General features: G+C 46.2%; 1 protein-coding gene across 1 annotated transcript; it reads right to left on the reverse strand.

Annotated features, from left to right (window-relative positions):
* Positions 1 to 34,222: 34,222 nt before the first annotated feature.
* MAPK4 (mitogen-activated protein kinase 4) lies at positions 34,223 to 110,968 on the reverse strand. The gene is made up of 5 exons (XM_060120800.1): positions 110,423 to 110,968; positions 46,295 to 46,439; positions 44,407 to 44,568; positions 39,640 to 39,841; positions 34,223 to 36,825 (listed from the first exon to the last, which is right to left on the reverse strand). The coding sequence occupies exons 1-5, from the start codon at positions 110,966 to 110,968 to the stop codon at positions 36,129 to 36,131; spliced, it is 1,752 nt and encodes a 583-aa protein (XP_059976783.1). The 3' UTR covers positions 34,223 to 36,128.
* Between the last annotated feature and the right edge of the window lie 33,211 nt (positions 110,969 to 144,179).

Consider the following 144,179-nt stretch of genomic DNA (forward strand, 5'->3'; position numbering starts at 1 on the left):
ATCTTCTGCCACTTAACATGTTTTACCTCATTTGAAAGTTTTTTAACCTACAGGTCTTTTCCCCCTCTGTTAGACTGAAGCTGCTAAAGGTTGTGCCCCATCTTGTATATTTTTGTATCTCCTATATGACCTCAAAGGTGCTCAGTAGGTGCTAGTAAATGAATGTTGATTGGCGGGAAAAGCCAGAAAGTCATCTGAAGCTATTGCCCCTTGGGAGGAGCCCGTTTTGACAAGTGAGGGTGATCATTTCTCTCCTTATAACCAATTTACAGGTTACTTTTATGCTTATGTATTTAAAGTTTTTCTTCCCCCATGAGATGCCTTTTAATTTGAATGCCAACCTAAAGACAATGCTTTGACATTTCTTACTTTGAAACACTAGACATAGGACAGTTGAATGAATGAAAGAGAAAGGAAAGTTCAAGTGCTACCATGCTAAGTGGTCAGGGAGGGGTGTGCATAAAACTTGGTCCCTGCTTTCAGGTCACTCATGAAATCGGTCTTTTTAAAGGGAAAGGAGAAGGGAGAGAAAAAGACACAGAAGGAAGTTGAGGACCTAACAAGTGTGATCAGTACTGGTCATCGGTGTGAACAGAATCCTGGAGAGTAATTGAGGGAGTGCTTTACATGTTATAAGAACACTAGAGTGTGGTTTGTGAAGAGGAATGGGCAGCCGAGTAGGAGAGCCAGCAGGTAGTGTTGGTAAAAAGGCAGACACATATTTCTGCTCGTCTATATTTTCCAAGTTTTCTGCAATAAGCATGTATTACTTTTACAATCATAAAACACATGCCAAAATGCTCTTTTAAAATTAAAGGTCAAAATTAAATGCTCTTTTAAAATTAAAGGTAAAAATTAAATGCCTATTGGTGTGTAAAGTGATATAGTTTGGAAAGCTTGGGATGGTTATTGTTCACTCTCAAGTAGTATGTGTTTGCCTTTGTCCTTTTGGGGCATTTTTTTTCTTTATTTTTTGGCTGCGTCGGGTCTTAGTTGCTGCACACGGGATCTTGGTTGAGGCATGCGGGATCTTTGGTTGCGGCGTGCAGTCTCTTCATTGTGGTGCTCAGGCTTCTCTCTAGTTGTGGCATGCGGGTTTTCTCTCTCTAGTTGTGGTGCAGGGGCTCCAGAGCGCATGGGCTCTGTAGTTTGAGGCACGCGGGCTCTAGTTGAGGTGCGCGAGCTCAGTAGTTGTGGAGCAGGGACTTAGTTGCCCCACGGCCTGTGGGATCTTTGTTCTCTGACCAGGGATCAAACCTGCATCCCCTGTATTAGAAGGCAGATTCTTTTACTGCTGGACCACCGGGGAAGTCCCCTTTCGTGGCATTTTTGTTTTAACTTGTTGATGACATAACTTGTTGACAAGTGAAAGGGCTTATGGGTAATTATCAGGGTATTGATGATACTGAATTTACATTCTTCCAGTCTGACCATAGGAGAATAAGTCTCTTGTTTCTATATTTATTTATGTGTTAAATGTTCTTAGAAAATCCTTGGGTTCTAGATAAACCCAATACATCCCAATTTACTGGGGAGAGATGGTTTGATATTCAAAGGCCCCTGTTATTTACCAAGTTAAGCACAGACTTCCAAGCCTGACATATAAGACTCTTCAGAGACAGCAACCTCTAATTTCCCTTGGCCCATCTCTTCCCTAAACACTGCTGGGTCTCTTAGGTTCCCTGCCTTTGCTCAGTCTGTACTTTCTGCTTCGAATCCCTTCACTCCCACACCCAGGCACACTCACACGTACACACACGCACATCTCACATGTATTTCTTGTCCCTACTCCAAGACCTGGGTCAAATGCCTGATCCCCTCAATCAGGGAAGAACTTGCATCTCGGAATGCTCAGAATATTCTAGCAATCTTCTGCCACTTAACATGTTTTACCTCATTTGAAAGTTTTTTAACCTACAGGTCTTTTCCCCCTCTGTTAGAAGTTAAATTCCTACTTCCTGTATACTTCACCCTCCATGTCCTTGTTTCCACCCACCATTCCCTGGGCTGATTCCAAATGCCCTTCTTCTTCCGAGGGAGAACAAAGCAGTTGGGAGGATGGGGCCTGGAATTAGCCACCCTCCTGCCCCCCCCCCCAGTGTGAATCTGGCTCTGCCACTTACCCATGTGACTCTGGGTAAGCCAGGGCAACAAGCCTCAGTTTGCTGATCTCTGAAAGGGACACAATAACTCAACTCAAAGAGTTGCTGTGCTACAAATAATCAATTAAATAACACTGAGCACTTCACACAGTGCTTGTGTAACAGGGAAGAACAAAATCTGACTCCATGTTGGATCTGTTTCTTTTACATTTAACCTTTGCTCTCTGTTACTTTTTGTTACCATAATCACTAAAATGATGTTGTCTATAGCTGTTGGCATAAATAATGTCATGCCTAGGGGAGACCTGCCCGTCTGCCTGAATGTTAAACTAAAGTGCCTTTGTTCAGCTCACAGGGAGACTTTCTGACAGTGCCCACCTGTGAATGGCTGCAGAAAAGAAGAAATTAACACATCCCCTCCCTGATTCTGGCCAAGCCAAGAGATATTTTGCAAGACTAATGGCCTTTTCCCTTCACTTCCTCACCTCCTCCCCCTCTCTGTTCTATAAAGGAAACTGGCATCCATACCTCGATAAGATGGTACTCTAGGATACTAGTCTGCCATCTTCTCAGATGCCTAGCTTTCCGAATAGGGTCGCTATTCCTGGCCTCAACACCTCGTCTTCCGGTTTATTGGCCTGTCGTGCAGCAAGCAGAGTGAGCTTGGACTCGGTAACAAATCTGGCTTATAGAAGGTGCTCTGGAAACTCTAGGTAATTTTGCTCCTCACCTGCAACCAGCTCTCCAGATATTGTTCCTTCTCTTTCTGAAGGCACCCAGGTCTTCAGCAAGGCCCACTCTGGCCTGCAGTATGGGGGTGTGAGTCTCATCCCAATTCTCCCCAGTGAATGACTGGAGCCCCAGGGGTAGCTGTGCATCCTGCTGCTCGAGAGGCCCCCAAGACTGTAGCTTTGAGCCTGGCCCACCACCCATATTCAGTGAAGATGGTTGAGTTTATTGAATTGCAAATGCTGGTGCCTCAACCAGGCCTAAACCTGTCACCTTGTAGGTGTTGGAATGGCTTAATGCAACTTAATAAGAAAGAATCGTAACTGAATAAGAATAGCAAGTTGTTCTTTTCCACTGGGCTCTTGCTGAGGTGCTGTGACTGCTCAGAGCAGGAGGTGGGCCTTTTCTTGTGTCTTTTCTTCCTCCAGAGATAGCTTCAAGGGCTCTCTTCATTCCGTCCTAACAGCTCTGTTAATCATTCTGTGCTGTATCTTGGGAGTGATCTCTTGTTAATAATTAACGCCTTACCTTCTGTTTCCAAATGTGACTGCTGTAATCATGTTCCTTTCAAGCTAATGAGTTTCCTGCGGCACCTTGCAAATGTTAACCAGGAAATGGCCCAAATGTCTCCCTGCAAGAAGAAGTGTTTTTCAGAAATGTAGATCAGAGAGTTAAAATGTCATTTCTTAACCCATGTTACTAGAGGCACAGGCCCCTGCCAGAGCAACAATATGACCAGAAGTCCAGAGCTTTCCACGTGCTTATATTGACTGCATCAGCAGATATAGCCTCCCTGGAGAAAGAGAGAAACTTGATTCCCAAATGTGACCTCATGTGCACTGGAAGGACACAGGACTTGGCAACAGAAGACCTGCACCCTGACTTTGTCACCTACTGGCTTATTGCCTTCAGCAAGTCACATAATCTCTCAGAGCCTCCGTTCCTTCATCTGTGAAGTGGGAGGAAAACTCACCACACAAGATATTCTGATGATCAAATGAGATAGTCTGTGTAAACTGTAAAATGTTACCCCAAGATGAGGTGTTATTTACATGGTAGCCACTCATTATTGTAGCCTATTTATACAAGGAAAAGCGGTGGAAAGAATGAAATACAATATTAACACAGGTTTCTATATAAAAATAACAAACAATCGGGACTTCCGTGGTGGTCCAGTGGTTAAGAATCCGCCTTCCAATACAGGGGAAGCAGGTTCGATCTTTGGTCGGGGAACTAAGATCCCGCATGCCATGGGGCAACTAAGCCCGCGTGCTGCAACTACTGAGCCCACATGTTCTGGAGCCCGCAAGCCACAACTAGAGAGCCTGTGTGCTGCAACTAGAGAGCCTGTGAGCTCTGGAGCCCACACACGACAACTAGAGAGAAGCCCACGAGCTGCAACTAAGACCTGACGCAGACCCCCCCAAAAAAAATCCATATATAAAAATCTTAAAAATATAAAAACAGTAAAATTAGGTACACTACATGGCTTTACATCAACATGCTTTGCCAGATAACAAGTACCCCTGTTACTCTGTGAAATGGGATTCCATTTACAAGTTCAACACGGATCTATTTTGTACAATTTAGTTACACCCAAACCTTTTCTATATGATAGGAAGAGTAATGTTCAGAAATCATGGCGATTTTCTTTTGGATCACTCGAATATTGGGATCAAATTTAACTCAAAACATTTATGACTCTGTTAAGGAAAAATAAAAGTTTCAATCTGTTGAGATTTAAAGCTGCTAGAGTGACAGTTTATTTATTAGACCCTTATAAGCCTGAGAAAAACGAACCCAGGAATTGGGGATTTTCTGACCAGCAATAAAATCCATACCGTGTGAAGAACGCTGGGTTAAATTAAGTCACTAGTGAGCTCATCTTACAACCTTAGCAAACGAATTCAATTCCCTAAACAGAAATTTTATGACCTAAGGGAGCAAATCTAATTTCCTGTATTAAACATAGTTTACTTGTTTAGATGGTTAACCTATTTTATTTATGTGTTGCTTCTTATTAGCTACCAGTAAACAAGGAAAGGATATTATCTTGATAATGGGATATACACAGTTAAGTCTGTTTTCAGGCGTACCTCATTTTATTGTGCTTCGTTTTATTGCCTTTCCCAGATATTGCATTTTTTACAAATTGAAGGTTTGTGGCAACCCTGCGTTGAGCAAGCCCACAAGTGCCATTTTTCCAATAGCATTTGCTCACTGCATGTCTCTGTGTCACATCTCTGTGTCACATTTATTCTCTCAATATTTTAAACTTTTTCATGATCATATTTGTTATGGTGATCTGTGATCAGTGATCTATGTTGTTACTATTGTAACTGATTTGGAGGGGTCACAAACGTGCCCATATAAGACGACAAACTTAATAAATGTTGTGTGTGTTCTGACTGCTCTACCATCCTGCTGTTCCCGTATCTCTCCCCTTCTCATTGGGCCTCCCTATTCTCTGAGACACAACAATATTGAAATTAGGCCAATTAATAACCATACAGTGGCCTCTCAGTGTTCAAGTGAAAGGAAGAGTCACGTATCTCTCACTTTAAATCAAAAGCTAGAAATGACTAGGTTCAGTGAGAAGGCACGTTGAGAGCACAGACAGGCCGAAAGCTAGGCCTCTCAGGCCAGTTAGCCACACTGTGAACGCAAAGAAAAAGTTCTTGAAGGAAATGAAGAGTGCTACTCCAGTGAACACATGAATAATAAGAAAGTGAAACAGCCTGTCGCTGATGTGGAGAAAGTTTTAGTGGTCTCAACAGAAGATCAAACCAGTCCCAACATTCCTTTAGTCCAAGGCCTAATCCAGAGCAAGGCCCTAACTTTCTGCAATTCTGTGAAGGCTGAGAGCGGCAAGGAAGCAGCAGAAGAAAAGTTTGAAGCTAGCAGAGGTTTGCTCATGGAGTTTAAGGGAAGAAGCCGTCTCCATAATATCAAAGTGCAAGGTGAAGCAACAAGTGCTGATATGGAGGCTGCAGCAGATTAACCAGAAAATCTAGGTAAGATAACCAGTGTGGGTGGCTATACTAAACACCAGGTTTTCAATGTAGCTGAAACAGCCCTCCCTATATTGGAAGAAGATGCCATCTAGGACTTCATAGCTAAAGAGATACCTGGCCTCAAAGTTTCAAATGACAGGCTGACCCTTTTGTTAGGGGCTAATGGCAGCCAGTGACTTTAAGTTGAAGCCAACGCTTATTTATCATTTTGAAAATCCTAAGACTCTTAAGAATTATGAGAAATTTCCTCTACCTGTGCTCTATAAATGGAACAACAAAGCCTGGATGGTAGCACATCTGTTTACAACATGGTTTACTGGATATTTTAAGCTGACTGTTGAGACCTATTGCTCAGAAAATAAAGATTCCTTTCAAAGTTGTACTGCTCATTGATAATGCACCTGGTCACCCAAGAGCTCTGCTGCTCCATGTACAATGAAATTAATGTTGTTTTCATGCCTGGTAACAAAACACCCGTTCTGCAGCCCATGGATCAAGGAGTGATTTTGACTTTCAAGTCTTATTCTTTAAGAAACACATTTCAGGGGCTTCCCTGGTGGCGCAGTGGTTGAGAGTCCACCTGCCGATGCAGGGGACACGGGTTCGTGCCCCGGTCCGGGAGGATCCCACATGCCGCGGAGCGGCTGGGCCCGTGAGCCATGGCCGCTGGGCCTGCACGTCCGGAGCCTGTGCTCTGCAACGGGAGAGGCCACAACAGTGAGAGGCCTGCGTACTGCAAAAAAAAAAAAACACATTTCATAAGGCTATAGCTGCCATAGATAGTGATTCCTCTGATGGATCAGGGCAGAGTAAATTGAAAACTTTCTGGAAAGGATTCACCATTCTAGATGCCACTAAGAACATTAATAAGAGTTTGGAAGAAATTGATTCCAACCCTCACAGATGACTTCGAGAGTTTTAAGACTTCAGTGGAGGAAGTAACTGCAGATGTGGTAGAAACAGCAAGAGAGCTAGAATTAGAAGTGGAGCCTGAAGATGTGACTGAATGGCTGCCATCTCATGATAAAACTTTAGTGGAGGTGGAGTTGTTTCTTCTGGATGAGCAAATAGAGAGGTTTCTTGAGATGGAAGCTACTCCTGGTGAAGATGCTGTGAAGATTGTCGAAATGGCAACAAAGGATTTAGAATATTCCATGAACTTAGTTGATAAAGCAGTGGCAAAGGTTGAGAGGATTGACTCTAATTTTAAAGACGTTCCACTGTGGGTAAAATGCTTTTAAGCAGCATGGCATGCTAAGAGAAATAGTTCATGGCAGGAAGAGTCAGTCGGTGTGGCAAACTCAATACGTCTTATTTTAAGGAATTGCCACAGCTGCCCCAGCCTTTTGCAACCACCACCTCAATCAGTCAGCTGTCATCAACATCAAGGCCAGACTTTCCACCAGCAAAAAGATTATGACCCACTGAAGGTTCAGGTGATGGTTAGCATTTTTCAGCAGGAACGTATTTTAAAATTAAGGTATGTGCGTTGCTTTTTCCGACACAATGCTATTACACACTTAATAGACTACAGTATAGTAGAAACATTCATATGTACTGGGAAACCAGAAAATTCGTGTAACTCACTTTATTGCAATAGCTGCTTTATTGCAATGGTCTGGACCTGCAATAACTCTGAGGTATGTCTATAAACTTAAAAGACCTTTGCCCTACTTGGTTTATTTCTGGACCTAACTATTGATTAACCTCCTCTCTCTACCTTTCCCAAGAAAAGTAATGGCTGGCCTCGCATTTTGGATTTCACAAGGCTTTTTATTAAATATGATTTAAACTTACATGTCAATAAGTGAAGTCTGCCTGAGAAATCAAAGCCCGTAACTTCCGGTTTCCCCAACATTAATGTAAGGCTGTCCCCAGCTGGCTCCTGGGAAGGCACTTCTCAGACTGTAGCATGGGGAGGTGTCAGAAGGGGGGACGTGGGGTTATACCTTTTCTAAGGGGGATCTAAATCTTACTCTTCACGCTTCTAGGTGTTTCTAGAGCTGGAGCCCGTGGTGTGGGAAATGACCCACAGTCCACGGCAGGGGACTGAGCTTTGGGGCTTTTTTCATTTATAACGTTCTTTAATAAGAGCAGTGAATGGTGATCTCTCAAACAATTAAAGGCACCCGGCAATTTTTTTCCGTGCGTGGGCGTGAAACAACCATTCAAAATAAAAAACAAACTGGCATCCCCCTTTGCCTCTTCTTTGGTTCATCCCTCCAGTCTCCTCTTTCTGGCCCTCCCCTGGCTCCCCTGGGCTGAATAAATGCAGTTTCTGTGCTATGTGATGTCCTTGCATGAAGGGGTGGTGGACAAGACAACATAGGGGGCTCACCGGAAGTGGGGGTCTGTCTAGGATGGGATTTGCCTGCTGGGTCTGTTGGGTGGAAGGTAGAAATCGTTTCTCGCCTCAAAACTCAACTCCTCCCTCCCCACTACGAGCAGAGCTGCCTTCGGGGGCCCATCAGGCACTTTTCCTTGTTCCTTTGAGCACAGCCCTTCCGCTTGAGGTCAGCTCAGGGAGTGAATGCTTAGTATTCAGTTTGGGCTTCCTACTCTTCCGCTGGGTTATTCATTGTAGCCCTGCCTGTTATGGCAGGTTTGAAGGTTGCCTGAAGAACTCCGAGTTCCTCACGCTGCCCTGGCCTTTCTAGGACTACTTAACAGCACAAGTTGAACTAACCACACAGAATCTGCAAGGAAGGCAAGCATAGTCAATTAGGATCGCTGTACACCTTCTCCTGCCATCAGACTGTCATTTCTTGCCAAATTTAAACCTATTTCTTTGGTATTAATTCCAAAAATCGGTGGGGCATGAATGTGTGTGTGTGTGTGTGTGTGTGTGTGTGTGTGTGTGTGTGTACAAGGTATGTTTGGGTAACTGCAGAGAGAAAAACTCTTCCAAGCATATTCCACTTATTAAGGAACCTGTATCACAAAGAGTGCTGGAAAACTCAGTGCAGCTGCTTTAAAAACACCTCCATCCCACCGCAACAAATAGCCCAGTCTAGCCGGGCTCCCATTTTGTCTTCTCAAATTTTTCTTCTGAGGCACTTAGGATGTGACAACCTACTTTTGGGTTCTAGGGATAAATCCCTTCTCTGATCCATTCATTACATTCAGGGCCCTTAGAGACCATCCAGGACCTTGGCGCCCACTTGATCTCTTGAAGAAGGCCTTCTATATTAAGAACTGCTTCTCTTTCCCTGGGACCCCATTTGGAAGTGCTGCCTGTAGGATTCTGCCTACGTGGTGCTGATATGAGCTAATGTATTCACTTCAGCTGCATGGAATGTTCCTGGGAAGAGAGGTGCTCTGAGTGGATGACGGCTAACAATGTTGTCAGCTGAGGCAGCCTCGCTGGATGGGGATGGAGGCGTGAGGCCCTCCTCATTTCTCTGTATGGCCCCGTGACACCCCTTCTCACTTCCTCTTCTGAAAGTTGTCGCCAGGGGCCCTCAGCCCTGGGTGTAATTACCCTCTTGCAGCCCCTTGGCCTGCTATCTCAGACCATGGATCCAGGGGGAGAACTTCTAGTGTGGGACCCCTGCCCAGCGGCGGGGGGCAGCAGCCCCAGGTGAACCTACACTTCTTAGTCTGGCCTTGACTTTTCTCTACTACAATCGATAATCAATAATTCCATATCCTATTTCATAAGGGCCCTGTTCCCTCTGACCTCCAAGGAGACAGAGCTGTTGGATTATGACACATGAACAGTGATTGTGCAGTAGTACCCTCCTCAGGGATGTTTGCATTGTGTCCCGGGCTTCTAGTATACACAGTCCAGTATGGTAGCCACCGGCCACAAATGACTATTGATTACTTTAAATATGGCTGGTCTGAATTAAGATGTGTTGTGAGTGTAAAAAAAATAAACTCGTGGTTGTATTATGATTTATTTAACCCATCTCCTATTGAACATTGAAGATTTCCCCATTTTTGTTATTAGGAGCTGTATTGCAATAAACATCCTTATCATTTCATCCATGTAGAAGGATATATACTTGATGATACGTGAAAGTTGAATTGTTGAGTGAAAGCATCTGTGCATTTAAAATTTTGACAGATATTGCCAAGTTGTTCTTTGTAGAGGCTGCACTAATTTTCACTCCCATGTGCAGTGAATAGGAAACGGCCTGGCTTTGCCAACTTGGTAAATTGTCCAACTTTTTTTTTTTTTGGTGGGCTGTGCGGCTTGCAGGATCTTAGTTCCCTGACCACGGATTGAATCTGGGCCATAACAGTGAAAGTGCTGAGTCCTAATCACTGGACCACCAGGGAACTTCCTTATCAGACTCTTTGATCTCTGCCAATCTGGTAGTAAAAAATAGCACCTCACCGCAATTTTATGTTGCGTTTCTCTTATCAGTTGTGAGATTGAGTATGTTTCTGATGGTTTATGAATATGTCAAAGTAAAGTGGTCAGCTAGTAAAGGCTGTATCTTTGGGCGGGCAAGCTTGTCGTGATCTCTTCTGTTACCCTGAGCGGGCAGCTCTTTATCTACATAAAAGGTCCAGGGCAGAAGTTCTTGTGGTCTGGGCAGCCCCCCGTTAGGTCTTCAGAGATGAAATGAGAGCACCTGAGACAAAGGGGACACCTGTTTGCCAGTCTGATCTTCATCACTGGCCTGGGAAGAAGAGTCTTCTTGGTGAGCAATCCCAATGGCCCTCACTGTGTCTGGGCAGATTGAAGGAGAGAGTGTAGGAGAGTTCCCTCCCTGGGAATGGGAGCTGGGGTCATCCCCAATTTATCACCCCACAAAGGAGAAGTCTGGCACTACAAATAAGAGGCATTATATCTTTGTAATTTCTCCAGGTTCTCAGTAGGGATTAGCTGTGAACATGGAGGAAGGCGTGGTGAACCTGTCTTCTGAGCAGCGAGCAGAGGGATGTGGGTGTCTGCAGGGTCAGATGGGAGAGGAGGACAGGTTGGGACCCAGGAGCCTGCCGCATGGGAGGGTGGAAGGTGCAGGACACCAGTGTGTGTGTGTGAGTGTGCATGTGAAGGGGTGAGGGGACAGCAAAGGCTGTGCTGCCTTCACAACCCCAGTCCCTCAAGCTTCCTGAACATCTCAAGACCCCAGAATACACGCACAGAGTGAGGGGGACCCTCTGGTGCCTCAGCCAGCGGGCAGTAACCACCTTCCCGGTGGTTTTCTCGGAGGGAGAAAACCAAAGCTGCTCAGTGACCAGAGGAGGGCGACAACGCCCTGCCTTTCACCTTCTAAGAGGCATTCTTCAGGTGGTGGTGACTGCGGGACGATGATTTAGGATTTCCAGGGCACACTCGGAATTCTCAGGGGAGAAAGGATATGTTCTTCTGCTGCAGGTGAAGTGGGGACGGGAAAGTATCATTCTTCACCGCAAAGGCAGGAAGTTTCTTTCATTTCTGTCTCCAGCCCTTCAATAGGAATTTGTTGAAGTCTTTCAGGTGCTTAGTTGGCAACTGCCTAAGGGTCACCTTAGGCTGTTATGTGGAAACTGCAGGTGCACGTCTGGGCTTTTGAGATGTCCCTGCCCTGCGGCTCCCCTTGGCCTGGGTTGCCCCAAGGGAAGCACCTCTTCCTGTTTCCCGCGGCTGGCTAACTCCCCCTCACTCCGTGCCAACTCCTTTTCCATATGTTTTTTGTTTTGTTTTGCTTTTTTTTTTTGGTGGTCATATTCATATAACATAAAACTCACCATTTAAATCACTTTAAGTGTGCAATTCAGTGGCATTTAGTATAGTCACAATGTTATGCAATCATCACCACTATACAGTTCCAGAACTTTTTCATTACCGCAAAGGAAAATGCTATACCCTTTAAACAGTCACTCCTATTTCTTATCCATTCCCCCCTCCAACCCAATCCTTGGCAACCACTAATCTACTTTCTGGATATTTCTTATATGTAAATGGAATTGTATTGATACAATATATGGTCCTTTGTATCTGGCTTCCTTTGCTTAGTGTAGTGTTTTTAAGGTTCGTCCATGTTTAGTGTTGTTATGACTTTGTGAAATGAACATTTGTTAAGTGGAGCACAGGGTGCTGGTGAGTCCCCTAGTTCAACAGACCACAAGAGAAACTGAAATAGAGACGATCATTACCCCCAGGTCCTGGCGGAAGTGCATGGCATACCTCAAGGGGCCATGTGGGAGGGTCAAGGCAGGGGCAGATAGAGAGAGACAAGACCCGGGGCGCATGCCTTTATTAGGCTCCATGGATGGAGTGTTTTTTTTGTTTTGTTTTGTTTTTGTTTTGCCATAGAAGGGTTTTATTATTCCATGACATCTTTCCTGAATTCTTTTTTTTTAAGTTTTATTTTAATTGAAGTATAGTTGATTTACAATATTATATTAGTTTCAGGTGTAGAACACAGTGATTCAATATTTTTAGAGATTATACTGCATTTAAAGTTATTCTAAAATATTGGCCATAGTCCTTGTGTTGTACAAGATATCCTTATTTATTTTATAAATGCAGTTCGTACCTGTTAATGCCCTACCATACCTTGCCCTTCCCCGCTCCTCTCTCCCCACTGGTAACCACTAGTTCTTTATATCTGTGAGTCTGTTTCTGTTTTGTTGTGTTCATTCATCTGTTTCATTTTTCAGATTCTACATATAAGTGATAATATATGGTGTTTACCTTTCTCTGTCTGACTTATTTGACTAAGTATAATACCCTCTAGATCCATCTATGTTGTTACAAATGGCAGGATTTCATTATTTTTTATGGCTGAGTAATAGTCCATTGTATATATCTACACCACATCACATCTTCTTTATTCATTCATCTGTTGATGGACACTTAGGTGCTTCTGTATCTTGGGTATTGTAAATAATGTTGTTATGAACATTGGGGTTCAAGTATCTTTTAGAATTAATGTTTTAATTCCCTTCAGATATATACATGGGTGGAGTGTTTTGGGGTGCCTTGCTCAGGGCCAGATTGGTCAATTCATAACAAAAGAGTAGGGTTTTGGTAAGCTCCGCAGGGGGTCTCTCCTAAGGGACGCCTAAGGAACACAAGTGCTGGGCAGTGGGGAGGCTCTTGATCACAAGGGCTGTTGGGGAAACATATCAGGAACTTACATATGCTTGTAACTCCGTGGATGCCATCTAGGGCATGTGCTTGCATGAGGGGATAGTGGCAGTTTAAGGTCCCTATAAGCAACTTGGCCAAACGAAATGTTTGCTGAGGCAACAATACTCAGGAGTAGCTTAGCTAGACTCTTGACAAGCCTGCATCAGTACTTCACTCCTTTTCACGGCCAGATGATATTCCATTGTGTAGACATACCACAATTGGCTTATCATTCATCTGCTGATGAATATTTAGGTTGTTTTCACCTTTTGGCTATTGTGAATCATGCTGCTATGGACATTGGTGTATAAGTATCTGAGTCCCTGCTTTCAATTCTTTGGGGTATATACCTAGGGGTGGAATTGCTGAGTCCTATGGTAATTCCATGTTTAACTTTTTGAGGAACAGCCAACTGTTTTCCACAGTGGCTGCAACATTTTGCATTCCCACCAACAATGTGTGAGAGTTCCAACTTTGCCACATCTTCACCAACATTTTATTTCATGTTATTATTGTTGTTATTGTTATTATATCTTTCCTAGTGGGTATGAAGTGATATGTTATTGTGGTTTTCATTTACATTTCTCTAATAACTAATGATGTTAAGCATATTTTCATGTGTGTGTTGGCCACTTGTATATCTTCTTTAGAGAATTGTCTATCAAATCCTTTGCCCACTTAAAAAAAATCGGATTTTTTTGTGTTTTTGTGGTTGAATTTTAAAAGTTCTTTATATATTCTAGATACTAGAACCTTATCAGATATTTGCTTTGCAAATGTTTCTCCTAGTCTATGGGTTGTCTTCACTTTCTTGATAGTGTCCTTTGATGTGCAGAAGTTTTTAATTTTGATGACATTTAATTAATTAATTAATTTAGTTGCCTGTGCTTTTGGTGTCATATCTAAGAAACCATTGCTAAATTTAAGGTAACAAAAATATTAACTCCTATGTTTTCTTTTGAGAGTTTAATAATTTTATTTCTTATATTCAGGGCTTTGACCCCTTTTGAGTTAATTTTTTAATTTGTTATGAGTTAAGCGTCCAAGGGTCAACTTTATTCTTTTGCATGTGGCTATCCAGTTGTCCCAGCACCATTTGGTGAAGACACTATTTTTTCCCCATTGAAAGGTTTGGCGCCCTTGTTGAAAATCAGTTGATCATAGATGTATGGTTTCTAGACTCTCATTTCTATTTCATTCCCTTTGCTTTTAAGCCCCCCGGACTATTTGAGAATAAGGTGCTTCCCTTCTATTTTCCTATTCCTTGTCACTCTTCTTAGTCACTATCATTGATGCTCTCTTTTCATTCTCCATGTGCTCCCCTCCAAGCCTTTGTCTAAGATACTGTGATGTCTGTGTCCATGTAGACAATTCTATTTATGACCTGATCTTTCAGGTCTGAAGCCTCTTCTAGTCTAGTATTTTTCCCCTACCCTACCGTATCTGCCCACTTCCACTGATATTCCATTGACCTTGTCGTCATAGTTTCAGAAATCATAGTTTCAGAAATCCCAGGTTTCAATCACCAAATCATACATCATTAGGGGATTGCAAATTAAAACAATGGGATACCAATACACACTTACTAGAATGGCTAAAAGCCAACACACTGACCACACCAAATGCTGGTAAGGATGTGGAGCAGCAGGAATTCTCATTTATTGCTGATGGGAATGCAGAATGATACCGCCACTTTGGAAGTATCCATCTTGCAACCGTAATAAGGCTGAACACAAGACCAAACTCCCCAAAGCGAACAGAATTTTTAAAATCCCATCTTTGAAGATATTGAAGGGTAAGATTAACCCTGAAATTGCCCCCTTTCTCGTAAGAAAGGAAATCTCTCATTGTTGTTACTTTTAATTGATCTTCATTTACCCTCAGTTGAAAACATCCTAATCCATGTATGAGTCTAATTAGCCCATTTTATACATAAGTAAACTGAGGTTAGGAGAGATTCATTGCTTTTAGGTAGATAAACTGCTTGTCCAAGATCACACAGCAGTAGAAAACTAATAAATTATCCCTTGCATGAGCCATATTTTGATTCTCCACAATCATCTAAATTGTGTTTTACAAATCTTGACATTGATACAAATATTAGATTTATGTTTCAGATGGGTAAACAATGATTCTGGAATGAAATAATTTGCCAGCAAGAGTTCTTATTTTCTGTTTTGAATTTCAGAAAAAACAAAAGAAATGTGTGTCATTTGAACTGAACATAATTAAACTGTCTTTCTTGAGACCTTGTATCAATCTGATTAGCAAGCAAATTTTTTTTGTGGTAGGCACGCGGGACCCTCCCAGACCGGGGCACGAGCCCGTGTCCCCTGCAGCGGCAGGTGGACTCTCAACCACTGCGCCACCAGGGAAGCCTGCAAGCAAATTGTTTTTGCTTTTAGTTACCTGGGTTGTAAATATTCTCTCTATCTTCTAACTCCTTTTTCCAGAAGGGATTGATGACATAAATAACACAGTACTTTCTGGTCCAAATGATTTGTTTCATAGTTTTTTTTTTTTAAATAATGAAAAGCTTATCCTATTTTAAAGAGACCCATGCAACTGATTTTATATTTCTCTTTCTAAAATAGGGACTTAAATACGCTAACTATACACATAGACCTCACGTAAGCAATTCCTGTTAACAGCCCTCCACCAGACAAAGGGTAAAATCTCTTATATTGTGGAGATGCAGCCTGGAGGGAAGAATCATGATTTCCTAGCCCGGTCACCCCAGCTCACAGGTTTGACTTACAAAAGTGAGATTCTGTTAAACTGAGGACCAAGGGGGTGGAGAGAACTTCAAAGCCAATCCCAGGCCCAATTCTAGACCATAACATTAAAACTAGCCAAGAACTCTGGTTTTGAGTTACTAGCATGTGGGACTGACTAGAAATAGACTGGAATTCTATTAAATTTTTAAGGAAGCTTTATTGTCAAAGAAATTCCAGAGCTGGCAGACAATCACTGGGTCAATTCTTAAGTTGCTCACAAAGAAAGGGCTGCCAAACCTGTAGGATCCTCAGAAAGGACGTTCTTTCCAATGGCCACCTGAGAAGTGACTGTGGAAGACAAGCTTCCCCTTCAGGGAGCAGGACTCTGGGCAGCCACTGGACTGCCACCAGCATAGGGAGTCCTCGCTATTCCTATTCTAGGGACCCCGGTGTGTGGTTTACCTTTCTTTTTCCAAGTGGGAGTTCGTATTGCAGTTATCCTTTTCTCTTCATAGCTGGATTTTGGGCCTGATGGGATAGACTGCTTCTTCTTTAGCCTTTGGTCACTGATTTGCTCCATCAGGCCTGCTAGGGGATTGGTCATATCTCAGCGATCCTCCGTTTGGAGGTGGATGAAGCAACTAGCTCAACCTTTAGATACTCTCTCGGGGAGGGACTGAGCATACAGCATAGGGCCTGAGGTTTTGGAAAGTGTACTTACAAGAGGAAGGACATAAATGGAAGTCAGGTAGCCAAGGGCTGAACTATATTAGATATTTTCTGGTTGTCTCTCTCTCCTCCATTTCCGTCTTTTCACCTGGAAATTCCGTATGGCAACAGTGAAAGTGGGTGCCCATCTGATAATAGTTCTTTGAGAAGTTGACCTCTCTCCTGTCATTTGTATGACCTTGGAAGTTACGACTGTTAAGCTACATAGAGTCAGAGCGATCTGCAGAATCCAATCAAATGTCATTTTGATGGATTCAAATGGATTCATGGGTTGTAGGGAGACTATGAAAAGAATTCACAGGAGAAATAAGTAAATAGATAGTGAAATCCCATCAAGTGGCTGCCAGTGATTTAGGTACACAATCATTAAGATTTAATGAGGTAAGGTGTAATGAATTCAAGCAACTTAATCAGTAGGATCACCCTGTCAAACGGTGGTTAAGGTTAATCCGTTAGAGCCACTTTACTAATAAATGCATATTGCAAGTAAAAATGTCCCTTTAGCTATGTGCCTAATGTTAAGAAAACTGATTCAGTCCTTTTCTATGAGTTGAGTTCATTTGAGCCAGACAAGTGCTGTCATAGTGAATTAATTTGTCACCAAGATTGTTGGGAAAAATCAACTTCCTACGACAAGTGCAGCTTATAACTCCAAGTGAACAAACACCATTTTCTACAATAAACATCCTTTCAAATGTAGTTACACAAAACAAACATATTAGTCTTAAGATTATAAGTCAAAAATCCTTGGAACTGTAAGAATAAAACTTTTAATACTACAACAAAGCTCTTCGTACTTTTTAGCAAACTAGACAGGATTTCAACTGTGATGACAAGATACAGAATGTGCATAGCATTAGCTTATGTTATCTGTTCACAGGTGTGTAAATATTCACTACCATTTCCTTTTCTACCTAATAAGATTTAACGGCTACCCCAGGACTTACGTTTGCAGAGCACCTGTATCAACAATCTCTCATTTTCTCAGGCATCTTCTTTAACAATGGCTGAGTCTTAGAGATTCTGCCCCCTCCTCCATTTTCCAGCCAAAGCTGAATGAAAAAATGTGTAGGATATGACCTCTGTTTCCATAATTCCGTTCAGAAGGCATGGACTTGGATTCTCACTGGCCTGGTGACTGTGCAAGATGTTTCTGTGTCTCCTCACCCTGGAGAAGCACAGTTTCTGTTCTCACATCCTGTCAGAATCTCTGGTCAATTTGAAAAATGGTCGGCTGAAAGGTAACCTCAAAGTTTGCTTGGAAATCCACTAAATTGATTAGAATAACTTAATTGTTCCCTTAGTGTTGTTATGAATTGAATTGCGTCCTCCAAGAAAGATAAATTGAAGTCCTAATTTCCAGTATCTCAGAATGTGATCTTATTAGGGAACAGGGTCTTTGCAGATTTATCCAAGTTAAGATAAGGTCGTTAGGGTGGGCCCTAATCCAGTGAATGGTATCCTTATAAAAAGGGGAAATTTGGACACAGACACACACAGAGGGAAGACGATGTGAAGAAACACAGTGAGAATGCCGTGTAAAGGCAGACCGTAGAAGCTGCAAGCTGAAGGACTCTAAGGATCGCTAGCTGCCACCAGAGCCTGGGAGAGGTGAGGAAGGATTCTGCCCCGAGTCTCAGAGGGAGGAGAGCCCTGCTGCCACCTTGATTTCAGACTTCCAGCCTCCAGAACTATGAGAGAATACATTTCAATTGTTTTAAGGCATCCAATTTGTGGGACTTTGTTATGGCAGTTCCAGTGGGTCTTTAAACCTGGGGATGACTTAGAATTGAGAACAGAGATTATGAGGCAAAACAAACCCATGGTATCACTACTGTGTGAAATCTGGGAATCATATGTGTGTACTGGTATTTGTCTTAGCCTGCATCACCCCTAGGAAGCAGAGCTGCTATGATGATGGCGTTTGGGCAGGTAATTTGTTTTGATAAGGAATCCCAGGGAATAGGAAGAAAACAATAAAACTGGGTGCCTGATTGAGTTGGTCATCGCTGTGGGTCGCTGAGGCTGCATCCTTCAAGCACCTCTGAGGAGCCCTGTGGAATGTACCATAGAATTGTCTGCCCGAGGAACAGTAGAGGAGAACATGGAGAGAAGCACTGGCTTCTTTCTCCCGCTGGATTTCCCCTACATGACATCAAATCCCTTACACTTCTGGGTCTGTGCATGTATGGATGCAGAGTGGTTCCCAAGGGGTCCTTGGCCTTGGGTCTGAGAAGCAAGACAAGGGTGAAAAGCAAGAGAGACTGAGGATGGGAGATGCTGTCAGGCCTCGTCTGTGCAAAGCTAGGGGCCGCAGCAGTGACTAGTGCAAAGGATGTGAGGTGGGACACAAGAGTTATCCAGAAGGATTTGGAGAATTTGGCCTATTAGAGTACTGAACAATTAATTCTGATTTTAAGCTGAAAAGCGCAAAAGACGTGTAGTCTATAAACAACATCAGAACATTTAGAAGAACTTAACCATCATATTGATAAACTTTATTAGATTTCTAAGAATTACTTAAGTACTTGGAAAAGTTGTTCGGTTTGCCAGCCACTGACTTACTTTAAAAAGGAAATTGAGTATGCTGGATTTATCCATATAGTTAAAAATAGTTAAAGGAATTTAATTAAATTATAAAATCCTCCTTAAACATTTTTGTGGAAATTTGAAAGATTTATAAATAGAACTTATTTCTAAATTGAACTTAAAAACTTAAGGAGAACCAGGACTTTGAGTGATTTGAATATTAACTTTAAATACCAAAGGAGCTCCTGAGTGTTCTTTTCTGTAAAAAAAAAGCCACTCCTAAAGACTAAAAAAAAATTCATAATTACATCTTCCACTCCTATGGAAATCATCATTCTTTCCTATACTGTTCATCTGAAAAGTGGGATAAATATAACATATCCATTTAATTTGCAGCTTAAATGGTGTTTTAGTTGGGGTTCTTTGGTTGCAAACAACCGAAAGCAATTTTGGCAAAGTAAAGGGAACTTACTGGAAGGATTCTGGGTAGCTCAGAGAGTCAATGAAAAGGCTGGGATGCAGTCTCTGAAATGGATAGGAATCACGTTTGCTTGGTAGTCTAAGCAGGGTGCATGGACTCTGCCCCAGCGCGATTCAGTTGCAGGTATCAGAAGCCACTCCGGCTCTCGTCCGTGGAAAAGGATTTAATACTGGGAGTTGGGTGCTTCCAAGATCCATGGAAAGGCCAGAGGAGCGGGGTGTAGAGCACCTCCAGGAGACTCACCTGCCAAGGGAGTGCTAACTTTGCCACTGCCAGGAAGTCCGAGAGTCCTACGAGCTGTCCTTCCCTCCCCATAGCCTCACCTTTCCTGGTACCAGAGCATCTAAGTTCCCCGCAGGTCTCTCCTGGTGCTGGGATGACTGGAGCTCAAGCCACTTTTTCCTGCCGTGCACTGGAGAGTCGTCCTCAGCACCTGGGGCTGGCCCAGTGTCCTCAGCTCAAGCCTTTGTTGTGATTGATTCATTGCTGCAAAACAACTATGCCGATACCTTGGGGTGTAAAACAATGACCGTGTTATATCACAGATCCTGTGGGCCAGCAATATAGACAGGCATAGAGGACAGGGCTTCCTCTGCTCTGCAGGGTCTGGGAGGACTCGAATGGTCAGACTCTGGAGTCGCTGGAAGGCTTCTTTGCTCATGTAGCAGGTGTCTCTCTGAAGGATGGGCTGGGCTGGGCAGGGGCTGCCACGCAGAGCTCACACGTGTGGTCTCTCTGGGATGCCGTCTTAGGGTAGTGGAATTTCAAATGTGGAAGCTCAGTTCTCCAAGGGCACAGGTTCCAATGAGCAAGATGGAAGTCCAAGGTCAAGGTGCCAGAAGGTTTGGTGTCTGGTGAGAACCCGCTTCCTCATAGATGGCCTCTTCTCACTGTAACTTTACATGGCAGGAGGGGCAAGGGAGCTTTCTCAAGCCTCTCTTATAAGAGAACTGAACCCATTCATGGCTCCACTCTCATGAACTAATCACCTCCCAAATTCCCCATCTCCTAGGGGGTTAAAATTTCAACATGAATTTTGAGGGACACAAATGTCCAGCCTATAGCACCCACTTTCCCCCCAAGACCTCCATCATAGTCTACCTCCAAACCTCTGGGCCATCTGGGCCTCCAAACTTGGAGGCTCAATTCCATAGCCCAGTCCAGCCATGGACCAGTTATGAAGGCGTGGACAGAGCGCTGAAGCCCCTCCCTCGGAGTTCTTATCTAGAACTTCCCTGCCTCCCTCCGGGCTGTGTGGGGCTCCTAGTGGAAGCCCCCTCTGCAAGTTCAGAGGCTTCTCAATGGGGAGGCACGTGTGCTTTTAGTTGAAGGTCTGTAGTATTTATCTGTTTTCCCAGGTCTCGGCCCCAGTCGCCGGGATATATAGTAGGTCCTCACTCCGTATTTGTTCATTGAGGGAATAATTGAAGTGATTTTAAATTGCCCTGGTTTTGCACCTCAGGAAGTAGAGGCACGGAGGCGGGAGAGGCCTGACCTGGGCTGAGGGACAGGTGAAGTTTCAGATGGACACTTGCTGAATCGCCCATTGTCTCGGCCCCCAGATGTCCTCCTTTCTTATTGTCCATGTCGGTTGGAACAATGAGGCCCGAGGATCAAATTCAAACTGTGGCTGCGAGAGCGCTCAGGCTTTGTCAACTCAGCATCTCTTTCTACTCAGTTCAGCCGGTTCCTGCTCATTTCATTTCTTCCCTGATTCTGATGGAAGTTTGGCTCCCGGCGCCGGGTCTGCAGGTCAGGCTCTTGGATGCAGAGCGAACATTCCTGGCCGAATAGTTCAGAGAAGAGCAGAGACCCACCAGCTGGGAGTTAGAGGGGATCGGTGCAGACTCCTCTCGCAGGGGCCTCATTCCAAGGGCAGGAAAGGCTCATTCCACGTCTTTCTCCTGTCCTCTAGTTTTCCCACTTGGTGGGTGTGTTTCGCATATGTCGAAATAGATGTCTGTCCTTGGCCTCCAGAAGGGCAGGTTGTGAATTAGGGGAGCTGCTGGGGAGTGTGCTGTTAGACACTGATTAGAACAAATAGCTCTTGAGGGTAAGTACACAAAAAACAAACTGAGAGACATTCTCAGTCATATGAAAACAAGCCCCTGGGTCACGGGTGCCAGATGAGGTAAGTGGAAAACATGATGTCATTATTCAGACAGGAGTCTCTCTCTCTCTCTCTCTCTGTCTCTCTCTGTCTCTCTCTCTCTCTCTCTCTCTCTCTGTCTCTCTGTCTCTCTGTCTCTCTCTCTCTCTGTCTCTCTCTCTCTCTCTCTGTCTCTCTCTCTGTCTCTCTCTCTCTCTCTCTCTCTGTCTCTCTCTCTGTCTCTCTCTCTCTGTCTCTCTCTCTCTCTCTGTCTCTCTGTCTCTCTCTCTCTCTCTGTCTCTCTCTCTCTCTCTCTCTCTCTCTGTCTCTCTCTCTCTCTCTCTCTCTGTCTCTCTGTCTCTCTCTCTCTCTCTGTCTCTCTCTCTCTCTCTCTGTCTCTCTCTCTCTCTCTCTCTCTCTCTCTGTCTCTGTCTCTCTCTCTGTCTCTCTCTCTCTCTGTCTCTCTCTCTGTCTCTCTGTCTCTCTCTCTCTCTCTCTCTCTCTCTGTCTCTCTGTCTCTCTCTCTGTCTCTCTGTCTCTCTGTCTCTCTCTCTCTCTCTGTCTCTCTGTCTCTCTCTCTGTCTCTCTCTCTCTCTCTCTCTGTCTCTCTCTCTCTCTCTGTCTCTCTCTCTCTCTCTGTCTCTCTCTGTCTCTCTGTCTCTCTCTCTCTCTCTGTCTCTCTCTCTCTCTCTCTCTGTCTCTCTCTCTCTCTCTCTCTCTCTCTCTCTGGCACCCCTCCCCACTCCCTTCTGCTCTGTGTCTCTTTCCATCACCTCTTGTTGCCTCCCTCCGTCTCCCACTCCTTTAATCTCAGGGTAAGCTCACCTCCTTGCCTTCTCTCTCTCTCCACCAGTCTCGGGGGCATCTTATCTCCTTCCCTTGGGCCCTTCTGACAAGACCCATGCAGGGTATCTCCCTTCCTTTAAGATAAACTCAGTAACGTGAGGTGCCGACAAGGCATGAAATCTGTTGGTTTCCGAGGGCCCTATATGGGCCTTTTGTCAGGTGACAGGCATCTCAAAGCCTCCTCCCCAAAGGAGAAAAGGGGTCTCTAATGGTGGAACTTCCTCCCCCATCCCAGGAATGGGGGGTGCTTTTTTGTGTTTGGGCCTATTTTGGAGTCGTATCCTACAGACCCTACCTACGAGGCTGGCAAATTCAGAATTCAGCTGAGTCGAAGCATTTGGGGAGGTGGGAAAGGAAGGGACCCAGTGAACTCGGCCCAGAAGCAAATCTGGTCGGTTTTGCAGGCCTGTGGGACCTCCCGCCGCCCCTCCCTCCTGGAGCAGGTGGTCGGTAGAGCCTGGACAGGGGGTTGGTCCTGCCTGTTCCTTTGTCTTCGCTCAGGCGGGTCAGATCTCATTTTCCTCTCCTCCAGGTCTTTGCAGCAGCTGCTGGCTGGTTTCTCCTCGGCAGTTCCCCCCACCCCCAGCCTGCTGCCCTCACTTCTCCCCCTCCCAACACCCCCAGTCCTCCTTGCACTTCCTAGTAATTCCATCACCAGGCATTTGATCCAATTTTGGGTGCACAGCTTCCCAGGAGTGGCAGATGGAAGGCACCAGAGTCCCCAAGTAAAGAGGTGGCTTGGGACTTCCCCTGAGTCAGAGTGGAGATGCTCGAAGCCTAGAAGCAGTCATGGTGGATCAATTTCCAACTCCCTTCACCCGGCTGCCAGGTCCTTTAGGGGAGGAGTGGATTGGTTTTGTTCATGCTGCATCTCAGCTCTAAGCACCATAAAAGTGCTTCATCAGACGTCTTCAGCGTGTTCAGTGTTAACTTTGTCCTGTCCTGCCTGAGGCTCTTGTTGCTGTGGAGACTTGCCCAGAGGAAACCTCTTGAGGCCCTAGAACCACCCATCCAGGTGTGTGTCCACCTTAGCTCTGTCTTGTGAAGTAATCTTTCCCACCACACGTATGTGCAGGACTTCATAAGAGGGCACATTTCTGGACCCATCATCTCGTGCAACGGACACAAGGCATGGTCCACACTCGCCGTGATACAGGTGGGCAGGCGAGGGACCCAAACTCCTATCTCCTGGCCCTGAGGTCTTCTCACTACTATACATGCATGTGCCCCAAGCCTTCTTTACATTTCTGCTTTCCCGCAGTCCACCTCACTGGAGAGGGAATCCACTCTCCTCTCCTCTGTCTGGACCAGCCGTGCCAGGTTTAAACCTGGGCTCTGTAGTCTAGCCCTACATCTCACACCCAGAGCCCTGCTTCCCTGACCCAGCTGCTTGGATTTCACAAACGCCGCCCAGGGCCCCTCTCTGTCTCAGCCAGATTCCCCACTTACGCTTTCACATCTTCCTCAGCATAGCGAAGGCCATCTTCTGGCCCTGACCTGAGGATTGGTCCTCTCCTTAACACCCCCCGACCCCTGCCCCTCACGTTTGACCCTGGTTCTGTGGGTATTTTCCAGCAAATTCTTAGCTTCTTGAGATATCTACAAATAATGCACCTCCTCCCACTGTTTGGAACTGCTAACCCCTCTGCTCAGTATGTGGGGTTCGCATTTCAAAGCCCTAATTAAAATTGCTTAACATTCCTTTATAGCTAACTACCCCTAACCACTACTTCCCAGGCTGGTTAGGAACAAAACAGCAGTAAAGGTAGAAGCTATGGTTCCTTTGACAGTGGTCACTGTTTCTTCCTCGCACCCCACTGGTCCTCCACATCCAGCCAAAGGGAGCTGGGAGCCATGCGGGGGGCGGGGGAGTGACAGGAAGATGAAGGATGCTCTGGGCAGGTGAGGGCAAGGTGCCTTTGATGGAAACCTAGCGCGACGGCTCCGTGCGGCTGCTTCATCCTGGGGCGGTCGCTGAAAACTGTCCCCTCTCAGTTGTGAAGGAGACCAGAATACGCCACCCCCAAAATATGCCACTTTAGCATAAAGATTATTTTGAGCTGAAGACAATTGAGAATCAAAAGATACAGAAAGAAACCTCCTTGGGGCTGCTTTCCCCATCTGATTAAAAGCAACAAACGCTGGGAAATAAGGCTGCCGTAAATTTCTTCTACCCCCCAGATCTACCCCCCAGAAGGGAGAATGCGAATGAAATCCACATTAAGTCTCTCCTCTAGGGGAGTTTTGAGGCCCTGAAGGAGATGGAAAGTTTATTCATACTTGTACAAACACTATCACAAGTTTTATCTCTTGATTGCTCTCCTAAAAACTCATTTATTTTTTCCAAAAGCCCATAAAAGACTTTTCCTTCCCCTACCTTTCCCCTACTAGAGGTATATAATCCTCTAACCTCACCTACAGTTGACCCTTGAGCAATGCAGGGGTTAATCTGTGTATAATTTGGACCCCCGCATCAGAGGTCCGTCTGCACCTGTGGATTCAACCAACCCTGGACCGAGTAGTACTGTAGTATTCACTATTGAAAAAAATCCATGAATAAGTGGACCCTCACAGTTCAAACCTGTGCTGTTCAAGGGTCCACTGTACTTAACAAGCCAGTTACTTCTTTTGTTGGCTTTCATGTCTACACAAATAAGCCTTTTCGTCTTGTTAATCTGTCTTTTGTCAGTTGAATTCACAGACCCCAGATTAAGAACATAAGAGGGGGGAGGAGAAGTTTTTCCTCTCCAACAGTCGCATGTCTTTTTTGTCTGTGTGAGGTACGTGGGCCTCTCACTGTTGTGGCCTCTCCCATTGCGGAGCACAGGCTCCGGACGCGCAGGCTCAGCGGCCATGGCTCACAGGCCCAGCTGCTCCATGGCATGTGGGATCTTCCCGGACCGGGGCACAAACCCGTGTCCCCTGCATCGGCAGGCAGACTCTCAACCACTGCGCCACCAGGGAAGCCCTTGACTGCTTTTTTTATCTGACCAGGTCCCATTAGGGTTTTAAGGGATGACGTTTTGTTTATACAGTCCTCCACATATGCAGATCTTTGTAATAATGAGTTATCTTAACGAGTTCCCTCCCTTGTGACCTAATTTTACAAGCTCCCTGATGGCGAGGAGGCACACCCACCATTAAATCAGTGTCCATCCTTGGCACAGCTCCTTCTGATTCAGACTGAAATTTCCTCTGTGCGCACCAGGCAGACTCATCTCATTGTCAAGTCTAATAAATAAATCACAGCTCAGCGTGACGGGATCCAAATGTAAACTGCAGTCTCTGGCGCCACTGGAGGTAAAATAAATTACCTGTAATCTGGTAAGCAGGTCATCTTGATCCTCCACTCTGTTCTGGTGACTTCAGTGATTGATTTTGCTAAACTCAGAAAAAGCAGAAGGACGTTCAGGTTCAGGGCTCCAAGTGAAATGAAAGTGGGTGGGTGGGCCAGGAGATGAGATAATAAAACCCTTTGCAAAGGGAGGTGAAGAGAAGAACTTTGATTCTTGGCTTCTCCAGGGCTTCTGTTTAAGTTCCTCATGAGGCTCCATGCTGCTTCTGGCCTTCAGATTTCAAGAGACACTATTGTATCTGTGTAATAAACACTTTTGTTTGTTTGTTTGTTTAGGGCTGTTTAAGTGGGTCTGCAAACAATCTTTAAGACAAGAGGCCAACACTTTTATGATCTGATTTGATTTGAAAGAGACCTGTTCCACATAGACTGCTTGAGGCCTGGAATTCTGGGGTCGCTCTTTTAGTTTGAGAAGATGGAGACCTCACTGAAATGAAATATTATTGTAGAAGAATTAAGGCCATAGTCAGTCCATAGAATTCTAGAACTGTACTGTCCAACAGAAGTACAATGCGGGGCACTTATATAATTTTAAACTTTTGTATTAGCCAGCCACATTGAAAGAAGTAAAAAGAGACAGGTGAAGTTAGTTTTAATATATCTTATTTAATATGATTTCAAAAACGTTATAATTTTAATATGTAATCAATATAAATAATTATGAATGAGATATTCTACAGTCTTTTGCTGGGGGTACTAAATCTTTGAAATCTGGTGTGTATTTGACACTTACAGCACCTCTCAACTAGGACCGGCTACATTTCAAGGGCTCAGTAGCCACGTGTGACCAGTGGCTACTGAATTGGACAGTGGCTGGAAGTCATGAGGGAATGGGGCTTGCAGATGGGCACTTCTCTGGATAGATGTCTATCTTCTCCCAGGAAGTACAAAGGTGGGAGATAGGAGCAGATATGAAAGCCAGGGAGGAGGACTTGTAAATCGGGGACTGTGGCTATTTCTGAGAGGAGCTAGGTGTCCAGTAAACATCTCGGGAAATAGGCTGGAGAAACAGGATGGCTAGAGAACTCTAGGTTAAATACACAATAAATAATGCAAGAAGGTTTCCCTGGGTGGCAGGAGGGGATGAGAGCAACATTTGGCTGCATCTACATGAGAGCCCAAACACTCATTTTGGTTGGGAGCTTTTGCACGTATGTTCTAGGAAAAGCCAGGTTCTTTGCAAGAAAAGGCATAACCCTGAGCAGAAATATGCCCCTGGGGTCAGCCAAGAGTCTCCCAAGCTGCAGGAGTCCGGACTGTAACAGTGACAGGAATGAAGCAGAATAAGAGAGTGGAGGAATTAGGGACCTTCAAATAAGTATTCACTGGGATGCTTTCAGCTGCAAATTAAAGAAAACTTGTAACTGAAGACTAATGGCTTAATCACAAGGATATTTATTGTTTTCTTAACAAACAGTCTGAAAGTAGGCAGTTCTAGGGCTGGTTCAGTAACTTAATGACATCATTATGAACTTGGGCTCTTTCTATCCCTCTTTTTTCACCCCCACAGTCTGTTTAACTTTTGTTCTGTTCTTTGGCTTTGTTGCCTCATGATCTTAAGATGGCTGCTGCAGTTCCAGCACTGCATCCAAATTCAAAAGCAGGAAGCAGAGGTAAAAGGTTTTCTTCTCATATATATTGAGAAGATCCTCAGGAAACATCCCTTTATACCTCGTTGACGAGAACTGGGTCACATGGCTGTAGAATGCTTCCAGGAAGGTTGGAAAAGCAAAGTTTTTCAGCCTCTAGGGACGTAGACAAGAGGAAAGGGTGTTGGAAATTACTTCTGGATAGCCAACCACAGTGAATGCTTCAAGCCCCAAGATAAGGCATCATGCTGTAGAAGGAAGAGCATTAGATTATGAGCCAGAAGCCACCATCTTGCTATATGACCTTACTCTGGTCAGCCAGCTCTCCCTGAACCTACAACCTTATCTCTAGGGTAAAATTCAGTAGATGGTCTCTTTCTGCCCTGACACTGCTGATTTTATTAAAACTCCTTGAGGGCATTGAATGAGCTGTCCAGTGGTAATGTAATTAATTTAATGAGTTCCATTTGGTAAAACTCAGCTGTGGCTCTTTTCCTTCCTATGGTCAGAGGACGTTTGTTGGCTGGATAAACTCTCATGCTCACAGATTTTGATAGAAGTTTAATTATACCAACAGCTTGGTGTCCTTGATCTTTTGAAGTTTGTTCCCAATGAGAGTGTCAGAGAGTGCTATCCAATAGAAGTAAAAGGTGGGGCACATACGTAATTTAAAACTTTCGTATTAGCCAGTCATATTAAAAAAAATAATGGGACACAGATGAAGTTAGTTTTAACATATTGATATTTTATTTAATACCATATCAAAAATGTGATTTTAATATGTAATCAACATAATTATGAATGAGATATTTTACATTCTTTTTTGAATGTAAATCTTTGAAATCTGGTGTGTATTTGACACTTACGGCACAACTCAATACGGACCAGCCACACTTCAAGGGTTCAGTAGCCACATGTGGTGAGTGGCTACCAAATTGGAAAGTGGCTGGAAATCATGAGGGGGTGGGGCTGTCAGCAGCTGACCTCTGCCCTGCTCAGTTCAGAGCAGCCTCAGGCAGAATTTTAGAGGAGATGAAATTGGCCCCAGAGGTCCTTCCACATCTTTCCCTGCCACCTGGCACTCATTACTCTCCCACAGTTGGGTTCACACAATTCTGACCCAGGTGAGGGCTTTATCTAAATCCTTCCCAGAGCCCCTCACTTCACGGAACTACCACGCAGTCTCCTCCCTTTTTCTGCAAAGCACTGCTCACAGGAGGCTGCTGTGATGAGCGACCTGTGCCAAAGTGTGAAAGGATGCTGGGGGATTCAGGTCCTCCACATCCAGGTCAGGTGTGGAGGTTCAGCACAGGCTTGGGCTCTTAGCCCCCAGAGTCCAGTCAAGGGAGTTGCACATAAAGCGGTGTTAGTCTAAGGTCATGGGGTAACCGATGGGAACCAGGGGCAGAAGGTGCAGTCAGGTCCCCACGAGACACTGAAACTGGGAGAAACCTGACCAGCACTAGGGCAGTTTCTTTGTCTCTCTGTCTCTCTCTCCTCTTGCTTTTTCCTCTCCCTTTGTGATTAAAGATACACAGTGAACTTGGTCACCTCACAGTTCTGCGGTTGGTTTGTCCTCAGTTCAAGCAACAGCAAACACTGACAAATGTCTCTGCATCTTAAATCTAAATTCCCAGGAGAAGGAACGTGATTGGCCCAACTCAGGTCAGGTGTGTGCCCTGGTCCAGTCACCTGGGTGGAGGTGGGACAGGTGAGGGAGGAAGGTCACCAAAACACAAACGTGGATGCAGAGGACTCCCCTGTGAATGCGGGAGTACACTTCTCAGAGAAGGGAGGTTGTGGGCTGGGCAAATACTTCAGATGGTGGGGTTTTGCTCTTGACTTTTGTTTTTAATGGAGATGTGGATTTTCCACATGTTTGATATAATGTAAAAACCCCAGAGAACAAATAACACTGAAAGTGTTATTTATTAGGTACAAATTTGGATCCACCACTTACTATTGGTATTATCTTGTTTATCTTAATTACTAATCAAACACTTATAAAGCACTTTCTACACATATAACACTGTATTGTACAAAGACAAATTGCTTTACATATTTTAACATCTTTAATCTTTGCAATGATTCTATGAGATAGCTATTATTATTATTATCTCCATTTTACAGATGAGGAAATGGAGTCATAGAAAGGTTATGTAACTTGCCCCAGGTCACACAGTGTGTGAGTGGTGGAGCTAGAATTCCAGCCCAGGCTGTCTGGATCTATTATTCCTTTTCTGAAACCCTATGTTATACTGACCTTGGATAAGTTATTTAACTTCTCTGTGGCTCAGTTTCCTCATTTCTAAAATGGGTTTAATGACATCGGTCTCCTCAATTGCGGTGAGGATTAAATGGATAGTACATTTAAAGCCCTGCCCTCTTCACCAGTCAGGGCTCTCCAGAGAAACAGGACCAATAAGATGTGTGTGTGTGTGTGTGTGTTGTGTGTGTGTGTGTGTGTGTGTGTGTGTGTGTGTGTGTGTGTGTGTGTGTGTGTGTGTGTGTGGAGAGAGAGAGAGATTTATTTTGAAGAATTGGCTCACACAATTATGGAGGCTGGAGTCTGACAAACCTGAAATCTGCAAGGTAGCCCAGCAGGCTGGAGACCCCACGAATAGCTGCCCTTACAGATTAAGCCCAAAGGCTTGTCTGCTGGCAGATTTCCTTCCTGCTCAGGGGAGGTCAGTTTTCTTCTCTATTCAGATCTTCAATTCACTGAATAAGGCCCCACCGTATTATGAAGGGCAGTCTGCTTTACTCAAAGCCCACTGATGTAAATGTTAACTTCATCCCAAAACACCCTTAAAGAAACATCCAGAATAATGTTTGACCAAGTACCCAGCCACCACGGCCCGATCAGGCTGGCACATAAAATTAACCATTACACCCTCTAATCACACCTGGTAGGTCCCCGTAGGTAAAGAGTCTGGTCTTTCCCTTCGTTCTCACCTCCACAGCCCCCCGAGCACCATCTTCTTGAGGACTGGAGCTGGCCGTGGCTCAGCCTGACTGTTGCATCCTCAGTTCTCAACTGTGCCTCTTGCTTCACGTGGTCATCCCTCAGGCAGCTGCACAGCCAGAGAGCTCCTTCAGCCGCAGAAATCCGCAGCTGCAGCACGGTGTTCCAGTGCAGATCTGGTAGCGTTGGAAATGGTTGCTTCCCAAAGCAACACATCATGCATGTGGCACAATTGCCCCAGTGGTAATAACCACGCTGACAGAATGAGCAGTGAGCTAGCTTGCAAATCTGGTGACAGTCGGGGCTTTCGTAAGCAGATGGTGATTTAATAAGAAAAGGCATCTCAGGTGTTAGATTGCCTAACACCTGCCTCAGCATGCATGCTATTACTATTATTTTATATACATATATATATATCTTTTTTTTTTTTTTTTTGCGGTACGCAGGCCTCTCACTGTTGGGGCCCCTCCCATTATGGAGCACAGGCTCTGGACGCGCAGGCTCAGTGGCCATGGCTCACGGGCCCAGCCGCTCTGTGGCATGTGGAATCTTCCCAGACCGGGGCACGAACCCGTGTCCCCTGCATCGGCAGGCGGGCTCTCAACCACTGCGCCACCAGGGAAGCCTCTATTATTATATTTAAATAATGCTGCATATTCTTAAAAATAAGTAGGCATATTTTACCAAATAAGATTTCTATTATAAGCAGTTGTGTTGCCTCAGCTTTGCTGTAATATTCACATTAGACAAACTCTCATGTGACTTTAGAATTGCAGGAGACACAAATATATTCAATGTCACCATGCAGTAGAGGGTTAACTCAACAGGGCCTAGTACAGCTGATCCTTGAACAACGTGGAGATTAGGGACACCGACCCCTACACAGTAGAAAATCCACATATGACTTTATGGTCAGCTCTCTATCAGTGTTTCCAGATTTGCAGATTCAACCAACTGTGGATTGGGTAGTACAGTAGTATACATTTATTGAAAAAAATCCACATATAAGTAGACCCATGGAGTTCAAACCCCTGTTGCTCAAGGACCAACTGTACATTCCAGAGGAAGGCCTATCTTCAGAAGCACTGGCCCTTGACTGGCCCCTGAGAGATAATCTCTGAGCCTTTGGAATACCCTGCCTGATAAGAATGTTTTGTATATCTGAGGCTCTGGGCCATGCTGTACCAGTTTGACTTCTTGGGGGGCTGGAGACTGAGTAACATAGATCAGTCCAGAGTCCTACATGACTGATCCCCAGTAAAAACCCTGGACACTGTGGCTCACGTAAGAGTCCCTGGTTGATAATACTTCACATGTGTTGTCACACATTGCTGCTGGGAGAAGGAAGCATGTCCCCATGCAACTCCACTGGGAGGGGAAACCTGGCTTCTCCTGGATTTAGCTCATGCACCTTTTCCCTGTGCTGATCTGTATCCTTTCATGTAATAAACCATAACCGTGAGTATAACAGCTTCTCTGAATCCTGTGAGTCCTTCTTGCTGTGAATTACCAAGCCTGAGGGTGGTCTTGGGGACCCCCAACACAGTCACTTGGCTGAGAGTTCCATGGTAGGGGGCAGTGGTGGAGAGGTTGCTTTTGGGAAAGTTAACAGCAGGAAATTTATATTGAAAGGGCTGGAACTGGGCCTTGGAGTGCTCACCAGGTGGGGAACTTTGAAGGTCTCTTATTTGCACCTCAGAGGTTTTATATAGTTGCCCCATTTATCCACTCAAACCATAAAAGTCTGCTGGGCAGTCCCCTTTTCTCCCTCTTTATCCCCCATAGTGCCTAGTGCAGTGCTCTGTGATGTGGGTGGTACCCTACCCAGATAGGTCCCCTTCAGCAGTGAGTCTGCCAATTGCCCAGTGGCTGTGGGTTTGCCTGCTGAATGGCTCACGGCTGCTCCTAGGAGAGCTGCTTTTGGTGAATAGGTTCTACTCCTCCACCTTACCCTCACAGCCTGCAACCAGGGACTGGCTGACATGGAGGCACAAAAGGCTGTCCTCTTTTCCTCAAGGTGGGGTCAATTCCATGGTGCAATTTGTGCTCCAGAGCTCTCTGTGGGGTGGAGCTGAAGCTGGTTTTTAGCCTGGACCATGTTCTTGCTGAGTGTTCTTCCCCATCCCTAATCTGCATCCCATACTCTCCCTTGTCTTCAGGCATCCCCTCCATCAATCATTTACTCAGGAATTCCCATCCCAGGATTCCTGAGAACCAAGCCAAGACGGTAGTGACTAAGCTCTGATGGCCATTGGGACCCCTACAACCATATTTTGATGCATCTCAGCCTGGCTCACAGTGTCCTTGTTTCTGAAAAGGAATTTCTGAGTCATTTAAAGCTCTATCTTAGTTTTGAGCCCATGAATTAAAGTGGAGAAGATGTAAGCCTTGTTTTGGTCCAGACAGAGGGTGGAACAATTGTTGGATGGGAGGTTTTGCTCTTAGACACAAACTTGTTCTTTCCCATAACAGAGCCTGTTTGCAACAAGCCTGTCGACTAAGATTGACCAGAGGGACTGGGTGAAGTAGGTGCTCCGAGGGCCAATCTGATCCCACAGTGTCATTCCCATGGGAATTAGCCACTGGGCGCTCAAGTAACAAGGCCTATGAGTGTTAACGTTCCTGTTAGTCAAGAATGTGCAGAGCAAGAAAGAGACATCAGTGGAGATTAAGTAACTTGAACTCAGAATGTCAAAGTCTGGAAGGGTTTTTTATGGTCTTCATGAAGTTCTTAGTGTGAAAAGCAAAATTCAAGCCTCAGGGATCAAAGTGGCCCTACGCACAGGCAAGAAAAGTGCTCCTGCGCTCACACCACAGGCCTGCCAGTAGGTTCTGACACAAAGACCCCCATTGGTTTGACACCAAATCTTCTCAACAGTGACAGGGATTGCTGATCCCAGAGTTTGATGAGTGGGACTAATGGCTGGGACACTGATGCTGGGCATGGGATGTTTAGGAAGTTGAAAGGAAAAGCCACGGGTAGCTTAGGTAGCAACCCAGCTTAGGTAGTACCTCCAGCTTCTTTCACCCCTACTTGCTGAAGCTTTATGAAAGTGCAGCTTCCTGCCCTGTGACCAGTTTTAATTGCTATAGGCCGGGAGGAGGGGAGAGGAAGGGTTGAGAAGACCTGAGTGTATTGCCAACACTAGGAGATGTTCTCTGTCTGGGTCCTGAACACTCTTCAACGTTAAATCCCGTTGTTGACACCTGTGGGTGTAGTTGGTGCTCTACCGAGATCCCCTTTGTCCTCATCTTTCTGTGCGTGCCACTCCAATTTCCACCTGCCAGCACCTGTGTCCTTTTGCCTGTGGCCTTTCTCTGTCCACTGGAGCCTGTGCTGCAGTGCAGAACAGGCCAGAAGTGCTGGGGAAGTAACAGCCAGGAGCGTGTTCATCAGTCAAGGTTGGGCAGGGTGGGAAGGCCCTGAGGTTCCTTCCACTCTGCCTAATGGAGCTCCACACCAGAATGAAGCTGCTTTGCCCACAGTGGTGACACGCACCCTTTGTTGGCTTCTTTCCCCTCCCCATCACTTCCCCATCACCTCTCAGTGTCTCCTGAGGTCATTCCTCCCACCCTTAAATTATTTGCACTTGATTCTTTGTCTCAGAGTTTGCTTCTGAAGGAAACTAAGCCAGTGCCCCATTTGCCTTTCCTTACTGATAGAGCCCCAAGCTAGGAAGAAGCTATCAGACCAGACTATCCTTGGTCAGAAGGTTTGGAATTGGCTCCAAAAGTTGGTTTGAAATCTACTATATGGACACTGGGCCTGACCCAGGTGATTCTGGAATGTCTTCCCTTTCTACCAATCTGTGTAGATTCTCCCCTCGCCTCCCCTGCAACCGCAAACCCTCGAAACGCTGGCCTTCATGGGTGCAGGGAGAAGCCAGCCAGGCTCCAATGGCTCATCTGCTGTTAAAGACGGGATCAGATAATGTGTAAATGAATGAGAGAGTAAGTCAATGAACAAACGAATCTATGTTCCAATGAAGCTTTATTTGGCCCATCCTGATCAAGTTTAATAATGTTTAATAGATTTTTTTAAAACATGAGTAAGTAATAGCAATTCCTCTGTAATAACAATTATATATGAACTCCTGGTCAAGGTCAGCAGCTTGCTCCTATACCAAAAAAGTAAAGCCGCCCTTTGAGGACAAATGGCACATGAGGAGTGGTGTACATTTCCTTCTCTTTAAAACAAAAAAGAAAGAAAAGAAACCCAGACACTTCATATTTACATATTTTCCATTTAAAAATTGGTCAGTATGGTTGTTTTTAAATATAAGTTTCTAACGTGTTGCAGGTTTCAATGCACAGATCCTAGTTAGCTGATTAGATTTAAGGTGCTGTTGAGGTGAGGGTGAACCCAGCCTAAGCTCAACACTGAGGAATCCTCTGTTTACAGACTGGCTCCGGTGGGCATCTTTGGGGGAAGCTGAATGCCAGTGGTGGAAATGGCAGAGCTTTTCCAGGGGACTGGGCTCCATGTTTCTGCAGAGGGCCTGCTGTGCCCACACACCATCCCCCCTCAGGCTCTGTGTACAAGTGCACCTTTGGTTTGGCGTGCTCCGAATTCATCCTGGCCTAAGCTAGGAGGGACATGGTGGCCTCCAGTCCTTTCTTTTGTTGTGGGGTCCCCATGCTGGTGCCTGACCCCTGAAGGCCCTCAATGTTGGTACCCCACCTTTCATACCTTCCTACCCTTCCGGATTCCCTGTCCCCAAGGCCTCTTGCTCTCCAATGCATTTTTTCAGGGCCTGCTCTTTGCTGGGGCTAAATGGATAATCAAAATCAAGGGCAGCATTAATGAAGTCGGATGGGCCCTGTGTGAAATCTTCTCTCCTAACACATTTGCTCTAGGCAGGCACCTCACTGCTCTCCACCAAGTGAGCAATTCATGCCGAGAACATGAGTTCCCAAGGTAGGCTTGGAGCGGGGCTATGAGTATGGGGGTTGGGGTGTGGGACAGGCTGGAGGGATTCTTGGAATTGCTGTCTTCAAACTCGCCCGTGTATGACATTCCCTCGGGAGCAAGAGCTGTGTCATTGTGTCTGTGCGTGTGTCAGGAAAGTGCATAGGAAGTTCTGCAAAAGGTGTGTGCACAGGCCTGGGAGAATGGGTTATTTTACCCACAGAGCCCAAACTGGTCTGGTCTGCAACCAACATTTCAGACCACACGGGGTGAGGCAAATACTACAGGGGTGGGGCAGATGGGAATATTTACGTACTTGAGGAGCCAGAAAAAAAGATGCTCGGTGACTAGGGGAAAGAAGCTGGCTCAGTTTCCAGTTTCAGAGTTCAAGGGGCATTGCTCTGAGTAAAAGCATGTAGAATGGGTCAGATGGTAATGGACAGGGAAGAAACATCTTGAACCAAGTTTTCTGAGCGAAAAGCCGGAGTGACGCCAGTAGAGGAAGACACTGTTTAGTGGACAGACACTGGCCTGGGGGCCAGGGGCCTGGGGTTCAAGGCTTTCCCTGACACTGACTAGGCCCTGAACTTAGAGTCACTTTGCTTCTCTGGGCCTCACTGTCCTTCCACACCTGTCAGCTGAGGCTAGTTGGGCCAGGTGGTTCCAACACTCTGCCTGCAAGGTTCCACTGCACACAGCCACCCAGGTGGGGCCTGCAGACTGCTAAGACATACTTCTGCCCTGTACACCGCCACTTATAAAAGCACAGGGGCCTCGTCCTCACTGGGAAAGTGATCAACCCCCAATCTCGGCTCCTGTTCAAACCCACTCCCAGAGGTTAAAGGCTAGTTATTAAGGCAGTTTAAGAAATGGACATTCCTCTCGCTCCTCGGATCCTTCCTGTGTTCTGCTAACCCCAAGGCAGCAGAGAGGGGCGGCAGGGGTGGTGGAGATGCCAGGGAGGCGGCCTTCGGGATGGCCTGGAGCGCCCCTCCGCCGCCCTCACCACCTTTCTTTGGAGAAGGCCTCAGTCTGCACGAGATCGCCAGGGTGCTCGGATATGCAGGCGCCGTTGAGGTCGCCCAGTTTACTGTCCGGCAGGTCCTCGGGCTTGGTGCAGAGCTTCAGGGCGCGGGAGATGAACACGTCCAGGTCGAACTGGGGGCTGGCGCCCCCGTCGATGGGGGCCGGACGGCCGGGTGGGGAGGCCGACAGGCGGCGCTCGGGGCCGTCGGGGGGCGGGCTGCCGCGCTCGGGGACGCCCTGCGTGCTCTGGACCCACTGCGCGATCTCCAGGAAGAGGCTGGCCGGCTCTTCGTCGCGCGGCCCCGCGTCCGCCGCCACCGCGGCGGTGGGGGGCGCCCCGGCCGCCTGCTTCCAGTGCGACAGGTCCAGGATGAGCTTGGGCTCCGAGTAGTGGTGCGGCTTGTTGTCGCGCCACAGTAGCTTGTCCAGGTAGGACGGCGACCCCACCTTGTAGTCGCAGGAGCGGCCGTAGTCGGCCTCGAAGGCGCGCTCCATGGACGAGTGCGACTGCTCCAGGAAGCGCTCCGAGCTGCTCTGCGAGTCCTTGCGCGGGTCCACCTGCACGTCCTCCGCCAGCGGCGCCGAGCCCGCGCGCGGGTCGAGCTGCACCTCGCTCGCGTCCTGGTACCTGTCGGGCCGCCACTCCAGGTCCGACGACAGGCTCACAGGGTACCTGCAAAGGTAAGACAGGATGGTGATTGGACCCTTCCAACCGGGTTGGCTTTGTGGAGGGAGCCAACCCCCCTGATCCCTGTCTGCCACCCACAGGCCGGCTTTCCATTCCTTCCCAGTCCCTCCAGCTCCTTCCCTCACCTCCCAAGGTGGGAGGGTGATGGGACAAAGTAACGGTGAACCTCCAGGGCTCAGGCAGAAGGACTGATTGCCCGGCTTAACTCTTGTATCCTTTTGTGTTCATTGAATATCCCACAAATATTTCTTGAGCACCTCCTATGTGCCAGGCGGTGTTCTGAGCGTTACCAGACACAGCAGGGAACAAAACAAAACCCCACTCCTCGTGTAATGGTACTTTCTAGTGGATGCACCTGTGCGGTGCTCCTCAAACTTTGATGTGCACACAAATCACCTGGGGACCTTGTTGAACTGCAGATGCTGATCCAGTAGATGAGGCAGGGTCTGAGAGTCTGCATTTCTAACAGGCTGCCAGTGATGCTGACTCTGCTGGTCCCTGGCCCACACTTTGAGTAGCAGGGCCCTAATGAGGGCTTCACAGCCTTGGCTCAGATTAGAATCACTTGTGAGGGGGATTAAACATAAAATTCCATGCCTGCCCCGCATCTCCAATGCTGATTCAGGAGGTCCAGGGAGGGGCCCAGCATCTGCGTGGTTGTCAAACCTCCCCAGGTGTTTTAAGTTCCAGCCAGGGCTAAGAACCCCTGCCATAGTGGATCTGGTTGGAGGCCCTGCAGCACCTTGCGTAGATGCTGAGCAGGCAGGGCGTACTGAAAGATTACAGACACCTTCAGGAGAGGCCAGAGATCCTTGGAATTCTGCCCTCCGTCAACTGTCCTGCGGCCCTGAAGAGCCAAGTCTGCTAGCCAAGAGCAAATGAAGGGCAGGTGGGCAGGCCATCAGCTTGGGCTGAGCCCTCCCTCCCTGTGCCAGGTGTTCTATGCAGAATTGAGGAGGTGGGGAGAGGCAGGGAGCCCAGGGGAAGCCTCAGGCAGCAGCCAGCCGCTCCCAGAACAGGAGGCCTAGGGCTCACACAGGAAGAACCAAGGACAGGCAGGTTTGGCTGTGTGACCGGGCAGGCGGGCAGCTGCAGTCCACGCCTTGTGGTGTGCGAGGCACAGGAAGGTCCCAGGTCTCCCCACCCTCACAGTGATGCCATTAACGTAGGAGTCACTCCTAGAGGTGAACACTGCCTCCTCCCATGAGGGTCCTTGAAATTGCAGGGATTTCTTGGAGGAAGAACTTGTGAAGCCCATCGCCATTGGCTGCTACATGCCAAGGGCCAGATGTAAGGTGTCTGCAGTCTCCAGGCAACCCTGTGGAGTGCGTGCTACCACCTGCTTCACAGATGAGGACACTAGCGTTCAGAGGTAAGCAGTTTGCCCAAAGCAGCAGGGCCTGTGGGAAGGGGTTTGTCATTGTCTTTGTTGCCCGCCTTCCTCATGCAGGTGTGATGGGACAGGTCGGGAGCAGAGGGGCACCAGGTTTAGAAGTGGTCAGAGTTGATGGGCAGGGGCCAAAGAAACCCTGCTACAGTCTTCCTGACACCAACGCCATGCCATAGCCATGATAAGCAGAGGACAAACCCTGCAGAGCCAATGCTCCGTGCCCCCAGGTGCTGTGGAGTGGAGTACGAGGGGCTGCAGGAACCACAGTCAAGGGCAGGGCTAGCATGGGGGCGGCAGAGGAGAGAGTCTTCATTAATCTCTATGTGCTGGCAACTCTTGATAACAACAATCAACAACAACAAACCAACAAACCTGTCCTGAGATAGCAACGTTGCCCTGACCCTCCCTCGGAGCCTCCTTAATCTGAAATCCATCATCTGTCAAATGACTGGAAAGGAGAAACTGCTCATCTGTCACTTATGTAACTAGCTGTCACATTCTCGCAACAGCAGGGCTCCCACTTAGGCCCCCTCGGAGTCCTAGCTTCTAAGCCCTCGACTTCTGTTTCTAAACCGAGCGGCTCCCAGTGCTTCCTTCCAGAATTAGCGGATGGTGATGCCCAAATGTTTAGGTGCCTGATCTAGGAACATCAGATCAGGAAGGGACCTAGGAGATCATTGTGTGCTTATGCGGAGATTGTCAAAAACTGTATCTTCTATCCAACTCTGATTCATTGGTAGTGACTTCCGGGCACACTGTGTTGAGAAGGATTCTGAGGCCCGGCTCAGTTTAGCAGGGAAGAGTCCTGTGATTGCTTAGCAGTGTCTGACATGGGTGCAGATTGGGGAGGGCCCCACATAGGCCAGGAATTAGGTGTGTGACACAATGCCAATCTCTAACCTCTCTGAGCTGTGGCTTCCTCGTGCGTCAATGAGCGATAATAATAATGGTGCCCCTTTACTGGCATCTCAGGAGGTGCAAATGATGTGAACGGCATGAAGGTGTTGTGTGGTGGTAAATGTCACATTGTTTTCTTGTCTTGCGTTGCTGCATTTTGCTTTTCTGGGGCAAATTCCCAGCCTACTAGACATGAGCTCTGGCTGTGCGGGCTCATTAAATGCTTGCCCAACATTGTATTGAGCCCTGTGTGCAGTACACTCGGGGTGGGTTGGAAAGCTGGTGGTGACCGGTGTTGCACAAAGGCAGGCCCCGACCACGCATGCAGGTCATAGCTGGTCATCTACCAGGAATGTCTGGGGACAGGAGAGAAAGGCAGGAGGCTAAGCTGGGGAAAGCGCCCTATGGGCTATAGAACTTGGGAGACGGAAGGAAAGGTCATGGAGGATCAGAGGCAAATAGAAATGAGAGGACGGGAATGTCGGTTCCAGACTCCAGGGCTGGAACCGCACCTGTCCCAGTTGGAGAGCTGGCTCTGGTTGGCGGCCATCAGCAGGATGTCGTCAATCTCATCCTCTATGCGGAAGGGGTGCTGCGAGGTGGGCTCGTCCTCGGGGCAAGCGTACGGGCTCATGTAGGGATGCTGCAGCCCCATCTCGGCGGTCAGGCGATCCATGGGGTTAAAGGTCAGGATCTTCTCCAGAAAGTCGATGGCTGTGGAGAGCAGAGCAGGACAGGAAGGTCATTTGTGCCCTTGCCAAGCTGAGAATAAGACGCCTCAGCATGGGGACACCCCCTAGTGTTTGTACTTTTCCATTTGTCAAAAGGCTTTCGGATGTTTCCTTTCTCAGGATCCTCACCACAGTCCAGGGACAAATCCAGAGCAGACGCTGCTTTTTGACTTCGCTAATGAATTCATAGAGGTCCAGAGGGGTACAGTGACTCAGGTTACAGGAGGTCCAGGGCTAGAACTCTGCCTTAGGCTGGATTTCCCCAGAGACAAGGAATGGGGTGGAGGCAGTTTATGTGGCAGTGATGCCAGGAAGCACCGGTAGGGCAATGGGGAAGAAGCCAGTAGAGGATGTGCCAATGAACCGTTCCTGCTGAGAGCCCCTGGGGCTCCGTTCCACTGGGTCCTCCAAGAGACAGCATGGGACACACCTCAGAGATGGTCCCACTTCGGGGCGGGGGAAGCTGGAGTATCTCCATCCCCACCCTCATTTGTCATGGGTTGAGTGCTGCTGGAGCGGGTGGAGGACCCAGCAGCAAAAAGCCTCAGTGAGAAGGGTCACCGTGGAGCTAGGCGGGTGGGACAGAGCCTGACAGCCCAGCGCTCCTAAGTCCAGAGCCCTTTCTACCATATGTTGCCCCTGGAGGTTTGACAAATAAAGGCCATCTTCAAAATATTTATCCCCTGGGCTGAAGCCCCCGTGCTGTGCCAGGCAGTAACCCTTCAGTGGCTATAGATCAAGGGGAGGACCTGGCAGCTGAACCTGGGCGTGGAAACGGGCACTCAGGAGCCCTGTGCGGTGGCTATTTGCCAACCAGCATGAAGGTATATCAAGATGGCAGCCACTTGTAGGGCGTTGTGGGTGTGCACTGGCTGAACATCACCTCCACGCACAGGTGCCCTTTGTCCTGAGCGGGGGTAGGGACACCTGTCTGCCCTGTGAGCTCAGCCCCGGGTTATCTCAGGGCAAGTCCGGTCTGGAGGTTTGTACTCCTTCTCAGCCCTGGAGGCTCCGCTTAAACCATGGCTTGGCTAATCAGGTTACAGCCCACATGGAAAAGGAGGAAAGCAGCTGAGCTCAGGGCCAGGCTTCTGTGCCCTCTGAGGGGCTCCCGGGTGGGCCTCAGCCTGCACCACTACCCTGCCCCTCACACCAGCCCTGGACCTCTCTGCGGAAAAAGTTATCAGTGATTCCGGAAATCGATGGATTCTGAAGGTCACTGGCCTCCCAGAAGGATGCAGTTCTGTTCCATAATCCTAGACTGAAAGATCGGTTAAGCAGCAGTGACTCTGATCCCTCCCCAGTGCTCGGGGGCTCAGGGCATGCTTCTGGGCCCAGGGCTGCAGACCTGAAGGAGAATCAGCCTCACAGATTCCCAGGACTGGGAAGAATCAGGCAGTGCAGGGCCCAGCTCTGCCACTGCCCAGCTCCAGGATGGGCAAGTCTTTTCTTCTTTGGGCTCCCAGCCCCTCGCTCGGCCCCACCTACTACCCTGAACCTTTTGACAAGGAAGTGAGAGAGTTGGAGCTCTAAACGTTGGCAGGCGTCATCCCCATCATCATCAGTATTAAGAAAGACCCAGCGAACGCTGACGTTGGAAAATGCCAGCCCCGAAGGCTGCTTCACTGACTCTAGTAAGGATGAGAATCTCCCCTTACCTCTCTCTGACAGCTGGTCCTCCAGTAGGTGCCCAGACACTTCTGGGAAGCCCAAGTGTTAGAAAATCCTGCCTTATAGCAAACCTAAATCTGCCCCTTTAACTCCTGCCCTGGAGCCTCGCTCTGCCCTCTCTGGTCCCCCATGGCAGCGTGCTCTCTCTTCCCCACGACTGTTCCCATCATGTTTCAAGGCAGCAGTCATGTCCCACGCAAGCCTCCTGTCCTCCTGGCGCACAACTGGCCTACATCTCCTAGCCTCCCCCGCAGTTTGGTGTGGCCGTGTGACTGGGGCCAATGGGAAGGGGCTGGAAATGATGTGTGTACCCCGCTTCCAGGCCAGACCCATAGAAACCTCCTGCAGGAGTGTCTGCTCTCCCTTCGCCTGTCTTCGGCCGGAAGTTGGTGCCCTGCGGGTAGGGGGGAGCCTTGAAAGTTACGATTGAAGATGTCACATGGCCAGCATCCCAGGCGCGGCCCTCAGGTTCCCCCACTCTGTCTGAACTTGAGTTGAGCAGTGAATACACAGCTAGCGGGTAAGCCACAGAGACTTCAGGTTTATGGGCTACAGCACTGGCTTCACCTTAACTCATAACCACACCGCCCCGCCTCCACCAACTCCTTTTCTCTAAGTTCAACCTCCCACATGTTTTCTTTAGTGCTTCTAATATAATGAGGCTTCTGTACAATTGCGTCACCTCTCTGTGGCCCCAGTGGATTCCCAGCTGGACTTCTCAGAGCCCCAGGGATCCTCAGGAAGGATTCTCAGGGGCGTCTCTGGAGATCAAGAGGCAGGTGGGCAGGGCCCCTCACCCCTCACCCCTGCTGCACCCAGAGGACTCCTTTCCCTGTTTTGTCTATTAGATTTCCTCATCAGCTCTGTCCTTTGTGATATAGTTTCTTCTTTTAAGTGGAGCTCAGAAGTGAACGCCCTGGCGTGGTCTCAGGCCTGCTCCCTTGTCCTGAACCTGTGGTGTGACGGCTGTCTCGGCTGCTGAGGGATACAGTCCGCCCAGACTCTGTCCATCGAGCCTCTGAGGCTGACAGCCAGAGAGGACTCCCACCTCTTCCCAGGCCTACGGGGCCTCACATGGACAATCCAGGACAAACCGAGAGTCACCAACTGACTCTTAGGGACAGGTGCGCGTGATACCCTTTCTCCCACTGAAGTTTCATTTCAGCCATACCTCACTACCCTGAGGCCAGGCTGATTGGGGCCACTTTTCAAGCCCAGTGGCAGACAAGAGAATTGTGGTTGAAGCTGGCGCATTGGGAGGGTGAAGCTTTCGTGAACATCTGTTCGGCTACAGGATCAAGTCTGTACACGTCCGCTGGGTATTCAGAGCCCTGCAGTCTCTTGGCCCTTCTCACCTATCCAGCTTCACTTCCTACAGTCAGCTTCCCGCTGATCTGAGCCCTCACCGGTCCTCCAGGCCGGTTCTTTATCCCTCTCAGTGCTCGGTGGCTCTCTTCCCCTCCCAAATACCCAGAGCTCTCGTTAGCCCCTTAGGATGTGTTCCTTCATCTGCTCATCTCTGACGTGTACTCCATCTTCCCAGCTAGGCCATCACTTATGTCTCTGATCTCTGCAAGACAGGCCCACCACACTCAGAGCCAAGTCACCGAGGGACTGCTGTGCGTATGGTGGTTTGGGGGATGGGGACATGGGTGACACATCCCTGATCCAGAATTCCTGAGAATTCTGAACCTTGTGTCACATGGTGGGATTTCTACAGAGGCCTAGGAATCAAAGTAAATGTGGATGGGCTGAGTCTTAATTTGTGGGGAATCAGATTGCCCCCTCCCTTAAAGATGGGGAAATTGAGACAGATTGAATGGGGATCATGGCCAGAGAAATTGTTAGTCCAAGTTCTTGGTTTCTTGATGGGGAGGAGCGTGGCAGAGACAGCTGTACCCCATGTCTGTTCTCCTCTTTCATAGTAATGGACACAGAGTGGCAATGGAGTAAGTGTCCACTTCCCAGCCTCACTGCAGCGAGGTGGGACCATGTGACTAAGTTCTGGCCAACAGGACAAGAATGGAGGTGAGGTTAAGTCAAGGGAACTGCCCTCCTTCCCCGCCTTCCACCAGCTGGTAAGGGCAACACCCTAAGGTGGCAGAAATACAAGACAGAAGGGGCTTGGGCCCTGGTAGAGCAGGTCTACCACATTGGCCCTAGACTATCTACTTTGGATTATTATATAAGAGAGAAATAAACTTAACTTCTTTTTTCTTAAATAAGAAATACATGTTATTTAAGCTGTTGATAATCTGGGTTTCTTTTACAATTGGCAAGACCATATCCTACCTGATATAGGGGTTTCCTAAGGGAGCCTCTGGCAGGTAGAAGACTGGTGGCAATGTAACATCTCAGATGATGGAGCAACTATCCTATGCTAAGGGCTTTACAAATTCTGTTTTACTTACTTGTCACAGTGACCCTGTGTGTCATGTATTATTACATCTATTTTACAGTTAAGGAAACTGAGATGCAGAGAAGTTAAGAAACTTGCCCAAGGCCAAACAGCTAGTCACTGGTGGAACTGGGAACTGAGCCTGGGTCTGGCTTTGAAGCTGATGAAACCATACCATGCCTTACAGAGGGAAAAATAAAGGGAGATGGAAGAGAGGGAGGGAGGCAAGTGAGAAAGAAGGAAAAGGAAGCAAAATCAGGGGTAGAGTGTGGAGGACCAGCTGTGACTGCCCTGAGGGTGGCCTGATGGCCGAGCTCAGTCTGGAAGTAGCGAGGGCAAATGCCCGCTGCCAGGGGTCCCCAGCTTCTGTGTCTAGGGACTCTGTTTGGTCCTTTTGGAAGGGACTGCCTGCCCCAGCCCCCCAGGGTGAAACCAGAGTGCTGCCTCCAGGTGCTGGCTTGGCCGTCGGACTCTGGTACCTTCGCTGTTCACTTCGGGGAGCAGCTTGCGCAGTGGCCTCTTCACCTCCCAGGCGCTGCTGACGAAGGAAGGCATCACCTTGAGCAGCTCGTCCTTGTCTTCCTCCCGGATCACAGGGATGGTCTCCAGGATGAGCTGCATCTGTTCCAGCTCGTGAGCCCCTGGGGAGGTAAACACCAGATGGTTGAGTGTGCTGCCCACGTGGCTGGCGTGTGTGGAAGCTCCCGGGCCGCTCTACGACCCTGGGGCAGGGGGACCAGAGCTGGGCTGGGAGCCAGGGAACCTGAGTTCACTCTGCCACTAACTTGCTGTGTGACTGTGGGCAAGTTGCTTGCCATCTCTGGGGCTTGGTCAAATGTAGAAAGAAGGGGTAGTCTCTGGGGCCCCATCCGTTCCCCTAGCATTCTGTGCCTCTGGAATGGACCAGTCTCATATAGCCTGAGTCAGCCATCGCTAAAGTGATGGGAGCAGCCTGGCCCAAGGCTTTCCAAATGCTCTTTCCCATATGCCTCTGTGCATGTCCTTTACTGGGCTGGGGAAGGAAGTGATTTTAAGGCTAGGAATGAGTCTTACCTTTTGGATTTCCATTAGGAGGAAAAAAAGTCAGGAAGAACAAATTAAGCTTGGGACGTGTCATGAGCACACTGCCTCTGTGCTCCTTTGGGCAGAGGGAGGAAGACAGACTGTGCCAGGTCTGTGGGACAGGATGGAGTCGAGCATTCAAGCACTCATTCACTTATTCATTCATTCAACAAATGATTATTTATGGAGTGTCGTCTCCATAAATGGAGTGTAATCTCCATGAATACCATCCTCATCCGTAAGAAGCTTCAGGCTTTGTGCATCTTGGAAACTCAACTCCTCTTCTACGCTTAGGCCATCACGGATGCTGCTTCAGAGCTTTGACGCTGCTGGGATGGGTCAGGTCTGAATCCTTGCTGCCCCCTCTGACTTCCAGGCTGTTCTTACCTCCAGTTCCTCCATTTTCCCTTTTGGCATGAGTAGCCTTGCCATTTACCTCTACCAGGTTAAATCCAACTAGGCCCCGTCTTCCTGAAGAAATGCCCCTGACTCACCCAGCTGCACAGAGCTCCCTCCCCTTACCACCGATTCCCATGGGGACCCAGTCTTCCAGAAGCTGGTAGCCAAGGGCGGGGCTCTTCCGTGTCCCCCATGATGCCCTGTGCGGCACTAAGCACTTGTGGATGCTGTGAGCGCTGACCCAGAAAGTGCCTACGGATCAGCATCCGCTCTGAACGAGTCCCTTGGCTTCTCCCTGCAGTGGGCTCGTGTAGGCTCAGTTCAGAGACTCTGGGAGACTTGTGGGGTCCCCTCTCCAAATGAGCACTCCAGACCGACCTCTCACAGTGGCAGGGAGAGGGGAGGAAGGGGCTGAAAATGTAGGACGGGTGTTTTCAGGGGTCAGTCTCAAGATGTTCGAATATACACGATTATTGATTTTGAAAGTTCTGTGCTCAAAAGGCTTTTTTTTAGCCTCTCCAGTATTTTGCCTGAAATGGTTGATAATCAGGTGCCATAAAAGCTGCAGAGGTGACGCCAAAGAGAAACACTAGCATGTCTGTGATTAACATGTGTTCCCCCCCCGCTTTTTTTTTTTTTTTTTTTTTTTTTTTGCGGTACGCGGGCCTCTCACTGCTGCGGCCTCTCCCGTTGCGGAGCACAGGCTCCGGATGTGCAGGCTCAGCGTCCATGGCTCACGGGCGCAGCCGCTCCGCGGCATGTGGGATCCTCCCGGACCGGGGCACGAACCCGTGTCCCCTGCATCGGCAGGCGTACTCTCAACCACTGCGCCACCAGGGAAGCCCTGTTTTCCCCTTTTATTGAGCTACAGCAGAGGAGAAGGAAGGTGCCTGGGTAGCAGCTTACCAGCAAAGAGCATCCTCCCCGTGAGCATCTCTGCCAGGATGCAGCCAGCGGCCCACATGTCAATGGCTTTGGTGTAGTTGTTAGGGGAGAGGAGCAGGCGTGGTGAGCGGTACCATTTCGTTACCAACCCTTCTGACAGGTAACCCTGGAAGACAAAATCCAGGCTTCCAGTAATCAGTCATTTGTAGACACCCCCCCTCCCATGCCTCTCCTCCTTTCCCTTCCCAGGGAGACAGGACCCCTTTCACTCTCCATCCTTTCCCATTGATCGTCTGGTTAGAGGGGTTTAGGCAGCGTTGTGGGGCTCAGAAGCTTTGGTGGGGGAATCTTATGAGGCCCTGGCGTTCTCTTCTGTGGAAAGGGATCCAGGATGACACTGTTTAAGAAGCAGTGCTTTCCCAGCCCATCTTGATGTAATGACGTGTAGCACTCTACCCTCATCTAATAAGAAGATGGAAAAGTAGGAGCCATACTTGAGTTTGTTATCACCATCAACAGAGTAACGATGAGACAGTGGGATTTGATTTATTCAGTGGCTGGATGTCAGAAAGAGCTGTGAAATTTAAATCAAGCCAGTTGCTTTGGTGCAGATGATTAAATTAATTCTGCCGTGATGTCAGACGCCAAGCCCCTGCTGGGAATGGATGAGGCCAGCTTCGTAATGGGTGCGGGTGAAGGGCTTTTGGAAGCAGCCCTAAAAGGCAGAGTGGACACAGCTTTGGTTGGCCCAGAGGATTCTGGGAGTTCTACAGAGTGTCTTTGGGGGGATAGATGTTCTAGCTGATTTCAGCCACTGCTCAATGTGCGGTCTGGCGTGGAATCCCTCACTACGGGATATAGTGACAGCACAGGTGCTTTAGCACAGATAGGGAAGTATAGCCAGGCAATTCGGAGCTTGTTCTCTATGTAATTCACAAAGCTGGCCCAACAGTGGAATCTGGGAAATGTCTGTTGAATTACATGGAACGGTCTCTCTAAATTGAAAAAATAGACCTATTTGGTGGTCAAGGTCAGATAATTAGCACCAGGGGGATCCAGTGAGAAATTCTAGGGATGGTTTTGTTATTTGCTGTTGTAATTTCCAATTTAGCATCTAATTTTCCTTTTTGCTGATGTAAAAAGTATCACAGACCTAGGTTAAAAGCAGGTGAAACGTTAGGAGGCCCAAGTACCCAGGAGCTTTTGATCAATTAATCTGAAATCTCGTCACTTGTTGAGCAAAGATTTATTATGTTTTAAACCTGAGAGCCCTGAGTTACAGCAGTTTTCTCTCCTCTGTGGCACATATTTCTTTAGAGCAGGTCCTCAGACTGGTGGAAGGAAGGAAGACAAGACTAAGGTATACCCATTCCCCAGCCTCGATGCTCCAAAAGGAGCTCCTTATAATTTTTAAAATATGCCCCCTTTCTCTGTCCTTTGGGCCTTTGCATGTGTACTTGCCAGGGATGGGTGTCCTCACACCCACTGTCCTTCCTGGCTAACTCACACTCAGGCCTGCTTCGTCTCAGAAGCTTCCCAATTCCCTGGGATGAGGTTGAATGCCCCTTCCCAGGAGCTCCATGATCCCTGTCTTGTTACTGTTTCTTTACTTCTCCGCAGTTCCACCTTCACCCAGCCCACCCCCAGGACCACTAGACTATTCACCCCTCATGGGCAGAGGCTGTATCTTGTTTCACAGCCATTTCCGCATTGCCTACTGCCAAGTCTGCCTCCTAGGAAATGTCCAATGAACACAGATGGAGGGATGAGTAAGGAACGTCTCACATGGTCTGAGCCCCTTCAAAATGGGGCACCTTCTGGGGGAACCACGGATCCCCTTCTTTAACAGACGTGATTTTATGGAGAGATCCAGTTCCCGCTTTCAATGGTGGATGAGGAGTTTAGAAAAGTTGTCAGCTTTTGCCTTATGCCTTGCCTTCTTCCAGAAAGGACTGGCAAGTGTAAGTAATTTTTTTTTTTTTTTGCTGTACGTGGGCCTCTCACTGTTGTGGCCTCTCCCGTTGCGGAGCACAGGCTCCAGATGCGCAGGTTCAGCGGCCATGGCTCACGGGCCCAGCCACTCCGCGGCATGTGGGATCTTCCCAGACCGGGGCACGAACCCGTGTCCCCTGCCTCGGCAGGCGGACTCTCAACCACTGCGCCACCAGGGAAGCCCAGTAATTTTTTTTTTAAGTCAGGTTTATTGAAGTATAATTTATAAACAGTAAAATTCATTCTTTTTAGGGTATAGTTCTATGAGTTTTGACAAAGCGTAGAATCATGTAACCACCATCATAATCAAGAGACATACAATTCCATCAGCTCACACAATTCCCTCGTGCCCCTTCTGGTCACCCCCGAGCCCCAGTTCCCTAGAAACCACTGTTTTCCATCCCTTTAGTTTTGCTTGTGCAGAACGAACGTCATATAAATGGAATCACAGCGTGTGGCCTTTTGAGTCTGAATTCTTTCCCTTAGCATAATGCATCTGGACTCATCCACATTGCTGTATGAAGAGTAATCTGTTAGGAGTTTAAGTTTGATTCTAGAAAGGAAAGAGACAAGCCAGACTGTAGAAGCTCACATCTGGGTGGGTGACTTATAAATAAAGAATGGTCCAATTTTATTTTCCAGTCAGAGGGTGAGTGTTTCAGAGAAAGACTAATGAGTACCCAGAGGGGAGGTGACTTAAGGTGAGTTTACTCTGATGTGTAAATGAGCAATCTTTTATGGGACAGAATTCCCTATAATTAACACCTGCCTATCTGCAGAGTCTGGAGCTGAAGTGGGACACAGGGAGCTTCCTTCTGAAACACCTTCCCTGAAAGTAAAAGAAAGATGTTTGCATGGGCAAGGCTGCCCCAGGGCCAGAATTATGGGCAAGGCCATGATAACAGCTGAGAAAGTTCACCCCTGGCCCTTCCTTACCTTTGAATGAAAACCAAGAACCTGCCAGATTTTTGTCAACTACTAGCTGCTTCCCTCAAGTTACCTGTCCCTCAAGTCAGGGGATTTACTGATATGTTTCAGAAGCCACAGGACAGAGGAGAATTTGGGAAGGTGCAGTGGCTTTTCTGCCAGGCTCTGGAGCAAGGGGAGCCCTGGGGAAGTGGGGGATGGGAACAGAGGGGAGCCTGCATTCCTGAGTCTGTGGGGCAGACACGGGGAGGTGCTGGAGGTCTTGCCCTCAGCTGAGATGAGCCCTGGGTGTCTGAGTGGGAGAGGCACTGGGGCCCACCGCACAATACTGGTGATCTGAATTCAACAGAGGAGTTTTAGTTGAGTGGATGGAGCAAAAGTCAGAATTTTCTAGAATAAAAAAAATCTTTAAGGATACCCAGGAGTGGAGACTCAGTTTTATCAGAAGGGCCCATAAATCCATGAGTGTACTGGCTCAGCAGAGATCCTTAAATGGCTTTCCTGCCGGAGCCTGCAGGGTGAAGATAGTTTCAGCTCCATTTGGATGTAGAGGAAGCTGTCTTCAGTGATCAGACATGGTCTCTCCCGGGGCTCGCCCATCGGCAGGCTGACCAGTGGGTGGGACAGCGGGCACAGGCAGGGCGTGTTGTCTCATCACCACGCTGGGGAGACGGGAAGCGGACACTCCTCGGGTCACCCCCTGAGCGTAAGAGGCAAGACCAGAATCACCCTTTCCCTAGTGTCCCAGTCCTCCTGCCAGCCTGTCCCTTGGTGTTTCCGGTGAGAAGGCAACTCCGGAGGCACCACTGGGAGGGGTGGACACGGTTTCCTGTCTAGACCCCACCATGGGGACTTTGGGCTTCTTCAGCTATTACTCCAACCAGCCCATTGTGCTGGAATCATGTCCAGCCAGTGAGAGGCTCTGACTTTGAAAGCCTTAAAGGTGTTTGGAAATAATCTGGTAGCAGCTGCCCCAGGAGGAGAGTAATTAGGGACCCCCCACAGATCCAGAGGGAGGGTAGAATTGAAGCTGAGCATTCTCTTTGCTGAAGGAGCAAGGAAACCACATTCAGTCCCAGCTGCCTGCCAAGGAATTCAGAGCAGCCTCCATCGAACTCACCCTGGAAGGGTGGGCACCCGTCCGCTGCTCCGGCGAGCCTGTATTGGGTGGGCTTCAGCTCTGCTCAGCTGGCCTTCTCTGTGCCTCCACTGGCCCAAGCCTGATCTCTTGGGTCTGGGAGTCAGAAGGCTGGAGGAGAAGGCTTGATCCCATAAACTTTCCACGTCACCCTTTAATGCACCTACTGGCACCTCACAGAGGTAGGGCAAATTTAAATAGGGACAACACTCTCCCAAGAATAAAAGCCCTGGGTATGGGAAGACGCCAAGGTAGCGTCTCCCCACAACTAGGGCGCCTGCCAGCTGCTGGTGGGGACCCTGACGCCCAAGGAGATGGGAGGAACCCCCAAGTGAACTGGTAGGACGTGGGGGGACTGAAGGGGGAGGAGAAGTGGAGGCCAGACAGGATTGGCACCCCTGAGGCTGGGGAGATCAGGAGAGGCAGGTGGGAAGGACCCTTATGAAAGAGTGGAAGAGGAGCTGAGGTTGATCTCCCGGCCCACTTGGGCCGGGGAGCCTGCTGAGCTCCCAGGCCGATACCCCCCCTCCAAAGCCCCCTCCAGGCTGCATGGGTCCTGGGGGCATAGGAAGGAGGCCGAGGGGCGAACAGCAGAGGCAGGCAGGAGGGGCCCTCCCAGAAGGGAGGAGCAGGAGAGGAGAGGAGGGCATTTGCCCTGCCCACTCGAGTCCAGGAAGCCTGCTGTGCTCCCAGGTGAGGTCCCCTTCCCTCTGAGACCAGCGGTGGGGGGCACGCCTGGGCCCCTTCTGTTCCTTGAGCCTAAGCCCCACTCCCCACAGCCCCCAGGGCCTTTTCCAGCCCTGTGGGTCCTGAGCATAGGCCCTGCCCACCACCAAACCTTGCCCTTGCTTAGACCTCACCCTCCACAGCCAAGGCCTCCCCCCACCTTTTTTTTCTTTCTTTTTTTCTCCTTCTTCCTCCTTCTCTTTCTTACTATTGTAGTACTGATGTACCTTCCGGTTGTTGATTCATCTATATTTTTATCTTTATGTTCTTTCTAACATACCTGTTAGTTTCCTAGTCTAATTTTATTTTTTACTTTGTTATTGTTCTCTCTCTGTTTTTTTTTGCCACCCACATGGATTGCGGGATCTTGGTTCATGAGCCGGGGGTCGGGCCAAAGCTCCTCCGGTGGGAGCTCCGAGTGCAAACCACTGGACTAACATAGAACCTCAGACCCCAGGGAATATTCATTGGACAGATGTCTTACAGAGGTCCTCATCTCAGCACCAAGACCCAGCTCCACCCAACAGCCTACAAACTCCAGTGTTGGAAGCCTCAGGACAAACAACCAGTAAGACAGGAACACAATCTCACTCATTAAAAAAAAAAAAAGAGACGGCAAAAAGTATGTCACAGATGAAGGAGCAAGGTAAATACCTATAAGACCAAATAAATGAAGAGGAAATAGGCAACCTACCTGAAAAAGAATTAAGAGTAATGATAGTAAAGATGATCCAGAGTCTTGGAAATAGAATGGAGGCATGGATTGAGAAAATACAAGAAATATTTAACAAAGCTCTAGAAGAACTAAAGAACAAACAAACAGATGAACAACACAATAACTGAAATGAAAAATACACTAGGAGGAATCAATAACAGAATAACTGAGGCAGAAGAACAAATAAGTGAGCTGGAAGACAAAATGGTGGAAATAACTGCCAAGGAACAGATTAAAGAAGAAAAAATGAATTGAAGACAATCTCAGAGACCTCGGGGACAACACTGAACACACCAACATTCGAATTATAGGAGTCCCAGAAGAAGAAGAGAAAAAGAAAGGGTCTGAGAAAATATTTGAAGAGATTATAGTTGAAAACTTCCCTAACATGGGAAAGGAAATAGTCACCCAAGTCCAGGAAGCACAGAGAGTCCCAAACAGGATAAACCCTAGGAAAAAGACACCAAGACACATATTAATCAAACTAACAAAAATTAAATTCAAAGAAAAATTATTAAAAGCAGCAAGGGAAAAACAAAAAGCAACATACAAAGGCATTCCCATAAGGTTATCAGCTGATTTTTCAGCAGAAACTCTTTAGGCCAGAAGGGAGTGGCAGGATACACTTAAAGTGATGAAAGAGAAAAACCTACAACCAAGATTACCCTAACCAGCAAGAATCTCTTTCAGATTCAATGGAAAAATCAAAAGCTTTTCAGACAAGCAAAAGCTAAGAGAATTCAGTACCACAAAAACCAGCTTTACAACAAATGCTAAAGAAACTTCTCTAGGTAGGAAACACAAGAGAAGAAAAAGACCCACAAAAACAAACCCAAAACATTAAGAAAATGGTAATAGGAACATACATATCAATAATAACCTTGAATGTAAACGGATTATATGCCCCAACCAAAAGACACAGACTGGCTGAATAGATACAAAAACAAGACCTATATATACACTGTCTACAAGAGACACTTCAGACCTACCTACATACAGACTGAAAGTGAAAGGATGGAAAAAGAAATTCCATGCAATTGGAAATCAAAGGAAAGCTGCAGTAGCAATACTCATATCAGATAAAATAGACTTTAAAATAAAGACTGTTATAAGAGATAAGGAGGGACACTACATAATAATCAAGGAACAATCCAAGAAGAAGATATAACATTTATAAATGTTTATGCACCCAACATAGGAGCACCTCAATACATAAGGCAAATGCTAACAACCATGAAAGGAGAAATTGACAGTAACACAATAATAGTAGGGGACTATAACCCCCCAGTTACACCCATGGACAGATCATCAAAACAGAAAATAAATAAGGAAACACAAGCTTTAAATGACAAAATAGACCAGATAGATCTGATTGATATTTATAGAATATTCCACCCAAAAGTGGCAGAATACATTTTCTTCTCAAGTGCACATGGAACATTCTCCAGGATAAATCACATCTTGGGTCACACATCAAGCCTCGTAAAATTTAAGAAAATTGAAGTCATATCAAGCACCTTTTCTGACCACAATACTATGAGACTGGAAATCAATTACAGGAAAAAAACTGTAAAAAACACAAATACATGGAGGCTAAACAGTGTGCTACTAAATAACCAAGAGATCACTGAAGAAATCAAAAAAGTAATTAGAAAAAACATAGAAACAAATGACAATGAAAACATGACAATCCAAAACCTATGGGGTGCAGCAGAAACAGTTCTAAGAGGGAAGTTTATAGCAATACAATCTCACCTCAAGAAACAAGAAAAATCTCAAATAAACAATCTAACCCTACACTTAAAACAACTAGAGAAAGAAGAACAAAGAAAACCCAAAGTCAGGAGAAGGAAAGAAATCATAAAGATCAGAGCAGAAGTAAAAGAAATAGAAAAGAAGAAAATAATAGCAAAGATCAATAAAACTAAAAGCTGGTTCTTTGAGAAGATAAACAAAATTGATAAACCCTTAGCCAGAAAAAGGGAGAGGACGCAAATCAATAAAATTATAAATGAAAAAGGAGAAATCACAGCTGACAGTACAGAAATACAAAGGATTATAAGAGACTACTACAAACAACTATATGCCAATAAAATGGACAACCACAAGGAAATGGAAAAATTCTTGGAAAGGTACAATTTTCCAAGACTGAACCAGGGAGAATTCGAAAATATAAACAGACCTATCACAAGTAATGAAATTGAAACCGTAATTAAAAACCTTCCAACAAACAAAAGTCCAGGACCAGCTGGCTTCACAGGCAAATTCTATCAAACGTTTAGAGGAGAGCTAACACCGGTACTTCTCAAACTCTTCCAAAAAGTTGCAGAGGGAGAAATACTCCCAAATTCATTCTATGAAGCCACCATCACCCTGATACCAAAACCAGAAAATGATATCACAAAAACAGAAAATTGTAGACCAATAACACTGATGAACATAGATACAAAACTCCTGAACAAAATACTAGCAAACAGAATCCAACAACACATTAAAAGAATCATACACCATGATCAAGTGGGATTTGTCCCAGGGATGCAAGGATTCTTCAGTATACGCAAATCAATCAATGTGATTCACCACATTAACAAATTAAGGAATAAAAACCGTATGATCACCTCAATAGATGCAGAAAAAGCTTTTGACAAAATTCAACTCCAATTTATGATAAAAAACTCTCCAGAAAATGGGCATAGAGGGAACCTACCTCAATATAATAAAGGCCACATATGACAAACCCACAGCAAGCAACATATTCAATGGTGAAAAACTGAAAGCATTTCCACTAAGATCAGGAACAAGGATGTCCACTCTTGCCACTCTTATTCAACATAGTTTTGGAAGTCCTAGCCATGGCAATCAGAGAAGAAAAAGAAGTAAAAGGAATCCAAATTGGAAAAGAAGAAATAAAACTGTCACTGTTTGCAGATGACATGATACTATACATAGAGAATCCTAAATATGCCACCAGAAAACTACTAGAACTAATCAATGAATTTGGTAAGGTTGCAGGATACAAAATTAATGAGCAGAAATCTCTGACACTCCTATACAGCAACAATGAAAAATCAGAGAAATTATGGAAACACTTCCATTTACCACTGCAACAAAAAGAATAAAATACCTAGGAATAAACTTGTCTAAGGAGGTGAAAGACTTGAACTCAGAAAACTATAAAACACTGATGAAAGAAATCAAAGATGACATAAACAGATGGAGAAATATACCACATTCTTGGATTGGAAGAATCAATATTGTGAAAATGACTATACTACCCAAAGCAATCTACAGATTCAATGCAGTCTCTATCAAACTACCAATGGCATTCTTCACAGAATTAAAACAAAAAACTTTACAATTCATATGGAAACACAAAAGACCCCGAATAGCCAAAGCAATCTTAAGAAAGAAAAACGGAGTTGGAGGAATTGGGCTCCCCGACTTCAAACTATACCAGAAAGCTACAGTAATCAAGACAGTATGGCACAGAAACAGAAATATAGATCAATGGTACAGGATAGAATGCCTAGAGATAAACCCACACACATACAGGCACCTAATTTACAACAAAGGAGGCAAGAACATACAATAGAGAAAAGACAGCCTCTTCAATGAGTGGTGCTGGGAAAACTGGACAGCTACACGTAAAAGAATGAAATTAGAACACTCCCTAACACCATACACAAAAATAAACTCCAAATGGATTAAAGACTTAAATGTAAGACCAGACACTATAAAACTCTTAGAGGAAAACATAGGAAAAACACTCTTTGACATAAACCACAGCAAGATCTTTTTTGACCCACCTCCTAGAGTAATGGAAATAAAACCAAAAATAAACAAATGGGACTTAATTAAACTTAAAAGCTTTTGCACAGCAAAGGAAACCATAAACAAGACAAAAAGACAACCCTCAGAATGGGAGAAAATATTTGCAAATGAAACAACAGACAAAGGATTAATATCCAAAATATACAAACAGCTCATGGAGCTCTATATCAAAAAACAAAACAAAACAATCCAGTTAAAAAATGGGTGGAAGACCTATATAGACATTTCACCAAGGAAGACATACGGATGGCCAAGAGGCACATGAAAAGATGCTCAACATCACTATTAGAGAATTGCAAATCAAAACTACAATGAGGTATCACCTCATGCCAGTCAGAATGGCCATTATCAAAAAATCTAGAAACAATAAATGCCGGAAAGGGTGTGGTGAAAAGGGAACCCTCCTGCACTGTTAGTGGGAATGTAAATTGATACAACCACAGTATGGAGTTTCCTTAAATAGCTAAAAATAGAACTACCATATGACCCAGCACTCCCACTACTGGGCATATACCCTGAGAAAACCATAATTCAAAAAGAGTCATGTACCACAATGTTCATTGCAGCTCTATTTACAATAGCCAGGACATGGAAGCAACCAAAGTGTCCATCAACAGATGAATGGATAAAGAAGATGTGGCACAGATATACAATGGAATATGACTCAGCCATAAAAAGAAACAAAACTGAGTTATCTATAGTGAGCTGGATGGACCTAGAGTCTGTCATACAGAGTGAAGTAAGTCAGAAAGAGAAAAACAAATACCGTATGCTAACACATATATATGGAATCTAAAAAAAAAAAAAATGGTACTGATGAACCTAGTTGCAGTGCAGGAGTAAAGATACAGACATAGAGAATGGACTTGAGGACACAGGGTGGGAGAGGGAAGCTGGGGTGAAGTGAGAGTGGCATGGACATATATACAGTACCAAATGTAAAATAGATAGCTAGTGGGCAGCAGCCGCATAGCACAGGGAGATCAGCTGGGTGCTTTATGACCACCTAGAGGGGTGGGATAGAGAGGGTGGGAGGGAGACGCAAGAGGGAGGGGATGTGGGGACATGTGTATGCATATGGCTGATTCACTTTGTTGTACAACAGAAACTAACAGTAATGTGAAGCAATCATACTCCAATAAAGATCTATTAAAAGAAAAAAGAATAAGAGTGCAGTCAGCCATAGCTCTGTGCATGCGTTAGGGTGGGGGGATGGCAGGACAGGCAGGAAGGGTTGCTGCTCCGTTCATACCGAATGGCTGTTGAGGGCTGCCCCTGCTTCCAGGTCAGGATGGAGCGGGGCTCTGACAGCCTCACCTTGCCGACCAGAGGTCTGTGTCATGTGTCCTGGGAGTCCAATGTGTCATCCATGTGTGGCAGAAATGAAATGAATAAGATTATCCCTGGCTTCAAAGAGCATGTAATGTGGTTAAATAGATGAAACGTTCAATAGGCAAAGATGATGGGAAGGACCAGGAGAGGATCTCGGTCAATATTTATGTAGGACTTACTCTGTGCTGGGCGCGTGTTAGCATTTTACCTGAATTTATTCAACAATCCCTCCATCAGATTCTAGATGCAGGCTCTCTACACAACTTGTCCAAGTTCACATGGCTGGGAAGTGGGCCAGGGCATGCAGCTGCAGAGCCCATACCCTAGCCTGTGTGCTGCTGGACCTCCACCACCTTGCATACTAAATAGAGTCAGTGGTAGGCAGCAAGGCAGAGGCGTGCTCAGAGCACAGAGGGGTGGTATTTTGTCCTGAGGTGGGTCAGAGAAGACTTCATGAGAAGAAGGTGGTTTCAGTTGGTCTTCATCGTTGGGGACATCTTGGATAGCTGTGCTGGGCAACATCTGAGGGGGTGGTGGCCAGGGGGAGCCAGTGTGAGTAAAGGTTGGGGGGCCAGCGAGACCTAGAATGTGCTCAGAGGACAGACATCTGTACATGTGGACAAATGGGACATGGGGAGGGGCTGAGGAGACTGACCTTCATCCTGAAGGTCAGCGTTCCCCAAGGATCTCCTGTATGAGAATCAGGGGAAGTGCTTGTGAGATGTGCAGACTGGCCAAAGCTGACTTAGAGTCCTCCAATCTCCATCTCATATGAGCTCCCAAGGGAACCCTTATGCCCCTCCTACTTTGAGAACCCCAGGAAAGATGCAGGGAGCTGTGGAGCGAGGCCGAGTGGGGCGGAAGGGATGGTGGGTAGGATGGGGCTTTCAGCGTAGGCTGTGGAAAGCCCTGGGCAGGCCTGTGGCTGTGATTGGGCTCCTGCTAATTCTGACTAGTGGGAAGGCCGTTCTTGGAGCACTCGTGGCAGTTGCAGGCTCAGCACACCTGTCACTGGAAGCTGGAGAGCCTTGCAAGCTGGGCTGGCAGCAAAGATGCTGCTCTCCAGATAGCAGGGGTTTAACAGTCTCAGAAAGGCTTCGGGTAGGCCCCTGGGTACCACACTTCCTTGAAAGTGGGTAGGAATGCACACATGGACTCCTGTCTGATCTAGAAGAAACTAGGTCAAGGGAGAAAGGAATCAGGCTATGGAGAAGTAAAAACTTTGAGCTTTAGGGGGTCAATGGCGGCGGTTGCACGATTGCTGTGATTTTGTGGAGGTGCAAGTTCCCAGAAGAGCTCCTGGTGGATGTGCTGTGCAAACCAAAGGAACATCACATAAGGAATGGGAAAGACAGGGCACACTGAGCCTGCAGAACATTGTGGGGGGCATGAAAGCTGCCTCTAGACACATGCAAGGCTGTCATTCGGACCAGGAGCTAAGCTTGCTCTCTGAGGCTCTTGGGACAGACATGCGCCAAAGCATAAGGCAGAAATCCATGCAATACGCTGATAATACCTAACATTTATTGAGCTTCTCGAACTGCTCTCATGCTTCATATGGATTAACTCATTTCATTCTTGCAACAACCCCATGAGGTAGGGTCTCTCATTATAGTCATTTGACAGGGAGGCATCTGAGGCACAGAGAGGGTAAGCAACCTATCCACAGTCACACAGGCTGTAAGTGGCACAGCTGGGATTCAACCCCAGGTTGTGCTGATGTAGCACCTTTGATGTGAATATGCAGCTCTACTGCTTTTCAAGTAAAGAGAGCCCTCGAAAGCCACCGGGCTGTTCAAGGGGGGCTGGGCTCCTGACAGGCAGAGGTGGGCAAGCACAGAACGGGCAAGCTCGTGGGAGATGCGCCAGCACCACCCTCCAGAGCGCAGCTCCTCAGACCTTGGCATGCACTCGAATTCTTGGGAATCCGGGCTGAATACATGTAGATTCCATTTCGTCAGTCCAACAAGGTGATGCCGATGCTGCAGGTCTGGGGACTGAACTTGGACGAGCAAAGCCCTGGATGATCTTTAATATCCTGCCCTGCCTGAGGGATCTATGACTTGCCTTGTTCACAGGCCAGGCAGATTTCTCTAACTGAGCAGCAGACTGACCTGTAATAGGGGCTAATTCTTTGTGTTACAGACACACATCAGAAGATCACTTAGAAAAACAACACCCTCCCAGAGGCCCAGTTTAGGCAGAAATATATGGCCTCCCTCTCCACAGCCTCCTTCCTCTGAAGGTATAATTCTTTTTTAAAAATTATTTATTTATTTATTTATTTTGCGGTACGCGGGCCTCTCTCACTGTTGTGGCCTCTCCCGTTGCAGAGCACAGGCTCCGGACGCGCAGGCTCAGCGGCCATGGCTCACGGGCCCAGCCGCTCCGCAGCATGTGGGATCTTCCCGGACCGGGGCACGAACCCGCGTCCCCTGCACCGGCAGGCGGACTCTCAACCACTGCGCCACCAGGGAAGCCCCTGAAGGTATAATTCTTATTTGTGCCAATATCCATATCATATACGTTAGAAGCCTTTTAAAAAAGAAATAACACCACGGCGGAATCGCCTTTCTTATTGCTGACTCTAAACTCATTCTACTAAAGGCATTTCCATGCATATATGCAGCAGGGAATCTCTCAGGCTGAGGGAAGGAACACACAATCTTCAAAGCCCACCATTACAACACAATGATTGGTAAGTCACCTGGTACATTCTGTTTGTGCAGCTAAAATACACACGGTGAAGAAACAGTATTGTTAAATCAGCTGCACTGAGTTTTCATTAACTTCTAAGATGCCCTTAAATGCTGATCTGCTGCCCTCCTTTCTCGGGGCTGCCCCTTCCCCACTCCATGCTGTGGGGAATCCTGTCCAATGAAATTCATCTCTTCCACAGTTTCCATGGAAATCAACCAAAAGCCCAGTTAAGTTCCTATAGGCCTGCAGCCCCCATGCGGTCCCTTCGTTTTACATTAAAAAAAATTATAGTAGAATTGCTTTAAAAAACAACTTTTTTTTTTTTTTTGCGGTACGCGGGGCTCTCATTGTCGTGGCCTCTCCAAGTGCGGAGCACAGGCTCCGGACGTGCAGGCTCCGCGGTATGTGGGATCGTCCCGGACCGGGGCACGAACCCGCGTCCCCTGCATCGGCAGGCGGACTCTCAACCAACTGTGCCACCAGGGAAGCCCCCAAAACCAACTTATTTTTAATCGTGGTAAAATACACATAAAATTCACCATCTTAACTGTTTTTAGGTGTACAATGCAGTAGTAGTAAGTACATGTGCAACCGTCACCACCACGTGCAAAACTGAGTAAACAGTAGCTTACCATACTCCTCCCCCCAAAGCCCCTGGCGACCACCACTCTACTTCCTGGCTTTATGAATTTGACTACTCATCTAAGTGGGATTATATAGTATCTATCCTTTTGTGGCTGGCTTCTTTCACTCAGCATACTGTACTTCTCCTTACTTTTAAACAGCGGGAAAGTGGAAACAATGGAGTTGGGCTTCTTTTTAACAAGCACTTTCTTGAAATGTCTTCTAATTCAACTAGAGCTCACTATCACAGATAAAAGCTTTGGACATTATCCTCCTGGGGTCCAAGTCATCAACTCTGAATTCCCTTACAGTTCAAAGACACGATCAAATGTTTTGTTTGTTCGGTGATGTGCGGGGATCGCCAGCTCTAATCCCACCGTCCTCGCTAGGACCAGGGCTGGGCTGGTTAGAGAGCTGGGTGGAGGGAAGGCTTCGTGTGGCTGCTTCAGCCTCAGTTTCCCCATCTGCTTGTGCTGCTGGTCTCGAAGCTTTCCTCTGTGGGGCGCTAGAGTCCTAGGATTCTGCATCACAGTCACTAGCAACCTCTAAGTGAGGGACCCTGCTGGGCCAAAGTGATTCATTTTTAATGGGCCGGTCTGTGAGCAAATGGCTCCTTTTAGGAAGATACATCAACCACCAGGCCATAAGTAGACATCTGTCTTGCTGACTTTCAAGGGGACATTTGGCAGCACACTGGAGCAGCAGCTCTCAAACATGATACACATTAGAAGCACCTGGGGAACTTAAGAAAAATCCCAACTCTCAGGCCACCCACCATGCTGATTACATCAGAATCTCTGTGGGAGGCCCCAGGCATCAGTCATTTAAAAAACTCCCCAGATGACCCCAATGTGCAGCCATATTTGAGAACCGGTATCCTAGGGATCCTTAGCTCGTCAGCTCTGGAAAGGTAAGCAGTATTTTCACAGTCCCCCAATTAGTGCAGCCTTCTATTTCTGGCTCCACTCAAGACGAGATGATTCCTTGAGTAGCCACAGTGGTCTCCAGACATCTGACCCACAGGAAGTAAAAACTTACTGGAAAATAACCAATAATAACAACAGCTGCTATTTATTGAGAATTTAGGATATGCTCGGCACTGTGCCCAGGGCTACTTTATTATCAGTGCACTTAATCATCAAAGCGACCCTATGAAAAACGTATAGAGAGATGAAAAACTTGACCAAGGCCAAATTAGATACTAACTGGCAGCACTGAGAATCCACCCTGGCAGGGAACAAAACAAAGTCCCTTGTAGTCATGGAGCATACATTTTGGTAGGAAAGACAACTGAACAAATGGATGGATAATATGTCTGGAGGAGAGACTGTGAAGAATAAAAAAATAAAGCAGGGTAAGGAGATACAGTGATGGATTGAGTGGGTGGCCCAGGAAGGCCTCTACGAGAAGGGGACATGTGAGCAGAGAACAGAGTGAATCAAAAGGAGCGGCCATGTCGGGGAAGAACATCGGAGAAGTTGATCTCTGAGCCCCAAGGCCTCCCCTTCTGTCCCCAACTCCTGTCTCCAAATGGGGGCAGCTCTTTCATCTTCCCCTCTCACCCAGCAAGCCCTCCTCTCAGTCCCTGATTAATCCCCACGTATAAATAAATGAGAACAGTTTAGAAGTGGAGGGAGCTAATATTTGTTGAGCCCCCATTATGCACAAGGGACTGTGCCAGCATTAGCTCAGCTGACCTCCTGATAACCCTGTGACGTAAGTACTTATCTTTTCATTTTCTCTGCGGGGAAATTCTTGCAGGCCCCTCTCCTCTGCCTGGCTTAGCTGGTAAGCCTTTATGATCCTGGCCCCCTTCACCCCCAGATCACAGCTCCATAGGAGGGGAGGCCCTGAAGGCAGGGACCGGCTGTTTTGTCTCTGCCGTGCAGGGTAGACGCTCACTTTAAATGCGGTGAATGAATTGGATAAAAATCTAAGCCAAAGGAATGACTGATATGCCCGTGGTGGAATTTCAGACACAGACCACCAGTCAAGAGGAGATTGTTTTGAAGTTTGTTTGTTTGTTTTGTTTTTGAATTTTATTTTATTTTTTTATACAGCAGGTTCTTATTAGTTATCCATTTTATACATATTACTGTATATATGTCAATCCCGATCGCCCATTTCATCACACCACCACCACCACTTCCCCCCTTGGTGTCCATACGTTTGTTCTCTACATCCGTGTCTCAATTTCTGCCCTGCAAACCAGTTCATCTCTACCATTTTTCTAGGTTCCACATATATGCGTTAATATACGATATTTGTTTTTCTCTTTCTGACTTACTTCACTCTGTATGACAGTCTCTAGATCCATCCACGTCTCTACAAATGACTCAATTTCGTTCCTTTTTATGGCTGAATAGTATTCCATTGTATATATGTACCACATCTTCTTTATCCATTTATCCGTCGATGGGCATTTAGGTTGCTTCCATGTCCGGGCTATTGTAAATAGTGCTGCAATGAACACTGGGGTGCATGTGTCTTTTGGAATTACGGTTTTCTCAGGGTATATGCCCAGTAGTGGGATTTCTGGGTCATATGGTAGCTCTATTTTTTAGTTTTTTAAGGAACCTCCATACTGTTCTCCATAGTGGCTGTATCAATTTACATTTCCAACAACAGTGCAAGAGGGTTCCTTTTTCTCCACACCCTCTCTAGCATTTGTTGTTTGTAGATTTTCTGATGATGCCCATTCTAACTGGTGTGAGGTGATACCTCACTGTAGTTTTGATTTGCATTTCTCTAATAATTAGTGATGTTGAGCAGCTTTTCATGTGCTTCTTGGCCATCTGTATGTCTTCTTTGGAGAAATGTCTATTTAGGTCTTCTGCCCATTTTTGGATTGAGTTGTTTGTTTTTTTAATATTGAGCTGCATGAGTTGTTTATATATTTTGGAGATTAATCCTTTGTCCGTTGATTAGTTTGCAAATATTTTCTCCCACTCTGAGGGTTGTCTTTTCATCTTGTTTATAGTTTCCTTTGCTGTGAAAAAGCTTTTAAGTTTCATTAGGTCCCATTTGTTTATTTTTGTTTTTATTTCCATTACTCTAGGAGGTGGACCAAAAAAGATCTTGCTGTGATTTACATCAAAGAATGTTCTTCCTGTGTTTTCCTCTAAGAGTTTTATAGTGTCCGGTCTTACATTTAGGTCCCTAATCCATTTTGAGTTTATTTTTGTGCATGGTGTTAGGTAGTGTTCTAATTTCATTCTTTTACATGTAGCTATCCAGTTTTCCCAGCACCACGTATTGAAAAGACTGTCTTTTCTCCATTGTATATCCTTGCTTCCTTTGTCATAGATTAGTTGACCATAGGTGCATGGGTTTATCTCTGGGCTTTCTACCTTGTTCCATTGATCTATATTTCTGTTTTTTGTGCTAGTACCATATTGTCTTGATTACTATAGCTTTGTAGTATAGTCTGAAGTCAGGGAGTCTGATTCCTCCAGCTCCGTTTTTTTTCCCTCAAGATTGCTTTGGCTATTCGGGGTCTTTTGTGTCTCCATACAAATTCTAAGATTTTTTATTCTAGTTCTGTAAAAAATGCCATTGGTAATTTGATAGGGATTGCATTGAATCTGTAGATTGCTTTGGGTAGTATAGTCATTTTCACAATATTGATTCTTCCAATCCAAGAACATGGTATATCTGTCCATCTGTTCATATCATCTTTAATTTCTTTCATCAGTGTCTTAGAGTTTTCTGCATTCAGGTCTTTTGTCTCCCTAGGTAGGTTTATTCCTGGGTATTTTTATTCCTTTTGTTGCAATAGTAAATGTGAGTGTTTCCTTAATTTCTCTTTCAGATTTTTCATCATTAGTGTATAGGAATGCAAGAGATTTCTGTGCATTAATTTTGTATCCTGCTACTTTACCAAATTCATTGATTAGCTCTAGTAGTTTTCTGGTGGCATATTTAGGATTCTCTATGTATATTTAGGATTCTCTATGTATTTAGGATTCTCTATGTATCATGTCATCTGCAAACAGTGACAGTTTTACTTCTTTTCCAATTTTGATTCCTTTTATTTCTTTTTCTTCTCTGATTGCCGTGGTAGGACTTCCAAAACTATGTTGAATAATAGTGATGATAGTGAACATCCTTGTCTTGTTCCTCATCTTAGAGTAAATGTTTTCAGTTTTTCACCACTGAGAATGACGTTGGCTGTGGGTTTGTCATATATAGCCTTTATTATGTTGAGGTAGGTTCCCTCTATGCCCACTTTCTGGAGAGTTTTGATATAAATTGGTGTTGAATTTTGTCAAAGCTTTTTCTGCATCTATTGAGATGATCATATGGTTTTTCTTCTTCAATTTGTTAATATGGTTTATCACATTGATTGATTTGAGTATATTGAAGAAGCCTTGCATCCCTGGGATAAATCCCACTTGATCATGGTGTATGATCCTTTTAATGTGTTGTTGGATTCTGTTTTCTAGTACTTTGTTGAGGATTTTTGCATCTATATTCCTCAGTGATATCTGTCTATAATTTTCTTTTTTTGTAGTATCTTTGTCTGGTTTTGGTATCAGGGTGATGGTGGCCTCATAGAATGAGTTTGGGAGTGTTCCTTTCTCTGCAATTTTTTGGAAGAGTTTGAGAAGGATGGGTGTTAGCTCTTCTCTAAACGTTTGATAGAATTCACCTGTGAAGCCATCTGGTCCTGGACTTTTGTTTGTTGGAAGATTTTAAATCACAATTTCAATTTCATTGCTTGTGATTGGTCTGTTCATATTTTCTATTTCTTCCTGGTTCAGTCTTGGAAGTTTATACCTTTCTAAAAATTTGTCCATTTCTTCCAGGTTGTCCATTTTATTGGCATAGAGTTGCTTGTAGTAGTCTCTTAGGATGCTTTGTATTTCTGTGGTGTCTGTTGTAACTTCTCCTCTTTCATTTCTAATTTTGTTGATTTGAGTCCTCTCCCTATTTTTCCTTGATGAGTCTGGCTAATGGTTTATCGATTTTGTTTATCCTCTCAAAGAACCAGCTTTTTATTTTATTGTTCTTTGCTATTGTTTTCTTTGTTTCTATTTCATTTATTTCTGCTCTGATCTTTATGATTTCTTTCCTTCTACCAACTTTGGGTTTTATTTGTTCTTCTTTCTCTAGTTCCTTTAGGTGTAAGGTTAGATTTTTTATTTGAGATGTTTGTTGTTTCTTGAGGTAGGATTGTATTGCTATAAAGTTCCCTCTTAGAACTGCTTTTGCTGCATCCCATAGGTTTTTGATCGTTGTGTTTTCATTGTTATTTTTCTCTAGGTATTTTTTGATTTCCCCTTTTATTTCTTCAGTGATCTCTTGGTTATTTAGTAACATATTGTTTAGGCTCCATGTGTTTGTGTTTTTTACGTTTTTTTTCCCTGTAATTGATTTCTAATCTCATAGCGTTGTGGTCAGAAAAGATGCTTGATATGATTTCAATTTTCTTAAATTTCCTGAGGCTTGATTTGTGACCCAAGATGTGATCTATCCTGGAGAATGTTCCATGTGCACTTGAGAAGAAAGTGTAATTTGCTGTTTTTGGATTGAATGTCCTATAAATATCAATTAAATCTATCTGGTCTATTGTGTCATTTAAAGCTTCTATTTCTTTATTTATTTTCATTTTGGATGATCTGTCCATTGGTGTAAGTGAGGTGTTAAAGTCCCCCACTATTATTGTGTTACTGTCGATTTCCTCTTTTATAGCTGTTAGCAGTTGCCTTATGTATTGAGGTGCTCCTACGTTGGGTGCATACATATTTATAATTGTTATATCTTCTTCTTGGATTGATCCCTTGATCATTATGTAGTGTCTTTTCTTGTCTCTTGTAACATGCTTTATTTTAAAGTCTATTTTATCTGATATGAGTATTGCTACTCCAGCTTTCTTTTGATTTCCATTTGCATGGAATATCTTTTTCCATCCCCTCACTTTCAGTCTGTATGTGTCCCTAGGTCTGAAGTGGGTCTCTTGTAGACAGTATATATATGGGTCTCGTTTTTATATCCATTCAGCAAGCCTGTGTCTTTTGGTTGGAGCATTTAATCCATTAGCATTTAAGGTAATTATCGATATGTATGTTCCTATTACCATTTTCTTAATTGTTATGGGTTTGTTTTTGTAGGCCCTTTTCTTCTCTTGTGTTTCACACTTAGAGAAGTTCCTTTAGCATTTGTTATAGAGCTCATTTGGTGGTGCTGAATTCTCTTAGCTTTTGCTTGTCTGTAAAGCTTTTGATTTCTCCATCGAATCTGAATGGATCCTTGCTGGGTAGAGTAATCTGGGTTGTAGGTTCTTCCCTTTCATCACTTTAAATATGTCATGCCACTCCCTTCTAGCTTGAAGAGTTTCTGCTGCGAAATCAGCTGTTAACCTTATGGGAGTTCCCTTGTATGTTATTTGTCGTTTTTCCCTTGTTGCTTTCAATAATTTTTCTTTGTCTTTAATTTTTCTCAGTTTGATTACTATGTGTCTCGGTGTGTGTCTCCTTGAGTTTATCCTGTATGGGGCTCTCTGCGCTTCCTGTACTTGGGTGGCTGTTTCCTTTCCCACGTTAGGGAAGTTTTTGCCTATAATCTCTTCAAATATTTTCTCGGGTCCTTTCTCTCTCTCTTCTCCTTCTGGGACCCCTATAATGCGAATGTTGTTGCATTTAATGTTGTCTCAGAGGTCTCTTAGGCTGTCTTCATTTCTTTTCATTCTTTTTTCTTTATTCTGTTCCACAGCAGTAAACTCCACCATTCTGCCTTCCAGGGCACTTATCCGTTCTTCTGCCTCAGTTATTCTGCTATTGATTCCTTCTAGTGTATTTTTCACTTCAGTTACTGTATTGTTCATCTCTGTTTGTTTGCTCTTTAATTCTTCTAGGTCTTTTTTAAACATTTCTTTCATCTTCTCAATCTTTGCCTCCATTCTTTTTCCGAGGTCCTGGATCATCTTCTCTATCATTATTCTGAATTATTTTTCTGGAAGATTGCCTATCTCCACTTCATTTAGTTGTTTTTCTGGGGTTTTATCTTGTTCCTTCAGCTGGTATATAGCCCTCTGCCTTTTCATCTTGTCTATCTTTCTGTGAATGTGGTTTTTGTTCCACAGGCTGCAGGATTGTAGTTCTTCTTGCTTCTCTGTTTTGAAGTTTGTTGACCATGTTTGAATTGCAGGAGAAAGGCAGCTGCCATGTTCAAGTCCAGCACCCTGAAATCTAGGGGCTCCCTGAGTTGTGGGGTGTGGCTGTGGATTTCTGTTTTACCCGACCTTGATGCTGGTAGCTGGGCCCTTGGCGCTGTTATTCTTGCCTGGGGCCAAGATGGAGGTCAGGGCTTTAGTGCATCCCTTCTAATTCACTCTCAAAAAGAAAGAGAATATTCATCCCAAAGCACTACTGAGTGATGCGTACAATAATAATGAATGTTTGCCAGGAGCTGACCACGTCCTCGTTAGCACCTGACCTTTCTCTGAGTTCTTTCATTTGATTATCAGCCTCACAAGGTGGGCACTGTTACTGTTCCTGATGGGAAGGGGTGCAGAGCTGAGGCAGAAGGTCAATGACACAGTGCCAAGGTCATCACGTCCCCCAGCAGACAGTTCAGTCCCCAAAGTTCCTCTTCTGCTACCAGCTACCCCATTTCTGCTCATACATCATCCCCTCACAAGAGGGTTAGTATTCTCCCCTGTTCAGCTTGCAGGGAGAGACTGTCCAGAAGAATAAAAGGCACTTTGTTGGGCTACCCCCTTCTCAGAAGGCTCTGGGGTATAAAGCACCACCTTTATTGAAGATGGACTCAAGGGACTAAGAAAAATAAGACATCCCTTGCTGTCTTGCTTGTTTTCATTCAGGATCAGGTGGAACTTAGCAGGGCAGATTTTAGAGCCCCCAGGTGGCTTCATTACACAGATGGCTGTGGGAGGGGACAGGCTTTGGGCTCAAGCATGCTTACCTAAAGGTGTTACAAGTCCCTCTCTCCCAGGGTCCTGAGAAGGGCAGGGGTCTGGGGGAAGGAGGTGGTGGTCATTCAGGGCTCCTGCTGCAGGAAGGCCCCTGACCAGGGTCCAGCCTGTATGTAGGAAGGAAGTTGCTGCCTGCAGAACTTGATAGAAAGTGCCAGAAAAGCCCTGCGACTGCTGAATGTGACTACCTACCTGTCCTGGTGAAAGTCTTACCCACAGTTGCTTAAGGCAGTTTTCCCTAAATGGGTCCACATCCCAGAGATGCTACTAGGGGGCAGGTCAGGTGTGCATACAAACACCCTTGGGACAGGTGGGCAGCAACCAACAAGATTATTTACAGCCTCAGAGATTAAGGATGCAGTACTTGCCACACCTCTTTGTCCACATAACCATTTGTTTTTTCTAGGTGCTTCTTGGGGACCAATCTTCTGCAGGATCCACTGTGGGAAATGCAAGGTAAGGTCCTTGTTAGCGCATTTACCTGGGAGAGGAAACATACTGACCCGTTTGTCCACTGTCTTCTATTACATCGGCAAAGACTACTGACATCCTGGCTCCTGCAGAGTGTGCTCTGTGTGGATGGAAACTCACCACCTCCTCCGCTTATCTTATCTCTGAGCATCCGAGGTCAGGGACCACTGGACTCGCTGCACCTTCCAGGGCCTGCAGGAAGATGAGGCTGAAGGCAGGGTGGCCGCATGTTACAAAAGCCACTAGAAATGTGGGGATTGCAGGCCACTGGGTGAATAGCATCGAGGCCACTCCACCCATCTCTCCGGGGCACAGGCTGCATGGGTGGAGAAGAGGCAGCAGAAAGGCCCTGAGACCAACTCCAGCCCTTCTGCCATGTTGCTTCTGTCAGGGTGTGAGTCCAGGCTCAGCAACCCTGCCCAGCACTCACCTTGAGAAGGGTCTTCTCTCCTTGGTGACCAGGCAGCCAGCCCGGATCACATTACCAACATGGGCCACAGCTTCCCTCTGTGGAAACACTTCTCTTCATAGAAAAACTGCAGGTCCCTGGCCCAGGTGAAGTGCCCCAGCACTGAGAGGCTGCCCAGGTCACCTGATCCAGGGAATGCCAGTCCCATTTCAGGCAGGTATTTTGATAGGCATTTCTTAAGTGTTTCTGGTGTTTCTGGCCCTGTGTGTGGTGCTCTGAGTCAGGGAACTGTCCTCAAGGAGCCTACAACCCAATTCTGGGCAGTGAGTTTGCTGGTTCAACTGCAATCATTTAATCAGCGACAAGTCAACACTGGGTGAGGGAGGGAGGATGGGGCAGTCACCAAGTGAACAATGAAACAGCAAGGGGGCCACGGTGGATCCAGGCTCAGGGGGGTGCTTAAAAATAGGAAATTATGAACACAAAATTAAGTATGAAAATGAATATTTTTGAATCAGAAAATTGCAGCAAATTAAAAATTATAAAAGGCTGGCAAATACCACAAACATCACAACATTCATAAAAATAACATTTTTACTAATTAGCTGCTTGGCAGACTGTGGGTAGCAAACACGTGAACGGATTGCATAACCTCTGATCATAATTTTTTACAGACAGAATTTAAAGCTAATTCAGTATTTGAAAGATAATTGAAAAGATAACTCAGTCTTTCCTTTAATACAGTCAATTCTTCAGTATGGTTGATATTCTAGAAGTTTCTTTCACCTTCAAAATTAGTTACCAGTATATCATATAAATTTTCAGGATTATTGTCAGATTTGGGACAAACCTTATTAGGTATTCTTTTGTTGATGAGCTGTAAGATTTGGGGGTATTTCCAGTTTTCTTACGTGGTGACTAAACATCTGTTTGAATCAATGATACTCATCAACCAGGCTGTTCGTGATGTCCTAGTTGCTGTCATGTACTATGAGCTGTAGGGTGAGTCCTGCTGCTTTGTCATGACACTCCATGAGTTGATTTTGTGGGCCACAGAGGGATTCCTAGAAGTTATTCCTACACCGAGATGCTGGCACTAACTAAACTCTATATAGAAGTAGCTGCAAACCATATCAACATATCCCATTAAACCCAAACTAAATGCATCTCTAGCCCAACCTACCCTAAATCAGATTCTCTGAATGCCCAGTCACACCAGCACCATCCAACACAAGGGGAAGTGTCAGGGAGGGCAAGTCAGAACGGGAATAGACCACTTGCTAACAAATTGCTGGCCAAATATCTTACATTTGCAAATATTACAAAGATATGTGATACATCGTTAGGGTTCCTCCCAGGGCCTTGGGTGCGGGGGTGGTCATGCAACTGAGAAGCCCTGAGTTGAGTCACAAGATCCATGGTAAATCTGACCCCCACCAGGAGTAAAACAGGCCAAAGAAGGGGTCAGTGGTCAAGGAGGACAGGGAGGCATCTTGCCAGGATTTTCAAGATAGGAAACCAGGTACCCATTCTAGGAACCTTCTCAGAAGTAAACCACGGCAGGGCCCATCATCTTATTGGCCGAGGCAAACTGTCTAGAAAGCTGGTCACCCAGAGAGTTTGAGAAGAGGCCCTAGGAGGAATGTGGGTGTAGGGAGTGATTACAGGGGGTTGAAGGATGTTTCCTTCCCTCCTCAGACAAACAAGCTGGTATGATTTTTAGCCATCAGAAAAGGTCTGTCTGATTTTTTGGCCATCTAAAAATGTTCCCTCACCACCTCACTCCCTTAAATCCATTTACCAAAGGCCCAAACCCCTTGGTTTCACTTTTAGAGGAATAGCTAGCAAAGTAAATTCCTTGCTGCCTGGAAGAGAATATGTAAGGATTTTATTCTCCACTCTTAGGAATGCCTCTGGAAAGTTTTGGAGAGCTAAGGGAGGTAAGAGAATACAAGAGCCCTGGACAAGTCGAGGGAAGGGGTAGGAATGGGTCCCAAAGAGAAAGTCTGCCTTCTTCCCAATTTTCCACCACCCCTCTTGGTGGGCCCTGCCCACTTTTGGAATTTGGTTCTGCAAAAGAGCGGTGATCTTTCTTTCACTGTTTATTACAAAGCACTGCCAGTGAATTTGGTTTTCAAAACTGTAATTCATACAGCAGTTAATGTGTGAACCTGTAGTTCATTCATTTTCATAGCTGTATAGTATTCCAACACCTTTATAGAGGGAGTTTGTGAAGAGGCACTAGGTATTCTTTTATTAGATTTACTTCTAATAAAAGGGTTATAATAAAGAATTTGGCTGGTCTTTATTCCCAGTTCCTGGGAGGGAGACTCTAAACCCTTTGGAATTTCCTGGGTAATAGGAATGTCTTTGTGATTCATGGTGCACCCCTAGACATATTCAGGATGGGTCTAGACCAAAAGACCAACCAGATGACTAGAGGATTATGGGGTTGGAGATTGAGTTCATTCAGGTGGTCAATGATCCGATCAACCACACCCCAGTAATGAAACCACAATTAAAACTCTGGACACTGAAGCTTAAGTGAGTGTCCCTGGTTGCTGATACACATCCATTTGCCAAGAGGGTGACCAAGGAGCTTCACCTCCTAGACCTCGCCCTGTGGGTCTCATCTTGTGGCTGGCTGTGATCTGTGTCCTTTATAATAACACTGTAGTTTTAAGTATAGGGTTTTCCTGAGTTTTGTGAATTGTTCAAGTGAGGGGGTGTGGGAATCCCCAAATTTGTAGCCAGTTGATCAGATATGCAAGTGGCCTGGGAAACCCTGAGTTTGTGGTTGATGACTGCAGTAAGGGCAGTCCTGTGGCGGGGAGTGCCCTTAACCTGTGAAGTTTGTCCTAAGGGTAAGGACTGAATTGCCAAATTACCAAATATTTTTGGATCGCTATTATAAATGGTATATTATTTAAAATTATGTTTTCTGCTTTCAGCTGGTGTGTAGAAATGAAGTTGACTTTTGTATATTGATCTTATATTCAGCAACAAAAAGACTAAAGTCTTTTTATTAGATCTATTGATTTGGCTGTAGGTTGAGGTTTTATTTAGACAGTCAAATCATCTGTGAATAATAACAGTTTTGCCTTATTTTGTTTGCCAGGACTAGTGCAATCTTAGCATGTTCCTAGATTTTTGTTTTTTATTGTTTTGTTTTGGCCACACTGTTTGGCTTATGGGATCATAGTTCCCGACCAGGGATTGAACCTGGGCCCTTGGCAGTGAAAGTGCCGAGTCCTAACCCCTGGACCGCCAGGGAATTCCCCAACATGTTCCTTGTTTTTAAAAAAGGCTTTTATAAAAAGAAACAAAATTGAGTTATTTGTAGTGAGGTGGATGGACCTAGAGTTTGTCATAAAGAGTGAATGAAGTAAGTCAGAAAGAGAAAAACAAATACCGTATGCTAACACATATATGTGGAATCTAAAAAAAAAAAAAGGCTCTGAAGAAGCTAGGGGCAGGACAGGAATAAAGACGCAGACATAGAGAATGGACTTGAGGACACGAGGAGTGGGAAGGGTAAGCTGGGACGAAGTGAGAGTGTGGCATGGACATATGTACACTACCAAATGTAAAATAGCTAGTGGGAAGCAGCCGCATAGCACAGGGAAATCAGCTCAGTGCTTTGTGACCACCTAGAGGGGTGGGATAGGGAGGGAGGGAGGGGATATGGGGATATATGTATATGTATAGCTGATTCACTTTGTTATACAGCAGAAACTAACAAAACATTGTAAAGCAATTATACTCCGATAAAGATGTGAAAAAAATGAGAAAAAAAATTATTGATAGGCTTAAATAAATAAATAAGGCTTTTAACATTTCACTGTTAAGTATAACATTTTTGAAGATTTTTGGTAGAAACCATTTTTTAGATGGTTTAGGGAAAAACCATCTAAGCATTTAGGAAATGCTTTTATCCCTAGTTGGTATGAGTTTTTACTGATTTTTTTTTTTTTTTTCCCACGGTACACGGGGCTCTCACTGTTGTGGCCTCTCCCGTTGCAGAGCACAGGCTCCGGACGCGCAGGCTCAGTGGCCACGGCTCACGGGCCCAGCCGCTCCGCGGCATGTGGGATCTTCCCAGACTGGGGCACGAACCTGTGTCCCCTGCATCGGCAGGCGGACTCTCAACCACTGTGCCACCAGGGAAGCCGTGGTATGAGTTTTTATTATTCACAGATATTGAATAGATATTGAATTTTCCAGAATGTTTTTCTGCATCTATTGGGATGATCATGTGGTCTCTTGTTTTTTTTTCCTCCTTTAATTTGTTTCTGGTTTTGTTAGCAAGCTTTTAATGTAGCAGAATATTTCCTCTTTTTCTATTCTCTATAAGAGCTGATAAGACTTATATGTATGTTATTTAAGTTTGGTTGAACTTGCCTGTAAACTACAGGGCCTGAGGTTTTCGTTGTGAGATTTTTAACTACTGATTCAGTTTCTTCAATGATTATTGCATTATTGAGGTGTTCTACTTCTTTTTGAGTCAAATTTGATAAAATTATATGTTTATTTATTAAATAATTATATGAAATGAATAAATTCTTAGAAAAATATAAGTATATATTTATTTAATAAATGAACATTTATGAGCATAGGGTTCATAGTATTCTCTTAGTTTTGAATCTGTTGCATCTGTGGTTACGTTCTTTGCTATTTTAGGGCTGTTGGGATAGTCTGATCCTAGAGGCCACTCGCCTGTCTGTGGAAGGCTGACACTGAAGCCTGCGACTTCCTGCCCGATTTGATTTTATTTCATGTTGATCAAAGATGTACCACATATAGCAGTGTTTGGGGGCATGACCCAATAATATAACCTAGGCCCTGACTGGGTTTCTTCCTTCCTTCCTTCAGGAGAATGAAAACCATGATCAGCTGTCATTTTGATTCCCAGAGGGAAAGAGTATTATTGTCTTTTAAGAGCTCATTTGTGTGGTCTTACTATGGTTGAGTACTTTTTAGAGTGACAGAGGAATATGGGTGATCTCCTCTAACTGAGTTAAGAAGGCTTCACAAGTCCATCCCTTAAGGCAGCTCTGAGAAACGGCTCACTGGGCAGGGCCCATGAACCCCTGTACCTGCAGGTTGTCTGGGGCCTCATGTTGAGCATTTAGGACTCAGACTCAGCTGATAGGAATGACTCGGGCCAGTGAAACTTCCAAGCTGCTCAGGAGACCTTGAAAACTCTCTAGATGGCTGAGAATGCTCTGTACTTGTTGGGCCCAAGGGCCAGAGGTGACCAATATCATTCTGCTTCCTTCTATTCCCCTGTGTGGATGAAGGGACAGCCTACCTCCTTTCTCCTCCCCATTTAGATACTTTGGTGCACAGTTAGAACCCTCAGAGGCTGTGGATCTGATCTTCTGACTCTTCCTCTGAAAGAGATGTTATAGGTCATTTCAATCAAGCCTCTCATTTTGCAGAAGAGGAACTCCTGCCCATCACCATTACCAACAACAGCCATGATTACTAAGCCCTTACTAGATGCCTGCCAAGTACTGTATCCATACTTTACATAAAGAACTTCAATGAATACTTCACTAGAGTCTCGTTAAATCATTAATACAGCAACTATCTACTGAGCTGCTATGTTCCAGCTACTTTTTCTGAGCGCTGGGACAGAGCAGTGAACACAGCAGGTAAGTTCCCACCTCTGCTGTCCACATGCTACTCCTGTAGAGGAGGTGTTTTTCTTCCTATTTTACAGATAAGTAAAGTAAGGCTTAGAAAAAATAAGGCGACCCAGCTAGTTAAGTGGCGAAGCTGTGGATAAGCCAGGTCTTGTTTTGAACAGCTTTGCTCTCCATTAGCAATTCTCAAACTGAAGCAGGCACGAGAATCACCTGGAGGGCTTGTTAAACTCAGATCCCTGGCTCCACCCCCAGGGAGTTTCTGATTCAGTGAGTCTGGAGCAGGGCCAGAGGCTGCGCTAAAAAGTTCCCAGGTGATGCTGATGCTATGGGTCTAGGAGCCGCACTTTGAGAAATCACTGCTCTGTATACAGAACCAGGACTCTGAGTTCCTCGCTGCTTCTTGCACACCCCACTTCCTCTTCTCCTCACCGTGTTTCTCCTCGCAAGGGGCCCCATACCAGGCCAACTCCCCGCACGTTCCCAGGACCTCAACCCCACTGCTGCCAGCCAGCGCTGGTGTGCGCTGCCATCATCATCTGTGTCTATGTGGATAATTACCCTAATTAAACATGTTCTCACACTCCAAGTAAACAAGTTATGCTGGGAAAAAGGGCTGTTCCTGCACCTGATTTCTCAGGCTGTGTTATGGGCAACACACACAACTCATGCCTGCTAATGCTGGCTGCTTTGGCCCTAAGTCGGCTGAGAGGAAGGTCTCTGGATCCAGAAAAGACCCCGGATTGGAACCTCATAATCTTTCAGGGTATATGGTTAGGCCACTTGAGATGCCTGTCCTCTTGTTCTCTGTACATCCCCTGCTCGACTAAGCCCTGCTTCACTCACATGACTATCCAATGCTCTTAATTATAGGGCTTAATTAGCCCCTGGTAACCAATGAGCCCTGACATCAATTCTCCCTATAAACAGTAGCCTCCTTCTCCCGCAAGCAGTGGATGTTGCTGTCACGTCCTGCCTGCCGCACACGATGGTATGTAGCTCCAGGACCCTTTGTCTCTGACTTTTAAGATTCCCGTCTCTTTCGTAAGACATCGTAAGATCGATGTCTCTGTTGCTGTCTCTGGGCTCTTTCTTTGGTCTCGAAGCTGGGCAACTATTATACAAAGCTTGCAGCCCTGCAGGGTGCAGCCCAACACAGGGTGAGTACGGCCGAGTCCTGTTTTCTCAAATCTGCAGTTTCTGCAGAATGATTCTTGTGTCTCTCCAGGGAAGCCCACACTGTCCTCAAGCAGCCCCTGTGGTTGGACGTTGGGGTTCAATGCCAGGGAGCACTATCTCATGCTGTTCTCCTGGCTCTCAAGTGTCCAAGCCTCATCCCGACTCGTGGTCAGGACCTCATGGTCTGTTCTCTCCACACTCCTCTGCTCAGTGGGTCCCCAAGGCCAGGAGAAGTTTTAGAGGCCCTTAGGACTGATCTATCTCGGTGCTCCTTTCCTGTATGTCATTCAAATAAAATCCACACAAACTATAGAATAAGTGTAAGGAAGCCTGTTTTAGGCTGAATTGTGTCCTCCAAAATTCGTATCTGGAAGTCCTAACCCCCAGTACCTCAGAATGTGACCTTATTTGGAAATAGGGTCATTGCAGATGTAACTACTTAAGATGAGGTCATTGGGGTGGGTCTTAATCCAGTATGGCTGGTGTCTTTTGAAAAAGGAGAAATTTGGACACAGACATGCATGCTAGGAGAAGAGGAAGGCAGACATCAGGCTGACGCTTCCACAAGCCAAGGAACGCCAAAGATTGCCGGCAAACCACCAGCAGCTAGAGGAGAGGCACGGGACAGATTCTCCCTCACAGCCCTCAGAAGAAACCAGACCTGGCGTCTCCTTGATCTTGGACTTCCAGCCTCCGGAACTGGGAGACATTAGATTTCTGTTGTCCAAGTCAGTCCGTTTGTGGTGCTTTGTTACAGCAGGTCTAGCAAACTAGTACAATGTCTGACAAGGGTCTAATTTTCTTCCCACAATGATTACTTTGATTTTTTTGTTGTTGTTGTTAATAGCAAAAATCAAATTCCTTACAAATCCTTTTGGGTGTTTCTGTTCTGCTGGGGCCCTGACTCTTGGGTACAGTGCACTGAAATATCTTTGGGTTTTCTTAGCAGGAGGACCTGGCTCTGGCCTCATCCAGTGCAACCTGCACTGCCCCGCCAGACAAAGATTTCTCAGGTGCTGGGTATTTGTGTTGAGAACGTGAGCTTGGGTGCAAATCCTGGGCCAGCAAACTTACTTGCTGGTGACTCGCAGTAGCTTTCTTAACCCCTCTGAGCCTCAGATTCCTCATCTGCAAAACAGAGGTAATACTTTCCAAGGTTGCTGTCAGGGCCCAATGGGAACATACAAGAAGCACCGACTTCTGAACAGATGCTCCTCTGCCCTCCCTTTCTCAGTCTCTGTGTTGATAGAGACTTTAAGAGTTCTTTCGCTTGTTGTGTTATCGCTAAACCCACCAGCCTGCGCCCTCTGGTTCTTCCTGCCCTGCCTGCTCTCCCAGGCTTCTCCCGCTTCTCCCGCCGGGGTCACGCTCTGCTGTGGATGAGATGCCCACCGCCTCTGCTCTTGCAGTAGCCCTCGCCTGGAATGGCTCTTCCCTCATTCCTATTTAGATCCTAACAACCCACAAGGCTCACCCCACGCCCCACTTCCTCAGGACGTCCTCTTTGACCCCTTCAGCTCCAAATGACCTCTAACTTATTGGAAACATGGGCCAGAAAGGGAAGCAGGGAAAGGAAAGTTTTCGACAAAGGATCTCATCTGTGTCACTCATTCCACACCGACTAGATGCCACCTTGTCTGATTTGCTAAGATTTTAGTCTATCTTCTGTCTTTGCCGTTGGATCACTGGCTCCCAACAGGCAGGGAGCAGCAGTCAGAGTCAACACTGCTATTTATCAAGCATTTACCATTCAGGCTGATTTCTTAGAGTGGCCAGGTGAAGGAGAAGTAGTATAATTTCCTTCTTAAGATACCCAGCGCAGATTTTCCACATTCAGCAAGTGTCTGCTGGTGGCAGCAGTGGAGACGTGTTAATGACTAACCTCTGGCTGTCACTCTCACACTCTTTCTTCCTCTCGGGGTGGTGTGGGTGCAGAGTGACAAAGCGAGCAGGGCCAGATCTTCTTGGGTGAATTAGTGGCCACCAGTATGGTGTCGCGGAAGCCCAGTCTATGCAGATAACTCTCCCGGGGGCCTGTCGTGGGGCCTGATATTCCCACCTTCAGATAAAGGACATGGGGTGATATTCTGGTGTGTAAGAGGCCACTTGTTAAAATGCAGAAAGATACCTGTCATTCATTCGACAAGTATTACATGTTCACAGCTGGGGAGACACATACAGACATGAGCTGGTGTTAAGAACTTTACTACGTGCTTTGCTGGGGAGAGAGGACACCACGTGAGGTAAGCTTTGTTAGTGGAGTATCGTTGAAGAGTTTGCCAGGTGTCTCCCAGCGGGACTCTGAGGGAACAGGACACCAGAGGTGCAGAGGAGGGACCTGTTTGGCCCATGAGACAGCGATTGCAGAGGGCATCAATGGCCCTGGGTGGCCTGAGGACCCTGCGTACATGCGTGGTGGGTGGAGGGAGAGTAAGTAGAGAGTGGAAGCTGAGAACTTTCCATCTAAGGTCGGTGGCTGAGCCCACCTGGGGCAGCCCTCAGGGAACCTGCATCCCAGAGGACTGGGACATCCCTGGGGGAAGTCATTCTGGCCAGCTGAGATTTCCAGAGAGCAGAAAGTTTGCCCTGTGTGCACAAAGCCCCATGATGTTCTTTCGATTTTAATAGTTTTGGATAGAAACGTTCCCAAAATATTTAGGGCAACATTTTCAGTAGCTTCACAGTTTTTTCTCTTTCTTCAATTTTTTTTCTAGGCAGCAGGACCTTTTGATATTCCCCATCCGAAGTCTCTTGCAGACAAATACTGAGCACTCCTCATTGAATCAGAGGTGGGAAGTCACAGCCCTGAAAGGGGGCCACCCCGTGCATCCCTGCAGCAGCCCCTGGGCAGAACCCTGGGGGCTCTAAGGAACACAATCTGTGAAAGCATCTGTGGTGGAAACAGCATTGGACCACAAGTCAGAAGTCCTGGAGGGAAGCCCAGCTCTACCACGCACAAGTCACGTGAGCCTAGACCAGTCTCTTGGTCAAGCTAAGCCTTCATTTCCTCATCTGTCAAATGGGAGACGATAGCATAAGCCCTGCCTTTACCCCAGGATTATCATAGGAATTAAATGATAATCAAATATGTGGAAAGAATTTGCACACTTGAAAGTGCCTCCCCCCCAAGGTTCTATTGTCCTTCAAGTTAAACACAGCACTGGCTGCTTAAAATACACTGAATGTGATTGAACATCCTTCGGCAGGGTCAAGAATTTGCACGTCGTGATTCTGAGCCGTCACACACAGCAGCTCTCAGAAATCAGAGGCAGAAACTCCTTTCGTGAGCCTGATGGCTGTGACTCTTAGTTAATCCTAATGTCTGTCTTTCTATTTTTTTCTGTCTCCTTCCTTGTCAGACTACCGACTGTCACGTCTCTCTGCTCTTCGGGTGCCTGTCTCGTCCCTAGCTTGCTGCCTCTTATCCACTGTGGACTTGACAACCGGATAATGAAGTTTATGAGAACTGTGCTTAAAGCGAACAGGCTCAGGTAAAATGTATAATAAACCTCGTGCACGGGCTATACACCATCTGTTCGGCAGTTAAAGATCTTTTAGCTTCTGTCTTGCCTATGCCTCAGATGAATGAGGCTGCAAGACAGAGGGACTGCCGTCCTCAGTCATCATCTCAAAACTTGTGCTGGGCTTGGGAGCCACCAGCCAACCCTCATGTGTGCTCGCCCACTGCAGGACCCACAGGAGGCTGCCAGGTCAAAGCCGCGCTGACAGAAACAGGTGTCTTTGTGCCAAGTTCTCTGACCCCAGGTTCTGGCTGCCTTTGGGCCTTTGGTTTTCTTTCCTCCCACATGCCCTGCTCTGTTCCACCAAGTAAGAAGAACTCACATTTCCTGAGGGTTCCCTCCCTGCCAGGCCTGGTGCCGAGCACTTTGCTTTCTTTAGCTCAATCCATCCTTAACGCAACCTGAGAAAAACAGATGCTGTTATTTCTTTCTTACAGGTAAGAAAACTGAGCTTAGAGAGGATGGATAGCTTGCTCAAGGTCGCACAATTTTTCAGAAATAGAATCAGGGCTGGAACCCTGACTGCTATGCTCCAGAGTTCCTTCTCCTGGGCTCTGAACAGTGAATCCCAGGCCCTGCTGCATCCTGGGTGTCCGGATTCTCTCCTACAAAAGGTGAGTGGTCTGCGCCAGAAACCTCCATTTAGTCTGTGGAGAACAATGGAAGATGTCCTCTGGAGGGCAGAGGGGGCCCCCCCGGGACTGGGGGAGGCCCTGTACTGAGGCTCTGGGTGGGAAGACCCAAGACCTAGGCAGCAGTCAGGTGGTGTGATTTCTGGAGCAGCAGGGAAGTTGCTTGAAAAATGCTGCCTCCGCCTGCTGGCTGATGGCTGAAAATTCCTTTCCCTGGGATTCAACCTTTCCTTTCACAGTCAAGAGTAAAACTTACTTTGTCCCAGCTTACCCTTCCCCCTCTCCGTGTCCTCAAGTCCATTCTCTACGTCTGTGTCTTTATTCCTGTCCTGCCCCTAGGTTCTTCAGAACCTTTTTTTTTTTTAAGATTCCATATATATGTGTTAGCATATGGTATTTGTCCTTCTCTCTCTGACCCACTTCACTCTGACAGTCTCTAGGTCCATCCACCTCACTACAAATAACTCAATTTCGTTTCTTTTTATGGCTGAGTAATATTCCATTGTACATATGTGTCACATCTTCTTTGGGACGAAGTGGCATGGACATATATACACTACCAAATGTAAAATAGATAGCTAGTGGGAAGCAGCCACATAGCACAGGGAGATCAGCTCAGTGCTTTGTGTCCACCCAGTAGGGTAAGACGGGGAGGGTGAGAGGGAGATGACAGAGGGAGGAGATATGGGGATATATGTATATGTATAGCTGATTCACTTTGTTATACAGCAGAAACTAACAAAACATTGTAAAGCAATTATACTCCAATAAAGATGTTAAAGGGCTTCCCTGGTGGCGCAGTGGTTGAGAGTCCGCCTGCCGATGCAGGGGACACGGGTTCGTGCCCCGGTCCGGGAAGATCCCACATGCCGTGGAGCGGCTGGGCCCGTGAGCCATGGCCGCTGAGCCTGCGCGTCCGGAGCCTGTGCTCCGCAACGGGAGAGGCCACAAGAGTGAGAGGCCCACGTACCGCAAAAAAAAAAAAAAAAAAAAAAAGATGTTAAAGAGTAAAACTTAAAATATAAACATCTCCTGGCTCTGTGGCCATATTTTAACATTCATACTAAAGTGTAAATGATTGATACCAGCTTCCCTTTTTAAGATCCATGGAGGGTTTTTGTTTTTTGTTTTTGTTTTTTTTTTTTGCAGTACGTGGGCCTCTCACTGTTGTGACCTCTCCCGCTGCGGAGCAGAGGCTCTGGATACGCAGGCTCAGTAGCTGTGGCTCACGGGCCCATCCGCTCCGCAGCATGTGGGATCTTCCTGGACTGGGGCACGAACCCCTGTCCCCTGCATCGGCAGGCGGAGTCTCAACCACTGCGCCACCAGGGAAGCCCCGTGGGGGTTTTTAAGAAAAGGAGGAAGCACCCAGTGGTGCTCCTGTGGATGTAAGGAAGGATGGGAAAGGAGATGGGGGATGGGAAACTGAGGAGGGAAGCTCTAATGTGAGCAAAGGGAGGCAGAGAGAGGAGACTAAGAGATACAGATTCTACCAGCTCGGCAGTTTTGGCTAAAACTAGTCCTGGCTCTAGACACTCTCACTCTCTTAAACCGTCGGAGGTGCTCTCTGTACAAAGGTACATGGGACAAGAGCCTATTGAAAACCTTGAAGTAAAACCTGAGAGTGATAAAAACCTATTTTGCAATGAAATTATCCAGGCGCTTTTTTTTTTTTTTTAATGCTCTGACTTTAGGATGATTGGTTTTGGAAAAGTGCTTCTACTTGAACGCCACATGGGCATTTAAATGACAACGTGTGGGTATGTAGGAAGTCCCCGATATCAGCGGTCCCCAACCTTTCTGGCACCAGGGACCAGTTTCGTGGAAGACAATTTTTCCACGGACCGGGGGGCGGAGGCGGGGAGAGGGGGGTGTTGGTTCAGGCAGTAATGCAAGTGACGGGAAGCAGCTGATGAAGCTTCACTCACTAACCAGCTACTCACCTCCCGCTGTGCGGCCCCAGTTCCTAACAGGCCCCGGACCGCTATCGGTCTGCGGCCCGCGGTCTGGGGATTGGGGACACCTGCCATATATACATAGAGTAGGCTCTTACACAGACTGTGCCCCAGCATTTAAGGTTAGTAGCACAGACCTCCATCAGAAAGCAGAAAATGTTAAATTTCAACTGACCATGAATCCTTTCTTTGTAGAGTTAAGTCCAATTCTTGCTCCTTCCGTATCTCTCTGGTGCTCTGCCCTTCCTGGAGATGCTTTGCCTTCCCGGCAGACTCACTTCTGGAGTTTTCATTTTGCTGTCTTGCAGGACAGATTTTTATTTTATTTTTTAATTGCAAAGTGGTACAGGTTCACTTAAAAAAATTTCAGCCATCAAAGAAATAATCCTTAAAGTTATTCCTTGATTCTCAGGGTACCCCACACCCTAAAGGGAATCGCAATTTAGCATAAGTCCTGTTTTTTCCTTTCCTCTCTCCATCCACACACACATAGACTTTCTTTCCAAAAATGAAATAATTCTATTATACTTTACCTTAACCTGCTTTCTTCACCTCAGTTACAGACGACTTCTCGTTAGGATGAAAAGAGCTTTTTAAATGATTATACAGTGAGTGCAGAATCCCTTTGTTGTTTATAATCTCTGTTCAAAGCCCTTACATTTTTGTTCCAAATGCCTTGTTCTCTGTGGGGATTTGGGTGCTCTGAAATATGTCAGCCTAGGTTAACTCACTGTGTCACGCTGTTGTTGGCAGCAAGATGCTCTTCCAAAAGGAAATGAGTATAACTTACCTATCAACTCTCACCTGGATCTGAATAAGTAGGAGTGGGGGTGGGTTAGGAATGTGAGAGCCCAACCTGAACAGTTATCACTTTAAAATAGGGGGACAGCTACCACTTTCCTTTTCTACCGTCTATTACGAAGAGGCCCTGGAGAGAAGCAAGGTCAGAGGGGCTGGCCGCAGAGGCCAACGTAATGACCTGAAACAGCCAAGGCAGGTGAAGCAGAAGAGCTAGCTTGGGAGACATGAGCCTTCTGGGCTAACTCAGGCCTTGCACCCCTCCTTTTTGGGCTGTCCCTGTCCAGGCTTTGTGGAGAAGGCTAGGGGGGCAGAGTCTAAGGTGGATTTGCCAGGGACTTCACATCCATCCTGCTTGCTTCCTTGATCTCACTGCTCTGAATCTGTGACCTCAGTCCTGACTCTGTTCCTCTCTCCTCCAGTCAGCCAGAGGGGAGCTGAAAAAAGCAGTATCCCTTTCTTGGATGGCCCTGGGCACCTATGCCCCTAAACAAGAGAGACAGATTTCAGGAAAGTCTCATTGCATAGAGCAGACGTGTCCCTGAAAACGGGCCCATGCTGGATGGAGGAAGATCGCCATCTGCTTAACATGTACAAGCTTAAAGGGAAGTACATTTGCAAAATGGACTTTGGGTTTGTAATGTGAACAAACACACCTTATTTAGCTCTCCAACAAGCACAGAGTTGGGCAGTTTGGTTTACTTAAACCAGGAGCCACTTCTGAGAAGAAAATCCATTGTTCAAGAAGGAAGCAGAATGTTGCAAAGAATATGGTGTAGATGAAGTTTTGGTGCTCCTGAGGGGGCGGTTTGGTGTTCTGGCTAAATGAGGGTTAAGCAGAAAAGGCTTTTTGTTTCAACCCCTGCGGCTGGAAATATCTCTGAAATGTCCCCATTCGATTTCCTGCCTTGGTGCATAGCACCCAGGGAACAGAATTCAATTTTTGATGTGACTGAATGACTTCCTTCGCTTCCGGGACTTTCTGAATTTTAGTTCATTATGGTGCCAGGCACCAGAGAGAAGCATAGAGAGCGTGGAAGACATTTGGCATTTGGTCCACAGACTTCAGAACCGAATTGAAGTGAAAATCCAAAGAACAACGGAATTCTTGATGCGACTTGTATTTATTTTGATGTCATTTGTTTGCTCCTTAGGGCCAAATCTAGACTTTACTATCAGGCAAGTCACTTTTTTGGGGGTCCTTTCTGGGTAGTGAGATGAGTTGATATCTAGGCTCTAACGTGGCCCTCACATTGTGTCCCTGAGAACCAGGCCGCTCTGGTTACTTGAGCGTTCCCGTTGATTGCTATTTTGCTAACAGCCGCCTGCCCCAAGCTCATCAGGAAACTCATCGAGCGCTGACACGCTGGCTCCCGCGGCAGGACGCGCTGTGAAGGCAGCAGACTTACATCACTGTGACAACAGAGCCCTCCAGGGGAGCTGGACACGCCGAGGGTCATAACCTGGCACCACTCGAGAAGATGAGAGTCTTTAAACCTGGCTGTTTCTCCCAAGCACAGTCTGAGGGTGATGTGAACAGAAATGGCCTTCCTGGCGGAGGCGGAGGTGCAGGGCAGAGACCCGACGATCAAAGATGAAGGCTGCTTTGATCTCGCACAGCCTTGCATCTAAAATCCTGGGGTCTCTGTCTTGCAATGGACTGAGGGGAAGGCCCTGGGACGGGAGTCCTTGACTGGCTTGATAATTAGCCTGGGGGGGGTGGTCTGTGCTCACCGTGCCTCGCACGCATGCGTGCCACGCCCGCATCTCCGGTCTTGCCCGCAGCAGCGTGCGGGATGCGGGTGTACTCTCTCTTTCATTTACAGAGAGGAGGCTGAGCCCCGCAGGGTGGGGTGACTTGCTCAAGGTCACACAGGTAATGCGTGGGAGGTAGGGCTGGAACCCAGGTCTCTGACGCCAGCCCCTTGGTCTTTCTTCCGGTCTTGGAAAAGATTCCACATTGCTTTAAATTCTGATCTTCTGCGCCCTCAGGAGGGAAGAAGTGCAGCCACTGTTCCCTTTCCCAGTTGGAGAAACCAAGGCACAGGGCAGGGATATTTGCTCCTGGTCACTTGGTGAGTTGGGAGTGGAATGGAGCCTAGAAATCAGACTGAATCTCAGGCCAGGGTTTTGTTCCCAAACGAGCAACTTCTTTAGTCCCGTGCATTCGTGATGGTGTGTGGGATGCCCGCTGCGAGTGTCCTGAGCAAGGAGGCTAGGCAGAGGAACCCCGAAGGCATGGGGGGAGGGGGAAGGAGGAATGGCAGGTGAGAAGAGCCGGGCTGGGACGGCCTCCTGGGAGCCAAGCCTACAAATGTGGCGCTGCCTGCCGGTCACCCCACACCCCACTCCTGGTCCTTTGGCCCCAATCCTGACAGGCCTGCCGAGAACCTACTTCTTTATCCCTGCAGCAGCCTCCATCCTATTCAGCTTCATCCCAGGACATTCCTGAGGATGGTCTCTAGAGTCCCGGTGGGGTGCTCACCCAGGCCTACCTTCATCTGTACGCCTCAGGACAGACCTTCCTCCCTCCAGCGTGGCTGCTCTGAGGACAGTGGGAGCTGCTCTAAGGAGCTGATCCAACCCACACCCGTGTGCTGCTGAGGGCAGAGGGTCCTGCCCACCACGCCTCGTCTCCTGCTCTCCTGAAGACAGAGGCCACCCCGAGGAATGAAGGGAGTCAGAGCTCTTCTTAGCCACAATAACAGAAGCCACTCAAAGGAGTTTAAGCAGAAAGTGAGGCTCCTCCAAGGGTATTTGATGGAGGTTAGGGTGAGGGTAACGTCCGCAAAGGACTGAAAACATTAACCAGAGAGGTCTCTCTCTCCAGCTCTCCGGACCTGACTTTCCTCTTCACGTGGCACCTTCCATCTGCACATGTGGGCTGCTGTCTGCTCTGCTCTCAGACAAGAGTGACCAGTATGCCTGACCCCCTTCCTGCTGGTCAGGGTGGGAGAGCGGATGGTGAGTCAGATGCCTAAAGGGGGACCCCCAGAGAGAAAGGAGAAAATCCAACTATGGTTCTTCTGGGGCTGAGCCCCAGCTCCATGCAGCCCTGCATCCAGCTGTGCTGCCCACTCTCCTGCACTTCTGGAAGGGAGGGAACTTCTCCATCTGGGGCTGAAAGGGTTGTGTGGGTGAACTCTGGGACTGTTAAAACATCTAGTTTGCATAAGCTTCCCACTTAAATATAAACTCCATGAAGGCAGGAACCTTGTCGACAGTTTTGTGTTTTGGTTTTGTATCCCCAGCACCTTGACCATGGTTATCATTCAAATATTTGTTGATTGAATATTTTTAATTTTGGGGTCTTTTTATTGAGGTATAGTTGATATACAATACTATATAAGTTACAGGTGTGCAACATAGTGATTAACAATTTTTAAAGATCGTACTCCATTTATAGTTATTATAAAATATTGACTATATTCCCTATGCTGTATACTATATCCTTGTAGTTTACTTTATACATAGTAATTTGTACCTCCTTAATACCCTACCTCTCTCTTGCCCCTTCCCCTACTGGTAACCCCTAGTTTGTTCTCTATATCGGTGAATCTGTTTCTTTTTTGTTACATTCACTAGTTTGTTTTACTTTTTAGATTCCACATGTAAGTGATATCATACAGTTTTTGTCTTTCTCTGTCTGACCTATATCACTTAGCATAATACTCTCCAAATCTATTCATATTGTTGCAAATGGTGAAATTTCATTCTTTTTTATGGTTGAGTAGTATTCCAGAGTTATACCACATCTGCATTATCCATTCATCTGTTGATGGACACTTGGGTTGCTTCCATATCTTGGCTATTGTAAATAATGCTGCTATGAACAGTAGGGTGCATGTATCTTTTTGAATTAGTGTTTTCATTTTTTCCAGATATATACCTAGGAGTGGGATTGCTGGGTTGTACAGTAGTTCTATCTTTAGTTATTTGAGAAGCTTCCATACCATTTTCCACAGTGACTGCACCAATTTACATTCCCACCAACAGTGTATTGGATTCCCTTTTCTCCACATCTTAGCCAACATTTTTCATTTTTGTTCTTTTTGATAATAGCCATTCTGACAGGTGTGAGGTGATATCTCACTGTGGTTTTAATTTGCATTTCTCTGATGATTAATGATGTTGAGCATCTTTTCATGTGTCTGTAAGCCATTTGTATGTCTTCTCTGGAAAAATCTCTGTTCAGGTCTTCTGCCCATTAAAAAATTTTTTTTTTTTATGTTGAGTTGCATGAGCTGTTTATATATTTTGGATTTAACCCCTTATTGGTCATATCATTTGCAAATATTTTCTCCCATTCAGTAGGTTGTCTTTTCATTTTGTCTTTTTACAGTGGTTTCCTTTGCTGTGCAAAAGCTTTTAGGTTTAATTAGGTCCCATTTGTTTAGTTTTGCTTCTGTTTCCTTTGCCTTAGGAGACAGATCCAAAAAAATATGGCTACATTTATGTCAAAGTGTGTTTTGCTATGTTTTCTTCTAGGAGTTTTATAGTTTCTGGTCTTACATTCAGGTTTTTAATAATTTTGAGTTTATTTCTGTATATGGTGATAGAAAATGTTCTAATTTCATTCTTTTGCATGTAGCTGTCCAGTTTTCCTGGTACTGCTTCTTGGAGAGACTGTCTCTTCTCCATTGTATATTCTTGCCTCCTTTGTCATAGATTAATTGACCATAAGCGTGTGGGTCTATTTCTGGGCTCTCTATTCTGTTCCATTGTCTGTTTTTGTGCCAATACCATAATGTTTTGACCACTGTAGCTTTGTAGTATAGTCTGAATCTAGGGCACATGATACCTCCAGCTATGTTCTTCTTTCTCAAGATTGTTTTGGCTATTCATGGGCTTTTGCGTTTCCATACAAAATTTAAAATTATTTGTCATATTTCTGTGGAAAATGCTATTGGTATTTTGATAGGGATTGTACTGAATCTGTAGATTGCTTTGGGTAGTATGGTCATTTTAACAATATTGATTCTTCCAGTCCAAGAATGCGGTATATCTTTCCATCTGTTTGAGTTATCTTCAATTTCTTCCATCAGTGTCTTACAGCTTTCTGAGTACAGTTCTTTTACCTCCTTAGGTAGGTTTACTCCTAGGTATTTTATTCTTATTGATGTGATGGTAAATGGGATTGTTTGCTTAAGTTCTCCTTCTGATAGTTTGTTGTTAGTATATAGAAATGCAACAGATTTCTGTATATTAATTTTGTATTCTGCAACTTGATTGAATTCATTGATGAGCTCTAGTGGTTTTCTGGTGGCATCTTTAGGATTTCCTATGTATAGTATCATGTCATCTGCAAACAGGGACAGTTTTACTTCTTCCTTTTCAACTTGGATTCCTTTTATTTCTTTTTCTTGTTTGATTGCTGTGGCTAGGACTTCCAATGCTATGTTGAATAAAAGTGGTGAAAGTGGTAATCCTTGTCTTGTTCCTGAACTTAGGCTTTTCACTATTGAGTATGATGTTAGCTGTGGGTTTTTCATATATGGCCTTTATTATGTTGAGGTAGGTTGCCTCTATACCCACTTTCTGGACAGTTTTTATCATAAATGGATGTTGAATTTTATCAAAAGCTTTTTCTACATCTATTGAGATGATCATATGGCTTTTACTGTTCAATTTGTTAATGTGGTATATCACATTGATTGATTTGCTGATATTTAAAAATCCTTGCACCCCTGAGATAAATCCCACTTGATCATGGTGTATGATCCTTTCTATGTATTGTTGGATTTGGTTTGCTAATATTTTGTTGAGGATTTTTGCATCTATGTTTATCAGTAATATTGGCCTATAATGTTCCTTTTTTTAAAATTTTTATTTTATTTTTGGCTGTGCTGGGTCTTCGTTTCTGTGCAAGGGCTTTCTCTAGTTGCGGCGAGCGGGGGGGCCACTCTTCATTGCGGTGCGTGGGCCTTTCACTATTGCGGCCTCTCTTGTTGCGGAGCACAGGCTCCAGACGCGCAGGCTCAGTAGTTGTGGCTCACGGGCCTAGTTGCTCCATGGCATGTGGGATCTTCCCAGACCAGGTCTCGAACCCGTGTCCCCTGCATTGGCAGGCAGATTCTCAACCATTGCGCCACCAGGGAAGCCCCTATAATGTTCCTTTTTGTGTGTGGTATCTTTGTGTGATTTTGGTATCAGGATGATGCAGGCCTTCTAGAATGAGTTTGGAAGCATTCCTCCCACTGCAAATTTCTGGAATAGTTTGAGAAGGATAGGTGTTAATTCTTCTCTAAATGTTTGGGAGAATTCACCTGTGAAGCCATCTGGTCCTAGACTTTTGTTTCCTGGGAGTTTTTTTTTTTTTTCCCCCCCACTGATTCAGTTTCATTACTGGTAATTGGTCTGTTCATATTTTCTATTTCTTCCTGGTTCAGTCTTGGGAGATTGTACATTTCTAAGAATTTGTCCATTTCTTATAGGTCATCCATTTTTTTGGCACACAGTTGTTTGTAGTAGTCTCTTATGATCTTTTGTATTTCTGTGGTGTTGATTATAACTTCTCCTTTTTCATTTCTGATTTTATTGATTTGGGTCCTCTCTTTTTTTCTTGATAAGTCTAGCTAAAGGTTATCAATTTTGTTTATCTTTTCAAAGAACCAGCCCTTAGTTCCATTGATCTTTCCTATTATTTTGTAGACTTTGTTTCATTTATTTCTGCTCTGATCTTTATGATTTCTTTCCTTCTACTAACTTTGGGTTTAGTTTATTCTTCTTTTCCTAGTTCCTTTAGGTGTAGGGTTAGGTTAAGATTTTTCTCATTTCCTGAGGTAAGCTTGTGTTGCTATAAACTTCCTGTTTAGAACTGCTTTTGCTGTGTCCCACAGATTTTGGATCATTATGTTTTTGTTTTCATTTGTCTCCAGGTATTTTTTGATCCTCCTTGATTTCTTCAGTGATTCATTGGTTGGTTAGTAGCATATTGTTTAGCCTCCATGTGTTTGTGGGGATTTTTTGCAGTCTTCTTCCTCGTAGTTTATTTCTAGTCTCATAGTATTGTGGTCAGAGAAGATGCTAGATATAATTTCAATTTTCTTAAATTTACTGAGGCTTATTTTGTGGCCTAGCATGTGATCTATCCTGGAGAATGTTCCATGTACACTTGAAAAGAATGTGAATTCTGCTGCTTTTGGATGGAGTGTTCTAAAAATATCAGTTCAGTCTATCTGGTCTAATGTGTCATTTAAGTCCAGTGTTTCTGTATTGATTCTCTGTCTGGATGATCTATCCATTGATGTAAGTGGGGTGTTAAATTTCCCTACTTTTATTGTGTTACTGTCTATTTTCCCTTTATGTCTGTTAATATTCGCTTCATGTGTTTAGGTGCTCTTATGTTGGATTCATATATATTTACAATTGTTATATCCTCTTGGATTGATCCCTTGATCATTATGTAATGTCCTTCTTTGTCTCCTGTAACAGTCTTTATTTTAAAGTCTACATCAAGTCCCCTACATATGAACGAGTTCCATTCTGAGTGCATGTTCATAAGTCCAATTTATTTGTAAGTCCAGCAGAGTTAGCCTAGGTAGCCAACTATTGTGAAATAGGCTATATAGTACTGTACTGTAATAGGTTTAGAGTACTTTTTACACAAATAATACATAAACAAACACACAAAAAAAAGAAAACATTTTTAATCTACAGTACAGTACCTTGAAATGTACAGTAGTACTGTGCAACAGATGGCATACAGGGGCATGTTCGTATCTTTGAAAGTTCACAACTTGAAGGTCTGTATGTAGGGGACTTACTGTATTTTATCTGATATAAGTATTGCTACCCAGTTTTCTTTTGATTTCCATTTGCATGGAATACCTTTTTCCATCCCCTCACTTTCAGTCTGTGTCTTTAGATCTGAAGTGAATCTCTTATAGGCAGCATATATACAGGTCGTGTTTTTGTATCCATTCAGCCACTCTATGTCTTTTGAATGGAGCATTTAGTCCATTTACATTTAAGGTAATGATTGATATGTTTGCACTTATTGCCATTTTGTTAATTGTTTTGGGATTGTTTTTGTATGTCTTTTTTGTTCCTTCTTTTGTTCTCTTGTGATTTGATGACTGTCTTAAGTGTTATGTTTGGATTCCTTTGTCTTTTTTGTGTGTGTAAAGCTACTATAGATTTTGGTTTGTGGTTACCATGAGGTTTATATATAGCAATCTCTATACATATGTAATAGTTTTAAGTTGCTGATCTCTTAATTTCAAATGCATTTTAACAACCCTGCATTTGTACTCTCCTTCCCTCATGATTACTGTTTTTGATATCATATTTTACATCTAATTGTTTTGTGTATCCCTTAACTGCTTATTGTGGATATAGATGATTTTACTACTTTTGTCTTTTCACCTGCCTACTAGCTTTATAAGTGGTTGATCTTCTATCATTAATGTATGTTTGCCTTTATCAATGAGATTTTTTCCTTTCATATTTTTTCATGTTTCTAGTTGTGGCCTTTTCTTTTCCCTCTTAGAGAAGGTCTTTTAACATTTCTTGTAAAGCTGGTTTGATGTTGAACTCTTTTAGCATTTGCTTTCCTGTAAAGCTTTTGATCCCTTCACCAAATCTGAATGAGAGCCTTGCTGGGTAGAGTATTCTTGGTTGTAGGATTATTTCCCCTTTCATTACTTTAAATATATCATGACACTCCCTTCTGGCCTGCAGAATTTCTACAGAAAAGTCAGCTGATAGCCTTATGGGAGTTCTCTTGTATGTTATTTGTTGCTTTTCCCTCATTGCTTTTAATATTCTCTTTATCTTTAATTTTTGCCATTTTAATTACAATGGGTCTTGTGTTTCTCTTTGGGTTAATTCTGTTTGGGACTCTCTGCCCTTTCTGGACTTGGATGTCTGTTTCTTTCCCAGGTTAGGGGAGTTTTCAGCTATTATGTCTTCAAATATGTTCTCAGCTTCTTTCTCTCTCTACTCCTTCTGGGACCCCTATTACATGAATATTAGTGCACTTGATGTTGTCCCAGAGGTCTCTCAAACTGTCCTCATTTCTTTTCATTCTTTTTTGCTGTTCAGCATCAGTGATTTCCACTAGTCTGTCTTCCAGCTCACTCATCCATTCTTCTGTATCATTTAGTCTACTATTGATTCCTTCTAGTGCATTTTTCATTTCAGTTATTATATTCTTTATCTGTTCTTTATATTTTCTAATTCTTTGTAAAAACAAACAAAAACCTTCTAAGTTCTTGCTCTGTGCATCCATTCTTCTCCCAAGTTCTTTTTTTTTTTCCTCCCAAGTTCTTTGATCATCTTTATGATCACTGCCCTGAACTCCTCCTTGGGTAGACTGCGTATCTCTACTTCACTTATTCTTCTGGGCTTTTTTATCTTGTTCCTTAATCTGGAACATGTTCTTCTGTTGCCTCATTTTGCCTAGGTTGCTGGGTTTTTTTCTTTGTTTGTTTATTTTTATGTATCCAGCAGGTGGTTACCTTTCCTAACCTTGGAGAAGTGGCCTTTATAGGAGATATCCTGTGCATCCCAGCAGTGCGGTCCCCTCTGGTTACCCTATGAAGGCTGCGTGGGTCCTTCTGTTATGGCAGGCTGACTGTGTGAGTGGTGTGGTAGGCTTGGTTGTCCCTGGTCCAGTTGGTTGCCAGGCCCTGCCTTGTGCAGAGGCTGCCAGCTGCTGGTTGGCAGGACCCGGTCATGAGGTGGCAGATTGTGGAACCCTGTGTGTGGGGGTTGGCGCTAGTGCTGGCTCACTGGTGGGCAGAGTCAGGGTCCAGAATACTCTGGGGCTGTTGTCCATCTACTGGCAGGTGAAGCCAGGTCCTGGGCTTAGTGCCAGCCTACTGGCAGGCAGAGCTGGGTCCTGCAGTCTGATTGCAGGGCCCAGGGGTCCCAGAGCTTGTGTCAGATCACAGGTGGGTGGAGCTGGTTCCAGACACAGTTGGGTACAGGGTCTGAGGTATCCTGAAGCTTGTATTGACCTGTTTCAAGTGTGCAGGGCCAGGGTCCAGCCAGTCCCAGGTCAGGATTTGGCTTGCTTGTGGGTGGGTTGGGTCCTTAAGCTGTGGGATTGTAGTTTTCTTGTGTCTTGTGTCTGCCCCCTGGTGGGTGAGGCTGGTCCAGAGTCTAGAGCAGGCTCTCTGGAAGGCAGGGCCAGGGTCCAGGGGATTCTGGGGCTGGTGCCTGCCCACTGGTGGGTGGAGCTGGGTCCTGGGCCCTCTGGTGGGCAGGGTTGTGTCCAGAGGCAGCTGTGGGCTTGGGGGGTGGGGGGGGTGGGGGTCTAAGGCAGGCTGTCTGCTGATGGGTGGGGTTGTGTCCCTGCCCAGTTAGTTGTTTGGCCTGAGGCATCCCAGCACTGGAGCCTGTGGGCTGTTGGCCCAGAGCAGGCTGGGTCCTGGAGCTAACAAGCTAGAAGGAGGATTCCACAATGGCTCTTGCCAGCACCAGCAACCACGTGGTAGAAGGAGCTCCCCCAAATGGATGCCACCAGTTTCTATGTCCCCAGGGTGAGCTGTAGTTGCCTCCTGCTGCTCCAGGAGACTCTCCAAGATCAGCAGGTTGGTCTGACCCGGGCGCCTGTCAAAATTACTGCTTCTGCTCTGGGTCCCGGAGTGTGAGATTTTGTGTGCACCCTTTTAAGAGTGAAGACTCTATTTCCCCCAGCCCTCTAGGACTCCCAAAATTAAGCCTTGGGGCCCTTCAGAGCCAATTGTTCTGGGGGCTCATCTTCCTGGTGCAGGACCCCTGGGCTGGGAAGCCCAATATGGGCCTCAGACCTCTCACTACTCTGGGAGAACCTCTGCAATTGTAATTATTCTCCATTTTGTGTGTTGCCCACCCCAGGGTATGACACTTTATTGGGAGTCTGCCCCTCCTACCCTTCTTGTTGTGATTCTTCTTTATGTCTTTAGTTGTAGAAGATCTTTTCTGGTAGGTTCTGGTCTTTTTCAAGGGTTGTTCTGCAGATAGTTGCGATTTTGGTGTGTCTGTGAGAGGAGGCGAGCTCAGGTTCTTTATTCCACCATCTAGGCCGATGTCCCAAGATTTTTCACTTTAAAACATCTTTGAGGTATAAATGAAATACAACAAGCTGTACATATTTAAAGTGTACAGTTTTGATAAGTTTATATACTTATATCTGTGAAACCATCACCAATCAAAATAATGAACATATGCATCACCCACAAAAGTTTCCTGATGTCCCTTTATAATCTCTCTCCATTCCCTAGGCAACGATTAATCTGTTTTCTGTCACTACAGATTAGCTTACCTTTTCTAGAATTCTGTATAAATGGAGTCTTATAGTATTTGCTTCATTCATTCATTTTGGTCTGGCTTCTTCTGCTCAGCATAATTATTTTGAGATCCATCCAAACTGTTGTGAATGGTTCATTGCCTGTTGTTGCTGAGTAGTAATTCCATTGTATGGATATACCACAGTTTGTTCACATGGATGTTGATGAACATCTGGGTAGCTTCTAGTTTTTCTCTATGAAAAGAAAGCTGCTATGAACATTTACACACAAGGCTTTGTATGGACATATGTTTTCATTGCTCTTGGGTAAATATATAGAAGTGGAACGTCTGAATCATATGGTAGATGTAAGTGTAACTTTTAAAGACACTGCCAAATCATTTCCCCAAATGGTTATAACATTGACTTTCAAATATTAAGCCAAACTTGCATTCCTGAGAGAAGACATACTTGACTGATGTGCATTTTCCTTTTTATATATTGCTAAATTCAATTTGCTAAAGATTTGTGTAGAAATTTTGTATCTAAGTTAATGGGAGATATTTCATTTCTTGTCATGTTTTTTGTCAGGTTTTGCTTCAAAGTAATGCTTAGAATAAATTGGGAAGTAGTCCCTTCTCTTCAGTTTTTTGAGAGGAGTTTTTGTAGAATTGGTACTTAAATATTTGGTAGAATTCACCTATGAAGCTATTTGGGCCCGGAGTTTTCTTTGTGGGAAGGTTTTTAACTAAAAATTTAATTTCTTTAAGAAATATAGTGATGTTCAAATTATCTATTTATTAATTTTTTGAGATATAATTGACATATCATAAGATTCACTATTTAAGAATCCAGTGGTTTTTAGTACATTGTACAACCTTGCCAATCATCATTACTATCTAATGCAAGAACATTTTTATCACCCAAACATAAAACTTCATACTTATTGGAAGTCACACTCTATTTTTCCCAACATCTAGCCCCTGGCACCAAATTTATTTTCTGTCTCTATGAATTTGCTTATTCTGTACATTTCATATAAAAGGGATTATATAATATGTGGCCTTTTGTGACTGGCTGCTTTTCACTTAGCATAATGCTTTCAAGATTCATCCATATTATAGACTATATCCTTTTTGTGACCTGAATAGCCAACACAACCTTGAAAAAGAACAATGTTGTCAGACTCACACTCCTGATTTCAAAACTTATACAAAACTTCAGTAATCAAGATAGTGTAGTACTGACATAAGGAGAGACATATGAAAGAAGTTGGACCTCTATCTCATACCTTATACAAAAATTAACTCAAAATGCATCAAAGACCCAAATGTAAGAGCTAAAACTATAAAACTTTAAGGAATCATGGGTTAAATTTTCATGACCTTGGATTAGGGAATGGTTTCTTAGTTTTGACACCAAAGGCAATAACAAGAAAAGAAAAAATATATAAACTGGATATCAAAATGAAACACATTTGTGCTTCAAAGGGTAACACCAAGAAAGTAAAAAGATAGCCCAAAGAATGGAAGAAAATTTTTTGCAAATCATTTATCTGATAAGGGACTTGTATCTAGAATATATAAAGAACTTATACAATTCTGTTGTAAAAAACCAATTAAAAATGGGCAAAGGATATGAATAGACAGTCCCCCAAAGAAGTTGTACAAATAGCCAATAAACACATGAAAAGATGTTCACCATCATTAGCCATCAGGGAAATGGAAATCAAAACCACAGTGACATGCCACTTCACACCCATTAGGATAGCTAGGATACAAACAAATAGAAGATCTCAAGGGTGAGTGAAAATTTGGAGAAATTGAGCCCTCATACATTGCTGTTGAGAATGTAAAATAGTACTGCCATTTTGGAAAACATCCTGGTATTTCCTCAAACAATATCATATGACCCAGTAATTCCACTCCTATGTCTACATCCAAGAGAAATGAAAACCTCTGTAAACACAAAAACTTGTGCATGAATGTTCCTAGCAGCATTATTCCTGATAGCCCCAAAGTGGAAACCCAAATATCCATCAGCTGAGGAATAGGTAAGCAAAATGTTGTATGTCCATACAATGGAATGTTATTTGGCAGTAAAAAGAAACGAAGTACTAAAACCTTCCACCACGTGGATGGACCTTGAAAACACTAAGTAAAAGAAGCCAGTCACAAAGGATCACATATTGCACAATTCTATTTATATAAAATGTCCAGAACAGGCAAATCTATAAAGAAAGAAAGTAGATTTCTTGGTTGCCTAGGATTGGGGGGATGGAGACTTTGGGGGATGATGACTCAGGTGGGTGAGGTTTCTTTTTGGGGTAATGAGGATGCTTTAAAATTGATTCTGGGGATAGATGCGTGACTCTCTGAATATACTAAAAGCCATTGGATTGTGCACTTTAAATGGGTGAATTGTATGGTATGTTGAGACTATCTCAATAAAATCGTTTAAAAAAAGAGTTTAAAGGCAAATATAAACCAGTGTTCTACTGAAAGGGATACGCTAGCTGGTAGCCCTTTTCCAGCTGGCTGAATGCTGGGGCAGCGAGCACTGGGTCCCTCGGTGGGAGCCTGTGTTCCAAAGAAGCAGGTCCTGGGGATTCAGTAAGTTTCCAGTGGGGAGAGATGGAGGGAGAGGGTGTGTGGGAGTGCTGGGGGACAGCAGCAGGGACGTGGGAAGGTGGGGACCCATAGAGAGAAGAAGGGAGGGCCAAGGACACAGGGATCATCATTTCCTGTCCTGGCTCCATCTCTGCCCACTGTGGGGCACAGGGAAGGTCACAGAACTGCTCTGTTCTCCACATGTCCTCATGAGAAAGCAGAAGCAAGTGCCCCCTGTTCCGTGACTCTTCCCTCATCTCATCATGGAAGGTAGCAGGGGAGTTCTCAAGTTCTGAAGCTGAGCCCAGTGGCATCAGCTGCTCCTGGTCCCTGGAGGCAGGTCTGGTCCAGCTCTGCTGCTTATTAGCAGTGGGTCTTAGATGAGCCTCTCAGCCCCAGGGGCTCCCTAGTCCTCAGCTGTCAAGTGAGAACAATAATTAATGTGACCTGCCTCCTTCAGAGGGTTGGTGTGAGGATCCAGAGTTATCATTGATGGGAAAGTACCCCCAAGGTGTACTATTGTGAATTGCAGGAAATTTTTCAGGGTAGATATCATGATATTGGTTCCCCAACTAGAGTAGCCATTGGCTCTTCACGCACTCTCATTAGCGTCTGACCCACCCAGCATATGCGAATTGGTTAGGGTCAGGGTTGAGGGCAGCTGGTGAGCACAGAACAGAGCTCACACAAAAAGCCAAAGACAACCAGACTTACAAACTCAGTCTTCCCAGCTGCAGACTCCTCTGCATTCATCATGTGATCTATGGACAACCTCTTTCCACCATGGTGATTCCTCACGCCTGTGAAGCCAGACCAGGCCGGTCATTCTGTGCTCCTGGGTTTGCTCTCCCACACAGGGAACTGTGACTCCAACTCCAAAATAATTGGGGTAGGGGTTTAAAATGGGAAAAGTCCTGCATATCACAACTGCTTAACTGAGCTTACCATCAGGAGGATGCATGGTTTCTGCAGATGGTAGTAGTTCCGTGTAGAAGGTGCAACAATAAAATCTTCATGGCCGTACTCTAGAGGCCCCAGCATCCTGGAAACCTGCTGTCCAGGTCATCTGGGGACACAGGAGGGGCCAGCATGGCCCAGAAGGGAGACTAAAGAATGGCTTCACTTTTCCTGCTGCCAGGTGTGTGTTGGAGAGCAGAGGGCAAACATGGTATCATGGACGAGAGAGAAGGAAGCAGGAATAAGTGTGGGGCAGCTCTGGGACAAGGGCCTGGCTCTCAGTTGCTGCTCTGCCTGTCTGGATGTGGAGTCACTGGCGGACACCTAAATGAGCACCTCTGGAGAGGCCAGGCCCTGCTCTCCAGGCTTTGTAGGGTGATGTGTGCAGCGGTAGCCAGGACCCATCCTGATGGGTCATCACCGATGGCAGTTCTGATTGGTTGGTCCCAAACCTTAGAAATTATTAAGTATTTTGAATATCACTCTTAGCGTATAACCTCAGTACTAGAATCAGTCTTTGGTTAAATTGCCAAAGTGTCAAAATTAAGACAGGAGGCTCCCTATTCTGGTCCCCTTTTGGGTTAAACACACTTCCCCCAGCACACTGCTTCCTAATCCATCCATTTTGATAAGTTCATTCAAATAAAGGCTTTCTGACTTGTTCCCCCTCTTCTTCATTCCTTCAGTTTGTATCTTAGAAGAGAAACTAAAACATGGTCAACTGCCTCAATAAAATGTACTGTTAGTGAAATTGAGCAGGACCCTGAGGGGCTCCTGGGCACAGAAGGCTGTGTACCCCATTTCTTGTTTGTAGGGAATAGGAATAGGCTTCAGCCTCTGTGACTTTCCCTGAGTTCCAAAGGGCAGGTTCAAACAGTTGCTAGTCAGGGAAGGGAGGGGATGCAGAGACAAGGGAGGAGCAGTCAAGAAGCAATAGTGCAGCCTTGGGGCAGGGTCCTGGTGCTGCCTCAAGGGATACACATAACAATATCTTTGAGCTCTTCTGCAGAACTAAAACTTCCAACAAATGGAAGATGTTAATCACTTGATGAAGCATTCTTCATTCCAGAGAGAAGGTTATAGTCTGATAACCTCGAGAACCACAGAAGCTCATCAAGCTCCTCCCAGATTAAAGGAATGCAGGCCCTGCACATAACCTGATCCTTATCAGCAACCTCACCCTTGAACAATTGCTATAAAACTCACCAAATCCCCCCAGGTTGGGACACACAGTTTTGAGGACATGAGCCTGCTGTGTCCCCCTTTGCCTGGCAAAGCAATAAAGCTATTCTCTTCTACTTCACCCAAAACTCTGCCTCTGAGATTTGATTCGGCACCAGTGCACAGAGGCTGGGTTTCGGCATCATTAGTGGTTGAATTTCAGGTATCAGAACTCCCTCCAATGGTGATTCATAATCATAGTTAAAAAAAAAAAAAAAGAGCTTATATTTACCAAGTGCTCCCCAGATGGCTGACACACACATCACACACATCATCTCCTCTACTCCTCACACAGCCCTTGAAGTAGAATCTAGTATCATGAGAGGATGGAGCCAGCCAGAGGCAGGTTACATAACTTGCTCAGGGTCCCATGGTAGCAGTCAGTGTATGCCCACCCCACCTATGAGGAGGGTGGTCCTGCCCCCAGGGGCATGGCACACCCAGAAGAGCCTGTCCCATGTTCCTATGGAGACAGCGGCCAAGGCAGGGCTGCCACTCTGGGTGAGGAGGTAAGATCTACACAAGAACACCATGGGCACCTCAAGGCAGAACACAGTCGAGGGTCAGCATGCACAGGCTCCCGGGCCAGATGCCACTGTGTTGGACCCTGCTCTCTTAGGGACCAAATAATCTCAGTTTACCACTTTCTGCAATAAACATCTTGTAAACTTACTCTTCCCACCCAGCAAACTTCCCCAACTTCCTACCTGAAAAGGTTACTGTGATAAAATTATGCATGTTCATGCTGTACTTTTTCTGGAATTATAGAAAAGTAAAAAGAAGGAAAAGCCATGTGTAGTCAAATCATTAGCATTTTGGAGTTTTTACTTCTAGTCTATTTTTTATATGTCATTCTTTCCTCCTTGTTTTAAACTTATGATCATACCAGCTATCTAATTCTGTATCTTGCTTTTTAAACCTAATCAGTATTACGTAAAGAGTTTCTATGTTATTGTAAACTCTTCAAAATCACCATTGAAAATGGCTGTATAACTTTCCATTTAGTGGGTGAACATAGTTTATTTAGCCATGCCCTCACCTCCAACACAAATTTGTTAAGTTTAAATTTTCATGTATCATGTTTTCTCTAAGTAAAGAGGTAGTGTTTGCCAATATCTGAGTTCTGTGTATCTAGGAATCACAGCTGGTCATGCAGCTTGAACTGGGATTTTTTACTTTGGGATGAGTTTAAAATTGTACTGAGGTAGAATGAGTGGATTCTATAGACAATGTTCCCAAATCTAAATAAGGCATTTAGCTAAATCTCATAGGACATCTTTGCGGACAATGAAGAGACATGGGTCAGACCACTGTATAATTATGTAAATTCACAACTGGTTGGACAACTAAACCCAAAGAATTCTGGCTTAGGGTCAGTGTCACCCTGGAGGGAGGAGTCTGGTGGCCATAAGATGAAGCCTTTCACCGAATCTCTTCACACATTTTAAAACTGGTGATATGGGTGAAGTCATAGAAGATAGGCTTGTGAATTGTGAAGCTGTATGGGATAAGATTATGTGATAGAACAAAGATCCAAAAAGATCTTGTCAGGTTGGAGTATTTGCCTGAAGCCAAGCAGATGAAACTTGTCAGGGAGAAGGGTAAAGTCTTGTACTAGGACTAAAAATCAATGATATGAATGTAAAATAGGGAATACAAAACTGAACGGAAGTAAGTTGGGTACGATCTCAATATGAGCCAATAGAGTGACATGATTGTCCCTCAAAATACCAGCAGCATGAGCAGTGAGTCATTTATGGAGCAGAGATGTCACCCTCCCTCTGGGGTCTAATAAGTAGGAGGAGGTCAGTGAAAGGACAGTCAGGATAGTGTGACCTCTGGAAACACTGTCTTCTAAATAGTCAACAAGGCAGTATGCTCAGTGGATAAAGCATGACCTGAAGCCACTATTAGGTGGCTATTCTATTGGGCTTTGAAATCAAACTCTGCCATTTACTAGCTGGGGGACCTTGGACAAGTTACTCTCTGTGCCTCAGTGTATTCATCTGTAAAATGGGAACAGCAGCACTTATTATTATTATTAATATTACATTGTTGTTATGAGGACTAAGTAGGTCTACACCTTTCAAGCACTTAGAACAGTACCTAAATATTATTGTGTAAAGACAAAGGAGTTCTAGGCTCCAGAGATTTAGAGGGACGTGGTAGATGACTTCAGATATTTGAAAACTGCCCTGAAGGAGAGAAATTATAATTTATCCTGGGAGGTTCTTGAGGATCATGCTTGATTCAGTGGAAAGGCATTTAGTCAGTAAGCGTTTAACGAGCACGTATATGTCAGATACTGTGCTTGTTGCTAGGAGTACAGAGCTGAATGAGATTCATACTCTTTCCTAAGGGCCCTACTATCTATTGGGGGAAGAGGCATAATCATAAACATATTAGATCACAAACAAATAATCACAATAGTGTGGAGATGACTGCTGTGGAAAACCAGAGGGAGGTGTGATTAACTCTCCCCTGGGAAGCTGGTGAAGCTTTACAGAGGTGGGGCTTTTAAGTGGAGTCTGCAGGGATAAGTAGGAGTTTATGTGGGAGCAAAGGGAACAGTGTGTGGGACTAGAGCTGTCACCAAGTATGGCATTTTCCAGCAAATGGTGACAAGTCAGTGATATCACAGCACAAGATGAGTGGGGTGGCAGCAAATGAGGCTAGACATAAGGATTGGTCTCTCCCAGCTCCCAGAAGTGTGGTACTGAATTATAAGCTACCCATGAAAGTAAGGATAAACATAGCAATGTGATACTCCCCTCAAGCCTTCTATTTCTATAGTACTGTCTTCTTAACAGGCTACCAAAGTAAAAGATGAAGAAAAAAAACACATTTCAGGAGAAAATTTAAAAGGGTTTGATCGAATTTTCTAACCTTTCGTCTTCAGTATAAACACAGGAATATCTGCCTATAGAATAAGACAGTGTCATGTTCCTGAGACATTTACAACCTTGGAGTTCCCAAGTAGAGAGACTGGAGCCAGGAATAGAGCAATTGGGATCTTTCCCACCAAGACTGAAGATGCTATCTGAAAGGAGTTTCCTTCCCAGCACATCTCCTAGGTATAAAGGAAGGAGGAACACATAATTCAACACTTATCTCCCAGACTCTCCACTTAATTCCATTTAATAATATTCATTAAGCATGCTACAGGGAGGCAGAGATAAGTAAGTCATCAACACTTCCTCCAAGGTGCTTACAAGCTAGCATTAAAAGATGTTCAGCCACACAGACGATTACATCATTAAATGTTAGCACTGGCCATTTCTGATCATGCTGGAGTAACAAGTATCCCTCCCGTTGAAAGCAACTATAAAACTAAACAAACATACATAGCAGTTTTCAGTCATTGGGCAATAGGCTGTGCAGGATCCCTGAGAGAAGGGAAGCAAACACATAAGGTGAGCTTCATCTTCACCCTGGCACTCTGCCTGGGTAGATTTCCCAACCATAGCACAGGGAGGTGGAACAAAGCAGAACATGTTTGTCCTACTGAGTTGAGGAGGTAGAGTCCAGGGCTTCAGAAGCACTGGAGCCGGTGGGGCAGGATACTGGAGAAGAAGCAGCTTCATAGGGTAGGGGCCCAGAATTTTATAGGGGGTTCCCCCATAGATCTCTGGCTGAGGGCTGGTCTGCATATACACAGGGTGAGGCCTAACAGAGAGTAGTTACTTTGGTACTAATAGCAGAACAGGGATAGTAGAGGTTGCAGAAACATTGGATACATAGGAGTTTCAGTCCAGCCAGAGGGAAAATGCCTTGTTAACATTCTAGGCATTCAAGTGAGACAACAGAAAGGTCATACCATAGGAGTAAGTATCATGCTCTGGAGTAAAATCTCCTCTAGGCCTGCATAAAACCAAGCCTTAACAGGATCAAGGATTCCATAATTTACCATCAGTAAATTAACTCCCTGTCAGAACAAAATTCAACACTCATTAAAGGAAGACAATATCATTCAAGTTTCTTTCAGAGTATCAACTGTAATATCCACAAACACCCCAAAATTACTAGAAATGTGGAGGAAAAAGTGACCCAAATTCAAGAGAAAAAAAGTAAATAGGAAACAGATCCTGAGATGTCCCAGAGGTTCAAATTAGCAAGAATTTAAAGCAGTTATTATAAACATGTTCAAGGACTTAAAGAAAAATATGGTCTCAATGAGTGAAAAGATGGGGAATCTCAGCACACAAGTGGAAACTTATAAAAAAGAACCAAATAGAAATTCTAGAAAAGTAGAGTATCCAAAATGAAAAATTCACCAAATGAGCTTAACAGCAAATTAAAGATGGCAGAAGAAAGGGTCAATGAAGTTGAAGACAGACCATAGAAATTACCCATTCTGAAAAAAAGAGAGAAAAAAGATTGGACAATCTTTTGGGATGATACCAAGCTGAGTAACATAGTAATCAGAGCCCAGAAGGAGAAGAGAAAGTGGGGCAGAAAAAATAATTTTTGAAAATGTCCCCAATATGGTGGGGAAAAAATCAATTTGCAGATTCAAGAAGCTCAATGAATTAACTAAATAGGATGAGTACAAAGAAAACCACACTTGTGCACATCACAGTCAAGCTGTTGCAAGTTAAAGGTCAAGAAAAAATGTTGAAAGCAGTCAGAGAAAGAAAGACGTTACATACAGAGGAACAATGATACGAATAGAGACCTTCTGAGAAACAATAAGGATAGGAAATAAAGCAATGACATTTTTTAAGTACTGAAAGAGAAAAATACCATAGGTTCAGAGTTTTGTATCCCGGGAAAACAAACTTTTAAAATGAGAGTAAAGTAAAGACACTTTCTAGATAAACAAAGAATTTGTCCCCAGCAAGCCTGTACTGCGTGAAATACTAGCTCCTCCTTTGGCAATCCTAGCAGGAAGGCTGACTTTCTGCTTCTTGAATTCTGCGGGAGCTTTGGAGCTTGCCACAGGAGGTGGCAGCTTTAATTGTGAGTAGGTGAGTGAGTAGGCTTGTGTTGACAGTAAGGAGGGAGCCAGTGATCTCTTTGCACTACTTAATCCACCATTCACCCCCAGTGGAGAACCAGACCCACACGCACGTGGGAAGAGTGAGCTTTGACATGAAGAGGAAGGCACTGGTATGCACTGGTACAGCTAGGCCAGCTGTTAGAACAATGAAATACCTGCAAACTGGTTGGGAAATAGCTACTGCTGAAGCCCCTGGTTCCCTTGCTCATCACCTTTGTCTCATTCCCAGGTACTCCCAGACCTCCCTATGATCCAGCAATAAAGGGTCAATTTTTGGCAAGCAGGGCACCTCCAGAACCCTGCCTTAGGACTCTGCCAGCTTCCTTTCTAATTGGTTGGTGCCTGAACCATGCCAGTTATTAATGATTTATAATATCACCCCTGGAGCTAAGTGGGGTTGCTTCCCAGGAAGGGAGGCCTGGGTGTAGCGTTCTGGGAGTGGGTAGAAGAGGACCCCAGGAGGCCCAGGGACAGAATGAAGACCCTGCTCCTGGGGGCAGGGCTGCAGTGGGAACTAGGGGGATGCACTGAAAGCCAACAAAATTGGCTTTTCCAAGTCGGCTTAAGTGTTCAGGGACACTTGACTCTCTAGCACAACCTCTGTTCTAATCCCCTAGGTCATAGTTTTCCCTTTTAAAAAGGGATATTTCATAGCCTTTTAAATAAATCTTTTCAGCTCCACTGATTTGGAATAACATGCTTAGTGGCTTAAGAACTTCTAGCTGGGCCCTCAGCAAGTTGTCCTTCAATGAGCCGATTTTGTCATGAACCCTGGCTCTCGAGAGTGGCTAGGCCTCTCCCAATGCCAGCACTGTGGACCCCAGTCCTGTTCTGGGATCTCAGGCAAGCCCTTCCTCCCTTCCAGCACCTAGGGACCTGCATCTTCAACGTGGAGACCATGCAAAAAACAGGCACACAGAATAACAAAGGAACATTCTCTTGATCACCTGCCAAGACTCTATTTCAGCCACAGAAATGAGCATTCCTCTTCCTAGGTTCAGTTTCAAGGGAATCCGTGCTCTAGGGGAGCTTTCTGTGTGTCTGCCTAGGCAGAGGGAGATAGACAAGAAGCCATCAAAGGAAGGCAGAGTGGCCAGGAGGTGGGGCTGATCAACACAACTGAACCAGCATAAACACAGCTGATCAAAGCTCTGTGCAAAGCCCTCGGAAGCTGGCTGATATATGCTCCATCACGTACCTCTTTGCCTCCTTTGGGACCTTGAACCACAAGTCTTACCAAACTGCAGTAATTTGCTGAGCCCTCAATCAAACACACGATCTCACTGAACTGTGAAAGCAAGGTCTTGTCTTTCAATAACATCTAGTGAAGTAGTTTACACCAGGATGAAAAGCATGTTTTCTAAAATCATCGTTCGTACCGCCTAACTCCTGTTAAAGTAAAACCTAAACAGAACCAACACTCCTATTGATGGAGTTCCCTGGTCTGTACAGCTTTCTGCCAAGCTCAAGGGATGGTGGACCAGGCAGTTTCCAAGTGATGTGACCGAGGCCCTAAGAGCCATGCTGCCTAAGACAATCTTCACGATTCATCGTCACAGTGCCTTATATCCCCACCATTAACTATCCCTTCTGGTTAAGGTACCTACTTCAAACACACCTGTGTTACCTGGGAGGAGTTCCTCGCCTGTTTCATTGTGTTCAAGTTTGAGAACCTTGGCCGCAAGCAGCAGCAGACACATCAGCGGCGTCCGCTTTCTGTCCACAGACAAGCTACTCCACATCTTCAGGTCAGTGATGCTTAGAAGTTCACAGGCCTCAGAATCACCTGGAGGCTAAACCACAGCTTGCTGGGCCCCACACTGGGTTTCTGATTCAGTAGGTCTGAGATGGGACCTCAGAATTTGCATCTCTAACCAGTTCCCAGGGAAAGCTGGTGCTGCTGGTCCAGGACCACACTTTGAGGACCACCGTACTAGTTGATTTCTAAGGAATCTTCATGATACGGAGGCAGCGTGTGAGAACATTCTGATCATGAACCATGAGGTAAGAAGACAGGGTTCTGAAGTAGAAAGGGGTCAGGGCTCAAAGGCAGGCCAGCCTAGCAGAAAACTTAGACTTGCTCAGATGATCCACCAAAACATACTTTATAGACCTCTTACTCCTGCTTTCTTTCCTTTGCTTGCTTTTCTGCTTACTGCCCCCAGGAAAGGCAAGTCCGCTGGCAGCCCCAGCAAGGCCAAAATGTTGTTCCCTCTCCCAGGCCCCTTCCTGAACGGACGCGTTCACACAGCTAATCAGACTGTCAACACGCTGCTCAGCCCTCTGCACCCTCTTCTGGGGGCTCCTGACACATCTTAGAATTTACACAGGACTTACTGAAGTCTTAAACTACATTTTTTTTTCTCCTTTGAGATCATCTACTTCCTAATAGGATAAATTCAATGGAAAACACGCTCTGATCCTTCAGCTGCCTCTTCTTGACACAAACACAAGGAACTAATTAGCAGGCCTGCCCAGGAGGCAGGCAGAAAGGCGTTCATGACAGGACCACAGGCTGGGCAGCCACCATCAGGTAGGACCTCACGGCTCACCCTTTGGCCATCACGTCAGGAGTTGGGTCCATAAGTCAGTGGAGGGGAAACTGACATGTGGGTGTCTGCCTGGTGTTACCATGGCATCTACTGGGCAAGTAGGTTCTGTTCATGATTTAGCTCCCTGTACATCTGAAAGCCCTTGACATCCCCGCTTTCATGTGACTCTAACAAGAATCCTGCGAAATAAGGAGAACGGAACTGATGACCCCATTTGGCAGATAAGACAATTGAGAAGGAGCTCAGAGAAAACTGGACATTGTACTCCTGGCTCAGCCACTCCTCGTGTGGTCTTGAGCAAGTCTCTTCCCCTTCCTAGGCTTCAGTTTTACCATCTGTGAAATGGAAGGAACGGACAAGGTGATTGGGAGGTCTCCTTATAGATCCCTTATTCTGGGAGTAAGCTATACAAGGAAAAGGACTTGCCTGAGGTCATGCAGTTAATGACACAGAGAAACCAGGGGCCTCTATACCGTGTCTGTTGAGTGAGAGCCATCAGAGCACCCCCATCGCCACCCACTGCCATCTTCCTGACGGTGTGGGCCAACCGGGGCCTCCAGTTGCCCTCTGCCTTGCAAAGACCAACACCCCTGGGATGGTGTGGTAGGGGAACACGTGCTCAGAATGCTCCCTGACTGTGACTTAAAGCCCCAGTGCTGCCAGCTGTTCATTAGAGAAGGCCATTTCCTCCGGCACCTCGTTTACCAGACAAACACAGTGGACGCCTACCCTGTGCCAGGCCCTGTGCTAGATGAGGGGATGTGGAAGGGAAGGAGGCTTGCTGTCCACCCGTGAGAAGGTCACAATGAGGAGAGTGAACACCGGCTGCTGCATCCGAGTCCAGCCCCCCGGTCGGATCACAAAGCCCGTCCCTGGCAAGGGGCCGTGGCCCACGCAAAGGCACTAGCTGCAGCCCAGGTGAGCACGATCCTCTTCAAGGCAAGCACAGTATCCATGAAACTTTAGGAGGGGTCAGTTTAGAGCCATTCACATGTAGGCACTGTCCTCCAAACACACCAGGAAAAGCAGATGCACACGTCTGACCCCCACCAATTCATTGGCTGGAAGAATGCCGTGCTCTCTCTCTGAGAGTCCAACCTCCCAAGCACATGGAATCAATGAGCCCAACTAGCTTCCTGTCTGTAACGTGCTGGCCAATGACAGTTCTTCCATTAGTTCAAGACAGTCAACACAATCAACTGGGCCATGTCTCAGGCACGGGATTAGACTCCCTGGAGGAAACCAAGATGAACATGACACGGCCATCAGGAACTAAGGAGCTCTCAGCCTAGGAGAGCATGGAAGACGCAGACACACACACAGTACAACAGAGCAGAGAATGGTGGGCGCCAGAAGATCCAGGTTAGGGGGTGGGGAATTCAAAGGAAAGAATGACTCATTCCAACTGGAGACCCAGAAAGCCTTCGTGAAGGAGACAGCACACAGAAAGGTCATCCATCAGGAAACAAGAAGGCCAGGTTCTCACGTCCCTTCTGCCACAGTCAGCCAAGTAAGCTTGAGAATGCCAGTTCTCTCCATTTTAAAACGGACCATTTGCCCGAAGTGCCTCACGGCATTTTGAGAATTAAATGAGAACTGATTTAAATGTACATCAGATAAATAAAGGCACCACATATAAAGCTTTCGTCATCACTCGGGGCAGAGCAGGGAGGAAGGTAAAAGAAGAAAGTACATGGGGGAGGAAGCAGGTGGGGGCACGGGACACCTGCCCAACGCAGCGCTGATGTGAACACCTACTGGGATCGTAGCTGGCTCCGGTGATTTCTTTTTTAACCTCCCACGGCTAATTTTACTGAAGAGAGCACACGAAGAGGAAGTCAGAGCATCTGAATTCCTCTCCGTCAGGAAAATGAAAGTTCCAAATGGAGAGGTGGCTCCCCACCCCTGAGTGACAGGAGCACAGCCACCTGCGGTGGTCCGTGAACCTGGGGCTCCTCCTGGGCTCCCAGCATAGGGCCCGGGCCCTGTGTACTCAGTAAACGCTCATTAGATGAACGGATGGGGTCCTTACTACTTTACAAGGGGCTTTGCTTTCATGTTCCATTTTGATTCACAACCACAGGCCAGCAGGGCAGGCAGGGAGCATATTATCATCCTCGTCAAAGATGGGGAGACGCAGGCTCGCAGAGGGTGACTGTCCACGTCACAGTCAGCGCCGTCAGAAGGGAGCCTGCGACTCTGCCTCCTCAGACAGTAGCACCTTCTCAGACAACCACACACGTCCTAAGAATTGCTGCCACAGCCAGTCTTTGGCCCAGTGACCACTTTCCCTGATTTTCCCAAACGCTTACCACGTGCTGTTCTGCGCACGTTCCCTGTAATACTTCACTTAATCAGACCCTTTCATCGAGGAAGGTCCTATTATGACTCCCAAATGTACTGGTTTATTCCAATTCAGAAGGTGGTTTTGTGCATCCCAGAAATAAGAGTGTCATGGATTCTCTGGTCCTTTTACCAAATAAGAACTGATTTGGATTAAAACTGTTGGTTCAGTTGTTTGGGGTCATTGTTCCTCAGAAGAAAGAGACAAAGCACAGGGAGTTAGGAAGACAGAAGGGCATGATTTTCTTTTTTTTTTTTTTTTTACCATGGACATTCCTTCCTACAGAGTCGGCTGTCAGTTTTGACAGATGGCCTGGCTGCAGGAGGGGGGACAGAGGGCAAGCTCATGGTTAAGGCAGCACCAGGGAACTAGAGCCAGCTGGGCTGATTCGAGGCCTGAAATCTGGGCTGGACCCCAAGTTCCAGCCAGTCAGGGTGGGACAGGGAACCCTGCTCCGCCCACCCCCACCCCGCTGCAGCTGTACCAGGCAGGTCAGCACGTTTCTTGGTGTCCGTGACCTCCTGGCTGCAGGCAAATAGGGTGGCGAGGGAGAGCAGAGGAATGGGGCCTCAGGGAGAAAGCTGAGGCATGTTCAAGGTCAGAGCTCCCCTCCCCTCTCGTCACCCACCCCAGCCCCTTGGCTGGTAACAGTTCACGGTGCACCTACTTCCTGAGGGATGTATTCATTCTAGTAAAAATTCACGATACAAAAGTTTGGGCAGGAGGCTGGAAAGCACAGCCACTCCACAGCTCTGTTGAGGGGTGCCTGGCTGAGGTGCTCAGAGACTCCCCTAAAGTGGCAGGAACTGAGGTAAGGGGAATAGAATTTCAGAGGACTCCCAGTTCCTGAAGGGCACAGTGGATTAGGTAAGAAGAGGTCTGGGGCCTTGAGAACAAGGGTCGGTGTGACCGGGTCCGCTCTGATCTCTGCTGCTGCTGGAGCATTTAGCCGCCCACCCCGTGGGGGGTCAGCACCTGTGGCTTTAGCGTCACACTAGGGGGCTAGTACATCAGGGGCCTGGGAGAGCGGAGCCATGAGCTGGATAACGTACACCGAGAGTTAGTTTATCAGATTCACCGTTTATGCCTCCGTCCACGGACAGAGAGAATGGAACACAGAGTGGGGCAGCTTTGATGGGAGGAGGGGGTGAGATGAGCCAGAGCAAAAGATTCCAGTGGTGGGAAGCCTCCCAGGGAGTCCCGAGCAGAAAGTAGGCAGGGTAGGTGGTTAGGGGGATGGCGAGAAGAAGAGGGTGCTAGAGGCAATTCACCAACTGCACAACGTTTTTGTTTTTGTTTTTGGGCTGCGCCGCATGCCTTGTGGGATCCTAGTTCCCCGACCAGGGACTGAACCCGAGCCACAGCAGTGAAAGCCCGGAATCCTAACCACTGAACCACCAAGGAACTCCCCAGCAGCACAGTTTTAAAGCCATAGAGTTCAGAGCTGTATCACCGAATCCAACCCTTCTTGTACGGCCTTGAGTCATCGGTCACAGCCATGACTAGTGGCCAGAACCATCAGACCAGACTAAGAACCAGAACTTCCCTGCTCCCCCAGCAACACCTTCAGCCCCGTGATCCTTCTAGCACCCTCCAGCCTCCCCCAAATACTGACCCCAGTCCTCTGATTCCACGGGAGCTAGGAATACCCTCTTGAACACTGAGCGTTCTTGAGGATTACATGCACCACCCGTATCAGCCATTCTGGACAGACATACCTTGTGTGAATACTGCTGATCGACAATCCTCGCCAACCCGAAATCCCCAATCTTGAGCACGAGGTCCTCCGTGCTGATGAAGATGTTGGCGGGCTTCAGGTCCCTGTGCAGCACGTTGGCGGAGTGGATGTACTTGAGCCCTCGGAGCAGCTGGTACATGAAGAGCTTGGCGTGCTCCTCCGTCAGCGTGCCCTGCTCCAGCAGGCGCGCCAGGTCGGTTTCCATGTACTCCTGGACGATGTAGGCCACGCTGAACTTGAACAGCTCGCCCTGCAGGTCGGCACCCTTGGACCCCAGCACCTCATACACCTTCACGATGTTGTCGTGGTCCAGGCGGCGGATGATCTTGATCTCCCGGAGTGCATGCTTCATGCTGCGGGCGTCGCTTAGGGTGATCTTCTTCACCGCCACCTTCCGGCGGGCCCTGCTGTCCACGGCCGACAGCACCAGCCCGTTGACGCCGAAACCCAGGGGTTGGAAGTCAACGAAGCGCCCGCCAAGGTCATACCCGTAGACGCTGGCGATGCAGTCGCCCTTCTCAGCCATCGTTGGCTCAGTGGTCAGGGGCTGACCATGGGATGAAGGGGCAGTCAGGAAAGGCCAAGTCCCAGCTCGTGGCTTCCCCAGCACACCTCATTCTGTCAAGTCCCAAGGCTGAGGGATGCTTTTTCTCCGGGTGATGTCACTGCCACCAGCTCCCTGGAGACAAGAGTGGCATATGTCCATACTCGCTGAGCTGCAGAAGTTGGAGGCTCAGACTGTCTCCTTAACCTGTACTGGGAAGGCTGTCCACCAACTCCTATGTATCCTGAGCCTCCCTGGAAGCTTAGAATGGCTCATGATTCTTTCAAATATAGCATCTTGGAAAGAAAAACCAGTCTCCTTATCTATGTGAACGTAAAGTTCTCTACCATGATGGACCACAAAGTAGAGATGCAGAAACCCTCCCCTTTAAATCCTTTGTTAAAAGAGGCTCCTTCTTGCTGAAATGTGGTGCTGTTGCTGAGCTGTGTTCTTTTACTTTCAATGGTCCAAAGCTCAGTCGTATTGCAGCCTTCAGCAGCTTGGGAGCTGCCCTCTGTGTCCCGAGCCGTATGAAGATATCCCAACAATGGATTCTAGAGGCTTGTAGGGACTTCTTTATACCTCTGCCAGCTCTCCTTTCTACCAGCTCCTCTTAGATTCTGAAACCCAAACCAGTCTGTTGAGCATTGGTGAAGAAAGCTGGAGAAATCCAAGCACCTTTCATGAGCTCTACACCAAGTTACACCTGAAGTCCCAGACCTGAGGGCAGCTCAGCTGTCCAGCCAGGATCCTCTGGAGGCTTCAGATGTGGGCAGCATCCTCTGTCACCCCCTCATCCATACTACCTTGAATGAGACAGTGTTCTGCTGGATCCAGAGAGGCTGGCAGGAATGCAGCATCTTTCAGACCAAGTCTCCTTTCCTGTCAAAGAAACAATGTTGGGTAAATTTCCACACTTCAGCTTCCAGCACCTTCCCACTTGTGTGTCTTTTGTTAACCAGCCCAAGTGTTATTTGATCTGTCCAGCCAGCTGAAACACTGCTTGCTCAGGGGATTCCAGGCTTTGCACTGCCCAGCCACACCGCCTGCTGTGTGCAGCGCTCCCCTGGAAGGGAGAGAAGATGGATTGATTTGATAAGATCATCAACTGGTATGACTTTTATGTAAATGCCTGCTCCCCGAAGGTTAATACGCACAAACTGTGGGTGGCAATGATCAGCTCTGACCTTTGTGAAAATCATTTGTTATGCTCTCCAGACATACACAGCAGCACTAGCTGAGAAGGGTGAGAGTAAAAAGTAACTAGTTGCAGACAGAAAATAAAGGATCAATAATTTTGTTTTTCTACTTGGACCCCTTTTCTTCCTTCTTTTGCAAATGTCTTTGACTATTTTGAGAGAATTTGCCACGCACTGAGATTTAATTACTTTGTATCTCTTGCTGCCCATGTAGGCAGCATAAGCATACATACCAGATTATAAGGAAATTTTATTGCCCCCCTGGAATAGGGATTTTCTGCACAGCAAAGCAGGGCACAGACTTCTTAGCATGACACCAGGGCTGGCGTGGTGAATTGTATTCTTTTTGATAATGGGAACCTAGCTCTTCAAAGCAATGAGTCAAATCATATCCTGACTGCTCCCTGGTGGCTGCTGACTCAAATTACAGGCATAGGACCTAAGTGGGGAGAAAAAAATGGCAAAACTAGCAATGTAAATTCAGACCTCTGAAGTAAAGGCAATATCATAGCTTCTAAGGAAGTGACAGGTTTTATAAGTTTATAAAGTCCACACACACAGAGAGAACAAACACTATATCCTGCGCAAAGGACTGAATCTAGCCAGGGCTGCTTCTTAATTCCCATAATCCTGTAGGGTCCCCTGTAGGGATACTTTCACATCTGAACTCTGCAAATGATAAATGAAGCAAAACAACAGTCAACTCAATGTTCTAAAACCAAGGGGGCAAATTAGGGGACAGAGATGATCTGAAATAGTAAATAATCAGATGTCCTCTAAAGACTACTGATGAAAGAAATTTACCAAGAGTCTGGAACATAGTAATTGCTCAACAGATGTTACCTGTTGTTGCTATTGTTAAAAATTCCCTTATGCTTGAATAAGATGTACCTAATATTCTGATGTTTCATCAATCTTCAGCAATTCTACTCTGCACGTTTTTATCGGGCCCAGCAGCGAAATAATCAGAACTTAAGACTGGGAAATAATTGTAACAAACAAGTCCTGTGGCCCTCAACTGGGGGTGGTCCTGCCTTCCTTAGCTGCTCTGACGAGGAGTCACTACAGGCCTTTAATGAGCAGGGCCAGATTTGCCAATCATCCTGCCAAGCATCACTATCAGTGAATAGCTGACACCCACCCCCAAATGCCAGCATCTCCACTGAGAGACTACGATTCTAGTCTGAGTTCTCACTTTACAGATAAGGGCACTGAAGCTCAGGGAACACCAGCTCAGTGCTTCTAGCATAGACAGGGTCAGTAAACATTTGATGAATTGATAAATGAATACCATTCACTCGGAGGATTCCTAGCCAGTTAGAGACAGTGCTGGGACCACCCACTGAGCCTGTCTATGGCCTGTGCTGTGAAGTCCACCTGGACACCTAATTTAGGGGAACAAAAGAGCCACCTGGGACCCCATTCCATCCCTCCTCCAACTCCTGCTACCCAAGTCTGGTAACAGAAACTAAACTGGAACACCTTTCACTTTCTACCCATATACTTGGCCTGATTCCCAAGGGCAGAGCAAACAGAGGAAATTATATATTGCTTTATAAGGGGAGATGCTGAAGCCTTCTTCCCTTTCCGGCTCCCCATGGGCTGTAAACAGAGACAGGAATGAGCACCTAAGCGGGGAGATGACATCACCAGCAAGCTGAAGGCAGGATTTGTTCCACATCAGCTGCAGTGCAGATAATCTGTGGATAATTAAGAGGGGCTTTATTTTTAAAACTCTTTCTTCTTCCTCTCACAGGGGGAGGAAATATCTGTGTGTGTGTGTGTGTGTGTGTCTCAGTGGTCTGCCCAACATGCTATCAGCAGGAACCCCGTCCCCTTGGGAAGGCTCGATTCCAGCCAATCCACCATCCTCATGGTCTCTAAATACACTCTTTAAATTCCCATCCTGCTTCTTTGCTTGCACCTTTCTGGTTCCTGAAATATCCTACTTCTTCCCCACTTGTTAAAATCCTGTCCATCATTCCAAATCCAGATGAAGTCTCACTTCCTCTCTGATTTACCATATACTGATCTGGGCTGTTCCTTAACTTTTTATACATGTCCATCTCTCAACTAGGCTTTAAGTTTCTCAAGCCCAGGACACAAAGTAGTGCTTGGAACATAACTGTGAATTGGAGTTACCTGAGGTGCATTTGTTAGTCTACGAAACCGTGATGCCTACCTTCCCTAGACGGTCAGCCTCCTCCCCTTTCCATCGCTGCCCCAATGCAACGTGTTCATTGCAACAGGGATCTTCACACAACAAGCCCCAACTGCTCAGACAAACGAATATCTCTGAACTTCAGTATCATCTGCTTAGATGCTGCCTCTCTCAGCATTTCAACACGAAAAGGCAGCCCTCATCTGACCATTTCTCTGTTCCCATTTGAGTTTACTGTTATTCATCTCTTCTCAAACCTGCTTATTTTCTAAGTTTTCCCCTATCATTCCTCTATAATTTCTACCGTAAACGCTTTGCCTTTCCCTACAGGTGGACTGATTATGAAATGCCAATTACCTAAGAAGTCTCGGATTAGGGCTATTTTCTTGCATGGTGTACCAAGAGGCGTGGGCCCATCAGCCCTGGAGAGGGGCGCATCCGGCATCTGGATGTGCCCACCTGGGCAGAGGAGTGAGTATGGCAGCTCTTGGTGTGATGCAGCATCTCAGGGCAAAGCACAGTCATTCTCCATTTAGGGGTGGTGACTCACAGCTGCTCTGAATCACAGGTGTGATTTGGAACCAGGGAGCTGGCATTCACCTTGAGAGGCGGAAAGGTCATGGGTTCAGCTGTGCTCAAATGACAGTCAGCGAGAAGAACACATGTAACTCTTCCAAGGGCAGCAAGGCTCCCACAGTTCCATGGTGAACATCGTAATAAACACAGGAGTAGAAATCTCTACCCCAGGACTCCTAGCAATGGTGCTTCTTTTCTCCACTGATTTCTCACCAACTTTCCATCAGTCTCTTATTTGAGGCCAGTTAATTATCCTCTCATGCATCCAGCCTTTAACGTGTGGAGGCAAAGCAGAGATTGGTGGTGTGTGCCAACTGTCCCTTTCTGGGATTCCTGGGGCTCTAGTTTACAAAGCGGCTTTGGAGAGTGTAAATTTAGACTCACTTCCTCTGCCTGCTCTGATCCTCCCAAACCTCAGGCTGGTGACTTTCAGCAGGAACTAAGGCCTCCAGCATTGGAGGCCTTGTCTGGAGGACATTTCCCAGATACTGCTTTCTTCCCTCTCCTGAGCACCCCAAAACTTGCAGGAAAACCTTCCCTGGCAGGGCTGATGTTTACAGTTGCACAGGCTGTACACTGCACAATTCCAGGTAGTACCATTCATATTAGTCAAGTCTGTCTGACTCGAAGTTCCGTGATCCTAATTGCTGCAGTCTATGTGAATGAAGTCCCTAGACCAGAGATTGGCGATTTTTTTTCTATAATGGGCTAGAGAATAAAAATCTTAGGCTTTGTAGGACAGCCTCTGTTACAATTATTCAACCCTGCCTTTGTATCACAAAAGCAGCCACAGACAATACCCAAATGAATTGTGTAGGAATGCCCTCTAGCCTGTTCCCAAGGAGGCACTGAAGTGTGTGGTAACCGGGCCCCTTTCCGGCTCTTTCTGCACCGTCTCCTCTCTCCTGGACTCAATCCCCTACCACCAGCCCCGGTTGCCCCTCACAGTGGCACTATCCCACGCCTGCCCTCCCCGGGAGGAACCCTGGGCTTGGGATCCCACCCAGGCTTAGTTCAGCTCATCTGTAGGTTTTGTGCCCTCAGGACCCAGCTCTCTGCTTTCCACAAGCTACCTTCCAGCTCTGCGATTCTATGGTGCTGTTGACGGGCCTCGCTCCCAAACCCCATGTGCATCTTAACAGAGCCTTTCTGGGGAACTGGTGAAGATGACACTATGAAGATGGGGTAACTACACACGTGGAGGGTTCACTCTGGGCCAAGGGACTGATTAGTTGGGTCTCACAAGAACCCCATGAGGTTGATATCATTCTCCCATGAAGCCCCCACAGGGAAATGACTTTCCCAAAGTCGCACAAGTAGCCAGTGATGAATCTGGGGTATAAACGCGGGTCTGTCTGACTCCAAAGCCCACGCTTCTCATCACTGTAGCCCATTAGCTGAGCCCAAGTAGGTGATTCCCACCAAGAACCATCTAGACCCAATGTGACTTCCCAGAACTAGTGAAGGACAAATTTGGGGGATGCACACCGTGTGGTTCTTCTCAAACTAAAGCACAAGCCAGCCAGCTACCTTTTCAGCCTGTGTTTAGCTTCAGTGTGGAGATCACAGTTAATTAGCCCATTTGATAAAAAGAAAAATTGAGAAATAAAACATTAAAATGAGACTAACAGTTAAGGAAAACTAAACCAAACCAAAAAGAAAACACAACACACAAAAAAACCCAAACAACAACAGCAACAAAAAACCTCCGCCAAGTTCATACAGCCATAACCCTGCTTTCCAACCAGTACTTGACCTCTTCTTTAACTGTAAACCTCAGATGCCAGAGGCCCTGGCTGCAGGGACTGGCCATCCTAGAGGGTAGCTGAGCTGAGCATCCTCCCAGCTGGTCCTGTAGCTGCCACTGGTCACCTGCCCAGGAACCATTCCCACTTCCTCCAAAGGAACGGAAACCAAGTCTGGGTCAGCCATTGAGCAGCTGAGCCCAACTCAGGGTTGACTCATGGTTAGATGATGGGTCTAAACCAGGGCTTCTCCACCTCAGAATGATTGAAATTTTGTGCCAGGCCCTTCTCAGCTGCAGGGCTGTCCTGCGCCCTGTAGGATGTTTAGCGGCATCCCTGGCCTCTACCCACCAGATGCACTAGTAGCACCCCCCCAGCTGTGACAACCAAAATGTCCCTAAACAGTGAAAACCATCACCAGCGGAGAAGGCACAAAATTACCCCTGGTTGAGAACCACTGGTCCAAAGCAGCAGTCTCCAGCAGTACTGGCAATTGCACAGAAGAGTTATTTGTTTCATGGAGCTATACGGTACAGGGTATGGTATCGCCAGAAGTTTAGCAACCCCAGCCTTGCGCCACTAAATGCCAACAGCGCCCCCTGGTTCCTGTGACAGCCTCGCACACAGCCACAATCCTAGAGGGCAATGACATCTCCCACACGCATCCCTGCTGAGGGCCATGAATCTAAGTCAATCGTGCTAACCCAACTCCCCTTTGACAATGGGTGGTTTAGAGGTGATCACAGCAGCCAGTTCTGGACAATAAGCCTTAAAGGCACTAGAGGGGCCTCACTGAAAAAGTTTTCTTCCCCTACTCCCTGTCCTTAGATGCGCTTGTAGGAAGAAGTGGTGTTGGTGCCCCAGCAGCCATCTTGAGACCATGTGGGGACAAGCTTGGAGACCAAGCCAGCACACCAGAGATGAGCATGGGGCCTTGTAGACATCGCGGAGCCAAGCCTGGAAATGCCTGCCTCCAGCTTTCTTGCCAAGTGAGATGGTCGAGCTCTATTTTTGTTTAAGACATTTTTACTGTCTTTTTTCTTTTAACCTGAAGCTGTCACTGTCCACCTGATAGTAACCTGCCAGGTATATGGTTGGTCTAAGTGGGAAATAAAGAGATGTAGAACATATGGCTCCTGACCTCAAGGAGCTTATATTCCTATAGGGAGAGAAGGACCACATAACAATGACAGAAACAGTGCAAGAATATTTGGGGACCAACTTCATAGTTCCACTGCAAGTGCAGTAAGAGGCCCAGGAAGATCAGAGAAGCCTCCTGGAGGAGGGGGAAGGCAGCTTCCAAGACCGCCCCCAATGGTCCCCGCCTCCTGGCTTCAGGCTCTGTGGAATCCCCTCCCCTAAGCCTGTGTGGACTTACTGACTCACTTCTAAGGGACAGAATATGGCGGAAATAATGGGATGTCACTTCTGAGATCAGGTTATGAGAAGACTGTGGCTTCCATCCCAGGTGATAGCTCTGGGGGAAGCCAGTGGCCATGTCATGAGGCAGCCCTGAGGGGAGACCCGGGTGAGTTCTTGCAACGGGATCTTCTGAGGCCCGCTGGCCACTAAATGAGTGAGCCAGGAAGCGGATCTTCCCCAAAGTGAGCTTGACAGGACTCCAGCCCTCTCCGGTGGCCACGGCCCCACTGAAGGCTCACAAGAGACCTTACACCACAGGCACCCAGCTAAAAGCTGTGGCCGGATTCCTGACTCACAGAAACTGTGTGACAGCAAATGCTGTTTAAGCCAGTAAATACGGGGGTATTTATTATAGACAATAGGTAACTAACGGAGAGGAGGGACGCAGAGACCTCGGCTCTTGACATGTCCAAGATGGAAAAGATGCAAACTTGGCCTGAAATCTTGAGGCTTTGGGCATGGGGTCCTGGGTCTTACCTGGCTTAGAGCCCATCAGATTCCAGAGCCAGACAGAACCTTGGGAAGTCAGCAGGGTTGCTGCAGGGGGTGGCGGTGGGGGAATCTTACCTCCCTTTTTTCACTGACTTAACCCCGGGGTGAGTTCTGTGTCTGGCACACAGTGAGGATTCCAGAAATAAATAGCAGTGGACACAGGAATGGCTACGTTGTGCGCTAAGACTAGGATTATGACAAAGTATAACCCAAATGGAAAGACAAATTTAAAAAATGTGCCCCCTGAGGCGCAGATCAGAAAGTTTTTGAACCCCTCCATGGTGAGTGGGAGATAAAGCGGGGGGCTCAAGCAACGATGCCACACAAGCCCCAGAAGAGAGGTGACCAGGAGGCGTTTCCTCACCAAGGAGAGGACTGCTAGTCCCAAGGCAGTGATCACTGTGTTACCTCTGATTTTTAGCATCGGGGCCCCCAGGAATCAGGAGAAACAACTCTTCCTGGTCTTCCAGCTCTTGAAGTGAAGTACCACTCCCCCGACCCAGGAGGGAAACAGGCTGGAGGTGTTCATGGGCAGTAAGGCACCTGAGTCTGGAAGCCCCTTCTGTTTGTGGAAACCCACATGCACGGGCAGATGGTTCTTTCCAGTGTTATCACCCATGAGGCCAGCTCAGGCTGCAGTGTCCCGAGCCTCTCTTGCCCCCAGGACCACTCCAACTGAGGTCCCGGGATCCCCTTCATACACCAGCCGGCAGGACAGTAACCAACCCAGGCCCAAAGCACTTCTTGGCCTAAAATATGTATGTCTCAAGCAGGGAGCCACTGACAAGCGCCCCAGTGAGCATCCGCCTCTGAGATGTGCAAACTCCCTTAACGTCCCTTTGAGGCAGCGAGGCCACTGGCCCTGGTTTGTTTCCCTTATACGGTTTCCTCCAGAACAACAGGAGGGGAACCTGTTTTATCCTCATCTCCCTGAGGGGGGATGGGAGGAGAGCTACAGAGGGCTGGAAGGAAAAAACGAGCGGCTAGAACATCAGACTCTGGGATTACTGCCTCCCCCAAAAGCAAACTCTGGGCGTATTCAGTTCAGTCTTTCCTCTGCCTTTTTCTCTTGAAAATTACGTAACCAGCCAGGGAGAACAAAGGCTTCCCAAGCCTCCCAACAATACTGAAATAGCACGGAGAGAGATTCCGGAGGCCTCATTTGGAGCTCTGATGCCCACATCAGCGCAGAGCTGGGGGCGGGCAGTCAGTCTGGGTCCCTGAGTGTGGGGTGCGGGTGCTGGTCGCCACGGGAACAGCACGGGGGCAGGGGCTGTACCTGCCTAGGCTTGAGGCTGGGAGTCCAACTTTCGGATCACCAGTGTGTGAGGGTGTGAGTGCATGCCAGCGTTTAAATCCTTCTGATTTGAGACAATCCTACATTTGACCTTTGTAGACGCAAAGAGAAACTTCTCATTTTTCTTTCTTTTCTGTTTTTTTAAAGGAAGGAAACCTGGCATCACAGAAGATGTGGGCCTCTTTCAATATCTAAATCAGGACAGTTATGACTTAAGTGGCTAAATAAGGTGAGCCTCTTTGGGGCTTGCTTTGTCTGGACTGTATTCTAAAGGGCAGAGATCCCAGCCAGGGTCTAGGCTTCTCAAAAGCAAAGCCTGCATCTTTCATTTCTCCCACACATTGTTGTTTTGTTTTTTTTTTTTGCGGTACGCGGGCCTCTCACTGTTGTGGCCTCTCCCGTTGCGGAGCACAGGCTCCGGACGCGCAGGCTCAACAGCCATGGCTCACGGGCCCAGCCGGTCCGCGGCATGTGGGATCTTCCCGGACCGGGGCACGAACCCGTGTCCCCTGCATCGGCAGGCGGACTCTCAACCACTGCGCCACCAGGGAAGCCCTCTCCCACACTTGCTTTAGCACCCACTGCAGAGTGCCCACGGGCCACTGTGTCTTCCTGAATTCCGAGATTACTCTCTGTGAGCCCAGGTTTCATGAGAAAGTCACTTCCAGGCACATGGTCCGCCTCAGCTGGCATTTATCGAGGACCTACTATGTGCTGGGCACGGTGACACACGTCCAGTGATGTTTGAACTTTCACAGCACACTGTGGGGAACTATTCCCTGACATGAATGAACACTGTGCCAGTGATCTGTGCATGGTAGGCGCCTGTTTCCTCCTCTTCCTTCTGTTTTGAGAGAGTGCAAGTAACTTTCTCAACTAGAAAGGGGTTGAGCCCGCTTCCTGACCCAGGCTTGGTTGAACGCCAGTGCATTCTGTCATCTCCCATGGGGACTTCTGTCATGGGGGGTCCCACCCCCATCCCTCTCACATTTCAGTGCTTGCTTTTGTTTTCTAGTTTCCCCAGTTCCTTGGAGAAGAATTTGCTTTCCTCCTTTAAGTCATCTTGGAAATTGGCATCGCTTCTAAAGGTCTCAGCCTCTAACCTCATAGTTTCCTTGACTCTACTCACCAGCCATACAAAATGTCTTTCAGCCCATTGAAGATGTCACCTTCTCTCTTGCCTCTGGGCCTCCACACATGCTGTTCCCCCTCCTTTTCCTCTGGCTAATTCTTATTCATCCTTTGGGTACAAGTTTAAATGCCCCTTCATCCAGGAAGCTTTCCCTGATACTCCTTTCCCTCCCCAGACTAGCTTATCTGTCAGGTTGTGTCCTTCACCTCCCCCTCTCATATCACTTTCTCCCTTTTTGTTTCAGCTTTAATCGCTTGTCTTCAGTGTTTGACTGGAAGCTTGGTGAGGGCAGGGACCCCTTCATGGGCATCACTCCAGCCCCAGTGCCTAATTACTAACCTACTCAATAATTAAATAATACTTGGGCAGAACAAATGCATTCTGAGAAGCCCCATGCTCCAGAGGACCATTTACAAATTCAAATTTGTGAAACTCACTTCTTTCCTCCCTGTTAGAGATGCCAACCAGATGTGAGAATTTCACAAGTCTTTTCTGACTCAAATCCTCTGTGCAGTGCAGTCCCTTTAAATAAATTTCATAGAGTTCTTGACTTCTTTCACTGGTCTGCTTCTCACCCAGTTTCCTGGCCCATTATCCAGCAAATATATCACACACTACTCCCTCCTATTCTCATGGAGGCTAATCATTTACAGGGGTTGCACTCAGAGGTACAAAGAAATCATTCATAGAGCAGAAAAAATGTCCCCTCTCCTGGTGATTGCATCTCCCTGTTCACAAGTGACAGAAGAAGTGGTATTTTGACAGCTCAGGTGACAGCAACAATGTCTGGCCCACACGGGACTGCCATAGCTGAGGAGGAAAGCCATAGGCTGGGAGCCAGGAGGCCTGGGTTCGAGTCCTACCACTGCCTGGGAGCTCTCTAGCAAGCAGTTTCTAATCTGTGAAGTGGGAATAACCATGCTTCCCCACTTACTCGTGGGAATCAGAACAGGGTGGTGATCTGAATATACTTCCAAAAGTATTTCGCACAAATTGGAGGTAAGTCACGACCACAAACCAATTATACTAAAATTAAACCACTTCCACAGTGATGTTAGCTGGGCTCTAGGGGGTCAGAACTGTTACCCTTTCTCATCCCTTCACAGTCCTCCAAGAGTGAGTGGCCTCTGCATGGGAAGAAGTGAGTATTGGTTCACTAGCCATTGCACAATCGTTTTGAGTCTTTTTTTTTGGCAGGGGGCAGGATGAGGGGAACTTTAGGCTAAATTATCCCTGTCTTCTCTTATGACCTAGAACACACTGAGACACCCAGCCCAGGATGGAGCGTCTAGGAATGAATCTACAATGAATCACTGCAATGGACCGGATGTTTGTATCTGTGCCCCACACACAATTCATATGTTGAAATCCTAACCCCCAATGTGACGGTATTAGGAAGTGGGGCATTGGGGAGGTGATTAGATCATGAGGATAGAGCCCTCATGAATGGGAGTCCTGATAAAAGGGACCCCAGAGAGCTCTTTCACCCCGTTTGTACCATGTGAGGATACAATGTAGATACAATCAGCCACCTGCAATCCTGAAAAGGGCTCTCACCAGAAGCCGACCATGCTGGCCCCGATCCTGGACTTCCCAACCTCCAGACCATAAGAAATAAATTTCTGTTACTTATAAGCCACTCCGTCTATGGTTTTGTTGTAGCAGCCTGAACAGACTAAGATACTCACCAAGGGGCTGACCAAGTCCACCATGGTGAGGCCATTTGCTCTCCCTTATTAACCTCCATGTATCCGTCACCCTCTCCTCGCTCTCCTTGTGAGTGCCTCCTTCACTGAAAGCTTATTAGACCCCAAGAGTCAGAACCCCATGCCACAGAGATAACACTGTAGGAACCTGACCCATTGGAGGGGAAATGTGCTGACGGGGTACTTGTATTTCATTTTCCTCCTCGCTCTAGCAGAAGAGATACTGGGGAGTGTCACTGGCCTCTCTGGAGCAATGAACTCCCACAAGCCTGTGAGGGATTCCACATGCAAATAAGCCTCTTACGTTCGATGGTCAGTGACATCAAACCCCACCGGACATAGAAGGGGGAGGGAAGGAAGTGATCAGCCTTCCGATGGATCAGGAACTCCCTGGAGAAGAAGACAGATGGCTCCAGTGCCTGGGAGGGGAGTGGAGGAAGGTTGGGAAAGAAAGCAGTGGAAGCAAGAGAGTAAGAATGAGGAGAGAGAAGGAAGGGTAACAGGAAGAAAGAGGGATCCTGTCCCCACTCCCAGAGGCCACTCCTGCCTCCTTATTGAGTCGCTGGGCTGTTGTTAGCACTTGGCACACACAGACCGTCCTCACAGCCCGGGAGCCTTAGACACACACATCAATAAAGTCCTCATTGCAGAAAATGCTGGAACCTTGACAAAAGCAGCAGTATGACCAACACAACACAGCGCATTAGCTTGACAAACATAATCGTGCCGGCAGCCACCAACTCCACAGCTCTCCCAGGTACAGGGGGTCCTGGGCAGGAACTGGATTTCACCAGCTCAGTGTCATTAGCTGGAAACCTGGATCAGGCTGGCACCGAGGCCAACACAGTGTGAGCATTTGGGTGGGACAGTGACGTAGGGAAGCATTCCTTCACCTCTCCCATTCTCTGCAGACTCCAGATAAACGAACCTTGGGATTTAATGAGTTCTGAAAAACCAGCACAAACCAGGCTCTGTGTCCTTGTTATGCTGGAGTTCTCAGGTGCCAGGAACAAGAGAAAAGCCGATGGGTATGGGCAGGGGGCCGCCTGGGGAAGGGCTCAGCCACTCCCAGGCTTAAAGGTAGATCCAGCTTCCAAGCCACCCTTTGGGAGGAAGGCTACTGGGTAGACATTGCCCTCAATATCTACCAATGCTATAGGGCCAGGGCAAATTAGGGCTCAAAGGAGTAGGTAAGGCAGTTGACTGGGTGGGCATGGTGGACAGAGCTGCCTTCCAGAACATGAGGGAGGAGGTAAGGCCAGAAGGTAAGAAGGGGTGGCGGGAAGGAGCTGCCCCCTCCAGCACTGGTCACCTCTCACTCGGAGTAAGCAGAGAGAGATGACCGTCGTCCCCTCGTATCCATGGGGATTGGTTCCAGGAACCCCTGTGGACACCAAAATCTGAGGATGCTCAAGTCTCTTATATGAAATGGCATGGTATTTGCATATAACCTACGCACATCCTCCTGCATACTTCGAATCATCTCTAGATGACGTATAATCCCTAATACAATAAAAATGCTATGTTACTAGTTGCTGGAGTGCAGCAAATTCAAGTTTTGCTTTTTGGAACTTTCTGGAAATTGTTTTCAAATGTTTTTGACCCACAGGTGGTTGAATCCACAGATGTGGAACCCATGGATGCAAAGGACTGACTCCCCTGCTCACCGGGGGTGGTGGGAGGAAGCGCTACCCACCCATCAATAAGAACCTCCTAGGTGGGAAGAAGGTTGCTTTTACAGTAAGGCTTTATATTATGACAAAAATGACAAAAATCACTTTCTTTTTTCAAGCAACAATGTAACTTGTTTTTAATTTAGAATCTGTTTCAACTGCCCAAACTGAGAATTAGGATCCCAAGTGCGGGCAGATATAGTGCCTCGGGATATAGTGCCTGTGCTCATGAGGCCAGGCTTCAGGAAGCCTGGAGAGAAGTGCAGTGTGGGTCTCATCAGGATGGAGCCGAGGGGTCCTGCAAGAGTCCTGACCAACCGGAACTGAGGTAGAGGGTTCGGGACCCAAAGTCTACCCGCATCCCTTGGTTCAGTTTTATAAGGCGAGTTTTTCTTTGAAATAAAGCAAAAAGCAAACCAGACGCTGACTTTGGTAGTCATCTTTTTGACCTGTGGAGCGATTTGTTCCGTCTTTCTTTGACACAACTGCAGAAAGGGACGGAGTGCCAGCTTCCACCCCACGCTCACCAGGCTTCAAGGAGCAAAGACTGGCTCTGATTTCTTCTGAAGTTCCAGAAAGGATGACTGGGACTAAGGCCTGGAAAAAAATCTTAGGTACCTGTGCCTGTGCTCAGGGTGTTCTCTGAGCCTGGACTTGCCCTTTCTGTTCCCACTCCCTGCCAAGGTCGCCTATGGGATCACCTCCCAGGGGAAGCTGGTGAGGGCTGTGACCAGACTGAACAGAGTTGAGGTGGTCATGTGGGAGGAGATAGGACCCTGTCTTGGTAATACTGCCATCTGTTCCCTTTGCTTCAGCCAGACTGACTGCCTTAGTTTAGGTCCCGGATATGCTGACATGCTCAGAGTCTGCATCCCACCACCTCTAGCTTTTGTCCCCACTGTAGCAGCGGGGTGCGAGACAATTCACATTTGCTTTCCTGCAGCTGAGAGCACTGTAGCATCTGTGGCTTCCCTCCGTGAACAGGTTTAGAATGAGTGAATGAATGAAGTCCCAACAGCCCCCAAATGGTCTCTCTACCACCTTCCTGCAACCTCTCCAATCCATCCTCCTTTCTGCTTCCAATTATCTCGGAAACACAACTGATCATTTCATTCTCTTGTTTTCAAAAGGTTTTCAATAGCTCCCCACTGCCCAGAGATTAAAGCCCAAGCTTCTCACACAGCCCCTGCGTCAGACCTGATCTGTCTTCCCGCCTCACGTCCAACCACTCCCTAAACTGCACCCCACACTGCAGCCACACAGCCTGGGGCGATTGTTCCTGACTTGCCACCTTCCCAGAACATGCAGCCCGTATGTTGGCGATACTGTCCTCTTTGGGTCCCTGAAGCAGTGCTACCCTAACGTCACCCTGCCGTCCTCAGAGTAAACTCTCTCTTCTCCAGGACCATGAAGCACAACGCCTACACCTAAGGCAGTAATCTCATGGGGTTGTACCTCTCTGTAGTCCTTCTTCCCACTACTGGGAATCCTGAGAGCAAAAGCACAGTGGCTGGTTCATCCTTATATCCCCAGCCTTGTACAATTCCTGGCATACAGTAGGTACTCAATAAAAAGTTGATGAACAAATAAAGAGATGGGTGGGAACGGAGCCAGGGACTTGAGAGTGGAAGTGTTTGGAAGAGGTGCTTGGGGGACGTGCGCATAGAGGCACATCCCCTGGAGGAGTGATGTGCTGGTGGAAGTGCGGTCGGTTCTCTGGGACAAGAGTGGGATGGTCACGGGAACAAGGGAGCAGTTGAATGGTGAGCACTGAAGACTGGGCTGGGCTTACAGACCGCACTGGGGCAGCACCCGCCAAGGTGTGGGTGAGAGTGAGGTCAGATAGAAGCTGAGCGGAGGTGTGGAAACAGATAGTTGACTTAGTGGGAGTGTTGCAGAGAGTCCGGCGGAACCAAAAGGAACTGGGATCAGAGAAGGGATTTTGCTGGTAGGTTCCTGGTAACTGCTCGCTTTCAGGTATCACCCCGAAGGCGGGGCATCACCAGCTTGGTAGGAACAGACCAGCTTAAGCAAAAATAAACCCAGAGAGCAACTGCATGCCATTCCCTTAGGTGTTCTTTTTTTTTTTTTTTTCTCCTCCCAGCTTTCAGATCATCACACTGACAAGCTCGGGATGCTAAATTCAGGTTGTTTACCAAGGCTACCTCCTCAGGCCCATCTGTCTAGTTCCCTTCATTCACCAACAGCCACGCTGAAAGAACACATAGCTGAGTCTTCCCATGAACTGTCTTGCCCGATTTTTCTGGAAGCTTCAGCTGCCATAGACAGTGCGCCATAGTTCTTTTATTGTGTGGTAGTCCCACAGAGAGCAATAAGATTAAGGTGAAAACAAATTTGCAAAGCAACTTTCCACTCTCCAAAGCATTTGCATGTATTTTTAATATTTAATACTTTCATGTAATATTTACTGAGCATCACTTTGTACAAGGCAGTGGGGAGGACCCAGGGCAAATCAAGCAGACACGATCCCTGGTCCCCAGGAACTTACAGTCTGGGGGTGGAGAGGCAGATGTGACACAAATATTGGCACAAATAGCGTGTACATATGATTACAACTGTGATAAACGTATCATGGGAAAGTGCAGGATGCTATGAGCAGGGGTGACAAGGAGACAATTACTTTGGTGAAAAATGGCAGATTCCCTGAAGAAGTGACATTTAAACGGAGACTTGAGGAGTGAGTAGAGGCTCCCCAGTAGGTGTGGAGAGATGGGAGCTCTGGGCTGGACACCCTGGGGAGAGTGGCCCTTGCAGGTGCTCTGACAGTCCTGGCACAAGCCCATGGCCCTCGGGTCCACCTTGGCTATGCTCGGGCAGTCCGAGCGAGATGGGGTGGGGCTTGCTGAGGTGGCCCCCCCTCCATCCCATGTTCCCGGCAGCCCCCTACTCTGACTGACCACCTGCAGGTGTGCCCCCAGGTGCAGAGGATGAACAACATCACCTGACTCTCAAAACACAGCCAAGAGTGAACGACCCTTGTAATGTCCCATTTCTTTTTATGAAGAGCCTCGTATAATTTTTCGGAAACTGCCTGAGGAGGCAGTGTCTCCCATGGGGAAGGTGACCGTCAGGTGCAGTGGAGGGCCTCTGGCTTATGAAAGAACTCTGGGTTCAGGTCTGACCTCTGCCACTCATAGATTACGTGACCTTGAGCCTCAGTTTCCACATCTGTTAACTAGAATATTAATACCTTCCATATTTATCTCACAGGGTTTTTGTTAAAAGCAATAGGCAGGAAGGCAGTGTGTAAAGTAAATATCACATAAAAGACTGCTGAAATAATAACCATGTCGCTATTTACCTTCCCACACTAAATAACAACTGGTAACAATGTACTCCATCTCATTTAACTTCACAATGATATTCCCAGGAACATACTGGGATACTGCAATACTGATGTATTGCTTCCATCTTACAAACAGGAAAACTGAGGCACAGAATGGTGAAGAACCTGCTCAAGCATACCCAGCTGGGAAGTGGCAGAGCAGGATTTCAAACCCCAGCAGTCTGCCTCCAGACCCCACACCCTTACCATTAGGCTATGCTGCCTGAGTAAATTAAATGCCCCAGGGCACTGACTGCTAAGAGCTGTCCCAGTAATCAGAGGACGGAGCTCGTGTGCAAAGTGACACCACTAAATTGCCATTAGCTTGCTATGTGCCCCTTGACAAGGGACTGTCTTTCTCTTGCTTCCCTTTCCTTTTGTGACCAGGGCCAGCAGTCAGATTAATGGGCTCATTGTAGGAAACCCCAAGAAAGGTAACTAGCTCCCATCGCTAGTATCAGATGGCTATATATAGTGTTTAATAATCACACAGCAACAAGATCCTACACAGATGCTCGCAAGCCCATCCTTCCTGCAACCGCAACGCAGCAAACTAGTCAGTCTCTGCCAACTTCGAGAGCTTGTGGTGCTCTGCCCAATTCTAGGGCCATTTTGGATGGCGCGTCGGCATTCATCCCTTGTCTTTAATCCCATAGCTTTAAACGTGCAGCAGAAAGATCCCTCACCTCCCATCACCCCTCTCTCCACTCTTTCCCACCCACCCCATTCCCTCCACAAGTACCTTTCTTTCCTGCTGCCCCATCTTCCCTCTTTAGATGGTTCTCCCCTGCGAAGCCTCATCCCATCCCATATACTCCACTGCAACTCTGAACAAGATCCCCTCAGAACAGCTACTTGGGAGTTTAGAGAAGGGGATGTGGGTGGTGGTGGTAGGAGTGGGTGGGAGGATGAGGGAACAGCCAGTCATAGGTAAATGGTCAGGAAACGTCTATCCGATGGTTCCAAAGTCAATTTCTAATCCTTTTCTTTCTCTGCAGTGTCCTGTCTACCGCCTTTTCAAACACTCACACCCCTCCCCATTAGCACCCACAGAAGGGTTTGAGTCCAGCCGTCTATACTTCTCTGAGACTAAGATACCAGGTTCCCTCTCCCAGGGGACCTATATCAAGCTTTATCTCTAACCATGGAATGAAAACCCATGTCCTAGTTAGGAAAGGTTAGGCATCCCCTTGGCTATTTAGGGGAATGGTAAATTGACATCAGCGAGTTCCTGGGCTGCCGAGAAAAAGGAGAAGAGAGGGTCAAGGAGCCCCTCTGAGCAGAGGGGTGGAAGATAGTGTAGTAGTGCCCCACCCCCCCAAAGTACAGCTGCCTGTTCTCCCTGTTCAAACAACTCCTGAGTCTTTTGCTTGCATGACTGAACAGGTTTGGGGCCCTCCGGATACCAATGACAGGTGTGATGTTGTTCCCAGCCATCAAGCCGATGCTAGCCACTGAGTGGTTCCAACCTGGTGATTACCTTCCCTTCTCCCACCCCCATCAATCCCCCTGCCAGACCTGCTGACATCAGCTCTCGCCTTCTCCCTCAACCTCCCAGGTGTTATTTACAGATGGAGGCTGTTACCAAGGCAACCGAATGTGGCCATTATTTTACACTATCATATTCTGTTCTTCCAGTCCCTCTTCCCCCCACCCAAATGACAAGTTATCTAAGCAAGGTCTCCTCTCCGAAGCAGAAACCCCAAATCTTCTTGCACTCAAGTCCTGCTGGGAGGCAGCAGCAGAGAGAGGGGGAGGCAACTCAGATGCTGTACGAGATGTGGACCAAGCAGGCATTCGTCTCCTTTTCCACTTAGATGGCATTAAAATGCTAGAAAGGGGGTCTTTAAATCAATATAAACCCATAAAAGTGAAGAGAACAGAAGGGGAAAGGCCAGAAGACAAGGGATTTTAACACATTCCTGAAAAGTTGAGAATTTGGAAGTTTCAGCTCAGGATGCACACTGGGGGTGGGGCAGGAGCAGGGTCAGCTGAGGAGGATGCTCTCCAGCTCCACTGACACCTGGAAAGGCCCCAGGTTGAGGTCAAAAGGCAGGTGGGAAGTAATTCCTGAAACTGTGGAATTCCGTGAAGGTTTGCCTGTGAAACCACTGGACGCCCTCCCCCCACCACCACACTGCTGTGTGTAGAAAAGCAAGTAGTTCCTACCTCCCTCCCCTTCCCACCCTCTTCTTAAACCCCAAGTTCGGAGGGGCCATTGTTGTTGTTTGCAATGCAGAATCAGGGATGGGATGAGAGTTACTGAGGGTGGGGAGACATTTTGTTTCACATTTTTTTCATAATACAAATGAATCTGACATTTCCTTGTTTTCAACTTTTAGAATCAATCTACAGGTGAATAGGCCACAAAATGTAAATGTCATCACCTTTGACACGTAAAGAAAAGATCCAGTAGGAAAAAAAGTTTGGAAGGTGGAAGGGAAGAAGGAGGGAAGGAAAAGGAATATATTCTCATACCAAGTTGAGAGCTACTGCTGAAATCTGATGGAAAGAGAAAGGAAGTTAAAGATAGTGACTATAATACAAGGGCTTGAAGTTAAAGGATAAATATAAGCTCTTTAAAAAGTGATAATTACTATCAAAATCAAGTAAAGACGCTGACCACAATGCTTATTTTCTAGTGACGGAGGAATTAAGGATTCATCAAAAAATAAATACATAACATACTATCAGATTATTTCATGGGCGGAAAAGGAGATTTTCACTCCCTATTTAAATTACTCCTTTCTCTGCCTTGTTCTTTTTTTCTTAAACAACAACAAAAATGAGCAAAAACAAAACAAAGCAGGTAAAGTATATTATTTAAAGATATGAAACTAAACAACTAAAGAAAGAAATGCTTGAAAGTTTGGGGTCAGGGATGGGAAAGATGATGGTAGCTTTCCATTATGAGTCCCTTTTGAACCTTAAAAAAAAAAAAAACCATGGCTTGCATTGATTAAAGTGAGAAAGACCAGGGAGTCATCCACTTACTGTCAACTTCATGGTCGCAAGGACAACGTGGGAAGACGGAAAGCTGTTTTGGTCCCATGAGACAAGATGTTGGGAAGGACCCAGTTCAAGTCTTGCTTTTGGAAAGAAGAGAGGGCTGTGAGAGCTGCCTGGAGAACCAGCTTTTGAGAGCTTGTGCCCCTTGTCAGTGACTGGGCTTTTCCCTCACTGCCTATCCCATCCTCCTCCTCACCTTCAAAAGGTGCCTTGACATTTTAACCGATTGATTCTCAAGCTCAGCAGTATATTAGAACCACATGGGAGACTTTTAAAAATCCTGATGCTTCAAGAGAATGAGAAGATAAGCCACAGACTGGGAAACAATATTTGCAAAAGACATATCTGATAAAGGACTGTTATCTAAAATATTCAAAGAACTCTTAAAACTCAACAATAAGAAAACAAACAACCCCATTAAAAAATGGGCCAAAGACCTTAATGGACAACTCACCAAAGAAGATATACAGATGGCAAATAAGGATATGAAGAGATGTTCCACATCATATGTCATCTTGGAAATGCAAGTTAAAACAGCCACTATACACCAATACAAATGGCCAAAATCTGGAACACTGACAACACCAAATGCTGTCGAGGATATGGAGCAACAGGAACTCTCACACATTGCAGGTGGGAATGCAAAATGGTACAACCACTTTGGAAGAGTTTGGTAATTTCTAAAAAACTAAACATAATCTTACCATATGATCCAGCAATTATGCTTCTTGGTATTCATTCAAAGAAGTTGAAAACTTATATCCACACAAAAACCTGCACACAGATGTTTATTGCAGCTTATTCATGGCTGCCAAAACTTGGAAGCAACCAAGAGTCCTTCAGTAGGTGAATGAATAAACTGTGGTAGGTCCACACAATGCAATATTATTCAGCATTAAAAAGAAATGAGGTATCAAGTCAAGAAAACACACGGAGGAACCTTAAATGCATATTACTAAGTAAAAGAAGCCAATTTGAAAAGGCTACATACTGTATGATTCCAACTATATGACATTCTGTAAAAAGCAAAATTATGCAGACAGTAAAAAGACCAGTGGTTGCCTGGCATTGGGGAAATGCGGGCAGAATGAATAGGCAGAGCACAGATCATTTTTAGGGCAGTGAAAATACTCTGTATGATACCATAATGATGGATACATGTCATTATACATTTGTCCAAACCTACAGAATGTACAATGTCAAGAATAAACTATGATAATATGACAGCATTTGGAGGTGGGTGTTTGGGGGGTAATTAGGTCAGGAAAGTGGAGCCCTTATGATGGGATTAGTGTCCTTATAAAAAGGGACATGAGAGAGTTTACTTCCTCTCTGCTCTCCACCATGTGAGGATACACTGAGAAGACAGCCATCTACAAGCCAGGAAGCAGTCCCTCACCAGACACTGTTGGCACCTTGATCTTGGACTTCCCAGCCTCCAGAACTGTGAGGAAGAAACATTTGCTGTTTAAAAAAAAGTAAGCTTTAATGAAAACTCTTGACTTTGGGTGACTATGATGTGTCAGTGTAGATGCATCGATTGCAATAAATGTACCACTCTGGTGGAGGATGCTGGTAATGAGGGAGAGGCTGTGAATATATGGAGGCAGGGGTATACAGGAAACCTCTGTACCTTTCTCTCAATTTTGCTGTGAACCTAAAACCTCTCTAAAAAGATAAACATGAAAAGAAATATCAATACCCAGGCTTCACTCTGACCATTAAACCAGAATTTCTAGGGCAGGGACGGGGAATCCCCAGGTGATTCCAACATGCAGCCATGTTGGAGGACCACAGCAGAAGATGAAGACTGATTTGCAAAATGGCTACCCTCCCAAGTAGCACACAGCTGAGAGGAACTAGTCTTTCACTACTATAGGCGATTGTAGAGTGCTGCGGTAGATGCGTGTGTGTCCATGTGTGCCTGTGTGTGTCTATATGCGTAAGGCCAGTGGAAGGAATGAAAGCAGCCACCATTCCCGCTCCTTTGGCAAGACCATCCACATCATTGTTTGTAAGCAAGAAGAGGACTGTCTGGAACCACAGCCAAATGAAGTTAGGCTGTAAGCCCACGCTTCCTCTCAGGTCAGTTGGTATGACATCAGCAGAAGTCCCCAGACCCGACTCCTGAATGGGCACCCTGCCTGGGTGAGCCATGACCCAGAGCAGCGGTGCTTAAATTTGCGTGAGCATCAGAATCACTTCAAAGGATCTTTCAAACACAGGTGACTGGTCCCACCCCCAGAGTGTCCTATTCAGGAGGTCTGGGGAGAAACTGGATAATTTACTTTTCTAACAAGTTCCCAGGTGATGCTGATGTTACTGGTCTCAAGACCAGCCTTTGAGAACCACTGACTTAGGGGGACTTGGAGGAGGGAGAGTAGGTGCAGAAACCCCTTTCCCAAGGCAAAAGGGAGCCATCAAGAGGATGATGGCAAAATAGCCCCTCTAGTCTCACTTTGAAGACTCAAGACTGAGGCTGATTGATTACCAACAACCTCCTGCAGGGTACTAATCACAGAAGGACCATTTGGGCTTTGAACACTGTATGATGAACCTGGCTATGGTGTCCTCTGTTCACATACGCCACATTAGAACTCATGCCCAGCATCATTTAACCCCTTAAAATAGTAATTAAATGAGGGGCATCCATTCTGTCCAGGGACACCAGCCTTAAAAAGGAGTTCTACTTAATGCTTCACTGAATTTATATTAAAGGGCAAAGTTGCTCCCGAAAACAATTTCCTGATAGTCCTGACTACTCAAACTTAGGCAATTTCTTGGAGTATTCTTTACTTATAAAATAAGGAAGACAAAATGCATATACCAGCAAAGTTTCTCTAAACCAAATCTGGAGTCAGTACTTAGTAATTTAATTTAGAATGACCAGTTAGGCAATTGTCCAAAACCTATTCCCTAAAATCCCCTGCGGTGGAAATCTTTAGCTCTGGTTCGTAGGCTAGTCTTTGCAATCTTCAAGTAAATTTCCTCTTCCCAAATATATAATAATGTGCTTCAGCTGACAACCAAAGAGCAGCCAAGCAGTGGGGAAAATAATTAGCAAATTCATTAATTAGGATATTGCTTACACTTCTTTTATAATGGCTATCATTTAATTATTTTAATCCCCTGCCTTCCACTAAAACCACTAAAGGTCATTAGTATATACTATTATGTTAGGAGGGCAACAAGTACGTTTTGTTTTACATGTAAAAATGTAATTTATATAGAATGTCAGGTCTGAGGGGTTCTCAGAGGTAATGTTGCAGAACTTTAAAAGAAATAAAAGACAAGATCTTACAGGAAACCAAATACATACAGTGGAGAATTGCTAACATTCTAAATAACTGCTAACAACACCTACTGCAAGACAGACTCTGGACTATGCTATTTAATTTACTCCATTTTCAGTATAAATTCTAATCATTTAATTATAAAGACAACCAATGAGAACACTGAACCTGATTCTTATGTAATACCCACTTTATTTCTAAATTTTGTTAAATTGATATTATTGAAAAATCCTGATTCATAGAGATAAGTTATAGTAAATGTGTAACAGCTTTAAAAAAATACCGTTCACACTGACAACCTCAAATTATTTTTAAGTTAAAAAGAGATGGCAGAATAAACTTTCAGGTGAGCTAAAATTCAAATTAACACATTGACTGTATTATAAACAACACATTTGAGTGTGGTTTGGGAGTTATAATTCTTTTTTTAAAATATTTATTTATTTGGTTGTGCCACGTCTTAGTTACAGCAGGTGGGCTCCTTAGTTGTGGCTCGCAGGCTTCTTAATTGTGGCATGTGGGCTCCTTAGTTGTGGCATGTGAACTCTTAGTTGCGGCATGCATGTTCGACCAGGGATCGAACCCAGGCCCCCTGCATTGGGAGCACAGAGTCTTATCCACTGTGCCACCAGGGAAGTCCCTATGATTCTTAAATTAAAACTATATTTTAAAAGAAGTTCAAATCAAACATCTATGCAACACCAAAGCACCTTCAAACACAAAAGCTACAATCTATATGAACTACTTTTTTTTACAGATGAGGAAATCAGGGGCAAGAAAGACTTGCCCAAACCCCACAGAGGGATTTAGTGACAGGGTAAGATTAGAACCAACTTCTCCTGACAGCATGTCCAGGCCACTTTTTATGTTCCATGTTTCAGAGAGGGAACGCTTGAGAGAGATTATTTTTTGGAAAGTGGCTCCTCCAGGGTCTTCAGTGAACTAGCGAAAAGAAAAAGAATGGAGCCTGCTTTTGTGTCAACAACTGGATTTCTCAATCAACCAACATTTTTTTCAGATTGCAGCTCAGATGATTCTCCTGAAATTGACAAATAATAATCTTGGGCAATAACAAAGTAAAACAAAAAAAAATACTGATTTGTAAATTTGCAAATAATTTTTGTTCGCTGACATTTGCCTTTTCCTTCTTTTTTTAGATACATTCATAGAAGGCTGCTCCACCTATAGGTCTGTAAGTTGTCCCCTTTTCTCCTCCCCTGGTTGCTCAGCCACGAACACATAGGTGTTATGTAAGTGTGTGTGTGTGTGTGTGTGTGTGTGTGTGTGTGTGTGTGAAGGCCAATGGAAGAGTTGAAAGCAGTCACAAGTCCTATTCCTAAGGCAAGGTCATTCATATGACTTTTTTGTAAGCAAAGAGGGAAATGTCCTGGGAACAAGAACCATTTGAGATTGAGGTAAATACCCGGATTTCCTTGGTGTAACACCCCAGGTGGCAGAGCATCGCTTCTGAATGGCCACACTGCTGATGTGCACCCAAAGAGGATAAAAAGCCCATTTTGTAGTATGTCTCATTGTCAGTCTCCTTCAAAGCATCTCACATCCCATTGTCACAGGAACTTTTCTATTCCCAACATGGTGGTCTTTGCCACTTGCCCTTTGCTTTTATATATGCGTATATATAAAGATCACATGTGTGTGTGTGATGTATATAAAGAACATTGGGCTATGCCCACACTTCCCAAGATGAATCATCTTTCTCTAATATTCACTTCCAGAATAAAAGGTTTGTGACACATTTGAACTGTTTCTATTAGGAGGACAAAAAATGTGAGGTGGCTATAAATACCAGATACTGACACTAGTTCAGACCTCTGTTAGCTGATATTAGAGATCATTATTAACAGAGTGAACTGTATATAAATAGCATAGACTTCCCACCTTGTTCTGCTATTGGGAGGTCCCTAATGGTCACCTACCAGGTGAGCAAATAGAGGGAAGAAACTCTCGACCAACAAGGAAGGACTAATTAGATTATGGTATATCACCCACTGAGGGAGAAAAATGTCTGTTCAAAAAGAACATTTACAGATATTAGAAAATGTGTATGATACAGCACTAAGTGATAAAAGTTTACTAAATGATGCAAAGTATGATCTCTTTTTTCGTTGTTTTAAAATTGTATAGAAAAGAGACTGGAAAAAAGATAGTCTTTTAAATTTTTGATGGTTATCTGCAAGTGGTAGATTACAGAATTTTTTTCCTTTATAATTTCCTGTGTTTTCCTAATTTCCTGCAATAACCATAATTTTACAACCAGAAAAAAATTAATAAAGCAAAAGTGGTTTGACATTGAGACTACAGCTTTTCTCCATTTCTTCCCAACCTCTCTTAATAAAATACCAAGTTCTCCGAGCCCACTCAAATCAGCAACTAGAGAATAGAGTTTTTTCAGGGTGCAAACTGCAGTTGCCCCTTCATATACGCAGGTTCTGCATCCACAGATACCAAGGACCGACTACGGGACTTGAGCATCTGTGCATTTTGGATCCGCTGGGGTCCTGGAACCAATCCCCTGAGGCTACCAAGGGATGACTGTACACACAGAAAAGGCAGAGAACTGCTATTTTAGAATTTAGATAATTTGGCTCAAGTGTAAGAACTTCTGCTTTCCAGGTTTACTCCCATTTCCAGTCATCAAGCTTGGCACCAGCCCTGAAGGAATTACTTTAGTTTCTTCAAGATTGCTTGCCTCTTACTCTCCCCACAGGCGGAGGTTGAGCTGTGTTTTTCGCCATCCCCTGGATATCTGAAGGGACAAGGTCATTTCAGCTCCGGGCACCAGGTACTCCCTTCTGACTTAGGAGGCAGCTGTTCTGCCCCATCCTGTCATCTACGTGACCTTCCCTGTTCTGCCCCATCCTGTCATCTACGTGACCTTCCCAGGTTGTGCCCTGGGGAGTCCCTGAGCAGGTTTCCTCCTCTGCTGAGCTCTTGCAGATAAGCAGACCTGGATTTGGATCCTGGCTCTGCTCCTTATGAGCTGTGACACCTCAGATGAGTTGTTTGGCCTCCCCAGGCCTCAGTCCCTTGTCTGAAGAGAGGGGATCATTAAACCTACTCTGAGGGTGGAGATAATTCACCGAAGCAGTTTTGCTCGGTGCTTGGCACATAACGGGCTCTCAGTCCATCAACACTGGCTGCTATATTTTTACCATACTGTTGCTGCTGCTTCTCGGTTCTTCCTTCCAGGGAAGAATCTGGTCTTTCTCTAAAGGCTCCCACATCTCTTTTCATGTCCACTTCACCATGCTAGAGCATCTTCGTTAAGTCAGCAGCACTAAATTAATGTTTCCGCTCTCCTGGCTCCTCTCGGGCAGCTCACCTCCAACATTCTGGGACTTTGGAAAGGTGGGCTCTCAGGAGGGAAAGGAGGCCGGAAGCAAACACAGGAACCACCAGGGTACAGCGGTGGGCAGCTCCAAGATGCCTGTTGCCGTTTGTATGCAAAGTGTTACTGCCTCAGCTATTCAGCTGCAAGAGGAGAGAGGTGCTGCCTTACTGGAGGAAAAGGAGAAATTCACATGTGAAAGGTAAGCAACCATCCCTGGATAAAGGAGGTCATGCAAGTTTGAAGGCTTGTGTTTTATCATAACATTTTTCTAAGACTTCAAGGCTTCTGGCGTTAATTCTAGGGCTGTAAACCCTGCCTTAGACAATCTAAAAGGAGGGAGAGATTTTTTTTCCACCCTAAAATTATCTGCCAAACAGACAGATTCCACCCCGTGCTCACTCGCGTGCTGCCAGCAGAGCATCACGTCTCATCATTACCCAGGAAAAACAGGGGTGGATGCGCAGTCAGAACTGGCAGTGAGAGGAGAGGGGAAGGACCCCGCATTAACCGAGTGCCTACGTGTGTCAGGCACTCTGTGCAACATGATGTCCTTGAAGGTGCACAAAACTCTCTTGTTATGGGCTGGATTGCATACCCCCCTAAATACATATGTTGAAGCCCTAACCCCTAGGATTGCAGAATATGACTGTATCTGGAGACAGGACCTTTAAAGAGGTGATTAAAATAAAATGAAATCATATGGGTAGGTCCTAATTCAGTATGACGGATGTCCTTATTGGAAGAGGAGATTAGGACACCGACACGCATGAGCACAGAGGGAAGACCATGTGAGGACACAGTGAGCAGTGCCACCTGCAAGCCAAGGGGAGAGACCTCAGGAGAAAGCAAAGCTGCCGACACCTTGATCTTGGACTTCTAGCTTCCAGAATGGTGAGAAAATAAATGTCTGTAGTATTTTGTTATAGCAGCCCAAGCAACCTGATACACCTGCTACAGGTATTATTCCCATTTTACATATGGGAAAACAGATGTACAGAAGTACCCTGGCTGGGATTACACAGCTGGTAAGTGGCAGTCAGTCCTCAAACCAGATCTCTTTGACCCCAAAGCCTGGTCTCTGCCTTCTACTTTACCTGGTGAAGAATGGGGGCTTTGGAGCCAGTGATCCTGGGTTCACATCCTAGCTCTGTCATTTCCTGGCTCTGTGGCTTTGAGTGAGTTGCTTAAATTCTGAGTTTCAACATCTGTAAAAGTGAGCCACAGAAATCCCTACTTGGTTGCTTGTAGAGGGGATTAAAGAATTTAAAACTGAGCTATACATGTATGGGAAATAATATATATTAATTATATATATATAAATAATATATATAATAGAAATATATATTGGTCTCTGAACCTGGTTCCTGCTAATATTTGGTCTTTGATCCTGGTTCCTGACACAGAGCTTCTACATCCCTCGGGATTTCTTGAGTTATAAGAGCATCTTTTGTTCTAATGAGGTGACTCTTGGTGGGCTCCTGGATGGGGTCTGGTCAGCAACAAGACTAAGCCTTGCTATGCCTGGAACTTTCAGCTCCACCTGCCATGCTCTGGAGAGGAGACAGGGGCTAGAAGAGAAGTTAATAATCAATCATGCCTATGTGGTGAAGCCTCCATAAATCCCAAAAGTATGGGTTTGAAAAGTTTCCAGGTTGTTGAATAAGAATGCATCCCGGTGTTGGAAGGTGGCGCACCCCAAACTCCACAGGGACAGAAGCTCCTATGCTCAGGACCCTTCTGGATCTCACCCTATGTATCCTTTCATATCTTTTGTAATAGACCAGAAACCTAGTACATAAACCGTTTTCTGGAGTTCTGTGAGCTGTGCTAGCAAATTAAGTGAATCTAAGTAGAGAGTCAAGGGAACTTCTGATACCCAGCCGGTCAGAAGCACAGGTGACAAACTGGACTTGCAGTTGGTGTCTGAAATGGGTGCAGTCTTGTGGGACTGAGCCCTTCACCTGTAGAATCTGATGTTAACTCCAGGTAGACAGTGTCAGAACTGAATTGAATTGTAGGACACCCAGCTGGTGTCACAGAATTGGTCCACGTCGGAGGAAACCCCATACAGCCTGCTGTCAAAAGTGTTGTGGAAAAACACAGCATTTTTCCTAGACAGTGTAAAATACTTAGTACTTGACACATGGTAAGTGCCCGATAAATATTAGCTAATATTATTATTACTCTAATTTTCACCATTATTATTACCATCACTGTTATTATTACTGAAGAATCCTTAATAATCTGATCCAAGCTTCTCATTTTTCAAAATCAGTAAAGTGAGGTCCAGAGATGGGAAATGTCTTAGAAGGTCACAAAACCAGGTAATCGGGAGTCTAATGTTCTATCCATTGCTGTGGGGAGATTCAGAGAAACAAATGTTTGGATGCAGGGTTTAGTTTCTAGTGGCTTTTAAAGTGAGGGGAGGGTGTGCAGTGGATTAAAGGCAATCAGAAGGCTGTGATGGGAATTGGGAGGCTGCGGTCCTGGACCTCGTGTTCTCATCTATAAACAGAGATCCTCTCACGCGCCCCACTCAGCCCCCCAAGCATCACTGTGGGGCCACAAACACTAATATCTGAAAGCACCTGGATGACATAAGACACTATGCGACGGGATTCAAAACTAAAAAGAGCAGCTCCTGAAATCCCTTGTGAGCCACAGGGCAGGACAGAAGATACACCTTAAACCCTAAAAATTAAGATTTGGGAAAGTTCTAAGAAGGTTAAGAAATATCAAAAGATTCCCATAGAAAAGCAATTGATGGGCACGGATATTCATTGATCTTTAGGAGGTTGCTGAAGATAGGGCAAAGCAGACACGTCACGTGGAATCTTTCATATGACTGTGCGGTTAGGAACCAGCACAGGGTCTCAGGCAGGAGAGGCAGCCCCTGCCTAAGAGAAGAGGAGACAAGAGAAGCCAGCAGCTACTCCTGGGCATGGAGCTCTGGGACCAAAGATGCCTAGGGCTGCTCTGCAAGAGTGTCCAGGCATTCAGTCAGCAAGGGTTTACTGAGCACGTTCTAGGTGTTCTGCCCTTTGCTCGGCACTGGGGGTAGAAGGAGCAAAACCAGATGCGGCCCTGCCCCTCGTGGGGCTGCCGTCAGGCAGCGCAGAGAGACACGGGTCAAAAAATCACCCAGATGGAAGGTGAGCTACAAATTAAGGTAACCGCGTATGGAGAAGCGAGCCTGAGGCCACAAGACCACAGGACAAAGAAGTTTCGGGCTGGGGCCTGAGAAGGCTTCACTGAGATAAGGGTTCTTAAGCTGAGAACTGAAGGGTCAGGGGCAATTAACAAGGCAAGGAGGGAGAGGGAGACGGGAAAGCGTTCCCTTAAATGCATGTGCAAAGGCCCCAAGGCTGGAGGGAGCGGGGGATTCAAGGAAGTGAAAGAAAGCAAGAGTGGCTGGAGTGCAAATCTGTGGCAGAGAGTGGAGTGAACTGAGACTGAGAAAGTAGGTCAGACCCTGGGGTCTAGTGGACCAGACCACAGAGACCTGAGGACCAGACCACCGAGACCTGAGGACCAGACCACAGGGCCTTGTTAACCGGATTAAAGAGTTTGGTCCCCAACAGCAGTGGGAAGTCACTGACGGGCTTTAATCAACAGGCCACAAGATCATATTTGCGTTTTGTAAAGATGATTCTGACTGTGGTGTGGAGACTGGATTGGTGAGGCTGGGCTGCACTCAGGAAGCTGGCTAGGGAGCTTCTGAGGTAGTTCATGGGATCGAGGATAGGACCGTGGATGAGGATGTGCTGGTGGGGATGGAAACAAAAGCACAGCTGTGAGATAGATATAGTGTGTATAATCCCCAAACACGGGGAAGGACTGGGATGTGGCGGAAGGAGAGAGAGGGGCATCAAAGATGAACCCCAAGCTTCTGGCTTGTACTACTAGACAGACAGGGATGCAAATACTGAGACGGGGAAGCCCCGGAAGAGGAATGAGCTTGGTCTTAGAATCACGTTGTTTGAAGTTACGTGACTTCCATGAGGAGATGGTGACAGGAGGCACTGACATCTGCTGAATACTCTGTGCCAAGCACTCTAGGAGGCCCTGGAGATAAAATGATTTAATAAAACAGATTCCCCTCCTTCAAATAGCTCGTGCACAGCCTCGGCCGCGTGCTGGAATCACCTGGGAGTCTGACAGCTACTGAGGCTTGGATCCTACCCAGGGAGTCCCAGTTAACTGGGCATCAGGGTGTTTAGGGGTGGTTCCCAGATGAGTCTATTATGGAGTCAGGGTTGAGAACCACCTCTCTGGAGCGTGAAAGATCCAGAATGACCTGAGTCTAGTCACACAGGATGGGGAAGTAGCAAAATGACTCAAGAACTTAGGCCTTAAGGATTTAGAACAGAAATACTAAAGCACACGGGTGTAATAGGGATAATATTCTTTGGATATTGAGCCAATATATTTTCATCCTTAGTAATTCCTGGTTCCTAGTTGTTCCCTGGCTCCCTTATTAAGGAACTCAGCCTGGCTATCTCAGATCATAGAGCTTCTTCCATGACACATAGAAACACCTCTTATGCCTATGGTGGAATAAAAGATGGATGACAGATAATCCCGTCTCTAAAAGAGCTGATGCGCTAATACAAGATGTAAGTCAACTATGACATAAGGCAGGATGTGATCCATGCCAATATCTAGGAACAAAATCAATGCCAAAGAATGTCGGACTTCTCATGCTGTACTCCTCTTTCCAAGTCACTACAATGGACCACTCATATTTCTCACTCCTGGAACTGAACTCACCTTGCCCTTGAACTTCTGAAAGCACACATTCCTCAATTTTCTTGAAGAGAAAAAAACCTGACAGACAGGTTGAAAACAAGTAGCACGTGTCGGGCAAACCCCACGTCAGCAATGGTGCCAGGGGCTCACATCCCGCTCTCTCCAGGAGCAGAGCCCAGCACTGCTCAGAACTTTCCCGCTCATCTTTGCTGCAGGCTGATGGGAAGGGAGGCGCCGGGCTTCATTAGGCCTGTCGGCAAAGGAAAGAAATGATGCACCTGGGAGATATGAAGAGGCAGGAGCGGCAGGGACCCAGAAAAAACAAACCTGAACTTCAACCTCTAACAAAACTGTCGTTCCCCAACATCTGCCCTAACTTCACACTGTCTGCTCAGTGCACAGTGTTCCCTGAATTCTTCCTAACACCCACACCTGATTATAAGCAAAGCAACATGGCACAGTGAAACCCTGACCGTGCTGGACTGTGCTTTCTACCTTAGGATGGAGAGCCGGCAGACACACAGAACATTCTAGAGTCCGGCCATCTTCCAGAAGTGATCACAGATCAAATCACTCACTCAGCATTCCATCACCGGCCATATCCACTGTCCTGAGGACACCAGTAAGGAATATCAGAGCGAGGCCCTGACCTCACGGATTTTAGAGTAAGATGAAAGGAGCTACGATTTCATCCCTTCGTCAGTGTGAAGTCACTGAGGGTTTCTGAGTGATACGATCAAGGTATGTTAGTGAGATTAGCCTAGCAGCACCGTGACCAAGTGGCTTGGCCCGGTAAGCCAGTGCACAAAGGGAGGCCGCTGACAAGAATCAAACCCTCAGAAGCCCACGTGTTGTCAAGTGTCCTAGAGATGCACGAGAACATTCTCTGAGCCAGTGCGTGTTATGACATTGAAGTCAACCAGGACACCTGCTCACTGCTCCGGGACGCAGGACCTCCCAACCTCTCCTGCCACAATAGCTCAGGCCACAGGGCCCAGCCAAGGCTGCCTGGGAACAGCTGTCCTTTCCCAGGCAGGTCCCCGTTTCCAGGCAACCGTTCCAGGCAGATGGATGTCTCTTTTTCCTAAAGATTCACGATGAAAAGGATCCCCCAGTGCCCTCGAGGGTCTCTAGACTCGGCAGGGACTTCCTTGTGTCCCTCCCACCTCTCTCATGCCACAAGCAGCCTCTCCCCTCACCACAGGGTAGAAAAGAGCTAAGCTGAGGCTTCCCTGCCGCACAGACACCTGGGACAGGTGAGGAACATGAGTTAGTCCATTTCCTTATTGCCCCAGGGACCCAGGTGTAGAACCTTAACCTTTGTTAAGGTTTTCAATAAATGACTCCATCAGTTCAATACATCACAGTAATAAATCTATGACTTTCTTGGTATCGTACCAGACCCAGTCTCTGTCCTCAAGGAATGATTAAAGACCAGAAGGTGCTTAATAACATTCATAAAGATCCTTAGCGAGAGACAGCACATGACGGAATGTGAAAGAATCCAAGAGAACCAGTAGAGGAAATGCCACGGGCAGAGGGCACCCCAAAGTGGAAAGGGAAAGATCAGGACAGTAGATTGTGACAAAACGCAGAGAAAAACCTTGCAAATGTAATTACGTGGAAATCAAACAAGAAGAAGAAAAATTGACCTCTCTCAAATGAATAGAAGAAGAAACACAGGCGTATGTGCTGCCCACCACAGCAGCCTATAGGCTCCCAAGAATCCCTGCAGGGACTGGGCAGCCGAGCCCCTACCTGTGACCACTCCAGGCCACGTGAAGGTGGACAGGAAGTACATGGCCTCTACCAGAGGGAAGGCAGCAGTTCCGGCAGGCAGCAGCCTGAGGACGTCAAACTCAGGGCCATCTGAAATCTCACTTTCTCCCCTCAGCAGCACGAGATACTTGGCAGGTTTGCCAAGTATCTGGTGGGATCCTGGCTGGAAAAGCGCCGAGTCAGCCTCCCAGGTCCCACGAGTGCCCTGTTGGCCTGGAGACCCCAGGCAGCCCCCACTCTCAGTGATCCCTTCCTATGGCCA

The sequence above is a fragment of the Lagenorhynchus albirostris genome, chromosome 14, assembly GCF_949774975.1.
Source record: "Lagenorhynchus albirostris chromosome 14, mLagAlb1.1, whole genome shotgun sequence".
NCBI classification, from domain to species: Eukaryota; Metazoa; Chordata; class Mammalia; order Artiodactyla; family Delphinidae; genus Lagenorhynchus; species Lagenorhynchus albirostris.

Coding starts and splice junctions, on each gene's coding strand:
- MAPK4 (XM_060120800.1), bottom strand. CDS start 110,968: ATGGCTGAGAAGGGCGACTGCATCGCCAGCGTCTACGGGTATGACCTT. Junction 44,569..46,294: donor GGGGAGGATGCTCTTTGCTG/GTAAGCTGCTAC, acceptor TTACCTCCCCAG/GGGCTCACGAGCTGGAACAG. Junction 36,826..39,639: donor CAGCTCTCCAACTGGGACAG/GTGCGGTTCCAG, acceptor TTACCTTTGCAG/GTACCCTGTGAGCCTGTCGT.